At 43.1% G+C, this 144,179-nt stretch overlaps 6 protein-coding genes across 11 annotated transcripts in view; 3 read left to right on the forward strand and 3 right to left on the reverse strand.

Annotated features, from left to right (window-relative positions):
* Positions 1–5,112, reverse strand: part of phyhiplb (phytanoyl-CoA 2-hydroxylase interacting protein-like b) — a 25,367-nt gene extending 20,255 nt beyond the window's left edge. Inside the window, exon 1 of the mRNA XM_077000613.1 lies at positions 4,863–5,112. Coding sequence (XP_076856728.1) covers positions 4,863–4,968 — 106 coding nt within the window. The 5' untranslated portion in view covers positions 4,969–5,112. The remainder of the gene's footprint in view (positions 1–4,862) is intronic.
* Positions 5,113–15,843: 10,731 nt separating this feature from the next.
* Positions 15,844–68,998, reverse strand: bicc1 (BicC family RNA binding protein 1). 2 transcript variants are annotated; one of them, XM_077000617.1, is made up of 22 exons: positions 68,576–68,713; positions 53,727–53,859; positions 53,421–53,467; positions 45,276–45,345; positions 36,139–36,218; positions 34,536–34,694; positions 33,191–33,244; positions 30,774–30,962; positions 29,645–29,896; positions 27,406–27,537; positions 25,758–25,989; positions 25,503–25,664; positions 24,740–24,921; positions 24,422–24,557; positions 23,403–23,556; positions 22,592–22,748; positions 22,079–22,118; positions 21,376–21,530; positions 20,992–21,145; positions 20,728–20,888; positions 19,953–20,052; positions 15,844–18,969 (listed from the first exon to the last, which is right to left on the reverse strand). In XM_077000617.1, exons 2-22 carry the CDS (start codon positions 53,764–53,766, stop codon positions 18,839–18,841), a joined length of 2,787 nt encoding a protein of 928 aa, XP_076856732.1. In that variant the 5' UTR covers positions 53,767–53,859; positions 68,576–68,713; the 3' UTR covers positions 15,844–18,838. The 2 variants fall into 2 exon arrangements, with proteins under 2 accessions (XP_076856732.1, XP_076856731.1); XM_077000616.1 differs by lacking the exon at positions 53,727–53,859 and having other exon boundaries at positions 68,576–68,998.
* Positions 68,999–70,554: 1,556 nt separating this feature from the next.
* LOC143510832 (DNA-directed RNA polymerase III subunit RPC4) lies at positions 70,555–73,944 on the forward strand. 3 transcript variants are annotated; one of them, XM_077000620.1, is made up of 9 exons: positions 70,556–70,877; positions 71,003–71,171; positions 71,792–71,838; positions 71,924–72,072; positions 72,189–72,310; positions 72,470–72,572; positions 73,043–73,296; positions 73,387–73,539; positions 73,792–73,944. In XM_077000620.1, exons 2-9 carry the CDS (start codon positions 71,016–71,018, stop codon positions 73,942–73,944), a joined length of 1,137 nt encoding a protein of 378 aa, XP_076856735.1. In that variant the 5' UTR covers positions 70,556–70,877; positions 71,003–71,015. The 3 variants fall into 3 exon arrangements, with proteins under 3 accessions (XP_076856736.1, XP_076856735.1, XP_076856733.1); XM_077000621.1 differs by having other exon boundaries at positions 70,555–71,171; positions 73,795–73,944; XM_077000618.1 differs by having other exon boundaries at positions 70,557–71,171.
* A 492-nt stretch (positions 73,945–74,436) lies between these two features.
* Positions 74,437–76,767, reverse strand: tfam (transcription factor A, mitochondrial). Its single transcript, XM_077000622.1, has 7 exons — positions 76,492–76,767; positions 75,917–76,044; positions 75,694–75,764; positions 75,303–75,452; positions 74,991–75,086; positions 74,771–74,827; positions 74,437–74,688 (listed from the first exon to the last, which is right to left on the reverse strand). Exons 1-7 carry the CDS (start codon positions 76,572–76,574, stop codon positions 74,437–74,439), a joined length of 837 nt encoding a protein of 278 aa, XP_076856737.1. The 5' UTR covers positions 76,575–76,767.
* A 1,093-nt stretch (positions 76,768–77,860) lies between these two features.
* Positions 77,861–81,753, forward strand: ube2d1b (ubiquitin-conjugating enzyme E2D 1b). Of its 2 annotated transcripts, none has more exons than XM_077000625.1 (7): positions 77,861–78,049; positions 79,382–79,445; positions 79,536–79,567; positions 79,783–79,860; positions 79,943–80,048; positions 80,144–80,237; positions 80,388–81,743. In XM_077000625.1, the coding sequence occupies exons 1-7, from the start codon at positions 78,026–78,028 to the stop codon at positions 80,431–80,433; spliced, it is 444 nt and encodes a 147-aa protein (XP_076856740.1). In that variant the 5' UTR covers positions 77,861–78,025; the 3' UTR covers positions 80,434–81,743. The 2 variants fall into 2 exon arrangements, with proteins under 2 accessions (XP_076856740.1, XP_076856741.1); XM_077000626.1 differs by lacking the exon at positions 77,861–78,049 and adding an exon at positions 78,141–79,292 and having other exon boundaries at positions 80,388–81,753.
* Positions 81,754–81,970: 217 nt separating this feature from the next.
* ipmkb (inositol polyphosphate multikinase b) lies at positions 81,971–90,701 on the forward strand. Of its 2 annotated transcripts, none has more exons than XM_077000623.1 (6): positions 81,971–82,695; positions 83,912–83,997; positions 84,778–84,874; positions 85,168–85,340; positions 87,684–87,765; positions 88,004–90,701. In XM_077000623.1, exons 1-6 carry the CDS (start codon positions 82,527–82,529, stop codon positions 88,615–88,617), a joined length of 1,221 nt encoding a protein of 406 aa, XP_076856738.1. In that variant the 5' UTR covers positions 81,971–82,526; the 3' UTR covers positions 88,618–90,701. The 2 variants fall into 2 exon arrangements, with proteins under 2 accessions (XP_076856738.1, XP_076856739.1); XM_077000624.1 differs by having other exon boundaries at positions 82,553–82,691.
* Positions 90,702–144,179: the final 53,478 nt, after the last annotated feature.

Consider the following 144,179-nt stretch of genomic DNA (forward strand, 5'->3'; position numbering starts at 1 on the left):
ACCAGCACTCTGACTGCACTTGAAATTCGAGAGCAAAGTCACCATTTTTCCAAGCCTCTCTGAATGAAGAGATTTTGCGCAGCTGTAATTAACACGCAACCCTCTTAATGACTGCTTCAAATGCACTCGAATATCATTACAGCTATCCATAGCTTTAGCGTTCCCCAGAGAGGCAGCTCATCTCCCAGAGCAGCTGAGATCTCTGCTTTACTTCTCTGTCCTTTTGCAGCCCTGGAACAATTAGACAGAGCCAAACAGATCACGAAAAATGAACAGACTAATCCTTCCCAAGCACACTTATAACATTTGATGTTAGCACATGTGAACCTGAGTGAAAGCAGCAATGTCAGAAGCTGAGGGAGGGAATCATGGATGAAGGTGTTTCTTTTCCTTTGAAGGAGTCATGGAGGAAGGTGTTTCTTTTCCTTCTTTTTCTTTGCGTTTGCTTTGTGATGACAGGGCTTTGAAAGCAATTATATTTGGAAGCATCAGAGGACACAGCGAGAAACTGATCTGAGGACGATGCATAATAAAACACAGAGACGCCGAGACTGGATGGCGAGGTGGAGACCGCGTGCATCCAGCTGCCCTGCTCCCAGCCTTCCTCCCCTCCGGACCTTCCGCACTCTTCAGAACCTTACGGAGTGGACACGCCATGATTTGGGCAGCGATGGTGAGGCAGGAAAGGGTGTGAGTAAAGGCTGGCAGATAAACACGGACCAGAATGTCCGGCTGCGCCGTACTGCCAGGACGTGTTGAGGAGGGTCCAGGGACAGTGTAGGGGAGGCTTAGGACACCACCAGGATCTCAGAAGCATATGGCTGGCTCAGCAGGGCTGTCTCCACAATCTGACAGAGCCTGACAAGAACCTCCAAACCTTACCTTCCAAGACAAAAGACCTCGAAATGCTAGAGAACTCGACAATATAAACTCTGCTACCAAGAGGGACATTTTATAGATTGGGAATTGGACCATTTATTCAGACTGTGAGAGGATTAAAGTAAAAGCTGTGCTTTTAGGCTGTGCATCTTCTGTGGGGTCACACTCTGCAGAGAGGGACTGGACCTACTATTTATGGTTTTGCTCTGACATGAAGGCATATGTTGGCCTGTACCCTGGCCGTAGAGCACTGTCTCTCTGTCCTTGAGTTTGGCTGCTTCCATAGAGAAAAACCTGACTGACGTTCTTACTCGTGCTAATTATTTTAGCAATGCCAGTAGCAGCTTCCAGCATGATATTACCAAAACGTTTATAAAAAGCAAAGGTCATTCTCAGGGTTACATTCCTATGAAGCTCCTCAAATGGAAGGTTGGTGGTTAGCAGCAAGGAATATGAAACACTTTTCAGGGATTCTTCATAGTTAACCATAATAAAAAAATTTATCTATTTACACAGGGTATATTTGTCAGCATTTTCATGCTTTCATTTGATCTTCTTTGCTATTTTAAATGTGGTAGTAGTGCTGTGGTTTCCTCTGATAGTTTTTTGTTACTTCTTTGTGTGTGAGTTACTGAAACATTATATTCTGTTCTTGCATTATGCTGTCGTCATTTGCCTTTGACCATGGCACACCCTACCATTCTGTTTGCAAGGCATATACCAAGGTTACTGCTTAAATCCTAAATATTGACAATGCTGTGGACACGCTGAGCAATGCTTACAATGTTCAGGCAAACACGCTCTATGCTTCATATACACTGAAATGTAGTAAGCTAAAGAAGGAACACTATGGTACACATAGGCATAAAGTCATTTCGATCATCTGACTTTTGGTTTGATTTCTCAGTTTGACCTTTTTCCAATTATGGACATCTAAATACTCAGTATTAATCGTAATAACAAAGCAAAGCTATAAAACATGTCTGAAAGACAATTTCAGGGGATTTACATGTTTTTTGTCATTTTAACAGTTTTGATCCCCAACATGGCTACTCTAATTAATAATTCAACAAACGGCATTATTAAGAAAAATAAATTGAAACATATTTGTTTAGCAGGCTGTTCTGCTGGCAAAGTCTGCCGTGTTGTGTTGGACAGCAGCAGATGGTGCATATTTGGGTGGAATGTATGCTAGGCAGAGCAGCGAGGTGAGATGTAACTGTGTAATGTTGTGCTATGTGCCGAACCTCGGCGTGAACACCTCATGCTGTGTGTGCGACAGAGTCGCTGATACCAACCCCACTCGCTGAGGGGAAAGTCTCACATGGTGTTTAGAAATGGAAGCAGATTTGGTCTGCGTGAGACCGGCATTATGACATGCCCAGTCCAACTCGCCAGTGTTGAATTAACACCTGCAGGCTTTGTTTAAGTCAAATTTAACACTATACAAGTTAAGTCATCACTGGGGACTTGGCTGTTCATTAGAACCATACTGATAGTTTTATATATAAACTATGTAATATATATAAAACAGAGGTCTCATCACTTGAGTGAATAAGCCCACTTTTTCCATGGGTCTGAATGGCCCAGTCGTCTTTTCAGACACTACCAGTTTTTGCCTGCGTCCTACAAACACAACAACATCATTAGTTTGGAATGTGGGCAGTCCTTCCTCCCCCACTAAGCTTGAATGGGCTAATAATGAAGAATCAGCTTTGCTCTTTCTCTCTGATTGGTGTCCAGTTTGCAGTGTTTGTCTTTTCTCGAAGCCACAAGCTTGGTAAAAAACAATTAGTAAATTGATGGCCTGTGCTAAGTCAGCCCATTCATTTGGCTGAGAGGCGGACCCACTCGGCAGATGGCGTACCCTCCCTTGGACCCAGATGTCACCCACGCAGCTGGGCCACGGCGCGTGTCCGGAGACAGGGGCTGAGAATCTGCCCTGTCAGCCTCCATTTGCTCCCACGCATGGAGGGCTGCTCCTGGCTGGGCCTTCTGGGCCTTCTGGGCCTTCTCCCAAGGGTGACCTACTACCTCTGCATTACAAACCACTTCATCTGCATGTTTGAAGGCTGAGGGGAGCAGCAAGGGATCCAAACGCGACATCCTGCTGGTGCTGACGTGTCACAGCTGGAGCAGAGTGCAGCCTATGAGGGCTGAGGTGTGGGTTCTGTAGCAGGGGCTGTAATACCACAAGCCAATGGCAGGATGGGTAGAGAGAACAGTTGGGAATGGACAGAATGTTCCAGCATGACTCAGCCCTGGTGAGCATATCCACATCACAGTCCCTGTCATGCCCCATCAGGCCTTGCTGTCATGCATGCAAATGACAGAGGAGGAGCTAGTAGACCATCAGGCCCTGGTTGTTGTTCAGAGGCCTTTTGGGCTCATATGGGCACACGTGCTGCTTTATCACTGTGCTCCTCCTACAGCAACAAAGAATGGCAGTCCATCTGGTATTGGAAACAACACACTTTATGAATCAACTGAAGGAGTAATAGGCCCCCCAGGAGACGAACACAGAAGTGATTTCAAACTCATATTGTTAGATATTACTGACAAGTGCGAAAGTGAAAGGCAAAGAAGAAGGACCATGTATACAAGCAGCCATTATATGAATCGCACAAACTCACAGAGCCTGTTTGTGTTTCTGCACAGGCAGTATGTCAGTAAGAACACATACTCCTTTCTCACTCCTCTCTTTCGCTCCAGGTTTCTCTAACGGTCTACTGCTACTGCCGTGGAATATAAAGTAGCCTAAGCCTCTTAAGTCATTCACTTCAGCATACCCAGTAGCCAAGATTACGGATCCAAATGATTATAGCCATAAGCAGCAGGGGCAAAGTATTGGAATTCATTCTGAATAGTCAATGGTCTATGCAAACTGCACTGTATGGTCAGTGCCATACAGAGTATGATATTGATATACATTATATTATACACAGGTTCTGCATTAATTATCTTTGACCCTGGAATCTCTGTCTGGCCAAAGTTTGGCACATTTTGACAAAGATATAATTTTAAGATGTTAAGATATTTTACATTTTTGCATGCATGCTTTTAACACTAACATTTGATATTTCAGTGTGTTGAGATGTAAAAAAATGTAAGTAAAAATGTCTTCAGTGTCAATAAAAAAAATTACTAGCAAAGTACAAATTATATACATTTGTCAGTACACAATAGGTATTTATCAGAGGGTGTCTCCATATCACCCCACCGTCATACTCTATATTACAACACGCTTAGGGCAGGACAGAAGCACACCAAATGATCCACAAGATCAGGCAAAAACAAGGATTTAAAACTATTAGAATTTGTAACTATTACAGCGAATAGTTGTGGTATAACAACGGGACGCCCTGTTAAGTGCCCTTGTTTTGACCAGAGATAAACTACAGATTGCAGACTACTTTTGATGAGATGAATCAGCAAAATCTTACAGCGAAGTCTGGATTGATAAATAAACGAGTTTTCTGTTTTGCTCCTAACAAAGATCATGTAAATTATGCACCTATCCGCGTGAAACAGAACAGAATACAGCTTTTCCAGCTACATTAGAATTGCGCCAAGCTGTGTTGGCTGCGCTGTGTGCGCGCGCGCTAAGGTCTGTGTCCATGGTGCTGAACGCTGAACGAGTAACAAATCGAAACAATGCTGCCTTCTCCTAAGGCTGCGCGTGTGACATGTGTGCCCTTTTCTGGTCAAAAAGAACAACCTAAATGCGAACTAATCACTCTCATTCCTAAAAGACATAGACTGGGTTGGTGCTTAAAATCTTTAGTTTGTTTATCTGACGAAAAACTAAAATCAGTATTTACACCTAAAAGCTGGATTTGTCTGTGGCTTTGTTAATTAGGAATAAGGTAGCCTTGTCTGCAACATGAATAAAAAGGAATTTTCTCTACAGCGACTGTAGTAAGTGAGAAAAAATGAATTAGCTGAACAATACACGGTTTCGCCTTCGCCAGGAGACCCCTTACCTTCTCTGTCACAAAGCTGGATCGCGTCCAAACTGAGATTTTTAATCATGTCTTCGCAGGGACTCGTGGGGCTACTGATACTGTGTCCCACGCGTGGAACTTCCATTTTCTTGCCCTCCGTGTGCAAAATATCCCAGCAGCTGATGTAAATGAGTTTGCCGTGCCGCAAGACAGATCTTTTAGAAAGTGGCCGCTGTAGCCTCTCTCTCCCTCACCCGGGTTTCTTTAGCGACGGTGAAGAGGGTATCGCGTCAGCAGATCGTCATGGCTAGTCCACGCCGATTCGTCTCTGCGACAGGGGGTTTTGGGTTAAGGATAGTGACCATGCCTCTCAGATTAGCATGTGACAATAGAAATACGATTGCTCATTAAAATTTTCAAAAATAAAGAAAAGTCACTTTAAGCTACAAGTGTTCGTTTCACTTTTTGACGGATTAGTTGCGAAAGAATAGAGAATTAATTTATTCTTTGTGCAAAGAGATTACCATGTGTATTTCTGCTTTCTAAATCTGACGCGTTTCAGTAATTGAAAAACAATTGAACATTCAGTAATTCATTGTAAGGGCTTAGAGTGTATTTCAAATCCACCCTTTTAATGCATGACACAAGTGACAGTACAGTTATGCCCAAACCCATATTTATGGGTGTTTGTGCTGCTCGTTCAGTAGTACTTGTTCAATGCTCAATACTCCTGTGTCTACAGTTACATGTAATGTTTCTGTGATTAGCATTTTTGATCAGCCTTTTCTGTAACCAAAAGGAAATATTTTGAATGTTTTCAAGTAAAGGCTACAGTTACATACAGTCTCAGTATAATGTCTACACAGTTTAAAACTGCATACTGAATATCCCTGAATGCATCTTTAAAAATATATTTAAAAACTAAGATCACGTTAGGTCTGACTTAAAAATAGTTTAAATCATAATATCCATTCCATGGGCATATATAGAATATAGAAGAATATACTGTATATATGATGAACATTTTTGTACTGCATCACCAAAAGTGTCCGGTTTTATGTGTACAACACATTATGACAAATTATACTAAGCCATTCTTGGGGGCTGAAGCCTCTTGGCAGTGTAGCTGCCCCTACTGCTGCAGATGTGGAACTGCCAAATGTTAATAAGACACAAGACAAATCAAAGTATGACTTCTGGTAGAGCTTGTGAATTTATGCTACTTGAGCCAAAATGTGAAGCTGTTTTAAAGGTTCAATTTAGCCTTTGGAAGGCTGTTTTGCTACATATCCACCTGTGACTCTCTCCCTATTTTAATGTGATCATGTTAGGTTAATGCTTTATCTATGCACCTGCAGGTCTTGCAACCTGGCATTAATATGATTGGTGGATGACCATGAGAACATTAGCTTGAGGTTCCACAAATACGTTTTATTGTGTATTATTGTGTTTCTTGTGTAGTCTGCACTGCTGCAAACGATCACTCTTCCACCACCTTCAGGGCTGTGTCCCATTTTGACCTTGGAACTTCCACATCCCTAGAGCACGCAAGCTTAGCTGGGTGGCTAGCCACATGTTAGCTGGGTGGCTAGCCACATGTTAGCTGGGTGGCTAGCCACATGTTATGAGATGGATGGGAGCAAGGCATGCATGCTAGGAGATGTTCAATGGTGCTCTTCATCCTGCCTGCAGAGCTCATGCAGTGGGGTGGGGAGGGGGAGGGGTGGCGTGAGGAGGGGAGGGTTCCCTTTAAGGTGGTCAGAGGCAGCAGTGTTCCTGCATGCTCTGCCTGCAGATTAATAACCAAGGGATAGACCACTCCCAGAACAGCACTGGGGAAGTCTCTCCCAACCGACTATCTCTCTCTCTCTCTCTCTCTCTCTCTCTCTCTCTCTCTCTCTCTCTCTCTCTCTCTCTCTCTCTCTCTCTCTCTCTCTCTCTCTCTCTCTCTCTCTCTCTCTCTCTCTCTCTCTCTCTCTCTCCCCTCTGGCATTTATGTTAGGTATAATGAATAGCACTATTTTCCAACAATGTATCCTTTAAAGAAATGGCTTCACTGAGGGAGAGAGAGCGAGAGAATGCATTAACCAAAATAAAAGGAATTCCAAACACTGTGGTGGTGTGTAGAGACAAATTAATTTAAGAATGGGGAGGTGATAATAAAGGAGTAGTTGAATTGTTAATCTGCTGCTGCAGAGAGGGGGATGGGGAGGTGATAGAGGAGTAGTTGAATTGTTAATCTGCTGCTGCAGAGAGGGGGATGGGGAGGTGATAGAGGAGTAGTTGAATTGTTAATCTGCTGCTGCAGAGAGGGGGATGGGGAGGTGATAGAGGAGTAGTTGAATTGTTAATCTGCTGCTGCAGAGAGGGGGATGGGGAGGTGATAGAGGAGTAGTTGAATTGTTAATCCGCTGCTGCAGAGAGGGGATTGGGGAGGTGATAGAGGAGTAGTTGAATTGTTAATCCGCTGCTGCAGAGAGGGGGATGGGGAGGTGATAGAGGAGTAGTTGAATTGTTAATCTGCTGCTGCAGAGAGGGGGATGGTATGGTGTGATTTTTGTTTCAATAGTTCCACAAAAGCAAAAGTAAATCCAAGAGCAGAAAGTATATGTTATGAATGCAAAACAGAAAAAAATATATCAAAAGTATATATTTTTTATATAATTGGTTATTTGAAACTTATTTTCGTTTGCATTTTGACAAGTTTTTGGTTCCATTGTTTTTGTTTTTTTGGATTTTCCCAGTAAGGTCTTTTGCTTCTGGAATCTCTCTTTGCTTCTGCTTCGTTTTTTGCTTCTGACTTTTGGAACATATTTCACGTGTGGGAGGGTCTTAGATGAAGGCGTTCCTCTGCAATCTCCATTGGTCACTGATTCCGGACTGACACAGAGCTCTGAGACCGCCTCTGGGACCAAGCCACGCCCACCCCACCAGCTTCCCAGCGTTTTCAAACATGGCGGAACGCGGTGGTTCTGTTTCACAGTAGCATGTAAACTAAGTTTTACCATAAAAGTTTATAATTAATTGGTAAATGGTCTGTAGATATTGCAAATGTATGCTGTATAATAACTACATTAAGCATGGCAGTTAATATTTAGCACACTTTACCAGCGCGAGCTTTTTAAAATTTTAGTGAACTGGATGCAGGCATGAAAATCTGTCACCTTGCGGCGAAATTCGCCGTTTTGAAGTTTTCATATTTTGCGGTAAAACAAACTCTTATGAAAAATAGGTAGATAGTAAAATAAGAAACAAGATTTTTTGTAGTTCTAAATGATGAACCCTGCTATTTTTTACACTCATTTTTGCCGCTGATGTTATTTATTGGTTCATTAAGATGTAATGGCTTTGACTGAGCCATCTGGAATGGCGAAAGCGGCTCGCGTTTACGGATCTGGCTCCATATATTGACAAGACAGGTCAATATTTTTCAGCGCGACATTACCGTGAGAGAAGTCAACAGGGAAGAGTGTGTTTAAAGCTAGCCTTTAAATTATTTTTAATTTAATCGCTGCTGTAGCTTCTGTCACCGTTTTGCTACATTCACAATAGTAGCGACTAGTTACTCGCTCCTCCTGGATCATTCGCTAGCGTCCCCGCGGGTCTAAAGTGAGAAGGAAACTAATCCGCACTCTGCTTTTCAATGGACTACTCTTCTTACTCTCACCCCTCCAAGTTAAAATCTTTTTGTTTTTATCTCTGAGTCGGACAGTGTCTGAATGTCATGTCTGACATGTATTATGTTTAGTATCTCTATGTTCAATGGTTCAATGAATATTGTTCACTTCTTAATAAAATATGGACAGCACAAGATGCATGTGATGTGTGTTTGTGTGTGGTACCTGCAGAACACTGAAAAACTGTGAGTGAACAAAGCTGGTTGTATATAGGGTGGCCACTTTTCAGTATTGCTTTAATTTTGGTATTTGGCTTTAATTTTGGTATTTTTTACTATTATGGATTTTACTATATTTGGCACCACCTCTCGTACACCAGCTGCCCCCCACCCCCCGTCCGTCGCCATACCAGATATTGCAAATACTCATATTTCTTCCACACATCAATGTTCTCTCCATCCAGTTCACTAAAATTTTAAAAAGCTCGTGCTGGTGAGCATGCTTAATGTAGTTATTATACAGTGTACATTTGCAATATCTACAGACCATTTAGCAATTAATTATAAACTTCGTATAAACTTTAATGGTAAAACTTTAATGGTAAAAAGTTTACATGCTGCTGTGAAACAGAACCACCGCGTTCCGCCATGTTTGAAAACGCTGGGAAGCTGGTGGGGTGGGCGTGGCTTGGTCCCAGAGGCGGTCTCAGAGCTCTGTGTCAGTCCGGAATCAGTGACCAATGGAGATTGCAGAGGAACGCCTTCATCTAAGACCCTCCCACACGTGAAATGTGTTCCAAAAGTCAGAAGCAAAAAACGAAGCAGAAGCAAAGAGAGATTCCAGAAGCAAAAGACCTTACTGGGAAAATCCAAAAAAACAAAAACAATGGAACCAAAAACTTGTCAAAATGCAAACGAAAATAAGTTTCAAATAACCAATTATATAAAAAATATATACTTTTGATATATTTTTTTCTGTTTTGCATTCATAACATATACTTTCTGCTCTTGGATTTACTTTTGCTTTTGTGGAACTATTGAAACAAAAATCACTCCATAGGATGGGGAGGTGATAGAGGAGTAGTTGAATTGTTAATCTGCTGCTGCAGAGAGGGGGATGGGGAGGTGATAGAGGAGTAGTTGAATTGTTAATCTGCTGCTGAGACACATACACACATACACATACACAGAGACACACACACATGCACATATTCATGCACACAGACACGTGCACACACACACATAAACACACACGCGCACAGACACACACATTTATGTATCTCTGACTTCTCTTCTTTGGCATTTAAATGAGTCCATAGTACCTTTAGAGTATGGTCTTATTCATAGTACCTTTAGAGTATGGTCTTACTCATAGTACCTTTAGAGTGTGGTCTTATTCATAGTACCTTTAGAGTATGGTCTTACTCATAAGTTCAGTCAACTTAATTTCAAACCTCTGAGCAAAACAACAATAACATGACTCTTCCCTAAAGACTAAAGCAACCTTCATTAGCTTAGTAAATTATACTTTGTCTAAGGATCCAATGCTACAATAACTAGAGCAGGGGTGCTCATTACGTCGATCGCGATCGACCGGTCGATCGCGAAGGAAGTGTCGGTCGATCGCGAAGGAATGTGCGTAGATCGCGTCACATAAAATAGTAGTAGATGAATCGCACATCTGCACTGACGGTTGTATTTTGATTGACATTCACGGTAGCCAATCTGCAATCCACCCACTTACGTTCGCCACCCCCCCCCCCCCCCCCCCGCTCAACAAATTACGTTCGCCACCCCCCCCCCCCCCCCCCCGCTCAACAAATTACGTTCGCCGCCACCCCGGTAGATCTTTCTGACTTGGTCATCTTATAAGTAGCTCGCAAGCTGAAAACTGTGGGCACCCCTGAACTAGAGTTTGACTTTAATAACACCACACCCATATATTCGATAGGTATGTTGGTGTAACACATTGCAAGTAGTAGGAAAGAGATGAGAGCATAAAAAAAATCACAGTTTTATTGCAGTGCACGCAGGAGATCTCATAAGGGCTAGTCCCCAAAAAAGAGCTGGTGATGTCCCATGAGGGTGTGAGACTCAATATACAGCACAGAGTAAACTGCATGTGTAATGAGGATTAATATTCAGGTGAAGGTGATCGTGATTGGAGGGATTTGGAGGTGTGTGATGATCGGGTTCTGTGATAGGATTGTGTATTTGCACGGTCTCTGCCCTGAGATTGGCTGGATGTTGACTGAGACGTGTTCCTTCTATGATTCTTTCTTAACGTACACTAAAGACACTCTAGTTCATGTCAGAACTAGAGTCAGTGAAGTGTAGACTGACTCCCAGGGAGCACAGGCATACATATAGACCTCCTCACTAGTGTAAATCAATCTGGAATGGATATATATATGTATATTGGAAACTTTGATATCAGTGCTTTTACAGTCATTGTAGTCATTTAGCTGAAATACCACCAAGCACTTATCAAAATCCATATCCAAAACATTTTAGCAAAACTTTATCAGGAAAAAACTGTTCATTCTAAAACACTAATAGATGTCAGATTGCACTGCATGACTTCTCATAAAAAACATACAATTAAAATAAAACACAACAATAACAAAAAAATGCTTTGATAAGCATCCATTCATGTAAACTGTTAGGTATGATCACTCTCCCCTGCCCTCAGCAGCGTGACGTCTTAAATCCGCGTGTGGCCGCAAACAGTGAACAGCTGACGACGGGACGGTCGGGAGCCGTTAGGTAACAGGGAACAATCTCCCACTGTCAGAGACTCCTGAAGTGCGGCTTTAATCAGACGCTCTCCTCGGCGGATCAGATTAGCTCTTCACAAGGCTCGACTTACGTAAGCCCGTTTAAGAGGCCGTGGCAGATGGAATGAAAACAACCAAAAGGCGGCGGGGGCACTCGCCCGTTCGGCGGAGCGAAGGCTCAAACGGCGGGACAGGTGATGTAAAAGACGCGTGAAGTAGATGTGGACCAGAATCTCATAGTTGTTATATTTAATAGCACTATTTGGCTTGTCATATAAATACATACAACTAAAACATATAACCATAATAATAATAATAATAATAATAATAATAATAATAATAATAATAATAATAATAATAATACTATCTCTCTCTCTCTCTCTCTCTCTCTCTCTCTCTATATATATATATATATATATATATATATATATATATATATAGAGAGAGAGAGAGAGAGAGAGAGATAGTATTATTATTATTATTATTATTATTATTATTATTATTATTATTATTATCTCTCTCTCTCTCTCTATATATATATATATATATATATATATATATATAGAGAGAGAGAGAGAGATAGAGAGAAAGATGATGAGATAATATCCGCTAAGCATCCATTTAAGAAAATTGTTGGGTCTGTAGTATTCAAGACACAACATATCATTACAAACGATATGCGTGAGTAGGTGTATGATCTACAAACATTGTGTGTCTATAATTAATATAGGCCTACGGCAGCTGCATATATCGTACAACACCAGCAAGAATTTACACTAATGAAATGGTCTAGCTGAAGCCCCAAGATGCTCCACGTGTATCTCGCTCTCACAAAAGTCCATATATGCTGTTATTAAAATTAGTGCAAAGATTGAATTAAAAATGATGCCGATTGATGGTCATAGAGACTGAATGTTGGACTAAATACTTTACATATTTAGTAAGTAGCTACCTTATTATGTACCACTAATTTAGTAAAAAAGCTTTTCAAGGACACTGTCTGTAAGAACACTAAATAATTGGCCTTCCAAAAAAGTGACATTTCAATAATGAAACACTACATCTTCAAGCGGTTATTTCTGTACAACAATAGAGTGTTCTATTAATAAACTACAGTTACTGATGAATAATTTAAACACCAAAAGGATGGTGTTTAACACTATCAGCATTGCACATTTATGCTTTAGTGCCCCCTAGTGATAAATCGGAGAAATTACTATATTGATGGAGCACTTAGGGTTTTCATCTTGTAATTATTATTGATGGAAAAGATCTGGATTATCTGTTTGTTATAATCTGAATAATAAGATTTTGTTTTGGTTTGTCATGCACATCACCTTCTTTCTTTAGCGCTACCAGGTGTTCCTGGTTAGTCTCCCAGTGAAAATACATCCCTGGTCTTTGGCTTGTTTTTTAGTTGGTAGTGTTGGTCTGCATGTGCTTATCTGTTGTTGTATAGTTGTCCTGGCCAGGGGCGGACTGGGGAGAAAAAGTGGCCCGGGAGTTCCTGACAGACTATATATATATGTGTGTGTGTGTGTGTGTGTGTATACTGTATATGAATCTATACATGGTATGTAGTGTATATGACGGAGCTTATTGTCATATGGACAATATTAATTCCAGCAATAATATGATTACAAGTCCACCATAAGACCACCAAACAAGTTGTTTTACACAAAGTGCATCCTAAAGAACAACCTACAACTCTAATGTGGGTATTTCTTCCTCTTACCTATTTGTGGTGGTTAGTTTTAATCTAAGAATTTCAATAGCTTTAAAAAAACAGTGCACAGTGCCCTGGAACCTTGAAGACCGCCACTTGCGTCCACTTAACCGTGTTAAGGTAATTGCAGTTGCAGAGGAGACAGCAGTACATTTAAAATAACATGTTATCTACAATTTAAACTGCTGTATGTTTTCGTAGTCCGGCCCGTATTTTCTGGGACAAGTTGGTTTTTTCTGATCTCCGCTGCATACTGTCAGCCCGCACCAGCTAGCCCAGTCCGGTCCAACTCGTTCATGTGTTTACAGGCTCAGACCGCGGCCGCGCTGAGCAGGTTAGTCTGACTGGAGCGGGGGGAGGTAATAGACACTGTTAAACAGCAGCGTGACTACGGGCCGGGGCCGCAGTGCGCTGCAGTGGCTCCTCCACGGCCTGAGTTAAACCACCGGCGGTCAGCGGCCCGTCGGCCCACCAGCCCACTAACCCATCGGCCCACCGGGGAAATCCCCGGTAGCAATGTATGCCAGTCCGCCCCTGGTCCTGGCCCACTCTTTCAACGTTTCCTTGTCTTGTTAGTGTCACAGTACGGCGGGCTCCCCCTGCCGGTCCCCCCCGTCCACAGCGGCAGTTGTTGTGTTATTGTTACGTCGTGTGCGTCCCTCAGGTGGGCGGGGCCTATGATCCTCTTCACCTGACGGGCGTCTGTCTGTCTATACATGTCTTGTCTTTGTACCAGTTTACTACTGGTTATTATATCCTTAATTGTGTCACATGTTTATGGTTTGCCACATTATTCATTAAATCCTCCTTTTCCCCTGAGACTTGGTGTGAGACTTCCTTTTTATTTCACACTACCTGCCCGTCACAGTTAGCCCTATGTTTTAAACCGTTTGTAAATGTAAATGTGCCATATTTTGTCAATTGTGATTTTTACACAGCAATTGATATTTGTCCTCCGCTTTTAACCCATCTGTGCAGTTAGAACACACACACATACACACACTAGTGATTAGGGGGCTGTGGATCACACGTGCCCAGAGCGGTGGGCAGCCCAAGCCCGGCACCCGGGGAGCAGTTGGGGTTAGGTGCCTTGCTCAAGGGCACCTCAGTCATGGCCTCAGGTCTGGGAATCGAACCCACGACCCTCCGGTCACAAGAGCAGTTCCCTACCATCAGGCCATGACTGTTCGTATTTCTACGTCCCGGATTTCATGTCGCCTTTGTTTTGTTCTTACTGCTGTTTCACTAAGGAGTACAATCAATACCAGTCACACCAGCACCCTGCTTCAGCAGCTCCCATTAACTCATTACAAAATCAGGCGGAACATGATGAGGTCTCTGGAGGTCCCCATTGCTTTCCCTGCCTCAGGAGACGAATCCATCAAGACTATGCTCATGTCAGCAAGTTTTTGGAGCCATGCATATAGATCGAAGCAGACAGGCTGCAGACAGACCCCTACACCCTATCGTTTATATCTGTCCCATCTAACTCCATACGATTCACACTTGATGAGCCTCTCGAAGCCTCACTGAACTTTGACCCTTAACAAGACCATGTGTCTCCATAAAAGTGAGAGGAGGCTCAATGATAGATGAGATTTCCGCAAGAGGAAAGATCTCATGCCTTCAATGTCTGCAGAGAAAAACACCATGTGGTCAGAGAACATACTGAGATATTTAGGAAACCACTGTTAACCTTAATGCTTCAATGCGAAACAGATTTTTAATGAGATGGCAGATTTTTTTCTTCTCCTTTTATCCCTCAAAATGACGGGAAGAAAGCACATTTCTGATATTTTGTCGACATGTATCATTAAAGAATCCCTCATAATTGGCACTGGCACTCAAACCATGGTCGGTGTGTCTCACTGGCTGTGTCCGTCGAGTTCATTCTTGAGCATTTCTTTTGAGTGTTGTGGTGGAGCAACTTCAGCCCCTCCTCTCCTCTGTCCATGGTCCAAACATTGTGGTAGGATTCGAAACGCAAGGACACAACCTTGCCAGAGGAAAATCACACTAAAGCAAAAAAAAGGGGGGGAGGGGAGAGATGTTGCATTTTTTTTGCTGCATCTACCACAGGCCACAAGTGGCCCATCCTGATTTTGGAACCGCTTTTGCATGGGAGGCCCAATTTACTGTACTTCAAGAGGTAATCCAGGAAAAACACATTTCCAGATGAATTATTGCAGCAGTTCTATCACATGTCTATACTGTATTCCATCCCTTCAACTCCATGCATACCACATTTGTCTTCACTGCATATTTCAGTGAAAGAGATGAAGGGAGATCTAGAAAGGGCCATCTGGATGGGAGTGTGTATCTAAGCAGGGTTCCATTTGTCTGTGAGCTCACCGATGTGTTCCTGTCATATTTTGAGGGCTACGGCCCAGTCAGCTTGGGTGGGGTCGCCTTCATGGCTCGTTAAAGCTCGTTTTGTTCGCTCGTCATCGGCCCAGCGTCCGTCACCCATTCCATATGCCCAGCTCTTTGCCAAACGGAGGTGACTACTACACAAGTTGGGGTGAATGGGTTCACTGAACACTCAAGAGTGATGAATCACAGTGTAACTGACAAAGTTGCTCGTGTCTTCTTGGTACAATGGACAAATTCACTAAAGATGTAATACAGACATTACTTGTAGGTGTGGGAGAATATAAGATTCTTAAATGTGTAGCAATTCTACTTTGGACAATTCGGGTTTCAGTTCAGAAAATTCTAGATCTGGGTTTTAAAATGGCATCTGGCTAACCTTTTGTATATGTGAAAACACCTCTTGAATCTAGATGTGAAGTAAAGAATAAATAGAACAAATAATGGTATCGAGAACTGTTTTCACATTGAGCAACACTGAACTCAAATGTAATCAAACTGTATTCAAATGTAATCAAATCCAGGCGGTGAAAGGCTTACATACATTTTATTCTTTTGTAACAAGGCCTCAAACATGTAAAGAACATTCAATGGTACCACATGTTCAAGGTAATAATAAACATTTATAACATCAAAAGAACATTACCAAGGAGTATTTGATCTTTGTCAAAGAGTCATTCCCAAGGCACTGGCCAGCTAATTCATATGTAACTGATGTCACAAATATGTACGATGGGGTAAACAGAACATTTGGCACAATACAGAATAGTGCTTTTGCATATTGCCGTGTCAGCAACACTGGAGGGTCCAACGTGGTTGTCCTGTACACAACTGTACATGATTATTGTGGAACACTCGGTTTGACTTTGGCCCAAGAGACTCAGTAAAAAAAAGTCTGACAAAAAAGTGCTGACCCTGGTCACAAGGCCATGTCAAAACATTAACACTTCAGTTTCTCCCTCCCTTATTTTCTCCTCTTAGGGAGAGAAAGAATCAATTCTACAAATGAATTACGGTTTGGTTTCTCACAAATCCTAGAGATTAAAAACATTTGATGCATACTAGGCACTAATAAAAGGTATATTAAGGCAACAATATACTGGAATCAGGCAGCCTATGAACTTGATTGGAACAAAACTGGGTGCTAATGTGCTTTAAGTAGAAATCATAAACTATATGGCAAAGTGATCTCTTTGCATAGTCCATTGATTAGATTTATCAGTTAATACTGACTGGAACCCTGTACAGTATAGGGGGATTTTCCCTTTATTTGTACATCAGTCCAAATTTGGTAACACACACACACAAAAATAATCCCTTGAAAGTCACATACTATGAACTCAGCTACTAAGTAATCGTTTGTTGATGTCTGGATAGTACCATGACAAACTAGTAGACAAAAATATAAAAAGACTATAAAACTGCAATATGCAAAATACGTATTTCAACAGTACCTCTATCAAATTTGAGGTCATGTACAACATATGGAACAATTAAATGTAAATACAAGTATACTATACATGTAAAGATTAAGCAATGTACTGTGAGATTATTCCATGAGTGGTTTAGCTACATCCATCTAAAAGTGCTGTACCTTTGTGAGAGAAGATGAAATTCTTCATGTTTTTAGAAAGCTCAGAATAGTGCATGGAAGAGACACTTGGTGTTTGGTGGTTTTAATTTCAAATGGGCAACTGGCAACATTTCACAGCTTTAGATGGGTATCCCCTCACAAGTCCCTGGAACAAAGACCCCACTTCCTCTCAAAATCTCTAATGAAGAGGCCAAACTGCTTTGTTACAGTGAAGCATTTTGGTTTGGCAAAGATGACCATGTTGTCTACAAGATCGAAGAAACTGTACTCTCATCTGTACTTTCAGCCCACAGGTTATCTAAAGCTTGCATAGCACAAAGAAAGTGAAGAAAGGCAAAGAGGTACAGTAGTTCAGAGAAGAACAGAAGTGAACTGCTGACTTAAGGCAATGCATTGGTACTGCTCAGGGTTTGGCCAGGATGTGTGGCGCTTACTGGTGCACACGTGTGTGTGTGTGTGTGTGTGTGTGTGTGTGTGTGTGTGTGTGTGTGTGTGTGTGTGTGTGTGTGTGTGTGTGTGTGTGTGTTTGTGTGTGTGTCTGTGTGTGTGTGTTTAAGGCCATAATTTTGTTAGCTGGGAGTAGAGAAAATGTAATCCCCTCCCTAATAGGCCTTTTCCACCAACGAGAATGGGTTTGTACTACTGAGAGCTATTCAGAGAGCCGGCCTGCATTTGCATCAAGTTTAGTTGGAACTAAGTATGCGTCATCAACTGAAGGTGTGGCACAGCACACCACAGAAGTAAACAGCCGTAATAAGACAGTGGAGCACATAGATGACCTGCAAGCATTTGTGCGACTATTATAAATGTTTTTATCCAAAAAGCAAGCATGGAGCCAATAACGGTGATAAGAAGTTTTTCAAAAAACAATGGAATAAAACAGAAAATGAACATGGTTAATATAACAGATGTAACTATTAAATAGTCCGGGGACCCACACTACATGTAGGGTTTAACTTAAATTAAACGTAGCCTAACGTCATTGATGGCTGATGTGGATGTGGATGTAGATCCAGCACTGCTGTAGTTGAACTCAGAGATCCAGTCATCTGGTTTGCTGGTCTGTTACTCAGCACGCTATAGAGCATTAGCTAATGTGCTGGCAAATCACTCCATCCAGCTCTGCTGCACAATCATTTCTTTCCTCTACAACTTGGTCACGCCTGTCATGGTTCACACTCAAGAACTCACTATTCTTTGGTGCTAGCTGGGAACGAACTGTTTCAGGGTTCGGGAACGTATTTATTTTGGTGGAAATGTGCCAAATTGTTCAAAATTAGGTGTGCAACCCAGAATAGTTCTGATTTCTCGTTGATGGAAAAGGTATGTAAGTGCTGTACCAGGACACCACTTAAAACTGGTCTAAAGCAAGTGAAATGGCTGAAACCCAACTATGAAGAAAAGAAAAGTGTGTGTGATGGTGGTGACGTGCAGGGTCTTTTCCAAGACAACATCTTAACGATGGTTCTGCATGTTGATTAAGTGCTGCACTGTATATGCTTCACGCGCATCTCTTAGGGCAGATCAGAGAGAACCTGTCCCACAGGCGAAGAATGTAGTATTCTTAAAGTGCAAAAGAATTAGTATGACAAAAGCCTAAGACGAAGGATATAAATAAAAATCAAAACTGAACCACGTGCTCCATGGCTCCTTATACAAGTGCAGCAGCTCTCTGGATCCATCATGGTTACCTTCATTTCCACAAGAGTACCATACTGCATAGAGTACCGTATTGTACATAATAATCCACATTTACAACAGTCCTCTGGACTTTATCTTCATTACATAAACATTCTTTGCTTTTTTGGCACTGATTTAGAGGAAAAGGGGGTGTAGTCCAGGACTGCGCTTACAGGTATGGGGGTCAGGAATGGCTTTGTGCAGTTAGGCTGTCCATGTGTGGGCTCCACAGGGGCGAAAGGTCCTGGAGGCTCACCAGCGGCCGCTCACGCTGGCCACGTCTGCGTGGAACTGCCGCGGCAGGCGCCCGCTGGCACCGCCCTCCAGGAACGAGGAGCGAATGTTGGGTGGCTCGAAGAGCTTCCTCCGGTTCTTGTTCAGGTCTGTCAAACATGGCAAGGGTTTTAATAAAAGCTTTGGAAATGTCCATTGTAATGTCACAAGAATCCCTACGGCAAGTCTGGCGCAAGCAATGTTTTAATTTAGCTCCTTAAAATATTCAGCACCAGAAGAATAAAAGGCTGCTGTCTGAAAAGCCTGATTTGTCTTTTATTTTTTTCTTGGTGAGAACATTTACGGGTAAAAGGGCTCGACAGCGCCAGAGCTCAGGAATGTTTTTTCTTTTTGAGAAGACAAAAAGTGAGGGAGGACACCCCTCCTTCAGTTCTAGATTCCATCAGACCAGATTATACTAGATTTGTGTTTGGCCCGATGTGTTCAGCAAGTGAAATAAACACTGGCCCATAGCCGTTTCCTGTCCTCAAGACAAACCGGCCTTGTCTTCCCTCTACCTCTGCATCCTGGAATTCACAAGCATGCCAGGGTTTCACAAATATATCCAGCAAATAAATATCCATCATATAAAAAGGCAGCGGGGTAAAAGTTGCCCCAGGCCCCAGGCTCTGTGTCCTAATCCGAGAATGGGCCACCGTCGTAGGAGAAAATGCCCTCGCCAGACTGGAGGCATCCATTATTGTTATTTGATGGTGGGTGGCCAATATTTCACGTTGACTCCTCCCGAGTCCTGCTGCAATGCTCAGCGCAAATGCTGAAGCACACAAAAGACAGCACTCTGAGCCAAACACAACCAGGGCAGTGGACCCAGAGACATCGCATCCACTCACTGCCCTGCAGTGATATGAACCGTCAGTCATGCAGAGCCTGTGGCGAGTGTAGGCAGCTGTCTCCGATTGAACCCTGACAGCTCAATCTATCTTCATCGCTAATCCCCAACAACCTGGAACGATCCTAATGATTTGGGGAATTATTAAAAAGTAAAATACATGGCAGGCTACTCCAAGACCATCTGGTTGTCTTTTTTTGCCATTATTAAGCTTTTAGTGTGAAGACAGGGAGAAGACCGCACCTGAGATGGCAAGAAGCATTTTCCGGCGTGCACCAAACGTGGTGATGCCCAACTCCTTCAGGTCCTGGTCAGTGAGCGTGAGGAATGTCTGCAGGTCAATCTGTGAGACAAACAAAACAGCTACTAATGACTCCATGACCAGTGAAAGCTGGCTACCCTATAATGGGCATAGAAGTGAGCAGGTCCAACTGTTAGCATGGAATTTTAAAAGGGGCTTTTTGCTGATGTGAACTGTAATAAAAAGGAACAGTTTGACCAATCATGACAACATGGCTAAGAAGAATAGAAGCTAGCATGAAAATGATGTCATTTGTGTAATGCTAATTGTTGGCAAAGGTGAAATTTACTTTCACTCAGCATTAACAACATTTGCATTTTTTTACTATTTTGACCTAATTTTGCTATTTAAATTGTTCACAATATCTTGGGCCCAGTATGTCCACAAAAACAAGGACTTGATGGTTTTTAATCTTAGACCAATCTAAGAACGTCTGAACATTTCACAGCTCCGTTTATTTATTTGCTTAAGTCATCTACATGAGTGTAAGTGGAGCCTTATGACAGGACTGCAAATGACAGAACTTAAGCCTCTTTTGACCACATCCTAAAAGAAATATTCAGTTCTAGACTTCAAAGACCTCACAGGCCTGGTCCAGCATTTCTACACTTCCTTTACCTAGAAGTGTGGTATGATGAAAGCATGTACACTCGGTACAGGAACTGTTCAAGTAACTTGATATGGTATTTGAGGACCAGTTAAACTCCCCTGTCCTACCTCCTGCTGCTGGAAGACGTCCGTGTACTTCCCTAGGCCCAACTTGCTGAAAAGCTCCGGCAGGTCTGAACCCTTCAGGGAGATGCTGAGGTTACAGCCATTGCTCCCCATCACTGAGGAGATGCAGTCCATGTAGTTGCTGCTGCTCAAGTAATGTTCCACTGCAGGAAAGAAGCACCATCTATTTAGGAAACAGCCCTGCTTCACCCAAACCTAAAGCCAACTTAACATGAGCCTCTTAGCATAATGCTTATGCCATCTTGCCCGTTTTGTTCTGTTTCCTCTTGGGGCTGATGGGTGCTGGGAAGTCGCTGTGTGCTGGGAGCCCGCTCCCGTTCCTCTCTCTCCAGTTGTCTGAGTCGCTGCCGTTGCCCATTCCCTCCCTGCTGCCGGAGCGTGACAGCGACAACGGAGATCCCTGCCATGACATTCAGCCCACCGTCACTCAGGTGCCGCCATAACCTCTGTGACCTCACTGAAGAAACTATGACATCATTCCTTCATTCATCTTCTAAACCTGCTTAATCCCGGCAGGACAGGTTCACACTATGCCTTCAGTACAGGCTCTATGACCCAGTCAAGACCAGGGAGAGGCAACCACAACCATTACAAGCACACGTGAAGTGACATGAAGCAGCTGGACAGCACCTCGTACATGGTGGACATGGCTGGTTTGTAGGACACGTGGTGGGCCCGGCGCAGCTCCTTGATGGTCTCCGCAGGCATGGACTTGGAGAAGCCCAGTCCACTCCACGTGTTGGTCGGGGTGCGCACCTCCGTCACCACTGGCTTCTTCAGCATGGCTAAAACACATTACAAGCTCACCACTGCTGCCTCAGAGAAGTCTCGTCTCTGCTCGGAATCCAAAAACCACTACCATCAATCAACACAAGCCAGCCGAGGCCCCTAACTTTATATTAAACGCTTTGCATGAAGTGCATTTACAGTTTCATTAAAATTATTGTATTACCATAGCAATGGCACACATTCAAGGTCCACACTCAGTACATTCTTCTATTCAAAACCCCACAGTTTACTGTTTGGTGGGGCAGATGTGTGGCCCACATCACATGGCATGGAGAGCTTCTATTAGGTTTTAGGGCATTTACTGTAAATGGGATCCATGGTTGTAATGGCACACTGCGCCCAACCAGATCTTATGCCCTTGGAAATCCAATAGGGCTATTCCATCCTGAACTGGCACAGTAGACTAAACATATAAGGTTGCATTGCTGTTACTCTTCAAGCTGTTTGTTATGCTGGGGAAGGATAGAAGACTTGATTGTGGATGATATACTATACAGTCAGGATGAAGAACCTTTCGTGGGGATTTGATTGGTGTACCACATACCTTTGGTCGCCAGCAACTTCTTCTGCTCGTAGTCGAAGGCCTGGAGGGGAGGCAGAGAGCGGGAGAGTGTTTAGGCTGGCTGGGGGTGGGGAGGGGGGATGGAAGAACACTGACCTACATATCGGTCGTCTGCTTGCCTCGCAGACTGGCGAAGGCATGAGCTAAACATTGCCTCATTCTGTCACAAGCATTTACCGTAGACTCGTGCACAGGGTAATACGACAAGGTAATGTCTCCAGAGACCGGAGTTCATGGAGAAGTCATATTATTAACACATGCGACAGCTGGCCTGGCTGTGGAGGTGAAGGGCAGATGGCCAGCAACAACAGAGAAGGGCCGACAGTGGACAGGTCCACGACATGCAGGTCCACCATCACCATGATGGTTCGTGTGAGCTGAGCCACCTGCTTCGGAGGAGGTGACTATGTTGTTATGGGCGGGGTTATTCGGAGGGGAGGTACAGGGTAGGTGGGAAGGTGGGCGTGGTCGTAAGAGGAGGAGGAGCTGTAGTACCTGCATGTTGGTGAAGGAGGCTTGCGGCGGGAGGCGTATGCGCTCCGAGTTGTGCTGGGCAGCTCGCTCTGCTGCCCTCTCACTGCCTGGAGCTCTCTTGTCTGCCACAGGGCTCTCAGATGCACTGGAGTCGGAGTCAGACAGCAAACAGTCCGAGCTAGAGAGGGAGAGAGGGAGGGAGAGAGGGAGGGAGAGAGGGAGGGAGAAAGGGACATGGGAAGGTGAGAAGGAGAAGGAAGTGAAAATGGTGTGTTGTGAAAAAGCCTAACCAAGCCTAACCTCATACACCTTGTTATCTTTAGCAATTACCAAAAATATGGTCTAATGTAGAGTAGGTAGTGTAGATGCTTTGTAAATGACAGTATGAGATCCTTCACAGGTAATGAACTCTAACAGCTGTGCACTAAATACCATTCCTGCAAACTCTACTCTGCCTCTGTTACAGTCTGAAGGAGAATGTGTTTCCTAATCCAGACATGCGGTTAAGAAAGAAAGGATTCTGCTTCAGATGTTGACCATACAAACTGCTTTAAAGAAGGATAAAGAGAAACACAAGTAAGACAAAAAAAAGAGAGGCGAGACAGAACAGCACATGACCTGCGGGGGCTGCATGACGGTGCGGTCACTGCTGTCTCTACCTGGCTATTTGTGGAGCCAAGAGTCTGTCAACACTTTCCCACACATCACTGACAACCTTCACCACAACACCCCTCAGTCGCAAAAAGACATACTCAGTAGGGTTTGTAGTGTTTATTGTGTTCACAGGACTGTGTTTTTGTACACGGTGAGTTGTTGGTGTGTGTGTATTTACTGTAAATGGGAGTTCTTGGTGCCCTGCAGTAACTCCACGGTCTGTCTCTTGCCTGTGCCCACTTTGCAGGAGGCTAGCATCTGCTTCAGCTCACTGCTGCTGCCTGAGTGAGAGGGGCTGCGTGGCATACCCACCTCAACAAATGTATCAGAGCCTGCAACACACACACACACACACACACACACACACACACACACACACACACACACACACACACACACACACACACACACACACACACACACACACACACACACACACACACACACACGCACAAACCATTCTTTTGGATATCCTTAAAGACTAGCTTGACCAGTTTTGGTATGATGGAATGTGGGGCCCACTGCCCTGTTCATGGCTTCGGCAGTCATGGGGAAAAAAATAAAAACAAACCTCTAATTGAATTGACTTCTACACTAAGTGGGGAAGGAAAAGCCCAAACCCATCTCCTGATGTATGGAAGTGCAGCCAATCCAAACAAGCCCTAATGCTAACAGCAAAGAGGTACGGAAACACTTTTCACTCTATTTCACAGTAATAGAGGAAAGAAAGATCCAAACCTTTGGAAGCAAGCATGCATTAATACATAAACGAACTAGCCAAAGTCAATAAAGGCTAGTTATAATCTGGAGAAGGTCAGCGGGTTATTGCCAATCACACAGTTCACAGAACCTGGGCCTGGACTCAACGAAGGGCTTTGCAGAATCTCAGAGAAGCATTTTGACCAGCCAAGAATACAGGATGTCCAGATTAGCTGCATTGTTTTTCATGGTTAAAACATTGATTAGGCACTGTTGTTTAAAAGTCATTTTTGTTTCAATACAAATAGCGAACCTGCTGGTTAAATTATCTTCCTTTTGGCAATTAATAAACTAAATTGCAAACCTTCAAGCAGATAATCTTGCAAAAACACTTTTTTGCAGTTATTTCTTACTGACCTTTATCTGTGTCATCTGTAAACACTGATTTTAGGTGTATCTAATAAGCACATGTGTATCTAACACAGTAATACAATGTACCTTGGTCTTGGCTGGACTTGCTAGACAAAGGCTCAGATGAACAGTGGGCATTCGTCTCCTGGACTGGCTCTCCATGAGCTGCATTCAGAACCTTGTCAGCCAAGGACACAGCGGATATTCTACTGTACATAGGGTGCTGCAGTGCACACACACACACACACACACACACACACACACACACACACACACACACACACACACACACACACACACACAAATCAAGACTGCATTCCAAGTGCAAAGATGTACAATAATGGGACATGTCACATATTGATACTTTTGATTGCACCACTCATGGCCGAGGGGAGGTGGAGTCACCTTGCCGTTGAGGGAGGGCACAGCCTTGCTGCACTCCGGGACCCCATTGACCTGTTGGTCTATTGGGACAAGCCCGGGAGGAGGAGAGGGCGTGTTCTGTGTGTAACTCTGGACCCCAGACAGCAGGATGCTGGTCAGTGTGGCCTGCGTAGCAGGATGGATCATCAATGGTGATGAAAAACCTGAAGGATTCAGTACAAGAGCAATCATGAACAACTTCTGGCTTATAATGTAATGATATTCACAGTATATATGCTTACCACCAACTTTATTTCAAACATTTTTTGGTTAGAAACACATTGTAGTACAGATACAGATTACAATTTGAGTGTTGTTATACACTGTATGCACTAGTATTTCCTCAACTCAACATCAGTGCGCAGTTTCTCACTACAGGACTGGAGTTGCCTGGATATATATGTGTAGCAAATTAATCTCAACCCAGAGCTGACACTGATGTTCAACCTCCAACAAATCTGACACGCCTATATGTCCATGTCAGGGCAACAACCACAGCCACCCGCAACTAACGTAGCATCACTGGTTTACAGGTGGTGCATCTACTACAGCCATCAGTGAATGCAAAGGAGGTGTTTATCATAACACTGCAGTGAGTGTGCGCATATAATGTACAAAGATATAGATCAAAACAGAGCTGTGTATGATGGGGTAGATTCTAGCTGAAATGAGAGATTGAGATGAAAATGAAAACATTTCAAAATGAAAAAAAGCAACATGCAACAATGGTGTGTAAACACTTCACCCTGTGTGCTGCTTGCACTGGCCAGGGAGCTGGACCAGAGCGTGGGGCTGGGGGCGGCGGAGGAGGGCGCGTGCAGCGGGCTGACGGAGCTGTTCAGGGCATTGAGGAGAGAGTTGGGGGTGGTGGGAGCAGTCAGGGAGGTGGCGGTCGGCCCCAGTAGACCTGGAGGAGAGGAAGGGGTCAGGACCGGCATCCACGTGGTATCTTCTCGTAACAAAGAGCAGAATGCACCTGCTTACACCAAGCGTGGCTTACCCAGGCTGGTGAGGCCCAAGCTAGCTGAGGTGAGGATGTCCAGGCCCATGGGGCAGCTGAGAGGTGGGGCTGGGGCGGCCGGAGGACTGCTGCTGCCCGTGGGGGTGACGGAGCTGCTGGTGCAGGTTGAGGAGGTGCAGGCTGCCACCCCACTACTCTCCAGCCCAAGGAGATATCTCCTGGCTTCATACATGTTCAGAGCATTCCTCTCCACACTCTTCACTATCACTGACTAGATTGGGGGTGGAGGTGTGGGGGGAGGGGCAGAAGAGAAGAGTGAGGGTGAGATAGAGTGGAAGGGGGATGAGAGAGAGAGCGAGAAAAAAAAAGCAGTTGGTCAGTTGTAAAAATAAATAAACAACCCCTAAGTGATAATTGGTTTCACCTGTAGGGGTGGGGGGTTTAAATATGGTCTAAAGAGGAGCTACAAACGTATCAAATACTCCACTCTATAGGGAAGGAAAATGGTCAGACTGCCCCCTACTGTTTGCACTCAAATGGGGGCTAACATTTAGCCACAATCTTGACTTGGTTTAAATAACTTATTAGTATTTGTCACGATGACAGCTCCGGACCCCTCCTTGTGGGCGTGTCGTTACCTTGTCTGTGTCTAGTTATGTCCACGTTTGTAGTTCTGTGGGTGTGGGTCGTTAGTGAGCGTGTTCGTTGGTCCCACCTGTGCCTTGTCTCGTTTTCATGGGGGAATGTGTTATTCACCTATTTAATGTGCGTTCGCGTAATGTCTCATGATCGTCTTTGTCTTGAGTTTGTGCCTGCGTAAGTGTCCATGTGTGTGTGCTCACGTTATCGTGCTGAACTGCACTCGTGTCTACATTAAAAGTTTCTATGTTTCACCGCAATTGTTTCGTCATGCCTGCCTCCTTCGCATCATCACAGTATTAGATTAATTAATGATAAAATTAATATTTCTATAATGAATAATTGATCCAAAAAGGTCCTGGGGTGGATCTTGATCTTGTCAGTAAAACTATATTATGAAGTAATATATTGTATATTATGAAATCCTAATATAAAGTGTATTTACGATTAATAATGCTGTTAATAACACTGTCAGTTAACATATTTAAGGCTTCAGGTAGTTCAGGTGTAAGCATACAACTCTGACATGTTCTTATAGGATCTCATAAGAGTGCCTTTGATTACTGTGCGTGTCTATCAAATAAAGCACATGTACAATGCCTAAGCGGACGTTTTTACAAAAGATGCTTTTACAATTTAACGCCCCATGAAAACGATAGGGCAATTCTTACGGGGCAAGTACAAGGCCAGATGGAGAATTGGCAAACAGGAGATCATTGCTCTGAAAGGAGAGGAGATTTATGTTCTGTTTGACAGGTTAGAGTGGTGCCCTCTAGTTAAAAACATGAGATCCTGTTTCCCCCATGACTGAGCAAAGACATGAAAATGAATACTGCAAAAGGTTGTGCAGTTCCCACATCACTATAAACCACATATACAAATCCAACATGCGCCTTGCCGTGTGGTTTGTTAAAACAGTCTGACTACACCTTGAGAAGTGGGCAGTTTTTCAGGCACCTTCACAGACTACATTTTTGAGTTATAGCCAGTGGTTTAACTTTGTTAGGCTTTCAGCAGTGACAGAAGGGGATGGGTGTGGCATTTGTACCTTGCTGGGTTGTTTGGGTTTGGGCTTGATGCTGATGAACACGTCCAGCTGCTCCATGAGAGAGGCGATGCATTGTGGGTCTACTGTGATGTCCTCTTTGATATCAAACATCAGAACTAGCGGTAAGCAGCCCTACATGAACATATACACACGCGTACAAACATAGCAGAGACATTGAGAGAAAGAGAAACACAGAGAGAGGTCTGTTAGGGAAAGGGGGGGGGGGGGAGAAAAGCAGGTTTGAGCACAGGTTTAAATCATTCAGTTCTTCCAACTTTAAGAGCCTCAAGTGCTACTGGCTGGAGTCCTAAAGCAGCAAAGTCACAGTTATTGTACTGCTATTCTGTCTATTGCTCACACACATGCTGAAAGGTGAAGCACCAGCAGGTACATGTGGAAGGAAGCCCTTCCCGCCAATGGGCCTTCACCCGCTCGTCTGCTCAGGACAGGCCTGGAACTGCTTAGATCATTCTAGAACCTAGTGGTGCAGTGCTTTCAATGAAAAGCTTCCTAAACCAGGAGCAACCATTACCAATCCTGGGAAGTCCGACATCGTTTGGTCGTCTTCGTGTTCGACTGACTACACCCTGAGAAGTGGACAGACCTTCAGTTCTTTACTGGTGTGGGTAGGTAGGTGAGTCAGAGCAAAGAATTCCCCAAAACTGTTTGGGCTGGAGGTCAGAACCACTGTTCTAAATAGAGATGCGACGCTGAATTATTCAGTGTGGGTCGAATGTGTTTAATTTTGCTCATGTGTGTTTGAATGCGTTCTTGTGGTCAGTGTGCTTGGCTTTGAGCTGGCTATATCTTGGTCAGGACAAGTCCTTTGCTTCTTATAGCCAGACCTACATAGCTGTGAAGGGGCAAAATATCTCTGTAGGGCAATTTGTTTTGCCACAGAGCATGGGAGTGGGTGGGTGGGGGTGAATGTTCCACTCATGTGACTTCGAATTAGGATCCTGTGCTCATACGTCCCGTCTTGATTGTCTTGAACTTTGCCAACCATGCTTCCAATCTACATGGACCACCATTCACTCGCTTTATTGGCGATTTTAGATCTGGAGCTGGCCAGAGGGACCACAGATTTAAAAAAGATCTCCATGCCAAGAATGGGTCAGTGCTGAGTTGCTGTTCTCTATTATGGCTTGAGGGAAGCATGTGGACACACACACACACACACACACACACACACACACACACACACACACACACACACACACACACACACACACACACACACACACACACACACACAGAGGAAAAAACAGAACAAGGAATGAGGAACAAGGTGGAGAAAGCAAGGAGAAGGAAAACAAACACTGGACCAAAAAAATGAACAGGAGGGACCGGGACAGGACGTGACAGTAGTTAACGGGACAGGACGTGACAGTAGTTAACGGGACAGGACGTGACAGTAGTTAACGGGACAGGACGTGACAGAAGTTAACGGGACAGGACGTGACAGTAGTTAACGGGACAGGACGTGACAGAAGTTAACGGGACAGGACGTGACAGTAGTTAACGGGACAGGACGTGACAGAAGTTAACGGGACAGGACGTGACAGTAGTTAACGGGACAGGACGTGACAGTAGTTAACGGGACAGGACGTGACAGTAGTTAACGGGACAGGACGTGACAGAAGTTAACGGGACAGGACGTGACAGTAGTTAACGGGACAGGACGTGACAGAAGCTAACGGGACAGGACGTGACAGTAGTTAACGGGACAGGACGTGACAGAAGTTAACGGGACAGGACGTGACAGTAGTTAACGGGACAGGACGTGACAGTAGTTAACGGGACAGGACGTGACAGTAGTTAACGGGACAGGACGTGACAGTAGTTAACGGGACAGGACGTGACAGAAGTTAACGGGACAGGACGTGACAGTAGTTAACGGGACAGGACGTGACAGAAGTTAACGGGACAGGACGTGACAGTAGTTAACGGGACAGGACGTGACAGTAGTTAACGGGACAGGACGTGACAGTAGTTAACGGGACAGGACGTGACAGAAGTTAACGGGACAGGACGTGACAGTAGTTAACGGGACAGGACGTGACAGAAGTTAACGGGACAGGACGTGACAGAAGTTAACGGGACAGGACGTGACAGAAGTTAACGGAACAGGACGTGACAGAAGTTAACGGAACAGGACGTGACAGAAGTTAACGGAAAAGGACGTGACAGAAGTTAACGGAACAGGACGTGACAGAAGTTAACGGCAAAACTCCTTTACCATGAGGTACTGGCGCGCCAGGCAGACGGAGTCGATGGTGCCCTGGATGTAGACCGTGGACTTCTTCTGTGGGCAGTTGGGGTCGGGGAAGTGGACCTGGGCACCGGTGCGCTGCATCACGTGCTTGACGTTGCTGCCGTTGCGGCCCATCATGGACAGGTGGTGCTGGGGGGCGATGTCCAGCTGCGTGCTCACCGTGATGGCGCTGGCCAGGCTGCCGGCCAGGTGCTCCAGCAGCACGGCCGTGCCCCTCTGCAACGCAACCGTGAAAAACGGACGAGACGCAGTCAGCGCAGACACAGGGCCGGGCCGGGCCGGGCCGGGCCGGGCCGGGCCGGGCCGGGCCGGGCCGGGGGTCCGGCCAACACGATGTGGGGTTTCTTTTGTGTGTGCAAGTGGAAAGCTAGTCTGCATTTTTTTTTCATGTTGCTCCGGCTGAACGCTGCAGAACACCGATTACCTGCAGTTTCAGCAAATGGAGCGCAAAAAAAATGTGGCCTGGATGGGGGTCTCCAAGGACTGAACTGAAAGAACACTGTAGGAACTTGTAAGAACACCAAAGTCCCGACTGAAAGCCCCTGAACTAAAAGCCCTGGGTATCTGATTTTTTGGGGGTCTGTTTCAGGGAGAATTGAGAGGTTGAGCACTTTGGGGACCCGCAGTGGTGTGCGGTCCCTTCATAGCACTCCCCACATACCAGGCATAGCCGGCGGCCTGTGGGAGCCGGCAGAGTGGGGCCACACCCCCTCACAGGCAGGGCCTGGAGCCCATGGAGGGGGAGTCTAGGATACTGGGACGCGAAGCAGGCGCCAGACTTACTCCAGCCACAGCAGGAGAGGCCAGAGGCGTTCGAATGGATTCCAGTCAGTGTGTGCTGCACCCATTTTCTGGGGTTCGTGAGGACTACACATCACGTACGTGCTCCAAGGAGCCTGGACCCTAACCTAATTGCTTTTCCATCAGACGCTCATGAATATATCTGCAGTTTTTAGCTTAAAAAGAGCAACGCAGGAATGTCTGGGGAAGTATACCATGTGACCATGCATGTGAATGTGTGTGTGTCTGTGTGTGTGAGTGGGTAGACTTGTGTGTGTGTGTGTGTGAGCGTGCATGTGCGTGCTGTACTCACCTTTACAGCTGCAACATTGTTCTGTGAGCCCCTCACGACGCCTGTAGCCCCATAGAGCCTAGAGCGCTGTTTGAAGGCTACGGAGATGTTGTAGGTCTGTGAGATGTGCTGGATGGCTGGGGAGCTGGGGTCAGGGTTCAGCTGAACTATGACAGGAAGCTCAAACATCAACACCAGGGGGAGTAGCTCCTGAAAGACAGCAAGACTCTCCCAGTTGGCTGGTGACCATTTCCCTGAACCTTCAACTTTAATACTAAGTTGAAAATTTTGCCAGATGAAACAATGTTGGCATAATGGGGACCCAACCTTGCACCATTATTTGAGAAGTGAGACAGTCTATCGGCTGGAATTGCCCGAACCACACCCAAAACCACCACGTTTGGCCCAAGGCCACAGAAGGGGAACGCTTGACAGAACAAAAAACACAGAACACTGAATCCCTGTGGTCAGGGATGCACATGATGGAGGACTCCAGAGAGACTCGTTCCTGAACAAACGCATCACAAACACAAACATAACTTCAGATTAGCGTCTCTTCTCTATGATTTCCGGGAAAGACTTCCTTACCGAAGTGAAACGCTAAACAAGAGAGGCCAGAGCTGAAAAAATATAAACATGAATAAATGCAGTTTATCCCTGATCAGTTCCATATGCTGCCGGTCCCCTGTTTCCCCTCTGGATTCTGTACCAAGGTCCAAAATGAAAGGCATTCTGAGCCCTTTCAGATGTGGTAAAGGAAGCAACTGCACTTAAAACAAGAAGAGCCTGCCATCAGGGCGTCTGTGCAGCTGGGCAGACGGTCCATGGCACAGAGCTGAAGCTGCAGGACTGTCTAACCATAAGTTTGTGCATCTCCTCGAGTGACTCACCCCCTTTGTCCATGCTCAGAGCAACTATATGGCAGAAGATGATTCAGACTAAGCCGCTGTAATTGATGTGTTTGCTGATTTATTATCACGTTAATAAATGTTCTGAAGGGCAACATCACAATTTGGGTGGGTGGGGTTTGGGGGTTACAATGCTCCGTGATTCACAGTTCTGAAAACACTTGTTTTTCACCTTTGCTCATTAGATACTGAAAGGCGACTCAGAAAAAAACACTTCTCACTATAGTTATTTCCCTAATGAATATTAATGCTGGCCTGCAGAAGTCTGGTGTCACATGGGCGGAAAAAGAGAAAGAAAAACGTTCAGCGCCTTGCCTTGTGGGTCGGTGAAACACACTCCATCTCTCTGTGCCGCCTTTCAGGCATCAGAAGAGAAGTTGGAAAAACAGAGCGAGGCACTCGCTCAAAGAAAGAGAGGAAACGGGAAAAGGAGGAATAATTGGAGCGGTCAGGCACGGAATTTTCAGCAACAGCGATCACGCGAGAAAGATGGAGAGAGAGATGGTGGATTAGAAAGAGAGAGAGAGAAAGTGAGAGACAGAAGTAGAGAGTGAGAGAGCATGCATGTTTCTCTCCCAAGTATAAGTTTCACCCACACCACTTTGCTTATACTTTATGAACTAGAAGCTGCACTCAGGCTGACTGGCCACCTTGAACGTGTTCATTTTTTACAAATTGCATTATAAAACATTGGTAAAGGCTTGTGTTCATTTCTGGAGTGCACTCCTGTACTTAATTGGGGCTGTTTCAGCACAGATCCTGAAGAAAGCTGAACCACTCTTGCTTGTGCTTGTTTTTCTTGGGCGCCCATGCTGAGGAAGCACGTGCGAAGGTCTCCGGCAGGCATGTAACCCAAGGAGAGAGTGCGGACAAACAGCCCGGACATGGCCCGGACACGGCCAACCCGAATCAGTGACACCCGCCTCCACCCAGAATCCACCCAGCCTCCATCCGGCCTCCAGCATGCACTGTTTCAAGTCAATGGCATATGTTTCACATCAACCCATGGCATTCCCAGTAAGTGGTACATACAAGCCTGTAGTGCCAAACGTCAAGTGTTTAAAATTTAAGTGTTAAATTTCTTTTTTTTTTACTTCCATCATACACGTCACCCTTTCTACTGAAAAAAATGGGTTAGAGAGATAATCAATCTGCTACAGTGATTTGCACCACCTATCAGCCTCAGACTTGCATTATTCAAGGACTGCCAGCAGAGGGCACCATTTCAAAGTCTCCTATATGGAATCTTTAAGTACAAATTCATAAGATAGCGGTAGCACCATATTGCAATGGTTGGCAGGACACCAGTTTTGAATATCCATTATTCAAAAAATAAATAAAAAGATAACACATCCATTCCGGTTGACCTGCTCAGGATTCATCACCTCCACTTCCCACCATTCATCTCCTGACCAGAGCAGCTGGCTGGACACCCAGTCCAAAACATACAATGAGAGCTGAAGCAACAGGGTACAGGTCATAATAAGCAGCAGTAAAGCATTTACGAGCCTCTCTCTACGTTTTATTTACCCTGATTCTGGCCCGCGCTGCCTCCACTCCCCCCGGCTGGCCGGCAATGGACACCTACGGAGACAGAGACAGAAAAGTCACATTACCAGACACGTGCCTGGTCCCTCTGGCGCTGATGTAAGCAAACAAACAGAACTCTGGGGACATCAATACATCAGTTTCGATTCAAAACAAGCCATTATCTAATAGCTAAAGATGGGTGTAACGCTGCAAAAATAATAGAGTTTCAGGCATTGGACGAAACTGGAGACACTGATCAAGATGCCTGACATACTTCAGCTCAAGTTATGTTTGTGTGGTGATAACGAAATACTGTATTCCTTGAAATTACATAACTGACAGCACCACCGCCAAACATTATCATGGATGAACCACCTAGAAACACCCAGAGCCTAGAAACTCCGGTGGTAATCAGCGGTACGTGATGGGTCTCCACTGGCACCACACACTCTCCACCTTGCTCTGACTGCCATGTGGATGAGCGCCCCCACCCCCCTCCACCTGAGGAGTGAGCCAACGTCTGGCCTCAGTTGTGCCACACTGCTCAGTGTACATGTGCTACATTATTGAGTCATTATTATACGCAATCACCATTCATCTCATCCAATTATGGGAGTCTCACTCTCTCTCCCACTCTTTCTTTATCGCTCTTTCAACCTCTTGGTATCTCTAGAAAGATATGCAGCCAGGCAACCTCCAGGAATATTCCTGAGCGTACCACGCTCATTTACTAGCAGTAGTAAGCTTGCACACATGTTCCCTGGTCACTTTATTAGGTAGGTGGATTTATTAGATTTATTAGGACTACTTTATTAGCCAGTCCGTCATACTTAGTCGATCATCACTAGTCAGTTTCTAATGACTGACAACTGTTGGCGAGCATTAGCACAACATTAACACAGCATTAACACTCGATAGTGTCATGGCTGTGTGTTGATCTGTAATGGGTTTTATCTGGATCAGCAATATTGCTGGGTCTACATGTGTCAGTGTAACTGTTGGAGCTGCCTTCCTTACAAAAAATTCCAGTCAGCTTTGGTTTTGCGCTCAGAGACGATAATTGCGGCCTTGTGGTCAGAAACGGATTAATGAGAGACTACAGAGTGACTCTTTGTGTATTGAAACAGGAGCTATAGTCTATGCACAATACAATTTGTCATTACTGAAATTACATGTCTACTTAAGAAATTGCTCAGTGTAGATGTTTCATAGCACTCAGAATACCCAGGCTGCTCTAAACAGAACAAGGGGGTGAATGAAACACTAAGGTACTGATCCTTCCATCTTCTAGCCACACAATCCAAACACTCCTGTGGGTTTCCACGGTGAGGGGCCGAACTCGTACCTGATTGCTCTTCTCTGCCTGGTTGTTGCGGTTGGAGTCCGGAAAGTGGATGTGGCAGCCGGTGTCCTCCATCACCTTCTTGATGTTGTTGCCCCCTTTCCCGATGACGTGTGAGTGTTCGGTGTGCGACACGTCCATCTTCAGGGTCACGCGATTACTCTGTGGTGGCCGGCACACAATGTACATTCAGTGAGGAGACTGCTATGGAAACCCTGATGCACCTGTGAGCAGCATCACTAAACCTGTCACTGCGGTGGTGACATAGATCTATTAGCTTCACGAGTGAGCTATGGCTATTATGGTCAATGACCAGCTTTTGCTCTCCTCTCTATGCACTGCATGCCCTTTAACTGAACAGTCCAAATATTATCCTGTCATTCATGTCAGCCACTCAGACCTGTTTGGGATAGTTGAGCTTTGTAGGCATTTGTAGGTTCTATTTGAAACATCCAGCTAGTGCATACTGGTACATCCTATTTCATCTTCTATATTTACTGTTGCGCTGAGATACATATTTATATGAAGTTTGATCGAAACTGTGCTTGTATGATGATCTAGGTACAGTTTCCAATTAGTAAACAAGAGTGAGGTCAAGATTTTGATAATGGTAGTTGCTCCTAGACCAGCCTGAGTGCCAGAAGTGACTACAGTTGCCCATCTATTGCATATGAATGAGTATGACTCTGGCTCACAGAGCTTTGTCCAGAGTTAATGACTGAAAAAGATCTTGCAACTCTCAGCTGGCATGTCACCAGGACTGAAGTGTCCAAGGACTGTACCCTTCTGCAGGTACTGTACAGTACCTGAGTCCAGATACAAGAATCGACTGGCCCAAAACACCAGATCAAGACACAATTAAACAGAAGAGTTTAGTATTGAAGAGCATGCAAACATTGATGTTTAAATGCACATTATGGTTAGAAAAGCAAAGGCAGAAACGAGCGGAAATGTTCTTCAACCAGACACTCATAATGTATCAATTACTTTGTAGAACCTCAAGGGATATGAAGTCTATGGTATATAAGCATCAATATGTTGCCACTGAAAGTCATTATATGTATTAGGTGATTTTTTTGCCTTTTTAGAAGTTCAGGTGCTTTAGTATGGCTCATCGGTCTAGCTGACTTTGACTTAAAAAAGCACTTAGAACTCACTTAGCACAGAGGCACACTTTATTGGCACTTAATAGGTCAATGAGGGATAAAGAGGATTACTTACTACAAAAGTAATGGTAGCATTTCAAAATAAAGCAAGACATTTTATGTCATGCAGAGATCTTGCGTGGGTGAAATCAGCAGACCCCATAAAAGGCAGCCCATGTTTAGAAGGCAGCACCTTAAGGTGCCATATTTGTCCAAAATTCATCCTCCACATTTACCCATACGTGCGGTGAGAACACACACACACACACACACAAACAATTGATCACTAGGGGGCTGTGGTGCACACATACCCAGAGCAGTGGGCCCAGGGAGCAGTTAGGGTTCAGTGCCTTGCTTAAGGGCACTTCAGTCATGGCCTCAGGCCTGGGAATCAACTCTCCAGTCACAAGACCAGATCCCTAACCACCAAACCATGACTGTCTGGATCACAAAGTTCTCACCTTAGTATCAAGGACAGACATGATCTTCTCCTTGGCTTCCTTCACATTGTCCTGTTTCCCACTCACTTTTATATGCGGATCTGCACAGAAGGATCAGGACAGGCAGGGTCAGTGAATAATGACATTTGGTTATTTGCTGTTCCAGCAACTGTCTATCACATCACATACTACGTATGATGTGACTACGTAACTGATCACACACACAAAGAGAACTGATCCAGCGCGTAGTAACTGATCCGTGAGTACTGGAGATGGAGGAGAACGCTTTTGAAAGTCACTTGGCGCCAAGTATTGTGAAAAATGCAGAGTTGCACTTTTATATCAAACCAGGCTGCATTCATGTCATTCCAAACAGCTCCTCCCCATAATCATCTTGGCCCCCCACACAGCATCATTGCGCTGCTAGAATTCCACAGAAATAATTAATTACCCAAACATTTTAATGCCTGCCCATAAACATACAATCCGGGCCTATTGCTGGCAGTGTTTAGCTGCTGCTTGTGGGCTTGTGAGCGGCCATCAGCACTCGCAGTAACCCTTTCTGATAGATGCTGCTGTCCTCTTCCTCACCCTGCAACAGACAGACAGACGCACGGCCCTGCTACAGCCTCCACGGACACGCACAGCGCCACAAACTCAAGCCTCAACAAAGGTCTTAATGACAGCATTTCAGTGCCAGAGGTGGCGAGAAGAAAGCCAGTCTGAACTACCACCGAAACAGAGGCGGACCCCCCCCCCCCACATCACATACACAGAACATCCCCCAGAACATTGATACGGTGTGAAAATGCAGACAGTGTGCAGCGAGTGAGGAGTGGTCAGCGTCCTACACTCTGGCCAAAAAGACAGACCATTCACAGCTAGATGTTGCTGGCCTCTTAATGTACCACCACCATTTCTGTGGCCAGACTCGAGGTTCACTCGAGGTTTCTCTGTTTGTCCTGCGGTGTTGGGAAGAACTTGTTGGGGAGGGAAAGATGCAGCCTGGTCGCACGAAAGGACGGTTTCACATTAACAGGCTAATCCGATGTGGTGTAAAAGAAGCGAGATTATGCTAATAATTAGGCTCTCTCAACTTCCATTTTCATATGTGTTTCCTGCAGCGCTTCTGACATGAGTGGCACAGCCTTGGACCAGCCAATGGAAAGCGGTTAGATGGTTTCGGCAATTACCGAAGTAAAACATTCCTTGACAGTATCCCAGGGAACTAGCCAGCCGGGCCACTAACGCATGTGTCAGTCTTAGTATGAGCTTGTCTATTTGTGCTGATAGCTATAATAGCCCTGTACTATTCTCGAGGTCCTGTAATCTTAGAAAACCCCATTACTTAGTGGTGAGAAAATGTTAGTGAGCCATTGAGAGTTGTATGGAATTTCTGGATGAGTATCTCCTAATATGTGATCTTTTTACTCTAAACAGAAAATCTTGAAGTATATGTCAAGGTCATATGTGAAAAAGTATGTGAACCCTATTATTTTGTAATTGGTGGAGCCTTAACCAAATGCTTCCTGTAGCTACTGAGACTTGTAGTGTGGTTGGAAGGTATTCTTGACTTCCTCTACACAAAACTCTTTCAGGTCATGTGCAATTTTGTGATATCTTGCTAAAACAGCCTGACTAAGATCATGCTTACAGTATTTTAGAGGGAATGAAATCAGGACTGACCTGGCCTTTCCAAAACATGGAATTTCCTCTGTGCCAGACACTTTGTTGTTCGGGATCACGTAGCATGATACAACCTCTTTTGAGTGATTTAGCTCACAGACAGATGCTTTCATGTTCTGTTGAGGAGTTTCAGATACAACTCAGAATTCATTGTCTAGGCCCTGACATGACACCCAAAACATTCCAATGTTCAAAAGGTTTTGACATTGGTATGTAATGTTTTCAAACTGATTTAATGGCTCCAAACATAACACAGCATATGTTCGCAGAAAACCTTTGTCTGAAGCGTGTCATGTCACAATGTGGTTCCAGTAATGTTATGAAAACTTGAGATCGGCACCAGGGTGGTTTTATTTTAAGTTTTTTATTCATTTATTTCTTTTTTTTTTTTTAGCTCATCTGAGAGTTCTTAATGATTTGTTTACATATGATGTATGTTTGCACACATGTATGTTTGCACGTTTGCACTCTTTGTAAAATGGGCGGAGTAGCTACAGTGCTGACCGTTGTGACTGACAGAGCTCTTTGACTGGAAACACTACTGCACATATAACACTGGTATTTGATACATATACCAAAGGCATCCACTGCTGGAGATCATGTCATGTCTACTCACAGTGCTTAGCTACATTTCCATCCAAATGTTTGGCAAATTATACAGAAATTGCTAGAAAGTCAGCAAAGGAAATGTGAATAACAGAACGCCGTCAGCTGCTGTTAGGTAAAGTTCTGAAGAGAGTGCATATACTTTAAATTAAAGATCAGCCAAATGAAAACAGTTGTAATAGGCCTAGAGCATGTGTGATGGGTGGAGTGATCATATTGCCTTCTGTCGGACGCAAGATCTTTCTTGTTTTTGTAACTCCTGGTGAAACATCACTATTGCAACTATTGTAGCGTTTTCACTGATGATCTGTTTCCAGATGCTGTATACCGTTGCCATGGATACAGTGTGCTCCTGCTGAGCTGAAAAGCAAGCTCCTGCTACAGCATCATTCATTTGGAATACGGAGACATTTTCTCAAATGTTTAGAGTTTCCATGCAGATGTACCACATGCACCCCCACCCCCCAACCATTTTGTACAAAGTGTTCAGTGTATAGCATTTTCTGAAGTCTACAACAGACTCAGGTGGGGGAGGGGAGGGGGGTTGGCTGTGTGTTTATTTGACACAGCTGGAAAGCTGCCCACAAGCCCTCCACATGGGACCAGACCCCTTTACTCCCTCCCCATCCCCACCATTCCACTACAGGCTTTAAAAATAGGCACATCTGGACCTCCTAATACAACCCCCCACCCCCCACCATAGGCACAGCTGCCTTTGATAAGTGTAAATGATGGCATGAGGCACATCTGTCCAAATACGATCCGTGGAAAGTTTATTTCGGCTAATTCCAGACACATCGTCGGAATGTGCGGAGGGAGAGGGGCGAGGCGACAGACTGACGCATGACTTACACGGAGCCATTCACGCCTACACATGAGGACCAGACCACTGCAATAGTGTCCGGCTGCTAGCAATGCAAGCGTAAGGGGAGAAGAAAGGAGAACAGAACTATTATTTAACGACCCCATAGGGGGCGCTGTGTGCTAAATGGAATGTGCCATAATCGGGTGGTAGTATTTTTACAAGGCTCTCAGCCGGGCTGCTTAGAGAATGCCATGGAGGATTATGGCATTTGCAGGGAGACCAGCTAATCCTCACAGTGCCACTGCTGGCACTGAATAGGGAAAACAACAAGGAAACAGACATACGCGCACACACACACACACACACACACACACACACACACACACACACACACACACAAACACACACACACACACACACACACACACACACACACACACACACACACACACACACAGCTGTGGAAAGAGTGAACGAGCCAGTGGCTGTTAACAATGAGCAGTGACTGAAGTTTGGAATGTGGTTTACAGTGTGTATCCACACACTGAACAACACAAAGTTGATGCATGTGTGCATGAGCGAGATCCTCCTCTAGGTCTAAAGTCTTTCTGCTTAAACAAGTGTTGTTTCACCACTAGAGGGAGCTTTTCCCCTTTAACCGTTATTGCCTTGGGTTTTGTGGGGGGTCCTCATAGGGTAGTCAGCCATGTACGTACACTTCCCAAAAATGATGCACAGAGGAATTTGCTCTGTAAATGGGCCAACAGGAAAAAACATTCCCCTAACCCTAATACTTATTACAGATTACAGAGTAAAAAAAAAAAAAAGCATTTTGCTCACTGTGTGTGACCAAACAAACGTCCATAAGCTTTGTATAACTGAACGCAGAACACAGTTAGCCCCAGTCACGCTAGCTATCAGAATCCACAACAGTGTAGAATTCATCCATTCGTCCAGGGACAAAATTAGGCCCGCGCTTGACTGAAGACAGTTGATGGATGACATGATGGCTGTGTCTTCCACCCAGTGTTTGGGTCACTCGCGGGACGTACTCGGTTACATAACGCACTACAAAGCACTGTTTTTCTGCTGGATACACGGGGATGCAGCTGCTGGTGCAGTACTAGTCTTCAGATCCACTAGTCTGAGAAGCTCGTGCGATAACATCAAGTCTGTATGAGGACACAACCAAAGAAGGCTTGAGTAATATTTCTGAAGGCCTTCGAGTGAGACAGCCGAGTCTTCCTGTGACCCTCCCCGGAGACCCTCCATGTTTATTGTACTTGTTCTCTTGTAAAATGCCACAGAGTACAGACACATGATTTCTGACTTTCTGTCCTGCACTTAAGGCTCACCATGTTTCTAGGGGACTAAACTAGTCACCATGAAATACATGACGAGCACCGTAGCCTATGGCCATAATGGAGATCTGGCACTGAAGATGGTCATTATGACTGTACTCCTTAAATTTCAAGGGTACATTTAGTTTACACAAAATGGAACAATGCAGACGTGTTTCCAGCCAAAATCATCCACATCTCGGATGATTGTTCACATCTGATGAGCCATAGGACATGAATGATCTTGGTTGGAAACAAGAACATTATTGCAGGCTCATTTGTTGGTTTTTACAGTACTTTCTTGCCTTGTGATAAATCATATCACTTCAACGTTCTTTTTCTGCTATGAGAAATGGGTACACAGAACAGCACAGGTTCCTTTACACCACCCATAAAATCCGAAGGAGGACCCCATTGTGAAATTCCTGTGTCTTTGCCATCTGTTGTCACAGTAATGCTTCATTCTCTGCCGCTTGGCACCTCTTTTGAGTCAACTCAGGGAGCAATTTATTCTCTCGGGCATAAACAAGAACAAGGCGATTGTCTCAAAAAAAAAAACAGTCTAAAGATCTCCATTAAAAGTGAAGGTCCTTAAATCTAACAGACCTATCCAGGCTGTGGCATACCAGACCGCTGTGGTCGGGCAGCCTAGCAGGTCACCATGGCAACGGCCCGTCAGCGTGCTGGCCTATGGCATGCGGGCCAACGGAGCGGAGCTGTGGGGAACGGTGTGCTATTGACTTGTTTTTCCAGCTGCTGCACCCCTGTCCTGAGACTCAGGCAGTGGGGGGGCATGCCTCCCCCCCCACCTACCCCAATCACAAACCCTGATTTATCAGCAGCATCAAATTGGATTGGCCCATGAGAAGTGGAGGGGGAAAGAGAGGGGGAGAGTAACTTCCATTCTGAGCTCATGATGAGCTTCGGGTATTGTCAAGACAGTGATTCTACGATTGTTCTACTTTGTAATGTTTTGCATGCATATGGTGTAATTTGCATTTGGAAGAGCCCAAGCATTGTTAAATGAGGTAGGGATTCTCCAGGCAGGGTTTGATGGGGAAATGTAGGCACCAGGAGCTCCTAGGGATTGACCAATGGGAGCTAAGAAATTGTAATGTAATTGTAATAATTACTTAATAATTCCTGATGATGCTAATAATCAAGGGACATTATGCATTCATTAATTCTAAACTTATTGCCACATGAAGCCAAAATGCTTTCATTATTCAATCTCGTAAACAGAACACCTAAATATGCTATGTCAGAAAGATGTTTTTGCTTGGCCAAGGCTTGGCCAATGGATCTGAGAGAAGTAACATTCCTCCTAGTCTGTGCTACTAAAGCGGGTGTGTGGATCAACACTTTGTTGACTTGTTTTCCATTGTGAAGACACTCTACTGGCCTTAAATGGCATACTGCTGCATCAGTGAGCTGATAAACAGTTCAATTAATTACTCTGGATCCTGAAAACCCTGAAAAACAGAACATGCTGATGTTCATAAAACGAATAAAATGGACCACATTTTAGACCGTGCCTGTAACACTTAGACCGATACTTTTATGCCAAACAGCATAAAAAGGATCTAAGCAAGTCCATACATATACATGAACGTTCTCACAAGAAAGGATTAAGATAGCATAAACAAAGACAATGCTAACAGTAAGTTTAAAAAGTTCAAGGAGACCTCTTATTCTCCAAATGCTTATTTTTGTCATGTCTTTTCCACATTAAGGCCTTTTGGGTATCAGATGGAGCTTTATAGGGTCAAACGAGAGAAACAGACTCTCTCAGAGCGCAAGACGAGAAGGCCCAGCATTACCCAGCATCACCTTGGAGCGTGTGCAGAAATGGAATGCATCCTCGAGGGCCACATAAAAGAGCAGTTGGCAACTGCTTTGCTTGAACTGGTATGCACATATTTTAAAATGACAGCTGATAGCCCTTGTTTGTGTGCTGGATTGGACTGGATAAGTGATGATCATATCTGATTTGACAGTTTCTTGACAAATTCAAATGGCGATTGCTAGCGCTGCAGAGATTGTCTGTCTCTTCATAGTAAAGGCCCAAGAGCCAGCACCCCAGACCAACATGTCCATTACCTGAGAACACAGAAAGTGGCATAAGTAATACTAACAATTTTTTTCCAAGGTACATCTTTGGTAGCTTACAATATCAAAACCATTCCAAGCTATATTTGCTAAATATATTAACAAAACCAGCATTCAAGGCAAACACAAACTAAGTACTATTCATTCTCATTTTCCTGCTCGAAACGTCTTTACACTTTGGCCTGCACCACACTCCAGTAATAAACACCAAGTCAAAGCTATTTGTCTGAAGAATGTTTTGCTCCAGAGGCAATATGCTAAAAGGTCAATGCTAAATGCTGTAACGGACTTCAGGCTAGCTCACAACAAACCTCACAGGAAGTAGTGGGTGCCCTAAGGGACACCCATGAGTGACAGCGTGCCTGGTGCAGTCTGCATGTCTGTGGCCCCGCATATGTTTTCCATCTTTAATTAGCCAAGATGCTTGTAGCATGCTGTCACTAGATAACAGCAAGTGATTATGTAAGGATTTTTTCGTCAGAGAGGCCAGTGCCCAGGGCGGCCAGCCAAAACAAGCAAGCAAGCAGTGGAATTTAAATGGCCTTTGACCCTGCCATGACCTCCCGCGTGCTGATCGTTTGAGCATGCAAACTTAGGCGGCCAGTTCAGATTTTAGAAAACTAATATGTGCTGTGTTTAGGAGTGATTAATCTTCCGACAGTGTTGCAAACAGGCCGCTGCCCTCTGTGGACATTAAGGCGTCATAGCAGGTGGTGTAATGCCTGAAGTGATTGGAAACTGCAGCAACTCCACCAGGTTTCTGACTTATACTTTCATGCTTTGTTATTATAGGAATTTCATAAAAGAGCAACCTACAGGGCTTTATCATAACCTACAGGGCTTTACCACAACCTACAGGGCTTTATCATAACCTACAGGGCTTTACCACAACCTACAGGGCTTTATCATAACCTACAGGGCTTTACCACTCCATATGGCGACATATTGTAGCATAGTGCCCAGTTGCCAGTACCATTTGTTCTGGAATAGTAAAGGATGTCTTAGGCTAACACTCAGTGCCAGGCAGGTTCTTCATCTGAACATAAAAACAGAAGTAGCATAGAATGTCATCTACTGTAAACTGAACATCAGAGCTGAATGTGTTTTCAATTCTGAAACCTCAAGTATACTTTCTTCATCACAGCCATACCGAAACATCTCCACCACAAAGACGCATGAAACTGATTACAAAAAAACAGCCATTAGACTGCACTGCCAGGTGATACTGGTGATGTTTATTTAAAGATACCTTTTTCCTTCTGTGCTTTACAAATACTTGATAAAACGCATTCCTATTACCAAATTAGTCCGATATTATCAGCACTTCACTGGCTGCCTGTCAAATTCCAAATAGATTGCAAAATTTAGTTTCTTCAAGGCTTTGCTCCGCAGTACCTGAGTGAACTTCTTCCCCATTATGAACTGTCATACCTATTTGCATTCTTGCAGCAGGGGGTAGAACATTTTCACTGGAATCCCCCCAGCTTTCAAATAATCTTCCAGCCTGTGTTTAGAGACTCAGACACAGTCTCAGTTTAAGTCTAGGTCAAAATTTTACTTGTTTGCTCAAGCTTTTGGAAATGAATTTTCCTCTTAGATACATGCTTCATATCTTGGGTTTTTATAGAATTAAGGTAAACTGAGATGTTGGTGTTGTCATTCTCCTGCACTCTGGCAAACACAGGTTTGTTGTTGATGTCTGTGAGACCCCTGATGTCTGTACTACCCCTTTTCACTAAGATGTTATAGCTAGCTCTTTTTTGCACTACATTAATCATATATAGCCTATCTGTCCAGTGCATTCCACAAAAAGCTAACTATGTGTTTTTCTTTTTTGCTGGTCTTCCCGGTCACACAGAGCTTGTCTAAAGCTGATGTAAGCTGAACCCTTAAGGACAGCACATGCTTAACTGGGCCCTTCAGCCCAGTATGACCACCTTGGAGCCACCAGCAAGTGCCACTGACCATCCAGCTGTGCCTGATATACCACTAACCCTCCCGATGAGATTAAAAGCTGTGGTTGGGTTTCAGGGGGAGACTTTAGTGAAACAGCCCATCACCACTTAACTCAGCTCCCCTGCAAGATGTTTCCTCTCCAAATAGAACTATATATGGAGTACTCACTGTTTTATCCAAACACTTCTGCATATTGCTTACGCTAACTTCAATTAATCCGCTGTATCTGTTTTATTGATTTTGTGCTCTTGTGTCAGTTTTCCTCTGTCGCTGTCACTTTTGGCTTGCTTTTAAATGGCCTGGACCAGGAGCCTCGGTGAGACTGTAAAAATCATTATGCATATCCATTTGAATTAGAATTGAAATAGAAAGTTGATGTGGAAATGGCTGAGCAACGCATTACCAGTGGGTAGGCCTGAAACTCAATAAAACTGTATTACTAATTGTGTGTTCATAAAACTCTTACTTCTGTGCCAAATCCTAAACCTAACCTTACCTTAGGAAACCATTACGGTACCTTACCATATGGAAATGTAAAAGAACGCAGGACACATTTTCTTATGGCGGTAAGTAAAATGTCCCAAAAGCATTTGAATTTTGATGCTTTCTAGTTATTGCGACATTTGGACATTAGAAAGAAACAGACACGTTCTTACCTTTCTTAGACTTGGCACCTATCTTGAGCTTGGAAGGCCATGCAATCTGAGTGCTGGTCTCCTCCATGACCTATTGAAAAAAAGGAAAAAAGCATAAACAAATACTGATAATTCCATCATATAACTCCATCAATAACTGACACATTCATGTATATATTTGGGTCAATTCCATAGCTTTGGCTCCGTTTAAAATAACGTAGACATAGAGACAAGCAGAATAGCATGAAATCCCTCATTCACTTGAGCAACACACACGTGTCATGTTTGAGTAGGATAGGTACTGACATTTGAAACATGTAAGCAAAATAATGTGATGGAATACTAACAGCTGATAATGTAAGTGACTGGATCTGTGGGTTATTTTTAAACTAAAATTCAGATTAGGATCATATTGCCTTGTAGTGCTGGGTGATATGAACTCAAATCAATATCAAGATTGATTTGTAACAAGATTGATAACTGAACATTTGTCCTTGACTACGGTTAATGAATGATTTTGTTTATTTGCTGTGTTTTTTGCCCTTATAGTTATTACATTTTATTTATATTTATTTTTATATTTGTAATGAAAGAGGTCAAATTGTAATTATAAAATGAACAAAAAAGTCACTTCCCTGTCGCAATTTGGACTGGGCAGAGTCACATGCAGTAGAATATTTTTAAGTACATGAACAGTGGTATTAACATATTTATCTATATACTATATCATATAATTAAAAGCCAAAAAGCAAAATAACCGACATGGGCAAAATTATGTTGGTTAGAGGTTCTGGATGTTAATTTCAATATATTTTTGATTAATTGCCCAGCCCTATTGCCTTGTAAGTTTACAGTGGTAGACTTCGATGCAATGTTTAGAATGCTAGTCGACATTTGAACCACTTGACCTCTGCTGTTTGAATGAGAGAATGAAAGACCACTCATTAGGCAATTAATAACAAACCAATAATTACCCATCATTCCACCAAAGAGCCACGCAAAAGAAAATTAGCTTTCTGCATTTTTCTGACCCACATTTTAAAGGATATTGAAAAAGACAAGATCTGATACCAAAACTGCTCATGTTTTTTTCCCTTAGCTGAAGCAGGAAAAATTCTCTTCTCAGTTCTTATTGCAAACAGACCCAAATGTAAAGTAGAACCAGTTTTAAAAGTTTCATTCTTTCCAAGTAACTTTGCAAAGAAATTGAAAAACATTAAAGATATAATATTAAAGATATAAAAATGTTCATATTTGTGCTCTCCAAACATTTCTAGCCATGCCGGCTCTGACTGTGGCACAGAGAAACATGTTATTGCCTGTTGCCTTGATTCTTGACTACAGTTACACCACCCTGCTCCATTCAGGTAGCTATTAAGTTATTTACTTAGCTGACATGTTAATAAATTCTCCCCTAGCCACTTGTTAAAAAAATGAAATTATATATTAATACACACACACACACACACACACACACAGACGCAGACGCATAATATATTTAGTTTTTTGTTAAGGCACTCCTGTGGTTGAAACTGACAGGGCCCGTGGTGGACGCAGTGGATCAGTATCACCCAACAGCATATGTCCAGCTGAATGAGGAAAATATCCCCCAATTAAAGCAATCTGAACTGAAACATTTACAGTTTAAAAAACTGCCCAGTTCCTTTCTGGAAACTAGGGATTTATTAGAGGGTGGGGGAGAAAAAAATCCCCCCAAATATTTTCAGCATTACAAATGGAGAATAAAAAAGCCCACAGCAATCGGGACAGGACTGTTTCATATGTAGGCAACAGAAGTCATACCAGGATTTTTGCACGGTACAATGGCTTCATGTCCACCCGAAAGGACTGTTGTGTTCTGCCACTGAACGCCCTTTAACCAGGCCAGTGTGGACATGGATGTATTGACCGATTTCGAATGGCAGGTCTCCTCCAGGCTCATGCACTGAACAGTCACGGAGGCACCCGAACTGCAGGAGTGCATGGACACAAATGGTGGAAGGCGTTGATCTGATGCAACACTGCCAGGAAGCTCGACAGACAGCCAGAGTGTTTTCAAAGCGGCTAGGCCTGAGTATGGTGATGTAACCTCAGTGTGGGTGCTAAGTTCTTCATAAGACTCACAGCAGAAGACATCACTTCTGTGCACTTCTGACAGATGTGAGCTATTCCTCTGTTTCCGTTAACCTGATCTTTTACGGGTCATTATCATGGACCCTCAGTGGCAAAAGACAGATGATTCTGGCTAGTTTTCTGCTGTCTGACTTCAGCCCTGTGTGAAAGCTTTTTTGTTCTGATGTTGCTGACTTTGGCAAGACCGAATCCACGTGAGCGCCACTTATATGGACCACACACGCCTCAGGAGTGGCCAACGTATCCGCTGTGCTTTACAACCTGTTACTGGACACCTCAAACCTTTTTACTTATTAAATCAGCCATTAATTTAACAAACTCCCTTCCAATCGCCTGTCTCATCTGCTGGATGATTCTGAACTTCTCCAAAGCGGAAAGGTCAGATCTAATCTAGCTGATTTAGATGGAGGGAACTAAAACTAATTTAAGTGCAAGATAATTTTCTTTATCTACATTAAAAATGCCTCAGAGTTTGCAGTGTTACATACACTAAAACAAACAAACAAAATCTGATCTATCAGATATCCACAATTCATATTGTGGATAACAGAGTCCACAATATGAATAACATAGGCAGGGTAACATAGCCAGAGTCTGTGTCATATCAAAAGAAACAATAGACACTTTCTTAAGCAACCGAGAGCTGAACAGAGCGCTACATCTGGGCTCGGGCCCAATGCGATGAACAGATGATGTGGATGGTGCCGCGATTGTTCCCACATTATGATATCTGATGCGCGTGCTGAGATATGTGTGAGAACGGCCTGCCATGCATGCTGTTCTTGGGCACCTGTTTCCTGACGAAGCCCCTGCTGCGCAACACCACAGCTGTTCCTGCACAACCCCCGACTCCAGGGGCCACCTCAGCCAGGGCCCCGCACACACAAACAAACCCCCGCCATCGTTACGAAACCCGCGCCATGCAGAATTAAGAGGGCCGCGTTCCCAGCTATTGATTCAGCTGAGGCTCCAGGAGGTGCTGGGTCTACTGGGGTGGGTTAACACCTCTCGAGGGTTCTGGTCCAAATCCGAACACGCGGGGTGCACAAACTGAAGTGAGAGATGCACGTACATGAGAACGGCTCATGGGCTGTTCACGTGTCGCGGAGGATGACGTGTCGGCACGCCAGGACTGCCCTTGAGTGCACGACGGAAACGGAGCAGGCGTTTCGATTCTGGTGGGCTGGGAGGAAATGCCTTGGGCCAATTCCACAGAGGAACTCTATAATCTCGCTGTTTTTCTTCATGTCTGTACACATGAAAAAAAAGAACACTTCCATAAATATCATGATATCACGGAGTCAGATTATGAGCTGCCTTCTTCCTGAATAGCACAATAAAAGCAAGAGAATGAATTTATGCAATGTGAACCAACCAAACTAATTTAAAATTGCCCAAATCCTTGCTAATGAAAGCTGGTGTGATTTGACTCACACCTATAAATGACTAACAAATCAGAAACCCTAATTAGTTACATAAGTAATTTAGAGTCCTGAGTTCAAGTTTTTACAACCCGAACTTTGTGTGGATGGAACAAATTTATGCCTTTCAGTCTGAGCTACCATACCGGAACAGTAAAGCCACTCAGCACTTTGTCACCAAAACATTATTCAACAGATTAAAATGTGGATCAAACATGAATCAAAAGGCCAGGATCAAACATGGTCTTGTTAATATGGAAAACTCTTGTTTAATGCTAATCCCATCACCACAGCATCATCAAATGAATCATTACCCACAGTCCCACTGGAGAAGCACTGCAAAGCCCACAGAAACACACACACAGAACTACACACAAAGAACCACTTGCGCAGAAACACAGGCGCAGAACCATATGCGCAGAACCACACGCACAGAACCCTTCAGACTTCGTAGTGCCTTCTGAGCCTATTTTTAGCTCCGTCCACTTTTTTAAGGTCTGCGGAGGTTGGTAAATTGACTCATGTTAACCCACAGCCCACTTTGCATTTCCTGTTTTAAAAGGACCAGGCGGGGACTCTTGCTCTCGGAGTAAAGCTGAGCCGTTGGCCCTGGGCACTGGCCTCATATTTCACACTGGCATTGTTTAGAATGGAGCTCCACTGAGTGGGATGGAGTCTTCAGAAGCTTGACGAGAACCATTAGCTCATCGTAGATGAACTCAGCGATGGTGAAGAGAGGCTGCTTGCAGCTGGGCCAAACAGGAGAAACATACGTCTGCATGTGAAACGGGCCTCCCTCAATCAGGTTGCAAGGGCTTATAAATAACGGTCCGACCACACACGTGCATGTTCGGACTCTGGCATGCTTGTACACACCCTGCTCTGGTGCATGGGAAAAACCCTGGTCTCTTTGTTTTGGGAGAAGCGCTCGGTAGAAAAAGGCCAAAAAGCTAAATCCCTGCTGAGCGGAAATAAGGCAGACAGGCATAGAGTGAGGCAGAGCAGAGTCATCCGCACCGAGGCGCAGAGAGCAGCCTGGCCAACGCCACAGGCATCCGCCATGACTCGCTCCACGGTGATCCCGTGTCGGGACGAAGGGCGTTCCTGGTTGGGTGGGAGCCCCGGCCATGTGCCGAGGGCCGGGGTCCCAGTCGTCGTGCTGGGCCGCGGTGAGCAGAGAGGAGCTGACCTCACCACTCGCCTCCCTGCCCTGCGAGTGCTGCAGCGGTTGGGGGAGGAAAGGGCCAGGCGCTGTGAACATCACCGTTTCCATGAGCACTCTGCTCGGCTCAAGGTGCAGTGCGGGACGCTGTGAGTGCATGCGCCCTGGGGCCTGGGCGATTCTGAAACTGGGCACTTGATGTTTTGATATAGGGCCAAGGAATGCAGGTATTTCTTTGGTTTTCTTTAAAGATGGTATGTTCCTCAAATTAAGAACTGGTAGAATTAAAAACAACAAAAGTATGAAAGCACTGTGAGAAAACATGAACGAAAATCATTCAGGAACTAATATGAAAGGACCATCAGGAATTTTAATGTTTCCTAATGTTTCCTAAACATGTGAAATCCAGATTCATTTGAAATAGCTTAAATTATGACAGACACACAGTACAATGTAGACCTTTGTGCAAGGATGAGAGTGTTCACTTGGACACAGTACTGAAAGACATGCCTGGGTTTCTTTTAAAATATTACAGACTGAAAAACCACCCATTAGGTCTTGGGAGCTGTCCATCATAAGACATCATCTACAATATATATGCCATAATTTAAGTCTATGAGTGCACAGCTGGTTGTTGTTGTAACAGATAGCAGCAATCAGGAATGCTGTCCTCCAACCACAGCAGAACTGGAGCCCAGCCTTTAACATATCATAATGTTCACTACCTGACTATGAGCACTACAAAGATTTAGCCTGGGGTGATGCAATTATTCCATCTCAATCATACATTTACACTCAGTCCAATGAAAAGTGCTAATGAAGTCATTCTCTTCCAATACACACATAGACACACCTGTTTTACATTTGCTTCAGGTCCTCATCCAGGCCTGCGACAAATTGACTAATGGCTCTTGGATTTTATTCCATTCCTACTCAATAAACACTTTTTATTTTATTTTATTTATTTATTTATTGGGGGGGGGGGGGGGGTAATAGGTGCTGTGATGTAGAACATTCTGTTTAGGAATGAAGCCTGAATGGTGATTGATCACTACTGTTCGCAAAAGTCACACAATTATGGCTTGACAGGTGCTGTCTGGTTCACTAACAGTGCATTTGAGAGGTGCTGTCTGGTTCACTATAACTACATTTGTTCCTGCTGGTGAAGATGCGGAAGTGCTTGCATCTGGCTCAGGAATGCGCTGGAATGTAGCGGAAACAGGAATAAATGCCTCCACCATAACCGTGCGCGTTAACTACTGAGCTACAAAATCATGTGCACAACTGTTATACTGTTGTAAACATTCATTGAAGTATACATATCTATTTATAGATTGAATCTTCAAATAATGAAACACTTTCCACATTTGTTATTGTTTTATATGATTTTTCATTCAGTTGATTCTAACATACCTATTAGAGTGAATTGAAACCTAAAATACATTTGGCATCCCTAACGATTCATTCTGTGAATGATGCCGTCTACCTTGAGCCCACTACTCCATATGGTGGACTCCGGGGGAGAAGCCCCTTAAAACAACACCAAACTATACGGTAGCATGCTAACGTCAACTAGCCCGCTTCCCAAGGAAAAAACCCCTTCATATTCCACCGCGCTTGCTGTAAAGAGCGGTGAGATTTCCTGAGACTCCGTGTCCTCCAGAGACCTGATCTCTGCTCGCAGCGTGTGAGAAAAAATATCCAGAAAGAGCTGAATCCCGTTATTGTACCTTCTCACAGTGTGTGCTGGCTTAACCTTGGTGCCGCGACCGCATGATGGACAGTACCTCGCTGCAGGGATTAAAAACACGCCTAGTTTCGAAAGGCTGGTATCGTTCCTCTATAGTCCGCGTCAGCAGGACGAGCACCATGCACATTTCAGTCTCAGCGGGAGCGGTTAGCCTAGCAAGGTGAGGGTCAAAACACAGATAATACCCGGGACAGTTTTTTTTTACATTTCCAAATAGTATTCTGTTTAAACTGGGTGATTCAGTGTTGATTTTGGGGGTTTTGAGGTAAATTTTAGTGTAATTTTCTGTCTGTTTGGCCTCGCATTTTTTTTTACAATGTATGTTTAGATAAAAGGTCTGGTTTCAGGCCTTGCATGTCATTGTGAAAAGAAGTCAGTCCTGTTTTATCATCATACTTTGACCACATTATCAAATATTCATATTTTTAATCCTAATTTTATATTACATGTTATTGTAATGATGTGCTCCACATGAAAATATGAAAAGCCAGTGGAAATGGTGGAAGATCTCAGATTCTGAAGTTTGGCGTTATTGTCATGAAGTTAAGAGTAAGCACGCAAAAGTAACTTAAAATAACAAATATGTTGCAGCCATTCCTATAACCCAAAACTACTCACAATTTTCTCTACCTCATTTAGGCTTGAAATCCACAGAGTACGATAGGACCAGAACAATTAAATTCTTTATGAGGTACATAACAGTCACGCAACAAGTCATAGAAAATGGTGAATAAGTTACGTTGTGGTGGTAAATCACTATACAGGGATGTTCAGGACAAATGTCCTTTCAGAAAAAATGCACTCTTGCCTGTCCACTGAATTCTTTACATCCAACATTCGCTAACTCAGCTGACAAACTGCAAAAGCACTGGCTGCAAGTTTATTTGAAGACCTGGCAGTGGCATTCCTGAAGCTCGGTACGGGCTCTACCTGCTGCTGTGGGAGTCAGTGTGAGCCGAGGCCAGCAGCAGGCTGGAAGCCCCAGACCAGGTCCAGAGAGGCCTTTCTACATAGCTTGTTTATTTTCCCACACCTTTCAGGTTTACACAAAATGGAATGGCTCTGACATGGGCGGGATCTCTCGCTGAAAGGACCCTTCGACTAGCCGGAGAGGGTGTTTATTTTGAAACCCTTTCTCCTTTCTGCCCATAAAGCAGGCAGGTCTTCCACTATGTGGCCCACCTGCCTTGGCCTCTAACAGGTCCTGGCTTATACTATGACCACCACTACCAGTTCCACTCCCGTCCACCTAAAGGCTGTCTAGCCAGTCACATAGCCATTCTGTGTTTATCTACTCTTGGCCAATTAGGCCTTCAGCCTAAAAGCGTACAACCATTTCCCCTATAAAGGCATCGAAACAGGTGAAGTTTGTTTGTTCTGGCTCACAGACCAAAAAAAAAAATTACAGGAGAGCTTGATTCGGGTCTACCTCAGCAGAAGCTGTTAAGTCACACTTCACTGGTGAGATGCACCCCACTACGGCCATTAATCAGCTCTGCACCACCATCGGGCCGACCTTAAGAGGCAGTTGACAATCGCAAACTTGATTATTCTGCTACTTTCAGGCTTCAGGTTTCGACAGGGGAAAGTTAAGCATGCCCACATGTCACTCAGTAGTCACATAATTGTGTATGCAATGTGATTTTGACCTATTTTAAACCGCTGCCCGGCACTGCCAGAGCGGTGTGGTTTTCTCTTACCTTCTGAAAGAAATCCTCGCCTCCGTTCACCCTCCCATCTGCGGCGGCTGTGGAGAAGAATGGGACATTTTAGAGAGGGCGCAACATCAGGGATCACTTATGGACGTGACTGAACAAAAAATTCGTATCAGCGTGTTTTTTTTCCACGTGGCCCCACGATGGAAACAAAGTCAAAGGCGTTAATTCAAGATGGAGAAGTGGGCGGGCCAATCTCCTGTCCACGGATGACCGGTTGTCTCTGTCGGGGAACGTGCGGACTTAAATTTCGTTAAAGCTCGAGCAGGAACGTCAGGGCGGTTTACGAACCTTCGTCCTGAGCCGTTCCAGACCTGTGACCCACAGGCATTGAGGGAAGCCGTGTCCACGGACAACGCCAGCCATGCTAATTTTGACGGTGTTTGTTCGACTTTGGGAGAGCCTCCTCCAGCTCTGGATCACACTGCAGCAAGCACATGAGGTTTAAATTAAACCCAGAACCGACATGGAACTCATACTGGAATGGGCTGTGAGGGGCTTGTGGACAGTGCAAGACCAGCAGTCAACACCTGGTGTTGGTGCAGAAAGCTAACCAGCAAATTTGAATCTTGCCAGATTCCACGTAGCCATAAAATACATGCCCGAGCTTGATTAGGTCAAATAATGCTCAGCTTGGATGCACCACAGTGCTGCCCTGAAACTGACAAATAGGCCTGACCTACATTGAGCGATATGGACTGAAGCCTGCTGCCACAAGTCTGCCTTTACGGTTGCCGTCTGGACTAAGCCAGACCCATGCGAGGCTTGTATTTATATCCAGAGAATTACAGGGATGTTTTTGGACACAGAATGACTGAAATTTGCACATAACCAGCCCGGCCTCAGCCGTAGTCAAAAATATAATTGTGATTATATTGCTACATTGTGATTGTAACATGCTTTGCAGTGTTTTTAAAATGCATTGGTGAAACCATGGATGCAACATGGTTAAAAACCAGTTGCCCAAAAGGATTTCAAATTGTGGGACAATATGAATGCAGTGATTCATCGGATTGCCCACTGAACTATCAGAATGGCTGTGATTGGACAGGATGTTCACATGGCACAATAAAAATAGATAGAGTTGTTTTGAGACTTTATGGATTGTTATTAGTGTTCATTTGCATAATGCTGCCAGTATAGAAGACAGACGGTATTACAATGAACAAATGATTTATTGTACAGTGCCTTACGAACTGTGTTACCATGATTTCTGGTGAGCATGTTCTACTCAGGCCCCCCTCCCCCCCGTGCACACACACACACACACACACACACACACACACACACACACACACACACACACACACACACACACACACACATCATTCTGAGACCTGTGAAATGAATCACTTGAGAAATAAAGTCACGATGATTAAGTATGAATAGTTTTATAGTGCTGACCACATTCATAGAGAATAAAAGGGTTCCTCATGGTTTATTGATTGGCCAAAGGACAAACCAGATCTACATTCAAATGGTGTAACAGAATTTTTTCCTCCTTTTTCCTAATTTCTTTGAAGCTGTGCTCTGTGTAACTTGGCATTTGTTTGACCTTTCTGTTTCGGATGTGTAACATTATTTGTTAAATTAGGTACAAGACACAGCGTTGTACAAACAAACTGAACTATCAGACCACAGAACAGCAAAAATGGTTATCTGTTGCTGGGAAAACAACCAAATAACAAATATTACCTGATAATGAAAACACAATCTGTTTTGCTATTTTCATTGTTTCATTTTCATGGCACATGAATAACTGCCCTATTTTATAAGTATGGTTAATTTTATGACCATATCAACACGTATATATAATTACCCTTAATTAACATGGGTAATACCTGAAATACAAATGAACAGATCCACAGTTTAATGCCTATACAATAGTGTTTCTGTTACGGTGACAGCTCCGGACCCTTCCCTGTGGGCGTGCCGTTACGTTGTCTGCGTGTCGTTGTGTCCATATAGGTACTTCCGTGGGTGTGGGTTGTCTGTGAGCGTGTTCGTAGTCTCACCTGTGCCTTGTCTCGAGATCACGAGGGTCTGTGTTAATCACCTATTTAATGTGCGTTCGCGCAGTGTTTTGTGCTCGTCTTTGTCTAAAGTTCGTGCTTGAGTGAGCTACATGTGTTTGTGTGCTTGCGCTATTGCGCCGGACTTCACGTTGTCAACACAGAATAAATCACCGTGTCAGCACTAAAACCGTCGTCGTGCCTGTCTCCATCCATCATCACAGAAAGACTAGCCGACAGAATGCCAGGATACAAAAAAGGGAAGAAGAAGGCCAAGCGCCGACACACGTCTTCCCCTGCTTCTGCCCTGGTGCGTGCCCGGGTGAAGAATGCGGATGTGTTCGACGAGGCTGCGTGAAGAGAGGGCTACCGCACCTTGTTGAGGGAGTCGATCCCCCTGGCATACCCTGAGGTGGAGTCAGATGAGCCCATCATTGTGTGTGCAGGCGCATTCACTCTTACTCCTCCCGAGTTTGAATTCGGGAGCGAGGAGTCCGGAGAGGAAGGGAGCCCTCCTTCCTCCGTGAGCTCAGAGGAAGACAGCGAGGGTGTGGCCAGCAGCTGTTCCCCTGTGTCGGGGGCTCCCGAGGAGACCGACGCAGAGGAGATCAGTCCCCCTCCATCCGTTTATACGGCACCTACCGTATATTACGGCGAGGGGGAGGGGGAGATCAGCCCCCCTCCATCCGTTGGTTCTCTTTCCTCCGCGCTCAACAGCGGAGGTGAGGAGGACGATAGCCCCTCTGTCTGCTCAGAGGAGACCGTCAGGTCGGAGAAGGGGCGCCCTGATGGAGAGGAAGTTCTGCGTACTCCTTTGGTCGGGAGCGAGATGAGTTGTTCGCCCTCTCCACCCTCGGAAGAGCCAATGTCTCTCGGTCGGGAGGCTTCCGAGGGGGAGGAGATGGAGACATCAGAGGGCGAGACAAAGCCACCCCGAGGAGTGCAAGAAGGCACCGGCTCGGCCAGCGGCCCGAGGTGGAGATTCGGTGTGCCGGTGGAAGCGCCACCTCGTACGGCACCCGGCAAACGGCCAAGGGCAAGCCCTCCGGTGAAGTCCAGAGGAGTGGCAGGAGCACCGCCTCGGACGGATCCCAGCACGCGGCGAAAGGCAAGTTCTCCGGTGGCGCCCAAAGGAGCTGCAGGAGCGCCGCAAGCTAAGCAGGACGGCGCTGGTGCGCCCGGAGCAACACCCAGCGCTGCGCGCGCTGGGGGACCGATCCCGAGGGCCGGAGGGATTCCGCCTCCGGTCTTTCCTGCGACCCTGGGAGGGTTTGCGCCGCTGGCTGCGTGCTTCCAAGCGGGGAGTGCACTCTCGTGGCTGCCTGTACCCGTGTGTGTGTGTGTTCCTATGTTTTTTCCTAACCCCTTTTGCCCTATTGTGCCATTTGTGTTTAATGTGCCAGTGTGTGTGGTTGTCAGCGTGCCCGTGTTGAATGTATATTCCCCTGTCTTCCCAGGGAGGGTGTACTAGAGCTGTTCGTGGCGGTTCCCACCATCGGGGGAGACGGCTCTTGGAGGCTTGTGATCCCGGCGGCTCCTGACCTGCCCGTCGGTGTAGGTTCGGGGCTTTCCAGCTATGCGGGATGCTCCAGGAGTAGCGAGCCCCTGGTGGAGGGTTCTGTTACGGTGACAGCTCCGGACCCTTCCCTGTGGGCGTGCCGCTACGTTGTCTGCGTGTCGTTGTGTCCATATAGGTACTTCCGTGGGTGTGGGTTGTCTGTGAGCGTGTTCGTAGTCTCACCTGTGCCTTGTCTCGAGATCACGAGGGTCTGTGTTAATCACCTATTTAATGTGCGTTCGCGCAGTGTCTTGTGCTCATCTTTGTCTAAAGTTCGTGCTTGAGTGAGCTACATGTGTTTGTGTGCTTGCGCTATTGCGCCGGACTTCACGTTGTCAACACAGAATAAATCACCGTGTCAGCACTAAAACCGTCGTCGTGCCTGTCTCCATCCATCATCACAGTTTAATTAATTTGGGATACAGTAATACTCCAAAAATTCATGCTTCTAAATCTACGGCTTCACGTATTTGCGTATTTTTACAGCGTACAATAACTTATTATGAGCAAAGAAAATGGTAGTCAAGTGTCTCATAGAAAGCATGCTCCCAAGAGTTGAGTTTAATACAATTTTATCATAAGCAAATAAAATTATAGCATAGCATTCAAGATCTCACAGAAAATGTGCTCACGAGTTCAGCATCTTAGTGAAGACACGGGCGGTCACAAGACAGCGTATTGTAGAAGTACATGTACTTTATTGTACAGTACTGAATATGTTTACATTTACCTGTACAATTTGAAAAAGTAATGTACATTATGGCATCAAATTTAAGTGAACTTGAACTTTTAGGCACATATTTAGGGTTTAACATATGAAAAAAGGTCTTTATAGGCCTTTGTTGGTTGTCAAAATGTGTGGGGTGTTAAGGAACCCCTGTAACCCCTGTGAATTTCAGAGTATTACTGTATAAGATTAAACAAGAAGTTATTAAGACAACACCATTAGTCTTCCCTGCCACTGTGTCGAGTCTGTATAGAGACACCAAAGCTATGAAGCGCTCCCCGGTTCACTGATTTGAGCCCCTGTGAAGCCTACAGCAGTGAAACCGAGGCAGAAGAATATGTCAGCTCCACCTGTGAGCTTCAGGTCAGGAAACATCAGGTCTGCAGGGAAACATCAGGGCTTTGACAGTCAGTCACCACCTTCTTTCAGTGAATAAAAACTAAGCACTACTGAAGGAAATATCACATATATCCAGAATGACTAGTGGAGTGTTTTCTTTTGTAGCATGGTGCTGGTAACGCTAAGGTTTGTGCATATTGACATGATCGCATCACGCAGTTGCTTCAGATTTGTCGGCTGCACATCCATGACACGAATCTCCTGTTCCACCACATCCCAAAGGTGCTCTATTGGATTGAGATCTGGTGACTGTGGAGCCCATTTGAGAATAGGGAACTCATGTTCAAGAAACCAGTTTGAGATGATTCGTACTTTATGACATTATTCTTCTCGAAGACTGTGGTCATAAAGGGATGGAAATGGTCAGCAACAATACTCAAGGCTGTGGCATTGACATGATGCTCGATTGGTACTAATGGGCCCAAAGTGTACCAGGAAAATATCCCCAACACCATTGCACCACCACCACCAACCTGAATCATTGATACAAGGCAGGATGGATCCATGCTTTCATGTTGTTGACGTCAAATTCTGACACTACCATCCGAATGTCGCAGCAGAAACTGAGACTCATCAGACCAGGCAACATTTTTCCCATCTTCTATTGTCCAATTCTGGTCAGAATTGTAGACTAACTTGAGAATTTTGTGAAAACTGTAGACTCAGTTATCTATTCTTAGCTGATAGGAATGGCACCTAGTGAGGTCTTCTACTGCTGTAGCCCATCCGCCTCAAGGTTTGATGTGTTGTGCATTTAGACATTCTCTGTAAACCCTAGAGATGGTTGTACGTGAAAATCCCAGTAGATCAGCAGGTTCTGAAAATCTCAGACCAGCCTGTCTGGCACCAACAACCATGCCACGTTCAAAGTCACTTAAATCACCTTTCTTCCCCATTCTGATGCTCGGTTTGAACTGCAGCAGATCGTCTTGGTCATGTCTACATGCCTAAACGCATTGAGTTGTGGCCATGTGATAGATTTGACATTTGTGTTAACGAGCAGTTGGGCAGGTTTACCTAATAAAGTGGCGGGTGAGTGTATATCCCACATGTGGTCAAACAATGTATCTGACACATATGTTGTGTTAGTGATGGATCAGTTTGTACATTATAAAACACTGATATTATAACAGTCACACTGCATTGGCTAACTGGTGTCCAAGGGATTGACTGCTGGTTGCTGCCCAGCAATGACCAGCAACGTTTGACTTGATCCTCGAGTTCATTCAGACTGGACTTGGTGGCTTCAGAGAGCTGCCCACTGCACTGCCCTGTCCTGCAAACGTGCGCAATGTGCGCTAAGCAATTTCATGCACGGACAGTCGGTTTCAGAATTCATTAACAGTCGCCAGTTAAATACGTCACAGATTACAAACATTTTTAGCCAAGCTCTCCAGTTGGCATTAGGATAGCGAGATAGAAGTGCAGCTGGTTCTGTTTTATGGCATTTCATATAAAATGGCTAAGTGATTTGTACAATACAAACAGTTTCCTATTTTTCAGTGTGCATACTGAAAAAATGAGTAGTGTCTCTGGCAAAAGATTTCCGTGAATATGTTCCCTGTGCAAAGTTTATGGTTGTCATTCACATGTATTACCGTGCAAAATACACATTTCAAAATAGGTTGCACAGCCAAATTCAATAATTCACTCTTAACTGTGCTGATAAATCCGTTGACGCAGAATGACAAGAGGCCAAATTACTTTGCCTGTAGTAGATTCGAACAGATAAACACCAATTAACAAGACATCAGATGGATTTCTGCATTTCCTCACATATACAAGCCAAAAACATGCTAGAGTTGATGATCAAATTATTATTGTCTCGTGGGCTGCATATGCACCTCTCAGAGGTCCCAGCTAAGGCAATGGACTGATTCTACAGAGAACACAGAATGTTCACATCAATAATCGGCAATAAGAACTGAAAGCCTACAACCTAAACAGGAAGTACACAGTGTGTCTGATGAGCACAGCTCTCCATTTGAAGTACACGTCAGGCTGTAGGAATGCGTGCTTGTCTCTGGGTTATCTGTGCACAGACATGGACCTGGGATGTCCACACCATTCAGTGAAGTTTGGATGCAGCCATTTATTGAGAAGTCATTATCTGCACCTGCCTTTCTTGGCTTCGCACAATGGGAATTCTATGGGAGGGTTCCATGTTGGGGCCCTTCTCATTTAGAATTACTCATGATATGCTGCTTCTCGGGAGAATGAGGATTGCATATCTGGATGGCTAAAACACAGCCTGCATTTCTGAGGAACCACAACCGCCAAGCATGCAGGAAGTAAATCTTGAACTTCAATGCCTTAAAATAGCTAGCCCTCCCATACAGTGAGCATTTACAGTTGAAAGAATGGGTCAAAGTAAGCCAATCAGAGTAGCAACAGACCACACTTTAGCAACAAAATAACTCACTGTACTTCTACAATTTTTTTTTATGCTTTAAGAAAAACAACAAAGGAGGAAACATGAAATGACAGATTACAAATGGACTCTATAGGGAAATGCAGATAATTCTATTTATAAGAAATGTATAATTCTATTATTGTACAGTACTACTACTAGTAATAATAATAATTATTATTATTATTATTGTTGTCATTATTCTTGAACAGTTATTAATAATGTGGGTGATCTGCAAAACACATGGATCTTTAAAAACAGTTATCTGTAAATCTGTTTCGGGGTGCATAACATCCTAATCTGTCCAATTTTAGAGTTTTGATGGTGAACACAACAACCATTTTGTTTTCATCCTTGAGCACTTGAGCTAGCTCTAGTGTAATGGCCCTTTCTTTTCCTTGTCATAACAAAGTCTCTGGTCCGAGCCAGCATTTTTTAAAGACCAGAGCTCCACCAACAGCTGCAGTGAATTATGTGCTGTGAACACTGGGAACCTTCCGCCCACCTCTTCTCGAGGGTCCTTCTGACCAGACCAGCACAAGCTGCAGCTTCACGCACGATCCCAACATACCTGACTCGACCGCCACATAAAGGCTCGATTCACATCGTTTGCAACATTTATTAGCCTGACAGGGCAAAGCATTAAGTTTATGATGTGAGAATTAAGATGATCAGACTGTTTCAGGAGGATCTGCTGGGAAGGCCAAAAGCGACTTGCCCAGGAACGCCCATCTTTGCCATGGACAGAGGCTCTGGGTAGCACTGAGTGGCAGCAGCAGTAGTTCTTGGGGAGAGTGTCATGCTTAACCTCTGGAAACCACGGAGAAGTGTTTCCCTAGGAGTCAGGCCAGAGGACAGCCAGACCCGAACACATTCCACACAGCACTCTCTTCCTGCTCCACACTTTCATCCAGAACAACAAAAGAGATGAACTCTTTTTAAAAGGTCCTGACTACACACACACACACACACACACACACACACACACACACACACACACACACACACACACACACACTGTGAGCAGTAAGTCAAAGCACACTTCATACACAGGCAAATTTAATGTGGCCTGTGTATTGTTGCTAAAATTGCTACATAAATAAATTACTTTGATTTTGTTAATACATCCATCCTACAACATTGCTGAAACGATGTCACTAAAAAAAGGCTGGGGAACTGATCTTTGTTCTTTGTCTAGCAGCATCAAATGTCCATCCCATGAGCTAACTGATTCAGTTTGGTACATGTTTTCCACACTTCAGAAACATGTCCAAGGAACATGGAATCACGCTCTCCACACAGCATTTATCAATGTTGTAGCAACAACTTCTTCTTTAGGACTCTCTAGAAGCCAAAAGACTCTCGTGTCAATTCAGGGTTATGCTTGTTAAATGCAGCAGTTGAGTTCTCCCAGTCTGGACATCTGCGGATGTTACAACACCGCTTGGCCAGAATCACTGTAGAACAAGTTTTGATTATCCTTCGGTCCATAGGCATGACTGGGTCCTGGCATACCTATATGCAGGAGTCATACCTATATACAGGAGTCATACCTATATGCAGGAGTCATACCTGTATACAGGAGTCATACATATATGCAGGAGTCTCAAAATGACTTAAGTCACCATTTCTGGTGAATACAATTGCTTTTTGAAAATCTACATAAATAAAGTCTGTTACAAATGAATAAAGTCTGAAACAATGTTAGCTCATGTCCTCATATTCTATACTATTATTTGGATATATTATTTGGAAGGTTGTTGGTTCAAGTCCAACTGCTGCCAAACCAAGTTACCATTGTTGGGCTCATAAATGTTACTCAGTCACAATTGCAAATCACTCTGGAAGAACGTTTCTGCTAAATGCTGTAAATGTACTATTATAGCTCTGCCAGTGAAAACATTTTGGGCAGATGAACAGGGCCTAGCTTCCCTAAAGCACCACCATCCAGAAAGTACCTGAGAGAGTTTCACATCACCCACTCTCTTGGACAAGATGATCTCAAACTTACAAGCACTCTCTGTTAAGGCACTTTAGCAATGCTTTTTTTTGCTTGTATGACAGGAAAAAACAACTGCAGGAACAAGAATGTGATCACTATATCACTATACCGTTTAACCAGATGGACCAGATATATTGCTACTTTGATAGAAAGCAGTAAAACATACTTTGTGCCGTCTTTATTTGGCATCCCCACATGACCATCACTATTGGGCCACAGCATCATATTGTCAGGCCCTTCCTGGATATAGCTCTCACTCAATCAATCTTTCACACACACACACACACACACACACACACACACACACACACACACACACACACACACACACACACACACACACACACACACACACACACACACACACAGTCAGTAAGAGTAGGTGGGAGATGTTTCCTGGGCATGTGTTAAGACAATCACATCATTTCTGCAGGGTATTCTGTGACCCTGAGGGGACTGGAAGCTCTTCCCACTCTTTTGTTCCCCATGGCTCTGATTTGATGTCCACCATCTTTTAATGTGACTGAAGGACAAATGCACCGCTCAGATTCTCTGTGGTTTCTCTATCCTTACAAAACTCCTAGCAGAGAGACCCTTGTTTTACAGGAAAAGTAATCAGGCTGAAAATCAAATCAGTTCTGCATTTGTGTGGATGACATAGCACTGGGACAAAAAGCTTTAATTTAACCTTCCTGACAACTGGACACACAAACATGCACACATAAAAGAAACGAATGCACTTCCATGGGATCGATGTATGTTATATATATATGACAGAATCGCTGGATATTTAAAATTAAAGTGCAGTACCTATTAAAATGCTATTCTTTCATCAATCAAAATGAGTTTCTGTGACATCATACAAAATAAATCATACTGGAAAGGACCAGCAAATGACTTTGTCATAGAGCTGGAGTGTGACCCTTGGGCAGGGCCGTTCTGCATGGGATTTAGAGGCAGTGACAGTGACAGTGACAGACTCCTCAATCCAGGCCCAGGGGCAATCTTTAAACTAGGCAAAGCAGGAGTCACTTAGGGCCCCTTTGCCAAGGGATAAATATGAAGGATATTAATGTGTTGATGTTAAATAACGAATTCTTAAATATATATGATTATTCTTCGTATCTCCAGTTATGTTCAGCAATCTTATGTTCGGCCTCCACCCATGATCATGTTTGTTTTTATTTTTTCGATGTTTTTACGTAACGATGCCACTTTGTGAATGTATATTGAAGCAAACAAGTAGGCACTGCTGTGGGGGTAGGATATGATCTTCTGAGTGTTGAGAGATGAAAAACAGTTTATCTGAGTGGAGCACAAAAATGCAAACAGAGACGCAGAACATCTGTCAATCACAAAATTAATAGTAGTCCTTTTTATTCGGAATACATTGCTGCCACTCAGGCTGGCACTACTGTTATGGGCATTCCAACTGATCTTACATGTTCGTATCAGCCAGCTCATTGCACCAATCAGAGACTGCTTGTTTGGTTTCCAAATGGCTCTTTGTTTATTGCAGTGAGCATTCTTATCCAATTAGCCAATATTAATTTACAGCACAACTCATTCAAAAGTGAGAGTTAAAGAAATTATTACTGCACAATTCAATTCTACATCTAAAGTCTGATACGGATTAGAAGTTTCACTTGAGGCTCTGGCTGGATTTCAAGTGAGGGAGTTACAACAAATACAACAAAAAACACTCCCATCAGTCAAGAGCCAGCTCAAAAAATGACACCGGAAAGCCTCGACAGTGAGACACATCCTACTGTACTACAGCAGGCTGGACAAGTGAGATAGAAACCAAGGTACATTATGGTTTGGGAGGAGGGGAGAGGGAGGGGTGTGGTGGGTGGAGGAGAGTAGGTAAGGAGTGTGGGGGTGGCACTCCTGTCCCCAAATCAATAAATGTGCCCCAGTCAGGACCCAGCTGATGACTTTGATCAAATGCTCTAAAAGATTTGCGGCACCACTTATTGGATGCTGTCCAGCAAAACATAGGTGACATTCTAACTGAATGCAAACATAGAAACTTTGCATGACATTCTGCTGCATTATACACCTTACTTTTAAATTTCACAGTGCTACACTTGCCTGAAGTTCAAATAAACACATCTTAATATGAAATATATGATGCAGCCCAAACTGTAAAATAACACTTGAAAAGAAAGAAGCCCTGAACATTGATTAGCTCTTCATTCGTCTCTGCAGCACTAGATTGTGTTGGCACCTGTACTGCCTAAACTTTCGTACCGAAAGACTTGAAGAAATAAACCAGCTTTGTGCACAGGGCTATTAGGCTGATGACCGTACAGCATGGCAACACGAACCAGCCACATGCAACTCTTTTAATGTTTGAGAATGGAAAAATCTTTCCCTCGCACGCATGCATATGCCGAGACTCACAGAAGGCAAAGAGAAGGCTCGGGACCTGAGCACAAAAACAACTAATTAGTGACAGCGCACACTGCGTGATGCCAGCATCTTTGGCGCATCGAGGCAAAGCTCAGACATTACAAAGCGAGGTGGCTCGCTGGTTCTTATTTGCACACACCTCCAACTGATCAGGAAATACATCCATCACTCTGCAGGCCTTGGCGGGCCAGACGTTTGGGTCATGCAGTTCTGTCAGTGAGCATGTGCGGCAGCTTAAGTTCGGATTTCCAGTTCATGATTGGCTCTAAATCTCAGATGGAGCAACCGTGGGATCTATCATACTCGCTCAGGCACAGAGAGCTCGTAATTCACTGCTAGCTCCTGTCTTCCTCCTTCAGCTGCCCTCGCACGGCCTTCCAGAAACAAGCACTGGAGTGCAGGAAGACAAACAGAGATAAAAACTCTTGCTGTGATGTGCTGAATGACCTTTAGGGGAAGAATCATTGAGATGATGATATTGCTTCCATACTACTCATCCACCTAAGGAAATGAGGACAGAGAATGTCCAGTCTTGGCAGGCCCATCCCACTGTAACTCAGCCCATCAAAGCTAACGCAGTTGTTCTATATCTACATGTTCTACATTTCTGTTTGTTCTACAGAAGTGTGTGTTAACTAAGTTGGTGTTTTATTATCTAATTGCAGTGCAAACTGTCTCATTAACCAAAGGCTGTAGAAGAAGAGAAAGAAGTACGGTATGATTGGATTCGCTGAGAATGTGTCTGATGAAGGCCATATAGCCCAAAAAGATAAAACTCCAGACATTTTAACAGTGTGCAGATCTTTGCTTATCTTTGATAATATGCCTAACCTTTGTGAGGACTTTTTCCTGTCCAGTACTTCTGAACCATGCCTGTTGAATAGCATTACAAGCAAATATCACATTAATTTTCTAACAGACTTAAAGAGAGAATAAATGCTACTATGAGTCAGGATTGGTTTAAAATGAATGACGGCCCATGTCTATAATGATGTTTTAGTTAACAAATTTATTCATCTATATGGCAGACGTGATTAAAGTACACTTTACAGTAATTAAATGTATGTATACATTTTGGTTTCACCCTGTTGAAAGTACAACACTTTTCAGGCAGTCACCCATACTTCAGGGCACCAAAATGTTTCTGACAAAGCAATGATAGGTACATTAAAGCAGCCCAGTCATATTTAGTATTTTGCTGAATATTCCTTGCATGCAGTAACAACTTGATGTCAGTGATTGATAGACATCACCAGGTGTTTAGTATCTTCTCAGACGATGCATACTGCAGGAGCCTCTAATGCAGCTAGTGCTTGTTTGGGGGACCTTAAGTTCTCTACAGCCTATGAAACACATATTCAACTGGATGTAAATTGCATGATTGGCTTAGCCATTCAAGCCATTTCTTTTTTTACTTTGAAAAACACCTGTGTTGCCCCAGCAGTATACCAGGGATCATTATCTTACTGAAGGATGAAGTTCCGCCCATTGAGTTTGGAGACATTTACTGGAACTTGAGCAGATGAGATTCCTGTACATCCCAGGAATCATAGTGGTGCTGTCTTCACCAGCTACATCATCAGTAACGATAAGTGTGCCACTGTGGCAACCATACATGCCCACACTATGACAACCCCACCAACATGTTTCATAGATGAGGTGCTATGGTCTGGATTATGGGCAGATTCTTTTTGTCTCCACATTTTGCTCTTGCTTTCACTCTGTCAAAGGCTAATACTAGGTCTCATCTGCCCACAATTCCCTTTTCCCAGGATTCTGCAGGCTCTTTTAAGGACTTTACCATAATCTGGGCATTCTGTTTGTGTGTGTGTGTTTGTGGTTTACATCTTGCAGTGCATCCTCTGCTCTTTTCAGGATGTCCTGTGGATAGCCGTCTCTGACAAATAAACACTTGCCTCCTGAGGGCCAATTCTGATCTGTCGGACAGACAGTTGAGGATTTATTTTTTATCATAATAAGGATCCTTCTGGTAGCAGCAGTGGAGGTCTTCATTAGCTTTCCAGTCCCTTTTGCGATGAATGTGCTCACGATTGCATTCTGTCTTCTTCATATTCCAGACAGTTGATTTTCGTAATCCCACATTTTGACCGATGTCTCTAATGATTTTATTATTGTTTTTCGGACTCATATTAGCGTCTTTCAGTGGCACAGCTCTTGTTCTCATGTTGAACAATAGTAACTGCAGACTCCCAAGCTGTTTGAAAGATTACACCAAGCCTTGGTATCTTATGTCTGCACTAACGAATCAACAAAGCACACCTGAGTAATTATGAACACTTTTGAAGCCAAATATTCCAAACATTATGGTGCCCTGAAATGAGAGGCAATCTGTGTAAAAAGTGTCTAAATTTCAACATAGTGAGACCAATATGTGTGCAAGAACTCGTAAATTACAGTTTAAAATGTTTACATCAACCATGTTTGATTGGTTTGATTCGAATTTTTTTTACTGTGGAGCAGAGATGCTTATCAAGAAAAATGCGTATTTGCTCCAGACGTAACTCACTGTATGGTCACATGGGGAAAGGGCAGAAAATATGTAGTAGATTTTCAATATATATACAAATAATGCAAAACGTAAACGAATCTTAATTTAATATAGCATGAGATTCAGTGTCAGTATTTTATTGTTTGTGACTTTATCGTTCCAAAGTCTCTTTGGAAAGTTTCTTTACGCAATCATTAACTGAACCTAACATTTGGCAAGCAGCTAAATAAATGTGTAAAAAACATTGCTATTAGTTCATCAGCTTCGTGTTTCAACACTGACTCCTGCTGGTGTAGGTCCCTCTGTTATATGCATTTAGATCAGTGTAGTGTCAAATCTGAGCAAAAATGCCCAGGATAAGATAAAAATGTATAGAAAATTTGACCAATTGACACCTGCCTTAAAAAGTTTTCACATCCAGCGACGTTTCGCGTATTTCCAAAAAACTACCTGACTGAAACGGTTAAAGCAGAACTGTTCACTTATTATCTTTAGTCTCTTTTCTACTGCATTATTCATGAAAGCAATGGCGTTCCTAGGGAAAGACGCTGAGTGCGCCTGGCATCATTCTGAGAGAGCAAACGTGTGGAAAGTTTAAAGAAGTGGCTCCAAAACTAACCGGATGTGGCCAGGAAAAATGCTCACAGTGTGTACTGAGTGTTCTAAAGAAGAAAAAACAAGATGAAATACCAATGAACGTGGTTTCTTGCACGCACCATGTAGATAACTTGGAACTGCGAATAACTACTTTGATGAAAATAGATAGCTTAAAAATACGACTCCATGAACTTGACGAACCACCTATGCAACAGAGTAGCCTACATGTCTGAAACGTGGAGAGAAGAACGTGAAGAGAACTTAACGCATGTAGCCCATGACCGAAGATCATTTGCTTCTGACAATAGAGAAATGTAACTTTAGGCCTACTGTTTTTGTGAGACTGGTGGATACCAGCATTCAGTTATTTTAATTGTGCACAGACCACAGTAAAGCAATGTGGGTTATATTTTACCCATACAAGGCGAGAGCCGTTTTTATCTGGAACCACATAATAAAACTTTTTCAAAGAGCGCGAGTTATTTTGAGAAGCTAATAGCATTTTGTTTACCTAATAGCATGATCTCCAGTTTTTTGCGGTCGACCCGAAATCTCTCCTCAGTCCACTCGGGGTCAGGCGGAGCCGGGGGTCCACCGGAGTCATCCTCCGATACTGGCAGCGGGGAGTCAGTGCTGCGTTCGCTGTTGGAGCCCGGGTCTGAGTGTTGTAGGTATCCGCTTACGGAGTCGCACTGAGCAGCCATGGCTTTGACGGGGTACCGCTGACTCCACACAGCGCCACACACTGTGTTCGGGCACTTTTCAGGCGTAACTTCTAATCGGACACATTCCCGTTAAGTTTGCGTGGTAAAAAAAAGTGCGAGGCATTGCGCGGCCGGTCTTCATCTCACTGTGTGTGGAGCCAGCACTCTCAGCGCAGCTCTTTAGAAGAGCGCCGCCCTTAGAGCATCTCCAGCCAGGCCACGGATCATCTGTGTAGACCGTGTTCGCAAACCTGCGGCGATGCCAACTTTAGTCCGTTCCCCTCTCGCCTTTGCCTCGTCAGCATTTTTACCACCGATTTTAAAAGGTTTTGAAATCCACCATAATTGTATTTTTCTAAAAAAATTCAACGGATAAAGGAATGCATCCCCACTCTTGAACAACAGCCCACAATAGTTTAAATAACTTACATTACAAATGGTTTCAATCACAGTGGAAAGCACAGTCTTAGTCATAACTAATTCACGAACAGTTGTTATGTAGTAGGAAGAGTAGAGAAATAACAACACCGTATTGCATTTGTTATTGTGTGTAGGCTGAGTTATTATTGGTTTGAGAATGGTCAGGAACCTAGGATAAGTCAGAAAAACAAATAATTTGTTTATTACTTTAGGTCTAACATTCAAGCGCAAATGTACACAGCCTTGCATTTTAAGTGAGTAAACTTTTGGAGACGGCTACTTTGTTGAGTCTAAATACCGAGAATATAAACACATGCATGTAATTAAAATAATATTGGACGAAACGTATTATAACTGATTATATAATGTGAAATAATAAATACGATTCCTCCTAACTTTCGGTAGGAATATTAGACTATATAATTATATTATTCATTCATTTATTATTATTCAGTCAGTTACTCTCAATGGATGTTTCTGTTTCGGTGATACAATTTTAAATAACTGACATGATCAGCCCGAGTAAAAGTCCCTGACACATCTTTACACTGGTAACATCACGTGAAACGTGATCTTCACATTTACTTGGAACTTGGTAAATGTGGGGGCCAGTGATCTCGGTCTCCTTTGACCCTCTTAACTACTATAACGAATGTTGAGGTGTGGTTGTTTTTATGATTATGAGTCCACACACATGGTCTTGTTGGAGCTATATTAAAACTACAAATGTTCTGAGTCAATGATGTAGAAGTTTCCTTGTGTCCCTGTATAGCTCACCTGCTAATGCAGGTAAAGCAATTCGCAGAGAGCTATGATGCAGACAAATATAGAAGTCAGTCTGGATATGTGTCTGCTAAATGCTGTAAATGTATTAAAGGTTATTGTTATTGCTCGGATTGTGCAGTCATTCTACCTCTGCTACTGATTTTAACAAGATGTGACACTAGGATGGCGCATGCATTAGTCACCATGGAGAGGGACATCAGATGTCTAAAAACAAAAAAATATTGTCATAAGTTTATATTTAACAGGTAATAAAAATGTTACTATTATTATTATAGGTTTTGTTTTATTATTCCACGTCATCTGCTGAATTGTAAGCTTATATAATTGTAACTGGCAAACTATAACAAAGCTAAGCTATTAGTAAGCCAATTAATACTCAGAATGTTTAGACTTTCAGTGGGATACTTTTGAACTGAATTGGACATGCTACAATATAAAATTCTCATTTTCTACATTGGGTGACTACTTGTTTTAATGTTGGCCTATTCCGTTTTTGTATTACATTTATTACGGTGAGTTTCATTTTTTAAATTCTAGTCTTAAACCCGCCTCGTTGTAAGTCATGTTACGCGTAAACCTTGATCACGTGACTTACATTGAGGAGAGATGTAGCTGCCTAGCCATCAGGAAGTTGAAAGAAATGTCTTAGGTTATAAAGAGGCGACAGATACAGAAGTACGTACAGTAATGATCCATTTTAATCGATGATGGTGATCGATAAATTAGTACTGTTTACCGCATTATTTACTTGTATGTGAAGGAGCGCAGAGGTTCAGTACCGGTGGTTTTTGTTTATAAGCCTACAGTCCTTCGCTAACAAAATGGTGGCAAGAGCTTCGAGAAATAACCTGCCTATTCTCAGCAACTGCACCATTATCCTCGGGTTTAAAGGGAAAAGCTAAGGTTAGGGTTCAGTTTACTTCATTCAGTGCAACAATGTGTTAAACGCACACACTGTTGTCTAGCGCATAGCTGCGACCATCACGTAGACAGTATTACACTTGACTTTGTTTTGGCGGGACGCGCAGTCGAGGCAGCAGGATGTGTGAACCCGGAGAGGGAGCCAGCACGCCCGGAACCCCGCGACCTGCCTTCGCTTTGGGAAGAGCGCTGCCGGGACGGCTACTCAACCCTCCACCTCCCGGCAGACTTACGTCTTTGCGATCCAGAGACCTGACACTGGGTGGATATAAAAAGGTTAGGTTAAGTCTCCTGTTTATATACCACGACATAATTTTTTTAGACTCAGTACAGTACAATTAATATGTAGGCTAGCCGTATTAGTATTGGTTATTTAAAAGGCAGTGCCAAAAAAATGTAAATGGGTCCTCCTTGGACTTTGTTATGAAGTCAATGGAAATTCAAATAATCTAGCACTTTGTTTAGTTTGTCCAGCAGGCCTGAATAATATATAATTTGTTAATTACTATTGCCATATTGTTTTTTGTAATACTGATAATGATGAAGGCTGCAATGTGTAAATCCAACACATCACATAACAAACACTGTTTGTGTTGAACATTTTGACCAGTGAAAGGCATTCCAGATGAGTTTTCTGTGGGTTTATTAATGAATTGTGGCATGATCAAACAAATGCAACTTGGTTCACCAAAATTATATTTTGATAAAAATAATACAGGCTAGTCTTAACCACATCACATTAAGAGTTAATTTCAGGTGCTTTAATATACCACAAGGCCGGTCACAGTAGCATTGCGAAGTAGTATAAATATGATAGTTTTGTCCATTTCATGCTGGCCTAGTATTCAGGAAACCACCCACAGACCTTGAACTTGAAATGTGTTCTTTTCCTACAGAAAACCTTTATACCAAATGTCCACTCTATTCGTAAAAGCAAAGATGAGTAAGTATATTTTTTAAATCTAATGAAAATGTCACCCAAGCTGTCCTTCCACGTTGTCTCCATTGAACACTTCTGCCGTGTTGAGGTTAAAGGAGGAGACGCGTACTGCACCAAAGAAGGAGAGAAGAGAACGAGAAGACAGGCAGCGGGAGCGGAGACGTAGGGAAAGACCCCAGACCATTCAGTCCCACTCCATTTTTGAACAGGGCCCTGCAGACAGCTTCAGGAAAATCGGTAGAGTCCTTATTTTGCACAGGAACTTACTGTTAATAATAATGAGAAAAAAGGCTTGGTATTAAGGCGTTAGTTACAAGGGTAACTAGAGATAAAGCTAGCCTCTTCCTTTACAGGTTGGGGAAGCACAAATCTGAGCGACTGTGATTCTGCACTTGTTACTAAGAGTATTAAAAAGGAGAAGAATGTTCCTGAGGATGACGACAGTGAAATTTTACAAAAGCTTCAAAGAGATGATGTAAGTCATATAATTAAATTTTACCCTAATTATACACATATATATATATATATATATATATATATATATATATATATATATATATATATATATATATATATATATATTTATATAAACATACTGTAAAACATAGTTACTGTTACTTTAATTGCTTTGTAGTTCTTAGACGATCCTGGACTTAAAAACGACCCTAAACAGAGACCTATAAGGCTTCCACTGTATCAGTCATGCAACCTTTTAACAACAGAGACAACTTCCTCTGGTAAGTTAGTTATCATCAAAATCTATGTACTATTACTGTGTCAGATAGCAGGCTCTTTGGTCTGGTGGTCAGAGTATATTATCCTTACCCGGATGACCAGGGTTTGAGACTGCGTGGGGTTGCTGTTTTTAGCTTTTGCTACAAATGGTGTCAGAAGTGGGATGGTTCCTACCTGAAGGAGAGAGGGGGTGTGTGTGATGTAGAGAAAGATAAAATATGTCCTCAGGATGTGGCCCAGTGGATAGAGCACATTTGTTGCCTGACAAAACTGGGTTCAAGACCAGGTGTGGTTGTTGAGCCATTTTTGTTACAGGAATTGTTAATAGGTAATAGGTTAACTTTTTCACTTAGGACTGGTAATGACAGAGCATGTTTAAAAAAATGCATTAAAAAAATAAAACATTTAAATATTACACCTATTAACATGAAAATGCTATAAAAATAATTTAGTCATAAATGGCTTTTTTCAGTTAAAGATGAGACACCTGCTTGTTTTGCATCACCAACTACACACCGTGGGATCCCACTACAAGCTAGCAGGACCTGCCAGGGCCATCAGCCTCCTACTGTTGGAGATCTTTTCCAGCAGTTAAGTGTATCAGACAAAGAAGAACTGTTTTTCATACAGCTCCCAGACACTGTACCTGTCCCCTTAAAAACAGCAAGCTGCGAGAAACCAGCAAAAAAAGATGGCAAAGCTGAAGACAGGCGAGTCAAACCACAAGTGAGTCACACCTCCAGCCTGACAGCCACGTGCGTAGTTCTCCCACGGCTTGCCTGGACACGTTTTAACGATGCCGCTACTATTCTGCAGGATTCGTCAGAGAACGAGGCAGCACCTGTGCTCTCCGACATCTCCGAGGGGCCTATAGGGAAACTACAAATCAGGAAATCGGGCAGGGCTCAGCTGCTCATGGGGGACATCGCGCTGGACGTCTCTGAAGGAGCAGCGTTTTCTTTCCTGCAGGTGAGTCCGCGAACTGCCACTTTGATGCGGATGATACGTCCAGCAGTGCAAAGCAGGAGCTCACCTACGCATCACAACTCCTGGTGTGAAACCGTCACATCAGTCATGCTAAAGGAGTCTGTTTATACAGATATGCATTTAAAGATTGTGCATGTGGATGGCATGACAGCAGGAGTGGAGCTGATTAAAACAGTTTTGGAGGATGTGCAAGAGAGTATGCATTTAACTGTACTGTTGTGTGCTCTTCCACAGCAGCTAGTGTGTGTGCGGCTAACGGAGGGTCTCAGCGGGGACATGACTGTGCTTGGAAATGTCAAACATAAGCTAGTGTGCTCCCCAGACTTCGAAGCTCTACTCCAAGGGGTCAAAGGTCCCTCAAACACCCATGCAGTTAACCAGTCCTAGCTTCTTCAGATCCTTGTTTTCAATTTGTAGTTAATAATCCAGTCTTTGTAGTTACTGTTTTTTTTTTTTACTTGAATTTTAGAAGTTATGTACTGTAGACATTATGCTGCCTGACGCTTTTATATAAAATGTATTTATTGTGTAAGTAAAGATATACAAAACAAAGCGTTGTACTTAAGCATAATCAAGTGCCTATGTTTCAAAACACTAAAAGTAATAATGAGCATGTCAGTATTGCAGTTCTTGCTAACATAGGCTTCATGATGAACAAAAGAAATCCAGTAATCAGAACAAACTAAACTAACCTGCATGTCCATATAAAGTGGTTCTTGAACAACTGGCCAATGGTACGTCACAGTTGGAAATGCTTCATGCTCACTACATACAAGCTGCACTAATAATAGAAGCGCATCTCGTTCGAAAACACATTTTATTCAAAATGTAGCCTAGCTTTTCATAACGACCCCCCTCTCCACCACAGAAACCCACCCCTCACTTCTTGGTGGTTTGCGATAGGCGTTTTGCGGTCGGCTGAGCAGCCGTCTTTTTCGTCACAGGTCCTTTGGCCTTTAATACTTTGACTCGGGATTTCTTTTTGCCACCTTTGGTTGCTTTTGCCTTCTTGGACCTCCTCTCTTTCCGTCGAACGAGGTCCTCCCTCCCCAGTTCAACCATATGCTCCTCCCATGCCTTCATCTCATTTTTGTAGCGGACTTTGTCGTCCTCGGCTAACTGCACGTAAACCTGAAAAATGAAACGGTACGATTAGATATGTCAAATACACGTGCCTCTCAAAACACAAGAACAGCAACAAAGTATAACTTGCTTGTTTCTGTGAAATGTAAAGACTCTTCCAATCATCCAACAGGGACTTCATTTTGGCCTAGAAGGAGAAACAGAAGATTTGACTGCATTACAATTCTGGATATATTCCTAAAAAATCATTACATGAAACTTCACAATCAGAAAGATCTTTATACTTGAGTGTGAGAAACATGTTCCTTGCATGGTCCGTGAATGAAGAGCTATGTCTGATACTCGTTTACCTGCACGGTACTTCCTTTAGCTTCTTCAAAGTGTTCGGACATGAAGATGTTGAAGGGTGTCCTGAGTCGCTTTGGCTTGCCGAGATTATTCAGCTCCTATATTTACATTGACATTTTTCAGCATACGGCAGATTCTTGTGCAGTCCTGCTTATATTTATTCATCAGTAGGACATGTGCATGTGCTCACGTTGTTGCCACTATTGGAACTTTGTACTACCTACTCTGGAACACTGGAATGATGAAAGGGTGGCTTACACCACCACAACAACAATACAATAATAACAGCTTTATAAAGGGTAACTTCTACTCACCCTCTTCTTCCTGATTGCTTTTCTTTTTGCCCTTTTTTGTCTCTTCTCCTCTGCAATAGACGCCGTCTGCTCAGGAGTGAGTTGAGCTTGGTATTTCTGCATGGCAACTTTGTACTGCTCCCTGTCAATGAGGGTTGCCTCTTCAAAGGGCTGCAACATGTTGGACAGAAAGATAACTACAGTGCTTTTGTAATATGATAATTTCTGATGTTTTTTTTTTACTAAATGAAAAGAAAAAAAATATATATATATATATATATATATATATATATATATATTTGAAGAAACAATCCAGGCGAGTACACAAGACACTAGATGATGGAGACAGACAGTACCATGTTACCTGTGTGCCTCAAATCCTAATCCTAAATTCTCTATAATACAGACTTACACGTTTCTGCTCCGGTGTAAGAGTCTTCCACTGCTGTGCTATCTTTCGGATTATATCCACAATTTTGATATCTGAAGAGGAGATACCAAGGTGATGCATTGTTTTAATTAGGCTATATTACGCATCACCAAATCAAATAATAATTGAATTAGTCTATACTGTCTATACAATGTGTGGAATACTATTACACATTGGTGCACTTGGAATTTAGTTTCAAGATTACCTGGATTTTGTTGAACAACAACGGACTGCTGCTCCTTTACGTATCGCAGGTAAGCTGTGAGAGGCCTCTTCGGGGGACCCCCTACTGTGGTGCTGAAGTGCTTTAATGTAGGAGCAATGCAGGACCATCTGCAAGCATCAAATAGTTTTTTATGCATATATATATATATATATATATATATATATATATATATATATATATAATGGGGTAGCTGTGGTCAAAAGGTTGGAAACATGGGCTTGGGTCTATAAAATTGGCTGAAGTGCCATCGAGCAAGGCACCTAAGCCCCTAACTGCTCCGTGCACCGTGTGTACACTTTAGGCACTTTATGTATATATTGTAATTAGCTTTAGTCTGGATAAATAGTTACATTGATTAAAAAACTGGTTTAGCTAAAAATATTTTCATCCACAACGTGGTGCTGTTCATGCACAATGCTTTGTTTAAAGGATATTTGGCTAGTTAGCTAGGAGCTCCAGCAACTAAAAACGTCCCGCTAACTAGCTATGATAACATAGGCTAGTTAGCAGATCTAGCCAGCTAGCTAACTTACTAGCAACATCTGTGGGCTTACCTTACAGTAGCTGTACTGGAAAACAGACTGAAGGACCGGGCCAAAACATTAGCACCAACAGACAACAAACTGAATGGAGCCATAATGAAAATGTTAATATTATATCTAATGTGCCAACTGTAAATCACAGACAGTTAGCTAGCTGGAAACAATTCCCGAAGTGCATGAAACTAATGAAGTTGCTCAAAATATCACTAACTATCGGTACACATTAGACCCCCCCAACCCTCTACGGTAGCTTGAAAGGCGCCTTCTTCAACATCTCTAAATGCATTATGGGAACACGCTCGCTCTGAAATTCACGAAGGTACATTCGTGTCTACTCAAATCAACTGACGCATCAAATCCTAAATAAATCTCTAAAAAAAGTCAGCATTGTCGATTACTATAGTGGAATAGTGGAAAACACACAACAGATCTGTACATGTTATTTAAAAGTATATCTGTCATCATATCCATATGTAGTGCAGTACAAAGTGCGATGAAATAACATCTCCCCTGGACCCAGATACAAGATTTTATTTATTTATTTATTTCCCACCAGCTCCCACTTTAGAGAACCAATAAATATACTAGCATACACTAATTGAGATAAAGAAGGAATGAAAATACAAATAAAATACTTAACAGAAATAATAATAATAATGACACAAGTGAAAAAACAAGTAAAGACAGCTTTGGGGTGGTGCAGGTGTTGGATCCGCTGACCCAAATATGACTGGGCTGTCTCAGTGAGGTAGTCCAGGATGCATTTGCAGAGTAAACCACTAAAGCCTAGAAGGTCTGGGTTATCAGTTGGCTGTTGGGGGGTAATTGAATTTAATGGTGAGCTGAAGTGTATTAACAGCATTCTGACATATGTGTTCTGTCTGGAGATGCGTTAATATCAGGTAAAGTGAATGCGAGATTGCATCCTGTTTGGATCAATTGGGGTAGTATATGAATTGCTAAGCATCTTCTTTAAGTGGTCTGATGACGAGAAGAGTATCTGGTTGTTCATGTGAGGGGCAGATCTCCATGCTGGATCAGTGTTTAGTGCTTCAAATTATGGATAGAAAGAGTTCAGCATTGTGTGGGAAAGAGTTCAGCATCAGAAATATGTAGTGGGATCTGTAGTTGGTCCTTGTTGGTCCTTCCCTCCTGTGTGCTGCTGCCTCTGCTCTAAATGTGGCATTTGGGGATTTCAGTAATTGGCTGTATTACAGTCTTGTTTGCATGTGTGTTGAATTTGTGACTTTGAATTCAACTTTACTTGATGTTGATAGTATCATGTTTTAATATCACATATACAACATATGTACCTTCAACGAATCTGCTAAAAATAAACATAGACTTTTATTTTGATCTATGGAAACCCCTAGATACAGGAAGTTAAAGTTGCTTCAGGATTCTCGTTCATGTTAGCTACACTAGCACTTCTCAGGGAAACAGAAAGTATTGTTAGCTCTTACATAGCAATAATTTTGGACAGAAATCAGTAGTCCGCATAGCTAGACATCACATATACCAGGAGCGATACACACAAATAAGTATTATGGCATTAAAAAGAATACAGAAGGTAAGAATTGTTTGGGAACATCCAATAAGTGTCCACAGCTAACTAACTACTTTAATTAGGGTCGTTAGCTGGCTAGCTAAGGCTAGGTCACTGGCCAGTGTGTAGCCGTTTCCTAGTGTATACTTGTCTTAGCTGCATCTCGAGTAAGATATGTTGGATAATGTCCTGAAATACTGTACAATGAAGTGTGGTGTTTATGTCTATGAACTGTTCACCGACGTGGCATTATTTTGGAGCACATAAACAGGAATGACGCGTTAGCTAACTTGGGTAACTAGCTATCTTGCTAGCTTCTTTGATTTAACAGTTATTGGACCTGCTCTACAATCTTCCTCGATTTCTGCGCCGTGGCAGTGACAGTTACTATTACTCTGGGTCTCTTCGTTTAAACGGCTCGTTGTTTTAATGGCAGGCTGAGTTGTTGGTTAAAGGTGGCTATTGTGCTTTGTCATGATGTGGGAACCACTCAGGTTATGTTGTCAGAGCTATTAGCTCAGGTCTGCTAACGTTACTTCATGAGCCATCAGAATCACTTCTGTTAGCTTTAGCCTAGTTTACATTGCTAGCTAATATTAGCTTCTTTTGGATTTGTTTCCAGTTTGTTTGTATTTGCTACACTTGTTCGCTAGCAAAGTCCAGTATTTTGGCGAGTACGACAACGGAATTAATAGTAGCTAAAGATTTAAGTTGTATAGCTATAATTTTAAGTACAGAAATTTCGGAAGGCCGGCTCAACTGAACCGCAGCTACAGCTCAGATTTTCTCTTTCTCACAACCCTGGTCTATTTCGAGGAAGCCCACGCTAAACAAAGACTTGAATAAGCTAACTAGCTAGCTTGGGTTAAATACAGCACGACTCTATTACACATTTAGCTGGAAATAAACGTGCGGTTTAGACTCGTAACCGCTGTTTTGTTTGAGCCGGCGGTTACTTGGGAGCATTGTTTGACTTTCTCCAAGTTTCTGCTTTTTTACCCCAACATCAAACACTCATTCAGTGTACCGGCAACAGTCCTATTGTGTCAGTTTGCTGTGACAAAACAAGTTTGGAAAATTTGACGTTGCGCAATGTTTTGTAAGCTTCCCGTGACGTTTACCATAATACGAGCTCAAACGTTGGGACTACTCCAAGGACTGAAACTGCAGAAATGTACATTACACCTGCAGTACTGTAGGTGTACTATACTGTGCAGTTTCATGTCTTCCAACAAGAGCATGATATTTGACTGATGGGTGGAGTCAGGTAAAAATATTGATGAGAATTAATACTCCTGTCTCCTATAGTGCAATAATCAAATCAATTTGGTTTGTTTGTTTTTTTTTGTTCTTCAGGAGCTTCAAGACTTGCAAAGGGACCCTCCTGCACAGTGCTCTGCTGGACCTGTGGGGGATGACTGTAGGTCTACTGAACTTTTTAAAGAAATATCAGTGTCAGCCTGTAACACATGCATATAACTTGACAATCCTCTCTCCTTTTGATTTACAGTGTTTCACTGGCAGGCAACGATAATGGGACCTGTAAGTAATGTTTTCCTTTAGAGATTATGTATATTTTTAATTTTATTTTGATCTAAATTAAATATGAATTTCCTTTTCTTATGTGAGGATTTATGTCCCCCATAGTGGTCCCTAAATATGACTAATTATTTATTATTTGCAGATATTTTGTATTACAGTAACACATTATATCAATGTCAGACTAATACAGCTGTAATGTCCTCCTTCCTCCTTAGAGTGATAGTCCATATCAAGGTGGGGTCTTCTTTCTCACGATCCACTTTCCCACAGACTATCCATTCAAGCCACCAAAGGTAACTGGGTTCATCTTTTACATTTTCTTTTACCTGGGGCATGTATAATGCCATTGTTCTGACATAACTCTGGTTTTAACAGGTAGCGTTTACAACAAAAATTTATCATCCAAACATAAACAGTAATGGAAGTATTTGCTTGGACATCTTGCGGTCACAGTGGTCCCCAGCATTAACAGTTTCAAAAGGTACAGGCATTAAGAGGATCTGATTACTGTTTTTACTGACATGGCAAAAATTTGATATTTATCTAATCTGGTATTTTCATATTGTCTTTTCATAGTTCTATTGTCCATATGCTCATTGCTTTGTGACCCAAACCCCGATGACCCCCTAGTTCCAGACATAGCACATATCTACAAGTCAGACAAAGAAAAGTAAGTATGTTACTCAGAATATGGTCTGTGTGTTTCTTATTGTTATTCATAATTAGTCATTTATTTAGTACTTCTAAATTAAAATAGTTATTATTGTATATCAATTAATATAAATGTTTTTGATTAAGAGGACTTCTGATTTGTTTTTAGATACAACAGACTAGCAAGAGAATGGACCCAAAAGTATGCAATGTGAAGACTTAATGGATATTTTTTAAGTCACAAATCACTGTAAATTCTAGTATCTAAAACGTACTTAGGTTATATTATTAAACACCTTGTACTGTTAACATTTACCATCTGCAATGACCAATTCTAATAGCTGACCTAGTATTTTGGAGGGGGCTGTGCTCTGCACAACATGTCATGAAGCGGTTACTAATTTAGTGCATTTGGTCCTCCCTCTAAGACGGTGTTGGGCACTTTGTGTTTTCTTGTTATATAAATCCTATTTAAGATTGGCATGAAGTTATACAACTGTAGTTACCTCGAGAGAGGGGAATCAAGGAATTGAAAACAGTTTTATTGTGTCTCTCATTCAACTGATTATGTTTTCTTTAGATATTTTATTGTATAGTTAAACACAACTATACTGAATCTATTTTTTCTTTTTATTTTTCATTAAAATTTGTTGAAAAAAAAGTGATTGTTTTTTTTTCTTAAAATTATTGTTTCTCACTAGACACAGTTAGATATTATTTTAATCAAGTAAAACAATTTTTATTAAATTTTGATAATACATACTTTGAACTCCAGCAAACTTTCAAACTACTTTAAACTATGTGTCCAGATTGTTTATCATCAGAATAACTGCTCACAGTGCTCACTTAAGACATGTGATGTTCGTCTGTATATTTTCACATTTTTTTACTTCCTGATTGCACAACCAAAAGTAAATCAATTCTTCAATCCATCTTTTATCTCCTTGTTAACTTTTGTGTTTTGGTCCCAAGGATTGCAACATATGCCTTCCAATGGTTTGTTTAGGCTAGTCCTGGGTTACGTAGCGCCGTTTCTCTCCGTTGTTTTCATTCCTAACCAAATTAACGTCTTGATATACGTAATACTGCTATTCCAAACCATTTAAACTACTCATCCTGTCTTATTCTTGGCTTCAAATATGTTAGTGTCCGTGTATCTAGTCCTAGAGGAAGTCACATAACGTTTTGTTGTTTTTTTTTCTTTGGACTGTTTGTAAGAGATTATAACCAACAATTATCATTAAATGATAAGAGTTTTTTTTTCCATTGAATTTTCCCATTGGCGATGTTTTCCAGTCCTGCTCGATTCTTTAAATTAGGAGGAAGCATCTGCAGTGTTAAAAGACTTTGAAGCAAATATTTGTTATCTGAAAATGTTTTTGGTATGCTTTTGTATTTCATACGAGGTGAAGTAATGGTCTGGTGACTGTAAACGAGGAAATACGAAATGCACTTTACACGAGCTGCTATATAACTCACCAGGAAATTAAACTACGTTATCGCGAGTCGCATCGCAATGTTTTGCAGTGCTGTGTCCTCTAACATTTCTCAGTAGGCTAGTAAGGGTTTGTTTGACAGACACACGTCGTCACTAAAACTGTCTGATTTTAAAAAATCTTGAGTTAATAAAAACGAAACGCAAAACCCGGAAGCAATTTCAATTTTATTACCTGTGTGAATTGCTCTAAGTTTTCCCGTATAAATAAACGCATCCAGGAGATGAGTGGACGCTCCCTCCCGCACAGCTGCACCCCAGAGCCTGCGAAGGCGCGCGCCCCCCGTGATGTCACGCCCCCCGCGCGCCGCCACCGTGACGTCACGTCCCCGCGCGCCTCCTGTGTCAGCGAAATACAGGCGGAATGGCAGCCGCGTCCGCGACACGGTCCTCCCGAGTGTAGTCTCGACAAACCTGGACGTGGCGACTGCTTCTGGGGTCGCGCCTCGCACTCCTCGTGCCCCCGATAGGTCGCGCTAAACGGAAAGAGCGGAGTGTGAGCGTGTGGAAGTGAGGAAGTGGGATGTGGCCAGCTCGGCTATATCTCGGGCTGCCGACCGCGATGTGAGAGCCCGTATCGGCGACTCGCTGGCCTACGCTGTCCGCTCCGTCGTTGCAGACTTCAGTCCCCGCGACCGATGGGCTGTCCGGGTGGACGCCGACGGCCGTGTCGTCACGTCGGTTCTCGAGGTGGAGCTGGTGAGCCTTTGAAGGTGTGAGCCCAGTATGTGAATCGTAACGCAGACGCTGTAGCCTGAATTACAGACGAGCCGTCACGGTCAAGGCGTCGGTGCGGCGACGCAGCATCGGATCATGGACTCCTTGATAAGGCTGGAGAGGCTGGAGATGGGCTGCTCCGTGGGCTCCCGGGGTCCGTGTCCGCCTGGGTCAGCTCCGCAGACGGGCCCCCACGTCCACCTGAAGGGGTGTGTGCCGCTGGCGCACCAGGTGGCCGGACACAAGTATGGCGTTGACAAAGTAGGTCAGTGGACGGTTCACCCGATTTGATTTCAGACGTTTGTCCGTCACGTTAAAACTCTTGTACTACGTCATTCACAAGGTTGTCGTGTTTATTGGTTTGTTTGGGATCTTTAGCTCTTGCTTCGAGAATCTTTTGCTTTCTCTTAGATATCATTAAATGGTAGACAGTGAGGGCAACAGCAAAATTGCGAGTTTGTGTTTTGTATTGTATTACGTAACCAAAAAACTGTTTAAATGATTCTCAGGGATAAAAAACAATAGAATTGCAGTGGATGTTGACATATAACCTGTTAAACTATGCACAAATTTTATTTATTTTATCAGGGTAGCTAATCCAATACCAACATGGAATCTCTAAAATGAGATGAGTCTCGGTGGAGCAGGGAGATGAATCGTGTTGTGTACAGTGAATACAGATAGCCTACGGCTTGCCAATCCTAGACCCGCTTGGAAGTTGACACCTATACTGAACTGGATACCTGCACTATGATGTATTAAAGCACAGACTACTCACAAGCTGGGCCATCCAAGGAGGATGGGTGCTTTGTCGAGTCTTGGTCTTTCCAAGATTTATGGCCACTCTTGCCACTACCTTGTTCATTATGGCTTGAGATCCAAACATTTGTAAAAGTGATTTGTAATAACACATAAATAAATAGCTATATTGACTTGAATCTTAGATTAAAGAACACATAAATATGACGATTTTATGATTAAAGTAATAATTGTCTTTAAATAATTATTAAATGATAGTCTACTGGTACCAGTGAAGTGTGTGCTGAACCCTAGACCAACACTGTGGAGTTCTTCTGGTAATTACTGATTCTTGGGACTTTCATTCGTGTTCTGTGTGGCTGAGCATCCCACTAAATCCTGGTCTTCAGAGTGCTACAATGTCATGTTTTGATGTGACATGCACCTGTTTATAGTGCCTGAGGCCACTAATGGCTATTGTACAGGAAGTTCTTAAACAAAGTGATTCTAATGATCTTGCTTGATGCCATAGCGTCTGGTAGATATTGTAATGTGCTAAAGATATGACCCTTGGTTTGTCAAAAAAAAAAAAAAACAAACAAAAAAAAAACACAAATTACGATTGGATGAACAATATGTAAATTATTTTCAGTTGTTTATGGTTTTGTCATCAGGTAGTTTAAACTGTAGTAAACCTTTGCAGCATTGTGGCACTCTAGTCCTATCATCCTGTTCAATCTAAGGCATACTTCAACATCCTGATGGCACAGTCCTGAAACAGCTCCAGCCCCCTCCCAGAGGACCCAGAGAAATGCAGTTCTACAGCATGGTAAGTCTGCACCCCTACTGTTCAGTGCTGTGTGTGACCCATGTTTAATTAAAATGAATAACTCAAGTGCTACTTAATGGTTAATTACCAGCTACAAGTCATTAGTAGGTCAGACTTTCGCTTTCCCCAGTCTCTGACGTGTGGGGATGTTTTTGGCAGGCTTGCACGAGAAAGTAATGCTTCTAAGAGCTGGAGACGAGCTTCCTGGAGCCACAGCCAGGCCTTGTTATAATTGACAGAGCCGAGCAATTGCTCAGGAGCCTAGCCGTTCCTCACCGACTGGAACGGGTTCTTGAGGAATGCCCGAAAGTCTTTGCATCCTCAGCCGCCCCAGCGAGTCCACTTCAGCGGGCGAGTGCAGGGCGGCGTCCAGCTGGAACCTGGGGACGGCATTTGTTATTCGTGGGAGATGTGTGGTTCTGTGGGGGGATGGCGTTAAACTGGGAGTGGATCTTGGCTGGCTCTTCCTCCGCCTGCTGCAGATTGCTGGTGCCTCCTCCCCCTGGAGGAAGCCATTAGCTGGTTTAATCAGGCAACATTCAGCATGCTCTGAAACAGTGGGACTATTGAATTAAGAGTCCATTATTCTGAGCACTCCACCTAATGTTGAGTTCTGTAAGTAATAGCTCTTGCTGTGGAACCGCCCAAGTCGGTGGGAAACACGAGTGGTGAAACTACTGCACGTTTCATTGACCACACGAGTCCGTTTCAGTTCTTCTGCCCACTTTGTCTGGAGCGGTGCAGCCTGCTCCGGTGCCTTGACCTGTGTGTTTGGTGCAGGTGTATGCTGAGGACTGCTGTGACCCCTGCCTTCTCCAGCTGCAGCAGCATCTGCCAAAGTACATGGGCACCTGGTGTTCTCCTGACAGCCCCACAGGTGCAGAGCCCTGGTTCTTATGCTACACCCCCCAGCAGCATCCTACACTGTTATCTCTCAGGCTTTGAGTAGTGCCACGAAACTCCAGAGAGCGCTATAAAGCTATCTGGAGAGTAATATGCAGACACCTGTTTTGAGTGGTAGTTCTTCTTGTGTCCAATCAGCAGTGCTTCATTGAGAGCTAGAATCCTATTAACAAATAGACATGAACATGCAGAGTGGCAGCGGTGGGCAAATCTTCCCCCCCAAAAGGCGAAACCGAAAATGACTGCAGGGTCTCTCCATGTGAACAGAGCTGTACCTAAAGCTGGAGGACGTGACGCGTCGGTTCCGGAAGCCCTGCATCATGGACGTGAAGATAGGCCAGCGCAGCTACGACCCCTTCGCCTCGCAGGAGAAACGGGACCAGCAGATCCGGAAGTACCCGCTGATGGAGGAGATCGGCTTCCTGGTCCTTGGGATGAGGGTGAGTACTACATCACCAGGCCTATGGCTCGGCGTCCGTGTAGATCGGCTGGAAATGAGGTTTTGTTTGTTTGTTTGTTTGTTTTTGTTAGCTTAAATTAGACTTTCTCAACAGCATTTAATCAGGAATTTGTGTTGCATTAAGTTTTATATTCATGAATGAATGACACGATCACCAGAGAGCTGAGAAGTTTTTGCCCATGGGGCAGCCTACCTGTGTGGCATCCATGCCACATTTCATTATGATGGAGTGCTTTGAGGTTCTTCCCACCAGTCCAGCTCAGATGCAGCTGACTTCATTCGATAAGGGTCTGATGAGTACCAGCTCTTCCAACTTGTTAGATTGAGAGCATGTTAAGCTAAGAGGAGACACCTGGGAGAGAAAGAGAGGCCCAGAGAATGGCCTCTGCCACAGTGGGTGTGAAGATGGGTCTTCTCCCTCAGCTCCGTCGCAGTTAGCCATATATTCAGAGTGCCGTCTAAATCCTGGTCTCCACGACAAGGAAGAGGGTGGTGAATGAGGCCCGGGTGTGCGTGCGGCCACCTTGTGTAGCCAAACTGTTGTGCCCCGCGGGCAGCAGTCAGAGTTGTGCCTCACAGCAGACAAAAGGCCTAGCAGACCTGTGAATGTGCCTCGCAAGTCAGATCAGTTCCAGGGAAATGGGGTGGAGATGTAGATCACATGCAAAACACCTCCCACTGCCACGACAGGCCCACACCAGGTGCCAGAATTTTACTTTGTTTTGGTTTGCCTTTCACCTTACAAATAGCTGACTAGCTGGATTTTCTAAATGATCCAGAAAGTAAATAGAGACCCAAAAGGGTGTTTTATCAGTTATTATACTGAATTACAAGCACACTATTGGGGCAAAAAAAGTTTATAAATGCATGTTTAGGACAAAATACAGTATTTGCAAGATATTAGCTTTTTAAGAAAAGCTGCTGAAAGTTCATCAGGAGAGGAACCCTGTGTACATTTGCTCAGAGGGTGGGTGTGTAATATACTGAAAGTGAATCCTATATTTTACACATTTTAAAACTGACCTTTCACTCTTCACTATGAATTATGAGTCTAAAGTTCCTGCCAGGTGTGGTAGTTTTAAGGTTTCAACACGTTTGTTTTATAGTACTTTCAATAAAAAAGTAACTGAAATAAAACATTTTTGTTTTTGTTGAAAACGTACAAGACAAAAAATGAATGAATAAATGTTTTTGGGAATACAACTTTTCCAATGTGGTTATGTGTTTCTAGTGCCATAGGCAATCAGGTCAGTGTTGGTCAGTTGTGTGTGTGTATATGCATGCATGCAGATGTCTGTGTTATCAGTTGGACATGATCATCTTCTCATCAGTATGGCCTTCCAGACCTCTCCCATTACGTCCCCAGAGTCTGGTTCTGCCTGGAGACTCCCAAACCTTTATCTATTTTGGCCATCATGACATCCCCACAACACTCCTCACAGTCATGTGGGACAAGGACTTTTAATGTCTCCAGAGGGACCTTTTACTCCGAGCTACAGATCTTGTCCGACAGGCCCCAGCCATTGTTTGTGTGTGTGTTGTTTATGTACACGTACTAGGGATATGGCCCGAGTTAGGTTAGAACAGTGTTGACTACTGTTGCTCTCTCTCGTAAAGGCTCTTTCCTTCAAATATGAACGTGGTAACATGCTTTGTCAAACTCTGACTTTGAAATAACCCTGATATTGTAATTAGCACTGCACAAGGTCTGAAGCAGAAAGGCCCTCTTCTTCCTATAGAAAGAGTGTGTGATTTCCTGGAGCCCTGGTGGCCAGAGAGAGGTGCAAATGTAGAAAGACCTGTGATTGAGGAGACAAGTGCAAGCAGGCAGGTGTAATAGAAATGCAGTTAGGAGTGTGTGTGTGTGTGTGTGTGTGTGTGTGTGTGTGTGTGTGTGTGTGTGTGTGTGTGTGCGCGCGCACATGTGCGTGCATGCTTTTGAAACATTACTTTGTCCGGGGGGTTCAGTCTCTGGCAGCCTGCATGGAAAAGGGGATGTTTACTGATCTCAGTTGACTAGAGGTAACTAAACTCAAACAAGCAATTACAGCTAATTACACTGATAGAGGTGATGGAGATTAAGAGACTGTAATGTGTTTTGCCTCTGAAAATAGATGTAGATTTTACACAGCGTCAACATGTAAATGGGCTCATCCGCTCTTTACCAGATGTCTAGAGTGAATTACATTTTCTCTGCTTGCTGATACATTTACTCAGTTGTAATTAGTGTAATGGCCTTTTGTCTCCACCAGAGGGAGACCTTGACTGCTAAACAATTAGAGACATCAACGCCCATGGTCATTTGCTTCCTGTTATCTCCTAGGTGTACAATGTAGGCTTGGACAACTTCGATACATATGATCAGCATTATGGAAGAAGCCTTGTGAAAGACACCATCAAAGACGGTACGATTTGAGGCAATTACTGAAGCATGGCTTATAAATTTGTCATTCTCTTTCTGGTTTGAGATCTGATGCATTATGTCAGGAAATTGGAATGAACGTTTTAGTTTAGCAGTCACTAAGCATGTAGAAATGTTTTAGCCATGAACCCTAGCAGAAATGATCTGTGACACAAACTCCAAAGTATAGGTTTCTTCTCCATAAGCTGTCCGCTGTGACCAGCTGGCTCTCTTCACTATAGGATTGTCCAAATTCTTCTACAACGGAGATGTCCTCCGCAAAGACGCCATCACTGCCAGCATTGCCAAGGTGCAGAAGATCCTCCAGTGGTTTGAGGGCCAGAGGCAGCTGAACTTTTTCGCAAGCTCGCTGCTCTTCGTGTACGACGGTGATCCCTCCGCAGTCTCCCCAGCGCCAGCCGTGCAGGAGACCTGTGAACAGACCCTCCAGCCACCAGAGGGCGTGCTGGAGTACAACAACAACATCGACCAGAGCCTGTCCAACATGTACTCCCTGCACACGAAAGGCTGTGGGCGGAGCCACCACCAGGCCGAGCGAGGCAATGGGGGCTGGGTGCCTCCCGCCGGCCAGCCCAACGGCAACCACGCTGGCAACCCTGAGACGGAAAGCACGGGGCAGGAGGAGGCGGGGGAGGGTGTGGAGGAGGTGAAGGTGGCCGCGGCAATGCGAGCCCAGGTGGAGGTTAAGATGATTGACTTTGCCCACGTGTTCCCCAGCGAGGTCGCCGATGTTGGCTATATCTACGGCCTGAGGAACCTGCTGAAGGTCCTGCAGCAGGTTCTTGAGGACTCCAGGGTTCTCCTCGGGGCTCCATCTGTAGCACCGTTCAACTAAATCTATTGGCGAGGAATTTCCTGAAGTTCATAATGGGGGCGCTCCGCCCAAGTCTCTCCTTGTCCAGGTCCTGTGTTCTGCATCGTTCCAGTAACACATTTCAAAAGACATCCCATGTGATTGGTCCATTTTAACAGCTACATACAGTTCTGTGTCTTACTCAGGTAAACTGATTCCATCATCATGTCATCCTGGAAAAAGAAGGAACTAATGTATCTGGCATTTTATACACTGTCTTAACTCACTGTTTTGCAACTACACATTAACAATAAGGTAATTGTTATTTTCATTTAATTTTTCAGGAGACATAATGTTAAGTGGTTTTATGTAGACATTTACAAGTACATATTTGTCAATCTTTGCTGCCAAAACAACCCTGTCTGTGGCTTGAAACCTGTTGGTATGTTTTGTGACTTTGAAACGTGACTGAATGATCTAAGCCTACATCAGTTTTCCTGTATGAATATATTGCTTGTGCTTTGTGATGACTGATGCAATATGCCGATGTGGTAAAAACGACAGATGAGAGTGGAAGAGACCTGTATTGAATTTTGGAAATTGTTCGATCGATCTATGGTCACTCACTCTTGTCATGATTGAACATCTGCAAATCCTGATGCTATCCCAGATAATGCAACAGATAGTGTTAAGGTCTATTACTAACATCAGTTAGTTGTTGTCATTTTGTGCAGCCTGGCAGGATGTTTTTAATAATGCTGTATCAGCTGTTTCGTGAGCATTCTGGACAGAATTAAGCTATATATTGAGTACATCGATAGTGTTGATTTCTGTAGGGAAGGAAATCTTAATGTAGTCATAAAGCCATAATCAAAGAACAGGAGAGATGTAACTCTTAGAGTAATGACGAAACAAAGACATCATTCTAATCTCCACACCAAGCTGAGGATTTTCTCATAAATTTCTTTTGTCATTTTGATGGAATTTTAAATTGTAGTTTTTTTCAAAAAAATCATTTCCATCTTTTGTATTTTATTTATTAGCACAGCTAAATTTGCATTGGAATTACTAAACTTTTACATTATTGTTTTACTTAAAAAAAAAAATCTTATGGGGCATTACAAAATTTAAACATCTCATTATTTCATATCATAAATAGGTGCATACTGACTGTACATTCAAATGTGCTTAAAATGGAATTTATTACTCATCTCAGCACTAAATAGTTCCTGCTTTATCCTGAAGTCATTGGAGAATTTCAGGTCTTTTCACGCATTGCTTCATGTGTTTTACTGCAGCGTGTACGTGTTCTGGCCTTCCATGTGTTTTACTGTACATAGTATGTCTTATGACCTTGGCTTCAGCTCAGAGCTTGCCACAGGGCTCAGCACATGAAATTTAGTTTTAACGTTCCTGTTCATTTCAGCCTTTTGCAGAAGCTTCGCTTGTTTGTCCACAGCGAAGAAAAACAACAACAAAAACACTGCAGTCTCATGTCTTCGGGCAAAGTCAAAACTACCTGTGTGTGTAATGTGCTGGCCTGTGTCTATCTCTCAGGAACATGGTACCATTAAGGGGACAACAAAGCGCTTGATAAAACATCAGTGTGAGCAAGAACTGGAAACAAACAGGCTTTTAAAACTGCATTTCTCTTGCAGCTCCCAGCCATTTAAAGCCAGTAACAGCCAGTTACAGCCAGCATTTGTTCTGTAGCATTTGTTCTGTAACTTTTGCGTTCAGTTAATGCAAAAACCTTGTGACATTCCGTATATATGAGCTGGTTAGGGATGTAGTGACATCGATAGAACCATTAGTCATGATATTTCCTATTATGGCACCGAAGAAAGTTTAAATACTGTATGATGTACACTTCAGCCATTCTGCTGTGAACTAATCCAGTCTTCTTTAATTTGCTTTGGATATTTTTTTGTTTGATCTTTTCTCACTCATGTGTTTTTTTATTTTTATTTTTATTTTAATTGCACCTGAGAGTTGTGTTTCTCTCAAGGCACTTTAATGATCTGCTTGTCTGGATTTTACCTAAGGAACACATGAATTTGAAGTAACTGTAAAGGAATCTTCTACTTTTAAATGTCTCTTAAAGATTCTAGAAAGTTCTCATTTAAGCACTTGGTCAAGTGGTTTTGATCTCATTTTCCCCTGTGGTAATTAAGGATTTTTGTTGTTTGTATTCTAACTAAGAGTCAGGGTAAATTTGAATATGATGGGATATGTTAAGTATCCTTGAACCTTTCTCTCCAAGAATAAGCAGGCTATTTTCAGTACGAGCTGATCAGATATGTCAAATGCTCAGAGGTATCCAAGTAAACATACCCACGAAGCCATGAAGCAACAGGGTTCTGCTGAGAAAATGTAGGATCCAATAGCCATTCTTATTGTACCCGCATGGTTCTGAGCTGCTGTTCTGCATGCCAGAATCCTGCAACAAACCCAAGACTGGACTGTAACAATCAGAGGGTGTGGCTAAACCAGTAGGGGTTTAGGGTTAGTACTGGACTAGTCAGTAAGCAGTGGAAGCCTACTCCTTTAACCTTGCCCTGAACTAATTGCAGCTTTTGTAAAATTATATATATTACATATAATAATAAATAATAGACTCATGATATTGGGTGTATATTTGGCAAACTTATTATTATTAATAAAATCTGCTCTTTAACTTGCATAATGGTCAATTCTAATTCTGTCCTTTCAAGACAATGCATAGCATCTTTTTGTTGTTTAATGAGCATGATCACTTAACCATACATATTGGGCCTTATTGTTGCATATTAACGAAGCAGTTCCTCCACTCATACACTAAAGAAAAACTATGTTGAATACATAAACCTATTATAATTATTAATTGGGGATGAGATATTCAAATCCACACCAATATCCACTATCTCTTGTGTTTTCCTAGCATTCAGTTTTCTATTGCAAACCAATGCCAAACTCTTGGTTTTAGCCCAGTGGACAGTAGTTAAAGACAGCTGCTTGGGTCAGAACCAGAATCAGAACCCCGCTAACAGCAATTAACAGGACACGCAAAGATAACTTGAGCTTTCAAAGTTCAGACATAACGCCATCCATCAAACGTTGGCAGGACACGTGATCCAGCTCCACAAAGTGGTGGAACAGGACACACATCTGGTCCATCCACGAAAGAACCCGAGTGCTGTTTCGGAGATTCGTGTGGGTTGCAGCTTGCCACTCTGCTGGTCAGTTGTGGTTTATCACAACTTCAGCAGGTAGGCTAGGACGAGGCATGAAGGGACTGACAGGAAGTTGAATATTGAATTAGTCTTCTACACATGGATCTAATGAAATCTGCGTATGTCTCTGACCTTGGTCTTTCGGGACATAAGACGTACACAGCTTGTCTTTTTCATACAGTGGATGCAAATGAAAGCAAACGAGTGAAAAAAAGATTGTATTCAGATATTTTTCTATACAAAAAGAATTCCTCAAAGGAAAGAAACTTGTTTTTAAGTTCATCAATGGTTTATTCACTCCCTATAAAAAAGTTTATAAAAGTTTTGAAATTGAGTGAATAAACGAATGCGATTTAATTTCCGATGGAACTTCTATAATTGCATTGGGGAAACACAAGACCGCCGTGTCCCTGTATGTACAACCAGGCGCAGTTCTGGCGGCTCCGGTTTATTGACGTTCCTCGCCATGACCGCGATACACGGTCTTCCTCACCGTGTCATTACATTTGAAAGAGCGTTGTTTGCCTTTCGACTATCACAATCATGACAAAACACGTTATACGGACAAAAGCAGATAAAAGCGTGTATGTCGCCAATGAAAGGCTATGAAAGGCTATTTTCTCCTTGAGTTCCGGAAAGCTTCATTATTAGGTTACAGTGCACCTTTGAAAAATTGCCAGTGTAAAGTTTTTCACAAACTTGTGCTATTTTTATATTTACATTGAATTGACCTTTTTCATTTCAAGATGAACAAATGCGGTAGGCCTATTTATTTAAATTATATTAACTTAATTCTAACGCGAACTGTTGGCCTACTAAACTCTATAAACAATGTTTTGTTTCATTGAAAGTACACTAACGCCTACTAAAAGGTTGTATTGCGGTAATATTACAAGCATCCTCTTGGTGGCGCCAACACGCCTTGAAGTAGGGTTGGATACTCTTCACAGGACGTGGGCCACCGATTTATAAACTTTAACTTGGAAACAACGTCTAAGCTTTTCTTGTGTTTTGTTATACAGTCAAAATTAACATTACATAACGAACGTTTTTGATTTTCCAAGTGCTGACCTATAATGGGCAATTACACCGAAGGGCCTAATGCATAGAAAGTAGGTTATGTGCAAAAATCGTTATAACCGATACTTACTTTACCCAGCACGTCCTCCAAATCCAGCAAACAATGCAGATTAAAAAGGATATTTGAACAAACTTCTTATACGTCTCTATAACTAAATTTTAGGATCCAAATATTATGGAAAGACACAAACCTGTCGTGTCTCACAACGCGCATCGTTCGTTTCTGCACCAGTTGATGCACCACGTGAGCTCGAAATGTGTAGGCCTAATGTCGTTTGGCACACTAAGACCTTGAATTTTCACAGAGAGCACAAGTAGTAATTTCCCGGAACACATTAGCTTCCTTCAAATGAGGGTTGTCATTTCGGAGTCATAAATTGAAGGGGGAGGGGTCTACGAAGAAAAGCATTCAAAGCATTAATTTCAATTGTTTAACTTACCATCTGCTGTACGCCAGCCACGCAGTTTGTATGTAAATATACAAGGGAAGGCAAGAGAACGAAGTCGAAAAATCAATGCAGTAGGAGACTACTACGAGCCCTCCCCCACACACTCTTTTTATGAGTTTTGTTCTAAACAATCCAGAGGTGACAAGTTTCACTGTGTAGCCTTAAAGTCTGTCAGATTTAGACAACCAGCCTCACAGGCCTCTTGTTTCTTGAGATGTTTAGTGAGAAAAACAATCAGTTTGAGGAGCGCTTTCTGCTGCCAAAAATGTCTGGTTCTGGTTCGATTGGCTGACAAGAACACATCTCAGTGACACCACGTGTAAATGCTGCTCAGTATTTGACCTAACGCGTCTGTCCAACGTCACGTCTAAATCACTTGTTGAGTTCAGTGTTGTGAGTGTGCTAACAGACTTTCCCTGAAGGTCTGAATTAATTATCAGCTAGTTGACTGTGTGCGTGTGTTGAGTTTGAATGAAGGAATCAGACATTGAAAACCACAGACAAAAACATAATTCCCCATTCTAGACATTACTGAGGCTACATTGATGCTACAGTGTAGACGTAGGCCAAAATCACTTTATGGCCTACGTATGACACAAATCTGATTTTTCCCCTAAGCAGTGGGAACACAAGACTAATATTTTCAGATTGGATTTGGGCTACTTTGGCTTTGTTCCTTTGGGCAGATCCAGTGCATCAGAATATTTGATTTAGAAAGACACCATCAAAGACCAGAGCCTGGCCAGTCAAATATTTCTGCAGTCAAATGAACAAAATCCACATGAAATTCTCTTGCCAGGAGGATTCACAGCACATCTCAATGTAGTATCAACAATCCAAATGCAACTTCCTAACAGGCGGCTCTGTCTAACATGTTAGATCAGATTGTTAGAACTTGCAGCATGTGCTAGAGCCCCAGACCACCAAGAACCCACAATTTTGTATTAGTAGTTATTTGATTGCTGTTTCTGACTCAGACTCAATGCTGCCTGCATCCCATTAATGACCTTGCTGTATTTATTTCAAATCAAATCTACTCCATATAACTCTGTCACCTACACAGGCCTACTTGTGTCTGATGTGTTGCTATACTTTTGAGTGTCATTTGCAGGCAATAACTGTCATTGTAAACATTGTGAAGTGCTTATCACTTCTTTCACCCATTTGAGTGGATACACCATGTTCCATAGAAAATGAGTGGCATGTCATGTGTGAGTGGTTCATAAATGTAGGCTATATGCATGTGGGCTGTCAGGTTTTTGTATGTGTGTGTGTCTGAGGGATAGATATAGAGGGAGAGAGAGAGAGAGAGAGAGAGAGAGAGAGAGAGAGAGAGAGAGAGAGAGTTTGTGCTTCAGGGCCCATTGGTCCTTTTATCTGGCACTGGCTAAACTGATAAGCATACCATCATCCTTTCTCGACAGTTTGAGTTACGGAGTTCGACCAGGTGTCTTGTAGCATCAGAGGTGATCAATTTTAATTGAAATTGATGTTTTTAATGCACCAATCAGTCATATTAAGCTATTATTGTACAGAACGAGCCAGTCATCCCCCTTTGTCAGAAGGGACAGGCTCAGCAAACCCTAAGGTCTAAACAGCAAAGGTCAATGCTGGTAATGAGGTCCGAGCAAGAAAAGGATCTATATGCATTCATTTGATTCATTTAAAGACGATAATGCGTGATTAATCATACCGTCAGCTTAGCCTGATCCTACAGCTCCAGCAGTTATGCGAATCCTGTGCACATAGGAAGCTCTGAGCATGGCCTGAGCTGGGTTGGTGATTACATTTAGCTTGCAGTGCACATAGCCGACATTCTTCTCCAATGGCATGCTCTTGGGAACTGCCATATTCCCTGAAGTCCCAGAGAACCGTGGCCCTGTGGTCCTGGCCGCCACCCCACTCATCAAGCATGGATGAAAGAAGGGGAACCAGTTCTGATTCAGCATGGCACCACTTCAGGGCATTGCTGAACATGATTTTGAAAGACAGTGCTTGTCTTTACATATTGAAGAGGACAGCAATGGAACACCAAGCCTTGAGAAGTCTTGAAAGCGTTCCCTTACTTATCAACACTATGGTGGCTGCGAAGCTGTTGGTGGTAGGGATATCTATAATTTAACATTCATATTTCAATATATTTGTATATTTTGTGTTATTTAAATAGTTAAAATTGTCATAGGATTTTCCAGATACATGTTCTGCAAATTTATTGTTCCTAAAGTCTGAGTTCACTTTGTTCACTTTGCAGCTGTTTGTAACAAGGTCAATGCCCAATTCTTCAGTTAGTGGTAGTGGTCTTTTACTGTCATGGGATGTCCAGTTGAGACAATGTTTATTTAGGTCACCTTTAAAAACTTCTTAATTCAAAGCTTAAGCCATTCCAAGGAAAAGATAAAATGACAAGAAAAAGTTAATTAGTTTCCTGTGCATAATATAATGCCTGACGTGTCATGAGGAGAGAGGGTCATAGCTATGCTGCAGGCTCTTGTGTTAGGCAGTCTTGGAACACACTACCCACTCCACTGTGTTTCACCTGCAGATAAGGTTTCAACAGGCTGTCAGGGCAGATGGTTGCCCAAGATCTGGTCACTGTCCAGTGAGCATTCAGGAGCCAGACACCCATACCAGATTGGTTCATCTGACGAATCATCTTAGATCTTAAGCTAGTGTCTTTTTTCAGCTGTTCACCAGACTGACTTGCTGTAGGTCCACTGTGATCAGGCCCGGCTAAAGCATATGTGTGTAGAGATCTTTCAGCGTATACTAGCATGTTAGACATGAAGACATCACCCTATTGCAGCAGGATGCAGGTAGCCACTGCATGTTGTCCCCGATAAATGCTGGTGTGAAGCTTGCGTCTATGAACCTATACTGTATGCTGGTGGTGTGGAGTACGGGTGATGAAAAATTATGAATAAAAAATAAATAAATGCAAAAAACAAATAAATGAAATAATAAATGTGAACATACAAAAAATTGTTTTTTCATTTAGGCCTATTTATGCTTATCTATGACATATTTATTTATTCACATATTTATTTTTTTATGTTGCACATGTATTTATTAGATAATTTATTTGGCACTTTATTTATTATTATTTTGTCACCTTTCGTATTGCGTAAATGAGCAGCAGTGTTTGCAAGAGGCAGTCATACCTGCACTAATGGGCAATTGTTGTTGCTTTCACAATTGCTATTCTTTTTCTGTTATTGTCATATTGGTTGGTTTCCATCAATAAAGTGTATTTCTGTACATTATGCAGCGAAGGCAGAAATTTCAGTCCATTGCAGTGTTGCATTTTACCCCCTTCTACTGTACACAGGTAGTGTAGTGTGGACCCAGCACAGGAAGGCTCATGGATTCATGCTGATTGCACATATAATCTGAGTATACTCGGTATATTAAACTGAGTTGCCAGTTTAATTTGATTCTCTAATCTTGTAGAGTGTTGTGCCTTCTTTATAATAATAATGTGCACTTGGCTTTCATAATGGCGTGAATTGATTTGGACACAGATTCTACGGTATACTGTATGTGCTATCCAGAAATATTTGACCATGCAGTAAAGTTAAATGCATGCAAATATATGCATTATTTTGCTGGAAGGTTCCGTTTGAGAAAGGACCCTATCACAGTGCCGATGCTTAGCGTGGCGACATTTAGTTGATGCCCAGTGTCAGTGCATCCAACATTACCAAAGCACCAGCCTATAGCCGTGACCCAGAGCAGGACAGATCCACAGTTTCATGCTGTTTCCCACAAATCTGCCATCTGTCTATTTTCATAAAAATTGCAACTGGTCAGACCAGGCAGTGATTTTCTGATCTTCCAGAGTAGCCTTATCGTAGTTGACGGATCTTCTATTACTGCAGCCTGCTCATCTCAAGGTTTGGTGCATTGTGGTCCAGAGATGCTCTTCTGGGGGCTGCTATATGAGCACTGGTGGCCATTGGGTTACACGGAAGGGCTCCTCCTATTTCTTTCTGACCTTTCTCGTTAACTCGATGTCCCAGAAGTGCCGCCTGCTGAATGTTTTTATTGTACCATTCACTGTGAACTCTAGAGATGGTAGTAGACTGTGGTGGATAACAAACTAGAAACTGTGGCATGTCTCGCCTCTAAAACCAGCAATCATAACATAACATAATACAGTCAAAGCCCATTCTATAAAATACAAATAAAACAGTGGCTAATATTATACTTCAACACTTCAGAATCCTCCAGGATGATGAACAGAATACATCCCCCCTTTTAAGGATCCTCCACTAATTTCTTATAAACGAGACAAGAACATTAAATACATGATAGTCAAGAATGATTTAATTAACCATTCAGATTCCAACTGTGGTACTGTAGCCTGCAACCAGTCTAGATGTGGTATGTGTAAATTTATTAACACAACCACTAAAATAACTGTCACTGTCAATTGTTATATTTCATTCATCCTAATGCACCAAAATAGGAGTCTATTGCATTACTTGCAAAAGATGTAATCAGCATCACATTGGAGAAACCAAGAGAAGACTTGCTGATCAGTTTGTTGAAAAACTTCAGACCATCAGGATTATGGATATGTCATTTCCATTGCCATTTTAATACTAATGGAAATTGTATTGTGTATTGTATATTATACTAAATCAGAAACACTTTGTTTGCACAGCATATGAAGGACCTCTGTCCGAAACATACTGTTTCTCTTGAACTCTTGAAACTTTATGTACTTCACTACAATTATTTCTCTCTCTCTCTCTCTCTCTCTCTCTCTCTCTCTCTCTCTCTCTCTCTCTATATATATATATATATATATATATATATATATATATATATATACGAGCATATGGTCACACCATGCTGTGTGAACCAAATGAAAATCAATGGTGTGGGTGGCAGCAGGTGGGAATTGTGTGTGTGTGTGTGTCTGTCTAGCATGCATATATAGTATACTTCAAAGTGAATGTAAAAAGATGGATGTCCTTTATTTTTGAAAAATGTCCTTCATCAACTTTCTAAGAAAAACGGTTCTTAAATGTCGGAGGAATGCAATTAGTGATCATGCATATATACTATGTAGGGCATATATACTGCTTTAGAGGTTAAATCTACCTTTATTTTTAATTTAATTAAAAACAATATATATGATCAAACAGATTTAAGAAATACATGTTTCCAGAAGAAGCCGCAATCTTTATGCCAGTCTGTTTGACTGTTAATCCATCAGAATTACAGTCTGCTGACATACGAGGGCTTCACTTTGGTTCTTGTTTCTGTCACTGTCACCTGTATCTGTTCTTTAGCTCCCTTAGAGTCACATGCTGGGAAGAAAGTGAGGGACAAAAACTACACACCCAAGCTGCTATGACAACACTGTGGATTAATACAGCAAAAATCTTTACCTTGATAAAGATCTATACACAATTATCATTAGTGGTGAGGAACTGCCATATTAAGAAAATTTAATCTCATACACTTGTGGCTATAGCCCAAAGCATCATGTGTTGGAGTGTAATGTCTCCTAAATATGTCCACCTACTTTCTTTGACTGTAGCAGGAGAGTGAGCACTGTGTACAGAGGGTGGTCGGCAGGTCTTTACCCCACAGATCTCTGATTTGTCAAGAGGATTTAAAGAGGACAGAGTTCTAATTCTGTCTTAGGGCTGTGAATGGCAGAACTTCAAATACAGTGCGCTGAAGACTACTAGTCCCTTAGTGACAACCACGAGAGCTTCTCCTTTGACGGCGCAGATTGACTTATATTTCTCTCTGTTTTCCTATAATCACTACGATCACTATGATCATTGTGAGCAAAAGACATTCCACAGTGATTGGGAATCAACCTTTGAATTATAGATAAAGCGATATTTATAAAAAATAAATAATAGATACGTATATGGGTTGTATACATTGTGCTGGTCTATCTACCCACTGGTGGTTTATCTACCCAGTGGTGATGTTCTGTTTTATACCAGGTGCCTTTTTGTCATTACACTTTCTTCCTTAAAGACTTTATCATCATTCAGAATGAAGGTCTTGAGCAGTGAGCTATTCTTGCTTTTCAAATGTGTAGAAATATTTCCTTTCTCTTGGGGAGGGGAAAAATGGATCATGACATTTTCAAACAAATTGTATTTGAAATTTCCTCAGATAGGCTCAGAGCCTAATATCACCATGACGATGATCAAAAATCAATAATCTGTTTTTGTGCATGGCCATTTTGGCTGTAGCTTAAAGATTGTTCTGGAAGAACAAGCTATTTCTTTACTGAGCAAAACCTGAAAAGCGTCATGTGAAATTTGGTCTACAGTCACTTTCTTTCCTTCTTTTTCTGTTTTGATTGTTTAATGGATTTTGTAGATATTCTGACCAAAGAGAAACCTACAGCGTGCAGTGTGAACCTGATGTTGTCATGGAGACTTCACCCTAGGATTGGTTCCAGCTCCACCCAGACTGTTCATATTGGCTTGCACCTGTGCCTGTGTTGTTGATGGTATAATCACTGCGTATACAGCAGTGAGCCGTACATGTGTCCATGTATCCTTTTGCTCCTAGTTTTAGTCCAGATTTGTCTTCGCATGCCATGACTCTCTGCCTTTGATTTTGACTGTTCTGCACTGGTTTTGGTGAAAGGTCCTAATAGAGCTGCTCTGTGATCTACAGTGTACTCTCCTACGTTAAAGATACTGAAAAACAGATATCTGCAACTTTTACTATACATAAATGGAGTTTTTGCTCAAACAAATATATTAGTAATGGCAATAACGTACAAGCCGAACTGTCATTCATTTATCTGCAGGCTTCCAGACTTTATAGCTTTCCCATTTCTTCAGTGTGAAGACTGATGATTACTGCATCTGTCTGCTCACAGTTGTAGAGCCTTACATGTCAAGAAAACAGTGAAATGGTAGAACTTTAGAGCTCAAAGCCAACCCTGCACCCCACAGCCATTCTCTATGTTATAGCACCTTGGGCATTTGGCCGTGTCTGACACAGACACCCGATTGGACACTTGAACACCAGCAGAAGATGGTCCACTTCCTGTCACCAAATCTTGGATGACCTTGTCGTTAGAGTTCCTGCAAGGAGCAGAATCCAACAGCCATAGTGTGTCCTGTTTTGGAGCAGAGAATGCTAGCTGATAGGGAGCAGAATGAACTAAGGGAGAATAGCTTCAGATCTGCACTCTGACCGTTGGGTAACCCCCCCCCCCCCCCCCCCCCTCGTATAGTGACATCCTGAGAGGTGCAGCATGATGGGCAGAAGGGCGTGATGGATAAAGGACCTCCAAAATCTCTGTTAAGTGCATGTTGTGTGGTCGAATCTGAATGGGTTTCCTTTCGTTTGAGACTCTGGCCGGTCTTAATGTGCACATGATAACTTGTCCTCAAGTTGACTTCTCCATTCTAAGCAAAACCATGTTTTTCCATTATTGCTATTGATTCTGGGGATAATGTTCATCTTGGATAACAGTTCAACTGTAACAGAGTGAGATTACAGCTGTGTTGTGGGCTGAAGAATGGCCCTATATACTGATCTATTGTTCCCTGTTTCTATATGTGGCCAAGGGTGAAAAGACATGTCATTTGTACACATTAAAAGAGCATACTGTGTGGGGATGTGCATTAAGAGATGATATGTAAGTGAAGTGTGTTATATGAGTACTGGTGCACACGAAAGAACGTGTGTAATTTGTTACAGGCTTGATGTAAACTGGTCTCAGATCAGGCATCTTTTTCATGCTATTGAGGTTTTAATTAAGATTCAGAGGTTCTTAATGTCGCATTAATCTGAAGGTCCTTGCTCTTGAGGATCTAATGGCCCATAACAAATGAACTAAACTTAATAACTTAAAACGTGCCTGAATTATTGGAACGATACAGTTTCAGCAAAACTGTGTAAAAAATAGAGTATTTCTAGCAGGCATATTAAAGAGCCCCTCAGTGAAAGAAAGAGAAAAAATAAGGAAAAAGAACGCAAGCTCATCTACTTCATGTGCATGATGGCACCAGCTCTGCAGCTGTCATACCTACAATGGCTAAGCTAAATAAACGCTGCCGTATTCTAGCCACACAGCCAGATCTCCGGCTGGGTCCTATTCTCCCTGCACAACAGGCGACTTCGTCGCCCACACCTGTTCCTTCACACCGCCCAGCAGTTTGCATGAGCCGCATACCCCCTTCCCCTCCCCCAAGCCCAAATTCTTTTCCTTTTTTACCTGAGTGCCGGCAAAGTAAACGTTATTTGACATCCCCAAATGCAACTCTGTTTCCCAAGAACCAGTTGATTATAGTGGGTTTCGGGGACAAGGCTTGTTGTGAATGGCCGTATTATACTCTGTAAAAATGAGCCGGGGATTCTACTCGAGATGCTGTCATGAATGTTTTATAACCAGAAAAACAGACGACTAACCAAATAAATCACCCTTCCTGTTATTGCATTACTGACCTTGAATTGGATAGCTACGCTGTATTGGTGATATAAATTTATTTTTGCCTGTACAAATATATTTTGCATGTTTTACAGCTGATACGTATAATAATTTGTTTCTTTATATGAATTGTTCGAGCAGATACAATACCCTGGCCAGGTCTTGGCCTCTTGGAAGTCTTAAGCTTATTCTGCAGCACCTGTGAGGAGCTTCATCTAATCCTGAAGGAAGGATGGGTAAAATATGTTTTTTTATATTCATTCCACCAATCTTGCCGTCGATCTGTTTGGTAAATAGTGACAAACAAGGTGGTAATTGTTTTTCATCCGTCCAATCCTAGTACCAAGGTGCTATCCGTCTGACATGTCACGCTTTGGTTCAATTCATCTTCCTCTTCTAGCTCCCCGGGCTATTTTTAATACATTTCAAATGAGATCCGGGAGTGTGTGCACTCAAAGTATTTGGCCTTTTCTCTTGTGTGATCACCTTTTAAAAATGGGACTAAGTTAAAAGAATACTGGTGTGCCTATTTCTTATTCTGTTCAGTTCGTATTGAAGATACACATAGATCAGTTTGAAAATTCCTTAAAAAATAAATCTCCATTGCTTGAGGATATGCCCGATAAAGACTGAGAAGCGAACATGCTCATGAAAGGCGTTTGATAGCGCAGTTTAAACGGACTGTGACAAATTTGTTTCAAAGTTTGAACACTTCCTGCTTGCAATACCTCTACAGTAGCTAACTATAAGATCAAGGTCACTGGCAAATTTCAGTATTGAAAGTGTAGAGAAGAAGAGGAATAGTTTATTGTAAGACGTTCCTCTTTATGATAAAGTAAAGTAAAATTTTATTTATATAGCACATTTAAAAACAAAGTGCTGCACAGTAAAAGAAGACATTTCCACCCCCTAATCACCCGCCGCAAACACAGAACAAACATTAACATTTACACAATCCTTAATCCACAGTTTGTCAGCTGCCAAATGCTAAAGAATAAAAGCAGTCATGGGGCAGTCATGGCCTGGTGGTAGGGAACTGGTCTTGTGACCGGAGGGTCATGGGTTCGATTCCCAGACCTGAGGCCATGACTGAGGTGCTCTTGAGCAAGGTACCTAACCCCAACTGCTCCCCGGGCGCCGGGCTAGGGCTGCCCACCGCTCTGGGCATGTGTGATCTACAGCCCCCTAGTAATCACTAGTGTGTGTATGTGTGTGTGTTCTAACTGCACAGATGGGTTAAGACGAGATCTTGGAACTGTCAGAAATGATTGGGTCGAAGACCTTAAATCCCTTGAGGGCACATACATACAGAGCATTGATAAACTTTATGATAAAGTTTATGACTCTTTATAATTTAAAACATTGACTCATTCCAAAATGTTAATGCTCATCAAAAGTCATTTTTCAAAACCTACTATTTGCACTGGCTTGCAAGGTAAACTCTTACCAGCGGTCATCACGACCTACTCATGCATGTGTTTCTTAAGAGACAGTTAACGGACCCTAGGTGCTCAGGCTCTCCTCGAGGAGACATGTAACGAATAAACACACCGATGATCCAACTCAGACAATGATTTCTCAACATCTCAATAACGGCCTCCGTTGCCGAGCTCTTGCATCACTCCGCGTTCGCACTCAAAGCCGCGCATCCAAGCCCGCGCTGTGGAAGAGACCGAGCTGATGATTATGATGAAAACAAGAGAAGCTGTCAGCCAGCCCATTTCCTTTACCCCAGAGACTGCTTTCTTTACAACCTCAGCATTCGCCTCAGAGTCGAGCCCGCTGTGATGAATTTTTCCGGCAGTCGTCGCGCTCAGCACATGGTGCGCCGGTTGGGAAGGACACGTTGTAGGTGCGATGTGATTTCAACTCAGGCCAAGCACTTGTCACTTGCAATCGGTCTGCTGCTGTGTTCACAATAGAAACTTTAATATCGCTCAAAGAGCTTTGAGAAAACAATCGGCTTTGATTAGAGTGGAAAGTTCATGTTATAGACAACAATAAAGCATGCAGTGCCCTCACGTAGGCATTATAGAACTGATTGTGGTGAAAGGAATTCATTTTTAGTGTTTTATTAGAACATTTTGGAGATTTGAACAGCTTTTGCGACCCTACTGAAGAATACTCAAGTCCACAGAAACTAAAGATGACACTAGAATTTATAGGGCTGCTTCAGTGCAACATAGTCCCTCAAAAATGTCAAAGCAGTGAAATCTTAGATGATGACAAATCAAAATAGTTAGTGGTTGTTTTCAAATAGTAATCAAACTAGTACAGGGTTAAACCTCTAGTACATGGTTTGGCCTCTAGGACATGGTTTACCTCTAGGACATGGTTTGCTGGACATGGTTTGGCCTCTAGGACATGGTTTGCTGGACATGGTTTGGCCTCTAGGACATGGTTTGCCTCTAGGACATGGTTTACCTCTAGGACATGGTTTGCTGGACATGGTTTGGCCTCTAGGACATGGTTTGCTGGACATGGTTTGGCCTCTAGGACATGGTTTGCCTCTAGGACATGGTTTGGCCTCTAGGACATGGTTTGCCTCTAGGACATGATTTGGCTTCTAGGACATGGTTTGCCATGTTTGCTAGGACAAACTGGGTTTGGTTGCAGCCCAGCACTGGCACTCGTAATGACCCAGTCCCTAAATGCAATGACAACTACAGATTGAGTCCATTTATACTTGTTATTTCTATCATGTTGCTTAGCAACAGCACTTTATCTAAAATCTTTTCCATTTTGAAGTCACTTTAAGTAAACATATTTAATGCATTTTTAATCCTCAAAGCAAGAATGTGTTAGTTTCTCAAACTACATTAGGTAGAAGTGGTTTTACAGGATGAAAAATTGGCAGTTATGCAGTTTGATCAGCTTCATATGGCCATTTCATGAGAAGGATATAAAAAAAGCATGGAGGGATATTCTATAAACACATATTTATTCATATTTATTTAAAACCCTTCATCTAATTTATTACCGACAAACATTAAAAGCAAGGTTAATCAGTTTCTCCAATTGGCACTTATTTTCATTCTAGTCTAAGTGACTGGTGGTGGGGGAGACCATTACTAGAGTTTAACCTCTAGAGTTAGAACACTTATGGTTTATCTTTCATTTAATGGCAGCGAACTAGGCTCAGATATATGCAGCGTTTTGGCCTGGCCCATTCCCATTATTTTAACAGTTTATGAGGCAGGACGTAGGGCTCCAGGTAAATTCCTATACTCACCTCAGTTGTGGTTGTAGGTGGTGGGGGTGGGGGTGGGCACCCTCCTAAATGAGGAGTGGCGTGAGGCACATCATTTTTGTGAATGGTGATAAAGCAGCACTAGTATTGCCAGCTTATATTTAACGAGTATTCGGACCCCTCTAGCAACTCTTTTTAGGGGGTTACATCATTTAGAGACTTTAAGCTACTTTTAAGACAGACAGCCAATAGCTACTTTCTTTAGTGAGGAGTTGGCAACATGTAGTCATCTAGGCTACTGATTTTAAGAATGTGTTGCGTATGAAGTACTTTATAGCTACCTGCATGTAACTAGCTAGCTATATACTCGGCCATCCTGCGAGTACACCACCAGCCACCACTAGAGGGAGCTGATCTGCTAAACCAGCATAATTATGGCGCATTTCTACTAGGGCCTGCTTGGCGCGGTACGGTTCGATACGGGTCGATTCGCAACGGAACGGTACGGTCGCGTTGTGTTTCCATTACAATGGTGAACCACCCCAATGTGGGTGGAGTCGCTGTTGGCGTGCGGGTTGTAGTGTCGTGACATCATTTGTATGCGACCACAACACCGGTCGATGCCCCTTAACACATAGCATTATTGTATCTTATTTATCTTTATCTTCATTATTGTATGTGGTTGCTCTAATTATTGATAATAATTTGGTATTACTCAAACAGGCTGAACACACCCTGCATAAAAAGCATCAGTCATGCAATCAAATGAAATCAAACTTTATTATGAAATATAGATATTTAAAGTACAACATATGTAAATAATATAGTTATAGTTAAAAAAGTGCAAAAAGCAAATATATACGTATAGCTTTATATGAAATAAATATTTATAGTACTACAAGCAACATTTTGTGTGCTTTTACTGGCGTCTGTCTCGCATGGTGTTCACAAGTTTGGCAAGCACCCCGAGGAAAGCCCGGTTGAAGGAAACATTTTCCGCCAACTCCGCTCGCCTCGTCAGTGAAAGGGCAATCTTGAACGTAAAAAATAACAAATATTAAACACAAGCATTCCCGTGAAAGCAACAACAATATAGCGTAACTGCACAAAATGTGTAGCACGTCATCGCTGCTCGTGCTTTGTTTATGGCTACAGCTAACTAGCAACTAGCAAGGCTAAGAGCTAGCTATTGTACAGTAGTGACTGTGGTGGTAACATTAACTACAAACACAGCTCTAAATTCCTGCGTTTACAATAGATGCGTTCATATTACGTTCATATTACATCTTTTACGAGCCTAGTAGTAAAACTGTGAAATCACAATACACTCACCATTCTCCGTGGCCTCCAGCACCGACATTGTCGTGTCCAGCACGTTTTCTCTTCCGTTACTGGCTGGCCGGTGACCGTATATGACATCCATTTGCTGGAACCATTTCCAGTCTTTGCGGTTTGCTCCGCTGCGTCCGTTATGGTCCTTCATCGCCCGGTGATCGGGTTAAGCTTTTTTAGCTTGGACCGACCGGCACTGCTGAATGGACCGCTGGTAGCCATGAGTGGCCATTAGCGCGGAAACCTCGCTAAAAACCTTTACATTTCTAGTGGCCCCGTCCAGTTCGCCCTGGATTTTTTGATCGCTGATTATTAACAGAAAGGTTTGTACCTCGGCGTTTGACCAGGGAACAGACTTCGCTCCTTGGGTTTTAAAAATGGCTGAGGAGTCCATAGCATAGCGGAGGAGTCGCTCTCCTGACGCAACCTGTGACGACACTCCCTGGCCAATCAGTGTCATGCTGTTCCTCCACGTCACAGAACTGTACCGCTTCGGAATGGTTAGAACCTTGAGCGAGCAGGTACGAAAATAGTACCCGAAAGTATCGGCTAACCGGGTCCTGGTACTAATGGAAACACTCACAAACCGTCGCGAATCGAACCGTACCGCGCCAAGCAGGCCCTAGTGGAAATGCGCCATTAGACTGGATGAGCTACACGTGCTTTGAGGGCTTTATATAGGTTGATTTCTCAGCTGCCCATTCCTGAGTCTTTTCACGAGTGTTCTTGTGTCACAGGTCAGCTGGTACGGTATCTTGATTAGTGGGAATATTCCTCCTTTCCCTCCTGGGATTCTTTTCCATTTATTATCTGTTTTTTCTGTGCTGTTCTCATTTTTTCTTAATTGATTTTTAGTTTTTGGTTTTAGGGAAGTTATTTTTGTTTGTAAGTGTCACGCCTGGCTCCGCCCCTTCCCTGTCTGTCTGCCCGGCTCCTCCTCCCCTGGTTTTCTGTTTAGTTCCGCCTCTCGTTTTGTCTCATTGATTTCAGCTGTCGCTTGTTTTGTGTTTATGTGGGTGTGTATATATTCTTTGTTTTCCTGGTATGAGGTGTGGGTCAATGTTATGTTGAAGTCGGAGTTTTGTAGTACCATGGTTTATGTTTCTATCTATATCTTGCTTGTACTTCTATTTACGTGTCATGTTTCATGGTAAAGGTTGCTGTGTGTTACGTCGTTCAAGTTTCAGTGTGTGAGGTTTGTTCTGTTTTGTCACGTTTCTCTTCGTTGTGGTTGCGTTGTATATTGCCTGGTGTTGTCTACAGTTTCGTCAGGTTCGTGATACGTCTTTGTGTTGTAATCTCATGGTGTATTGTCCTGCGAGTTCACGTGTAGTTTGAGTAGCATACACATTACATGCTTCCTGTGTATGATAATATTATGTGTATTCTATGGTCCATGTTCCTGTTTGTTCTAGTTACGTTTCGTGTTTGATTCCAGTGTCTGTATTGCCTCGTGTCTTATGTTCTGGTTACTTATGTATGTTCTTGTGTGCTTTGTATAAATCTAGTTTGAGTTTACTTGGGTTTGTGTTTCGTCCTTGTTTGGTTAGTCGGTAGTCGTTGTGTGTTCTATAGTTCAGTATGCCACGCAAAAGTAGAGCGCTACATACAAACGCTTCTCAGTTAACCGGTATGGCTACTTTGAATAGTATTAAGTCCAGCTCTCCAGCGCAAGTGCGTCCGCCCCCTGACCACGTAACCACCCCAACGTTACAGATTGACCCACCTGATCAGGACGCAGCGAGAGAGCGTGGGGTAGAGATCTACCCTTTACCTGAGGACCTGCTTGTGCGGATTAAACGGGGAGAGCCGTTTGAACTGCCTTCAGAAATAGGTCCCCCGAATGTGTTTGATGGGGAAGGTCCCCTAGAAGGTTTTGTTCTCCAGAGTACTTTGTTTTTTGACTGTTTGCTCGGCCCACAACCTCCCGAGTTTCTTAAGGTTAGATACCTACTACAGTACCTGGAGGGGAAGGCCCTGCAATGGGCCGATCTTCTAATGTTACGGAGAGCCCATGAGATGGAGACTTTGGATGGGTTTTTCGGAATGCTTAGGGCTCGCTTTGGCAAGTACAATGCAGAGCATTGGACACATGACTGGTCCGACCCTGAGGAGGTAGCAGCCCGTAGGGCTGAACGGATCCTCAAGGCGACGCCAGCCGCCCAGCCTACGCCTACGCCAGCCGCCCAGCCTACGCCTACGCCAGCCGCCCAGCCTACGCCTACGCCAGCCGCCCAGCCTACGCCAGCCGCCCAGCCTACGCCTACACCAGCCGTCCAGGAGCGACCTGTGAGCGTACCCGAGGCCCAGGAGCGACCTGTGAGCGTACCCGAGGCCCAGGAGCGTCCTGTGAGCGTACCCGAGGCCCAGGAGCGTCCTGTGAGCGTACCCGAGGCCCAGGAGCGACCTGTGAGCGTACCCGAGGCCCAGGAGCGACCTGTGAGCGTACCCGAGGCCCAGGAGCGACCTGTGAGCGTACCCGAGGCCCAGGAGCGTCCTGTGAGCGTACCCGAGGCCCAGGAGCGACCTGTGAGCGTACCCGAGGCCCAGGAGCGTCCTGTGAGCGTACCCGAGGCCCAGGAGCGACCGGTGAGTGTTCCCGCGACCCTGGAGAGGTCGTCTGCGCCGGTTCCTGTCCCCGCGACCCAGGAGAGGTCGTCTGCGCCGGTTCCTGTCCCCGCGACCCAGGAGAGGTCGTCTGCGCCGGTTCCTGTCCCCGCGACCCAGGAGAGGTCGTCTGCGCCGGTTCCTGTCCCCGCGACCCAGGAGAGGTCGTCTGCGCCGGTTCCTGTCCCCGCGACCCAGGAGAGGTCGTCTGCGCCGGTTCCTGTCCCCGCGACCCAGGAGAGGTCGGCCGCGCCGGCGCCTGTTCCCGCTGCTCGGAGGTCGTCGCCGCCGGCGCCTGTTCCCGCTGCCCGGAGGTCGTCGCCGCCGGCGCCTGTTCCCGCTGCCCGGAGGTCGTCGCCGCCGGCGCCTGTTCCCGCTGCCCGGAGGTCGGCCGCGCCGGCGCCTGTTCCCGCTGCCCGGAGGTCGTCGCCGCCGGCGCCTGTTCCCGCTGCCCGGAGGTCGGCCGCGCCGGCGCCTGTTCCCGCTGCCCGGAGGTCGTCGCCGCCGGCGCCTGTTCCCGCTGCCCGGAGGTCGTCGCCGCCGGCGCCTGTTCCCGCTGCCCGGAGGTCGGCCGCGCCGGCGCCTGTTCCCGCTGCCCGGAGGTCGCCGCCGCCGGCGCCTGTTCCCGCTGGCCGGAGGGGGTCGCCGCCGTCACCGCCTGTTCCCGCTGGCCGGAGGGGGTCGCCACCGTTGCCGCCGCCTGTTCCTGCTGTCTGGAAGGGGTCGCAGCCGTCGCCGCACGTCCCCGTGTTCCAGAGGTGGTCTGGGCCTGACCCTCGGACTGCTCAGTTTGCGCCAGGACCTGCGCAGCCCATTCCCCCTACCCAGACACAGGGACTGCTGGGAACAGCCACCCAAGGGGACTATGTCTATGACACAGGGGTTAAGATAACCCCCACGATGTGGGAACTCCTGGGACACATGACCCAAATGAAACTGTTGTTCTGGACTCCTGTTCCTGAGTACGTGTTTGTGCCTGTTCCTGTGACCTCCTATTGTTCCTCTGTAGTCTCTGTCCCCGTGTCTGTTTCAGGTTCGTGTGTTTTTGTGCCCCATACGGTTCCGGTTCCTTGTCTGTGTGTTCGGCTTGTTCCTGTTCATGTATCTGTGGTTTTTCGCATACTCACCTCTGTGTTCTCCTGTTCCTCCGATCCAGTGTCTCCCCCCGGGTCTACTACTGTACTTACCTCTTCTCCCTCTGATAGTTCGGCTGGTTCCTCATCCACTCCCATTCACACACCCGGCACTGCTTCCGTTTACACAGCCTCGTCATCAGGAGTGCCTCTAGTGGGTTCTGGTTTGTTCCCTGCCTCTAGGTCACTTGGACGTGTGCCATCCGGTGACGTGCCTACAGTAACCCGTGTTCCGCTTCCTTTCACTGCCCCTGTGTCCCCTGCCTCTTCTGTGTCTTCTATGTTTTGTTCTGGTTTTAGGTGTTCGCCACCTTCTGCGTCTGGTCCTGCCTCCATGTCCCCTGTCTTGTTTCCTGGTTTCCGTGTTGTTCGTCCTGGTTTTGCTCCTGTGCCTGCGTGACTGGTTTTGTTTTCTGGCTTTGTTTTAAGCGCCCCGGAGTGGCGCTTTAGAGGGGGGGTTCTGTCACGCCTGGCTCCGCCCCTTCCCTGTCTGTCTGCCCGGCTCCTCCTCCCCTGGTTTTCTGTTTAGTTCCGCCTCTCGTTTTGTCTCATTGATTTCAGCTGTCGCTTGTTTTGTGTTCATGTGGGTGTGTATATATTCTTTGTTTTCCTGGTATGAGGTGTGGGTCAATGTTATGTTGAAGTCGGAGTTTTGTAGTACCATGGTTTATGTTTCTATCTATATCTTGCTTGTACTTCTATTTACGTGTCATGTTTCATGGTAAAGGTTGCTGTGTGTTACGTCGTTCAAGTTTCAGTGTGTGAGGTTTGTTCTGTTTTGTCACGTTTCTCTTCGTTGTGGTTGCGTTGTATATTGCCTGGTGTTGTCTACAGTTTCGTCAGGTTCGTGATACGTCTTTGTGTTGTAATCTCATGGTGTATTGTCCTGCGAGTTCACGTGTAGTTTGAGTAGCATACACATTACATGCTTCCTGTGTATGATAATATTATGTGTATTCTATGGTCCATGTTCCTGTTTGTTCTAGTTACGTTTCGTGTTTGATTCCAGTGTCTGTATTGCCTCGTGTCTTATGTTCTGGTTACTTATGTATGTTCTTGTGTGCTTTGTATAAATCTAGTTTGAGTTTACTTGGGTTTGTGTTTCGTCCTTGTTTGGTTAGTCGGTAGTCGTTGTGTGTTCTATAGTTCAGTATGCCACGCAAAAGTAGAGCGCTACATACAAACGCTTCTCAGTTAACCGGTATGGCTACTTTGAATAGTATTAAGTCCAGCTCTCCAGCGCAAGTGCGTCCGCCCCCTGACCACGTAACCACCCCAACGTTACAGTAAGTTTCTTTCACTCCTTGAGATAGCCAGCTCTTCCCCTGGTGTCCAGCTCTTCCCCGGGTGTCCTTTGTTTGTTTTTTTCTTCTGGTTTTAATGTTGCCAGAACATTTTTACCCGCATCATATCAGTGGAGGTTTTTGTTTGTTTGCATCTCGGACACCTAGCATGTGGGTTCTTACCTCCTTAAAAAACCTCGTGGTGGTCAAACGGCCAACTTTTTAACATCTAAGGGGATTTCCCCACTGTTGGCAACCCCCCACATTTCAGAAGGTGAAGTGGCGGTGGAGGGCCTGTACCCCCAGGATCACTCAGGGCCCCCTCACATATGGGCTTCAGCAGGGAGAAGTTCTTTCTCACATAGAATGGGTGAGAACAACTGATGAAATTGCTCTCTAAATAGAGCATCTCAGTATTCTGACTTATGAGGATAGATGTCTGTTAGAATGCTGCCTGCATAAACAGTGGCTACTTAGACAGCTCACTATGTTTTAGGACAGACCCCAAGTGTCTATGTGCAAGGATTCTAAGTTTAATGTATATCTTTCTTATCCTTCCATTATACAGGCTACAATCTCTGACGTAGAACAGCAGCAACATGCCGGTGCTCTCCAGCTCAGATGCTGTCCTCATTCTCCACCCTCAGTGTGGCTCCCACTGGCAACTGTTATGGTATCCAAGTAAGTTATGGGGAAAGAGAAAATGGACCAAGCGGCTCACTCACTTGTGTGCAGCCCAGAACCTAGACAAGGTTGTCTGCACACCAGTGGGTGAGCAGGGAACTACACATAACAGAAGGAGAGGGAGAGAATCTCAATAGCAATCACAATAGCAATGGAACTTTTAATACTCTAATGCGTAATTGATGTCCCATTCCAAAATCATCAGATTTTGTTTAGACCTGGCTCCTTTCTGGCTATAACAGCCTTCACTCTTTTGGGTTTTCTGCAAAATTATGGAGTGTGTCTGTAGGGAATTTGTGTCCATTCAGTCCAAAGAGCATTTGTGAGCTCAGGCATTGAAGTTAGAGGAAAAGGCCTGGCTTTCAATTTATGATCTATTTATTAACTCTGCTGAGTGGAATTAGCTGTGTGCAGGCCACTGGACATCCTCACTTACAGGTGAGCAGTCATGCAGGATTAGCAGTGGACCTGCCCTGAACTTTTGACACAAGCCCGAAAGCAAATAATGATTTGAAATGTCTTTGTATGCTGTAGCATTGGCATTACTCCTCAATCAAGCCCAGACCCAGGCCCAATCTTGAAAAACACCTGCATACCATTATCCTTCCTCCACCAGACTTAAGTTGGCAAAATACACCCCAGTAGGGAGCGTTTACCTGGCATTCGCCAAATTCAGTTTCATGCACCAGAGCGTTTTGTGTGCTTCACATCACTCCAGCCAATACTCGGCATTATGCTTCATGATCTTTGGTTTGTGTGCAGCTGCTTGGACATGGAAATCCACTGCAGGATGCATGGTCCGTTTGCTGATGTCACTTTTAATGCCATTTTGGAACTCTGCAGTGACTGATCCAACAGGGGACAGGCCTGCTCTGTGCCCGGCAGTCGACTGTGCTGCTTTGTGAGTTTGCATGGTCTACTGTTTCATAGCTGCTGCTGCTCCTCAACACTTCCATTTCACAATAATAAGACTTACAGTTGACCAGGACCAAAGTTACGGAGACCCGACCAGTGGCAAAGGTGGCATCATGTTTTTTCTTTTATTTTTTATTCTACTGCCTGTGTTTGTCTAAGTGATTGCCTGGCTATATGCTCTTTCAATCTGTTTTGTATCCAAGTTTAATTTTTAGAGGGTGTCCACATACTTTTGGCTATCCAGTGTATTTCTTGTTCAAGGTCCCTTGGAATTCTGGACAGTATTTTAAATTTAGCAGAAAATCATCACACTGAAAGTCCTTATTGTTCCACAATATTTCTGCTTTGAGGGCATACTGTGTGTGTGTGTGTGTGTGTGTGTGTGTGTGTGTGTGTGTGTGTGTGTGTGTGTGTGTGTGTGTGTGTGTGTGTGTGTGTGTGTGTGTGTGTGTGTGTGTGTGTGTGTGTGTGTGTAATATAATATTAGGGCAGCCAAGGGCTTCATCAGAGAATGACATCCATTTCATAGATCTACCTTCAGGGAGGATGGACACAGCTACTTTCTGCAGTGAGATCCGCTCTAAAACCTTCCAAAGGTATCATAATGACAAATCTAAACATTGAAGTTAGTGGTGTTTTCCTTTAAAATGTTTTCAAGTAGAGGCTTTTAGAAAAGCTGTTATCCTGGGTTGGATGAATACATTGAGATGCATTACTTCACCTCACATTCATGCAAGTCTTCAATCTGCCTGACCTGGGGCATTTAAACAAATAATAGTCATTTTAGTTGTATTTCCTCTGAATGCTGTAAGAATTTCGTAACTCCTAACCCTACCACTCATCCTAGCCTTAACTGTTCATACAACTTGGTATGATCAAATTCCAGTGACTCGGTCATTGTTAAGTCATGTTTTTTCAGTGTTCTGAAGGCTACAATCTGTGATGTACCACATGTTGTAAATACATGCCAGAGTTGCCATTTGTCTGGTCAAACAAGACGATGATGGAAGATATGATGTTACTTTTAGTAATGATCTTTTCAGTGTACAACATTAGGCTGGGTGCCTTTTTTCATTTGGTGCAGACAGCACATACACTGAGCTTTCTTTTTGATGGAGGTGATGTTTGTGCCTCAGGTCAGAGTATGAGAGGTGGTGGTTCCTACGAATCTGAAGAGCACAGCCACACAGACACCAATGATTTGTGTTTGAGGTACATGTGTGTGTCTGTCTGTGTGTGTGTGTCTGTCTCTGTGTGTGTGTCTGTGTCTGTGTGTGTGTCTGTCTCTGTGTGTGTGTCTGTCTCTGTGTGTGTGTCTGTCTCTGTCTCTGTGTGTGTTTCTGTGTCTGTCTCTGTGTGAGTCTGTGTCTGTCTCTGTGTGTGTGTCTCTGTGTGTGTGTCTGTCTGTCTGTGTCTGTCTGTCTGTCTGTGTCTGTCTGTGTCTGTGTGTGTCTGTGTGTGTCTCTGTGTGTGTCTGACTGTGTGTGTGTGTGTGTCTGACTGTGTGTGTGTGTGTGTCTGACTGTGTGTGTGTGTGTGTGTGTGTCTGACTGTGTGTGTGTGTGTGTGTGTGACTGTGTCTGTCTGTGTGTGTGTGTGCCTGTGTGTGTGTGTGTCTGTCTGTTTGTGTGTCTGTCTGTTTGTGTGTCTGTCTGTTTGTGTGTCTGTCTGTTTGTGTGTGTGTCTGTTTGTGTGTGTGTCTGTGTGTGTGTGTCTGTGTGTGTGTGTGTCTCTGTGTGTGTGTCTGTGTCTGTCTGTGTGTGTGTGTGTCTGTGTGTGTGTGTGTCTGTCTGTGTGTCTGTGTGTGTGTCTGTCTGTTTGTGTGTGTGTGTGTGTGTCTGTCTGTTTGTGTGTGTGTCTCTGTCTCTGTGTGTGTCTCTGTCTCTGTGTGTGTGTCTGTCTCTGTGTGTGTGTCTGTCTCTGTGTGTGTGTCTGTCTGTCTGTTTGTGTGACTGTGTGTGTGTGACTGTCTGTCTGTTTGTGTGACTGTGTGTGTGACTGTCTGTCTGTTTGTGTGACTGTGTGTGTGTCTGTCTCTGTGTGTGTCTGTCTGTCTGTGTGACTGTGTGTGTGTGACTGTCTGTCTGTTTGTGTGACTGTGTGTGTGTGACTGTCTGTCTGTTTGTGTGACTGTGTGTGTGACTGTCTGTCTGTGTGTGTGTCTGTTTGTGTGTCTGTCTGTCTGTTTGTGTCTCTGTGTGTCTGTCTGTTTGTGTGTCTGTGTGTGTGTGTCTGTGTGTGTGTCTGTCTGTCTGACTGTCTGTCTGTCTGTCTGACTGTGTGTGTGTCTGTCTGTGTGTGTGTCTGTCTGTCTGTCTGTGTTTGTGTATCTGTGTGTGTGTGTGTGTGTGTGTGTCTGTCTGTCTGTGTGTGTTTCTGTCTGTGTTTGTGTGTGTGTGTGTGTCTCTGTGTGTATCTGTCTGTCTGTGTTTGTGTGTGTCTGTCTGTCTGTGTTTGTGTGTGTCTGTCTGTCTGTGTTTGTGTGTGTCTGTCTGTCTGTGTTTGTGTCTGTGTGTCTCTGTGTGTGTCTCTGTGTGTGTCTGTCTTTGTGTGTGTGTGTCTGTCTTTGTGTGTGTGTGTCTGTCTTTGTGTGTCTTGTGTGTCTGTCTTTGTGTGTCTTGTGTGTCTCTGTCTGTCTGTCTGTCTGTGTGTTTGCTTGCACAATTACACAAGTCAGTCATAATTTCCTGCCAGTTACTTCCATTGGCGTCCTTGGTTTCGTTTTCGCATTGCATTTATCCACGCTGTTTTTTAGTTACTGTTATTTATTTCTTTCTCCCATCTCTCTACGGTTGATTATTTTTCACGCGTTGTATTTTCTGCTGTAACGTATGGCCGCGCCCCCCTCCCTTAGCTGTCACTCCGGGTTCCCTCGTGTCTGTGTTCCTTGCCCGTTCATCCCGCCCTGCCCGTTTGTCCCTATGATTTCCTATTATCTACCACGCCCCTGTGTCATTGTCATCACCTGTTCCTTGTTTCAGTTCTGTGTATATTAGTCCCTGTGATTCCCGAGTCTGGTTATCTGTGGTTTTGTGCTTTGTTCATTCCTGTTCGCTGTATTGGTCCCGCTTGTGAGTTTACGCTTTGTGTTTTTAGTTCTCCGTGTTTATCTGTCTGTTCCGTGTTTTCCCCATCGTGTTTAAGTTCCCTGTCTTATAATGCCCGTGTACCTTACTTGTTTTGGCTGCCCTCCTGGTTTGACCCACGCATGTCCATTTGACCACGGTTTTGGTATTCTCTTGAATAAATCTCGCTCTCCTCAGCGTTTGTGTCCGCCTCCTTGCTCCACAGCGCGAGCTGCGTTACATCCGCATTGTTTTTTGTTTCTATTTACTCTGTGCCCTCACGGTTTTGGTTTCTATTCTGTTGCGTGTTGAGTCTTCCGCGTTGTTTTGTTTGTTCGTTCTGGGTCACTGTGCTTGTTTCCCTCTCGCTAATACTTTTGACAAGTGTCAAACTTCTTCACTTGGTCCACCCTTCTCTATATTATTTCACACAGTGTGTACGTTCCCGTGCTCACCGCGTGACACAAGCCTTGCACACGTGCTACATTGTGTCAAGTTTGGTCACCCCTGGCATTCGGTAAAAACCAAAATGAACCCATATTTTTGCCTTAAACGAAGACGGGACAGGTTGAATATCTCTTTCCTCCAATTGTTTTTAAACTTTTCTGCGCATGCGTGTGTCCCAGAACCTGCTGCATAAAGTCTCGCGTAATTTTGTAATTACGTAATGTGAGACTTCACCACGATTTGGAAAATCAATTCTGAATCGTAGTAAATGAGAATCGATTTTTGATATGTGAATCGATTTTTTGGCACACCTCTAGTTTACAGCCCAGCAAAATCTAAGACCTGCTGCATCTCTGCTGGAGTACACATTGTCTTATTACAACCCTGTGAAAAATGACTGTAGGCCTGTCGTAGTCACAGCTTTGAACTGAATGTAGTATGTAGAATTTACAGTAACAACTCGGCAGATTTAAACTCCAGTGTAGACATTTGACATTTCATGTTCCAACTGGAGCAAATGTGTTATAGAACAAATGTAAACCAGAAGAAGGTCATGTCAAATTTACTCAGAACTGGGTATCCATAAACCAGGACCTGACTGGATTCATAAAAATGAGGTTGCTGATGTAAGAAAAGAGGACCAGACAATTACTATGATTATTGATTCACAAACTTGGTTAAGCAATCAAATCTGGATATTTCTTTGTGTGTTGCAGTATTTTATAAAAATGTTAAACTTGCAGATTGTAACAGATATTGAATAGCCAAAATAGCTGTATTAATTGTTTGATTTATTATAACAGGAGTACAGCCAATATCTTAAGAATTTGTTCAAACATGCTTGTCATTGTCACGTTTACAGCTCGGGGCATGTGTCTGTGTAGCCTGCATTTGTTCATTGCCATGTATGCCTTTCCTGTGGGTATGGTTCTTTGTGTACGTGTTCACTCGTCTAGTCACCCTAATGTGTCACACATGGGGCTTGTTATGTTTTCAGTATATAACGTGCGTGTTAGTCGTGTTCCGTGCTTGTCTTTGTGAGTCTATTTTGTGTCCGTGTCTTTAAGCGCTATTCACACAGCTATTGAGAGTTATAATAAAGTGCATGTTTGAGAATACTCGTCTCGCATCCTGCCATTCCTTGTACATTAGTCAAGTCATTCTTATTCGTAGCAGCACAAATCTAATTTGGAAGAAAGCCTATGCATGAAACCATGACACATCTATGTATAAACATCCATATTACTCCCTGTTTATACACAGACTTAACTATTTTCTCAGTGACTAATCTCACTTCCCACCCCCATTCCCGTGATCTTTGTCTTTCTCCAGATTGTGTTTTTTTTTTTCTTTTTAATTAAACACAGAAAATCACAGTGTTGACTCACCTGACACGATGCGAGCTTGGTGGAATGCAATCTTGCCTCTGCTTCCACGATTTGAAACGTCTTCAGTCGGTTGACCTTTGAGATGAGGCTCATGCTCCGGGCCTTAACCATCCCCTAACGAGTGGCCTCTGCTGTCTCGCCGATTGATCCACGACATGCTTTTAATCATTCATGCGATGCTCAGCTGGATAATGCAACCTAAACACATTCGTGTGATTAATAATTAAGATTTGGAATTGATGAAGCATCGAAACGCTACTCTCCGAAGGCATTCGTCAGCTGCGACACCCTGGTGGGTTACACCGCGGTGTAGTGCTGATCACGGTGAATATACCTCACCTTCATTAGGCCCCCACAAGTGGACTGAAACAAATAACTGCATTAACTCTGCATTAAGACCACTTAATGTAACTTCCTAGAGCATATTGCCTGGTATAGCTTGGGAACTTCACTTCCAGGAAGAGTACAGTGTTTTGGCTCAGTAACACCGAGTCAATGTACCACTCATTGCTATGGCACTGTTCTTACAGCACAGTAAGCAGTTCAACAAAAGAGAATATGTACGATGTTTCAGGCTTACCTTTTATATGCGTGCTTCACATGTTTGCACTTTTGGGCACTTTTACTTTGTGAGGATTAGTCTACCTTTGTCTATACTGCACTAATCTGAATGAGGCTAAAGACATTAGTTCACCCAAAGGGTTGGTTTCAACGCTTCAGCAAACTTTTACTCTTTTTGCAGTTATTACTATTCAGTTTATTGCATTGCTATTCAATTTACATAACCTTTTGAACTGGGGATTATATCTGAAATCATATGTGAAATAATTCATTCAGTTCCACAACATGCTGGCTGTGAAGCAGGGCTGGTCTGGGACTTCTCGGAGTCACCCTTAACCTCTCTCAACATCATTAGCACTGGGATGTTACATATTCCGCTGTTTGCAGGCTAGATTTTAAAGCAAATGTCACATGTCACTGTCAGGGTCTCTTAGGGCTACTGGCTGTGAGCCCCTGTAGTAATTACGCTTTTGCACATTTGTTTCCCTAGTCATGCGATACACGAGGACGCATCCTCTATTACTGGGTATTTATAGTTCTGTGGGCTCTGCGAGGTCGCCTCGCTTTTCCACTAATGACCATGTTCATTTCATTTTCACCGCGCATTTTTCTCGGTCCACTTTGCCTGACTTGTAGCAATTTGTGCATTTCCGTGATATAACTGCTGCCGTCTAAACTGACAGATACGAAGCAGCTACCGAAGACGTTTATATCTTCCGCATTTTAGCGAAACTGACATTTGATCCCTTTTTCCTTCTTTGGCAGGTAGGAGCCAGTCCAGGACGACCGCTTGCAGATAACTATTGGCTATGCACAGCATCAGTCTGCGTAATGAAGCGAACCAAGTGGCTGTAGTGGTCCCGTTTTCTGGACCATTTTCTTGATATCGATTACGTATTTGTTTTTAGAGAACGGGGCGCGTGTTTTAGGATGTCCGTGAATGATCTAGGTGTCCAGTGCTACACCCTCCGCTGCTGCACCTGTGTCTGCACAGCTCCGCCTCGCTGGAGCACTGAGTGGGTTTTTGTTCGTCGCTGTTCCTGCCAAACCAAACTGTCAACAGCCCGGAACGTTTACACTTCCATTAGCTCCTGTTTCTTAGTACACGCTGTATTTGTATTCCTGTCAGTCGTGTTTCCACTTTCATTTTACGCTCTTATCCAAAGCAACTTACAAAAGTCTTGAAGCCGTTTTGAGTTTTATGTAATTACATTTTACCTCCAGCTCCTTAAATTTACCACGCGCTGTAACAGTAATTAGCTAAAAACAATTTTTTTGGAGGGGGGAGTCTCCAAAAAAACCAATACAAAGAACTAACAGTCCAGTAGACGCACATGCAGGAATATGCTTTGCGTAATTGCAGCCCCAGATGGACTGATGACAAAGCATTTGCATGAGGACACAGAGTAATTGCGAGGTAAAGGCCCTTATTACACCCCCACACTCACCACTCCAGGTGTGCTCATGGTGAGAGGGCTCTAGAGACACCAGAACTTCGGCAAGATTTTTTTCAGAGGCCTTGCCTTGGGATTTATTGTACATCGATATTGCTAACAGTAGCACTAATTATGATAAGCTGTTTACAGTCAAAATGAATGTTATCAGAACCCTCCAGAATATGAAAAAATTAATTCATTAATTGAGTTTAAAATTTTTGAAATTACATTAAAACGTAAACACATTTTTTGTGCCCTTACTGCAATTGGCAGTCTCCGTCTACCAAGTTATTAGACCTCCTGTAATGCTGGGGCAGTCAGGAAACCATGATGAGCATTTGTACCTTGTGTCTCCGTCAGCATCTTCAGCCATCATTTATGGGATACCTAGCTAATGCTCCTGCAGCAATATTTTTTGTCTGTTAACTTTTAATAAACATTTTCTGTTTTTCACTTTCCAAATCTAAAAAAACACCCCTCTTTTTAAAATATGGACTTTTATCTTACAGCCTCTGTCTTACATTAATAATTTCCATTTCCTGAGTGATATGCGATGCTCAATGCATTAGATGGCAATGAGTGAAACAAATAGTTTAGCTGTGAAATTAAGTTAGAATGGTGAATGCTTTGTGGTTCAATATAGCAGAAGTTAACATAAAGCACTTCAGTTAAAGTTTACAAGTCTTATCAGTTTCCCAGCTAGTGTTATATTATCTCGATTAGTGTGAGCTATTTGGATCAGACATTGTCATTTTGTGTGTGTAGGCTGTGTGTGTGTGTGTGTGTGTGTGTAGGCTGTGTGTGTGTTTCCTGTTCTTGTTCATGCCCACTGAACTCTATAGAAACAAAATTAGGTTGGAAGTCCTATTCATAATTGGTAGTCAGAATGCAGCTGACAAAACATAGCAAAATACCAGACATTGTTTCCAGACTCAAAAATATAGCCTGCTTGAAAAAAAGTTAAAAAAAACTTTGAAAACTGTGTCAGGGTAGTGCTTAAGGGTTAAGTTAATTTCTAATGCTGATCACAGTGGGCGTCACAGCTTTCAGACCATTTTTCCTCAGCTGGTGAATGAGGCTGTTCCACAGTGTTTAACCCTGGAGCATGGAGCTGAATCAGCAGGACTTCAGCTGAGATTGGGAAACAGTTAGTGTTACTGCAGGATGCATAGCCTTGTCTGTAGGACTGAAACTTCAACATGTTTTATAGACTGTAATAGGAGTGTGTCATATAGCATAACACGTTCAGTATCAGTAGCAGAGATAGTACATTGGTAGCAAATGTTCTCTAACCATCTGTAGAAAAGAGTGATCCTAAAACTATATGATATGATGGAAATATGGATGATATCTGTACAAATGAACTTCCTAGTGAAACAATGAGTGCACATTTGGTTAACATATAAGTGGGTAAGCTGATTGTCCGTACATGTCCTCAGCAGGTTAGCACTGAATTCACTGAGAAAGAGAAGCTATCACAGTCATTAGCTAAGTGAGCATAAGAGAAACAATAATGAAAGGCAAGTAAATGAATTCTCCATTAATGCGTAGTAACATAAGATTAATTATACTAATGCAAACCTCTCTCACACACAGATAAAGATTATGGATTTGCCCACAATAATACTAAATGCTTTTGCATCCTGATTTTCTTTGCTACACATTACACAGGTCTTGAAGATGACATGTGGGAAGTATGAGGGAGACGTTCACAATATCAGGCTATCAATATTTTTGATCAATGTATCCATAATGCATAGCAGTCTCCATTTGGACCCTGTTTTCTTTTGAAAACTTCAGAAAATCAAAATCTCAAAATCACATTCATACGTCAGACAATGCAAAGCTGCTACAGACTGCTGCAAGGGGTGCTCTGTCAATAAGATCTCAAGAGCTCTTAAAAATCTTAAGATGGTTGAGCCATTCTCACTGATTTCAGTGATTTCAATAAGGTTTTATGATTAGTGACAGCCAACATATCCAATAAAAAAACTGATGCTTTAAAGGTTATGCACCACTGAGACTACAAACAGTTGTGAAGGCCCAAGAAACATCCCTATAGGTGCACCAAATATGTCCTCAACAGATGGGCCGACGAACAGACTTTCACACAACGCTGGGCCTAAACAGCTCGTAGAGAGATGCCCACTCAGCTGTGTGCCCATAATGAACAACTGTATTTGTGGCTCTGCTGTTAAAACCGATCAGAATATTGAACGTTTGCTGATGTGGAAGAAGCATCCCTGCCCCCAATGCAAGCTGGACCAAGAAGGTTTTACACAGTGTGTCTTCATTTGAGCCCTCCGCAGGAGCATACGAATGTGTTTTATATCCATAGCTGCTGGGGGATATGGAGCTCAATGTTTATGGCTTAATCGGTACTTTCAAGGGTGGAGGGGAGTGAGCTCACTGACGTGTGCTGGTGAGTGATGCTCCACACAGCAGGACGAAGGACTCCAGAATCCCAACAATCAGCACTCCTTCTGCAGACCCGACCATGCCATAATGACAGCGGTACAGGATGAAGCTCAGCTGGTTGTTCCCATTGGCATTCCCAATTTATGAAACAAATAGCAATTTAATTGCTCACTAAAATCTATCTAAAACATGCATACCTATATTTCTAAGACCCACATTTGTCCACAAAAATTTACCAAATTAATATAAAGTAAATGTCTATTTTTACTACCAATAATTTTAAGTTTAATTTTAAGTACTTAAAAGGAAAATAGTGTAATATAAAAGTAAGAAAAAAACATCACAAAGCCTGTTTCTCTCTTCAATGTACAGTAATATAATTATTTTACTCATTTTTATTTTACTTGTTTGAGGTTCAGTATTTACATTGCAGTATGGGGTTTAAACTGGTGCAAGCTCAAAGCTTCAAGATGAACCTGCTTTGAACGAGGCTCAAAGCATCTAACCATGTAGCGTTTGGAAGCTGAATTAACAACTGAGTGATGTGCTATCAGTTAGGCCAGGCCAAAAGAAAAAAGCAGACAGAAGTTCCTCTGCTGCTGGTGGTGGGAATGAATTGATGTCCTCAAGGAATTAAAACTACACAGCAGGAGCACCCCAGATCTGTTATTGGGCCTAGCCTCCAGTTTGCATTTTATAAAGTTCTGCCCTTTTCATAATCAATCAATCAATCAATCAAATTTTATTTATATAGCGCTTTTTACAACAGTTGTTGTCACAAAGCAGCTTTACAAGTGCCGAGTCCTAGCCCCCAGTGAGCAAGCCAAGGGCGACAGTGGCAAGGAAAAACTCCCTAGTTTTGCATGAGGAAGAAACCTTGAGAGGAACCAAGACTCAGGGGGGGAACCCATCCTCCTCTGGCCGACACCGGTCACCATGACAACAACAACAACAATTTAGACAGAAAGAAGAGAAAGAAAAGGAAAAATATGTAATAATGTCCATCATGATGTATGCATCCGGTTAGGCAGGAGGTGGCTGGCTCAGGATGGATCGCTGGTCTCCTCATCTCATTATTCCTCAAGCAGGCGGGCAGCCATGTGGAGAAATGAAACAGGGAAAATTAGCTCTGTATGAGGACATGTACAGGACAGGTAAAATTATAAACATTTCCGGAGTGTGGCAGCAACTCCGGCATTTAGTTAAATTATTACAGCCTAGCTAAAAAGGCAGAACCAGAAGGTAACATAGGCTTGGGGGCATTCTGAGACAATGGCATCCGTCCACTGCACTGTCAACAAACTTGAGTGACCACGAGCAGTGACAGGACGACATCATAAGACACCCATATTCACCTTAAAGAACAATAGAACTTTCTAGAAAAATGTTCACATTTCAAATGCTCAATCAAAGGTCTTTCAATCTGTTATCAATCAAAATGTAACTGCGAGTCTGAGGACAAGAGGCGGTAAGGCGTATTTCAGATAGGCCAAAAGAAAAGTTGCTATGTGAAAGATTAAGCAACTATAAATTAGCTGATTAAATAAATACAGAGCTGCTCTGAATCTCCAGTAACAGCAGGTCTGATGAAGGCTTTGGTGGTGTGCCAGCAGACGCGAGGGGTGCCTCCGCCCCACACGTGTCTAGGACTGCGCCATTAACTAAGTTCTGAAAGTCAAAGTCACTGCATATTATATCAACCCTTAGAACCGCCTCAGCACTGTACCACAGCTGAAAATCTGACGTGAACTGACTTATAGGAGAGTACATACAGGAGCAATAGAAAGAAGAAGAATTCCCATTTCAGCTTTCCTTTCTGAGCTGTGACTGATGGAGAATCATTAAACTCCACCCTTGGAGGATGGAGGTGTGATGAGTCTATTACCCTCATCACATCCGACTCAGGTCAGCTTTGTGGTCTGAGTTTGTGGCCAAAGCTATGTTTCGCATCTAGTTAACAAGGAGATTGTGCATCACAAAGAACACTGTTCTTTTCAGCCCTTGAGAAAATAGGCCTATTTTAAGAGGCTGCTGAGGTCTTTTTGCTGAGTGCAGGGTGGTCCTGTTTGTCATGCTCCAACACTCGCGTTTCAGCTGAATGCGTATTTCTCAGGATGAATCATGTTGGTGAACAGTGAGGCAGGGCAAACACAAGAGCAGGCCCCAAACCCAGTCATCCAGCCATGGTACACCACCTGATTAGAGGACTTTTGACATTTCTCTCAGAATTCTCAGAGTCTTTGGGAAATCCTTTCTCCATTATTTATTTTTTTCTGCATTTTTGCCCGTTTATCTCCCCACGGTTACTTGACACCCGTTCCCACCTGCTGTCTCACCAGGGAGTGTGAAAGTGAGCAGGAGCTTCTTGCCGAGATATGCAAACCCAGACATTACTCTGCCGGTGTAGTACAGCAAACAGGTCCTGGAGGAGAGCCCCAGCTGCCTGGTGCTGTGGATACGAGCTGGCAGGCATCCAGGCCCGGTCCAGCCCACTGTAGATCAGCAGGCCTGGGAAACTAAGCCTCACACACAGAGAGCAGGGCCAATTGTGATGTTGGACTCCCAGCTGTGGATGAATAATGTGTCATCTGTAGCATTATTATACATTATCCGGTAGGCATGCTTGCTCAGTGGGAAACATCTTACCTCAATGGAGACTGCAAAAAAAGTGTGTCTGTATACAGTACGTGCTCATATAAAAAAACATAATTAGCTTCAGTCACAAGAGTGATAGCCTGAATATGTTCTGCAATTATAGGCCAGCTCGTGTTCCTTTTTAAAAACAAGACATTGTGTCCATGCAGTAATATTTCTTACAAACATGTATCTGCAATCTCAATGTCAAAGTGCAAGCAAATGTCAAAGCAAAAAAAAAACAAAAAAAAAACAAAAAAAGGAAGTAAAAAAACTGAAAATAGAGCAATAGAACAATAGAGCAGTGTCTTCACTACCAGAGGTTTTTAATTGCATTTTGTCTGAAAATATCAATGTTCAATTTTCTAGGCTGTCAGCTAGAGAGTTATACATTAAAAAAGTCCTCTGTTCTTTTTGTCATTAAAACACTGTCAGTCTAAGCGGCCATGCTCCGTCTCCAGAGCTGCAGTTGATACAGGCAGAAAAGTGGAGGACAGGACTGGACAGCAACTAATCATTTATGCACACACAGCCCTGGTGCTAAGCACTGCGGTAGAACTCATACACCCACAATCCATAATATCCTATTATGATTCATTTAGATGGTCCAAATTGGATGAATGTGAAATGTCTTGGTGCCTTGAAGGTCAGAATGTAGGTTTTCTTGACAAGTTGAGCACTGCACAGAAATACAAATAACCCTGGTTACAGAGGCAGTGTTCAGTTATTACATTATCATTAACTTAGACACAGTCATTGTCTGCATTAAAATTAACCTCTGCTGAAATTCCAGTAATGTAGCATTTAGCAAACCACTCCAGAATTATTTTGTTTTGACTTTCAGATATCTAAGTGTATTTCTGCATATGTTAATATATTGATTGATATAGGTTAATATATTGGTTGATCAAGAAGCAACCAGTGAAATACGTAAATAAAAAGCAAAGAATGCCTTTCATAGTTTTCTATAAGTCCTGGTTGTGGTTCGCAGGGTGTAGGTATGTGCAAATCCCATCTGGCACACAAACATCTGACCAGGGCAGTGGAGGTGAGGTGAAGGAGGGGGTCACAGCGGGGGGCATCGGGGGTGATGGGAGGTGCCATAGGAGCTGAGACAGGTTGAGACTCAGAACAGAGGACATCAGGAGTAAATTTACCTCAGCAGAAAGAGAGAAATATGATTAGACATGTCTAAATATAGAGAAGTGTAAATTAAAGAACTGTAGTGTGCAAAGCTGGACTCAAATCTAGCAATGGTAGATCTAGCAGAGGCAGCACAGCTAAAGGGCAGAGCCAGAAGGCAGCACAGCTAAAGGCCATTATAATATACCAGTTAACCATAACTCTCAATGCCCATTAATCCACTTTGGGGGAAGATGAGAAGTAATAAATAAAATGCTAGACTATACAAATATTAGCCTTAAATATTGAGACTGTGTGTGATTCTCGAACATTGACAGGGAGGTTATTCCATAGCATGGGAACTTAATAGGAGAAAGTTCTGCCCCCTGCAGAACTATGCTTTATTCTAGGTACTAATAAAGAGCCTGTACCCTTTGATCTGAGCAGACTACGGATGTAGACCGAATCAACTGATCAAAGTGTGCTCTTCAAAGCAATGTTTGGACATTACTGAGGAGGGTCCAAACCACCTTCCTCACAGAGGTACTTTTGGATGAAGCCACGTTGTGATTTTCATGCTCGATACACCCTCCTGTTTGAACATCATCACTAAATTCACGTTTTCACTTTGAGCTGTCCAGGTCTGCTATGCCATTATACCAACCAGATAGTTCTGCTAAGTTACGGTCTACACTTGCCGTTTTCCGTTGGGAGGCATAACTGTGGCTAAATCCATCACGGCTCCACACTGCCTATATAAATGCCAATTGTCTGATTTTTAAGGCAAAAGTACAAGAAAATAGTACTATTGAACTACCTAAAGTTGCCTGCTGTTTGCAATTTAGCAGATGTAAAATCACAGTGGCAAAGCAGTTTTGTTTTGAATATAATGTATAATATGAGCGTTTTGCTAAATGTAAACTAGACTTTACATTTTTCTTAGTGCTCCAAATTATCTCATTTATTTTTTCTTATGTATTTTGCATCTGGATGATGAACCATCAAGGAAGTAGAACAATACCTCTTTACTGTCATTGTAAAAACAAACCAGAGTTAGAGTTAGTGTTTACTTTCCTTACCATACTGTAGAACAAGTAACAGTTGAGTTTAGTTAGCACTAGCTTAAATTTATACATTTAAATGATTCATGATTTTGTAGTCTTAGTCCAAATAAAGCAGATTAAGCCTTGGTCAGATTTACCGATGCATCCAGAAAAGAGTTTGAGAGTCCTATGAAAGTCAACAAGAGTCTGTGGCTTTATTAATAATGTTATTTTCCAAACCATGTAACCTAAAATTGGTGCAAATATAAAATATATATTTGTGTCCTAATGGTGCAACATTGTAATGTCCTTGACTGTGAACCCAAAACACTCTCCAATTCAAACTTGGTACATTGAAGTAAGTCATAACAGCTCTCTTTGGAATAGTTTGTATATCAACACCACTGCTCACATGCCCCCAAGTAAACACGCACTAAAAATACAAGTTCTGGAACTGGTGTGCACAGAAAGGTGGGGGGTCATTTTCCTCCTCCAAATACACAACATAACCATTATGTTAGTGGACAAACATTGGAATAGCAATACCATCAAATTTACAACTGGTTAAGTTTAAAGCATACTTTTTAAGAAAGATCGTTAATACATGGTAAATCAAGATACAGTATCAATCAATGACTCTTTCTTACATGCAACACCTTTAACGTACTGTCTTTCCTGAACATCAGTCTGATTTGCCGGTTCTTGGACAATTAAATGCAGCATGTTGTCCTTTCAACAGGGATCAATCGGAAATGTGTTTCAACGCTGATGATCTTTTGTGCACTGTGGGATACTCACAGGTGGCTTTGCCACCTGTTGATGAGCAGAATTATCAGGTCACAGAGCCTTTAATATCCACATCAACATTTCATCAGGTCCTGTCACAACTCTTCATCTCCACATTTAACAGTTTTGATGTTTCCATTAATTTAGTTTTGCCATGTAGGTTTCCCTGAGCTATTTCCTGCATTCATTTCATCAGTCAGGATATGAAATATGGAAATATGCTGCATTGGTGGTTTACATAGGTTTTATTTATCCAGGCCAGTGATAGTTCTAGGATAAGTAGTCTGGTCAGGGGCCTGAGTGGCTTGTGCCGTGAGATCTAGACAGGGCAGCATAGGCTATAAGAGGGAGCTTCTTCTGAGTGAAGCCCAGAGGGCTATGGGAGTTGAAAGGGGAGGAGGGACTGGCAGGATAGCTCGATTCAGAGCAGGATGAGCCAATGCACTGGGGTGATTAATAATCTAAAGGCCTGGTCAAGCCCCTGATACCTGCACTGTGCTTTGGGCTGTGAAAAATAATTAATGGGTCTCATTTTTGTATCCTATAAATGTGAGTGTTATTTGTTAGAATGAGATAAGGTGTATTTTACTGCTGTTAGAATATCTTAGTGTTTACAAATATGTACTAAGAATAGTATTTAACTTACAAATAGACACCTTGAATGCACTCACGCTAGTGTATATATCCACAGCCAAATATACTTGCCAAAATGTTGCAGGATCTATAAAGATATATGAATGTGTTATGAAGGTTTCATGAAGGTCTTCATTAAATTCAGATATTCAAAATAAGAAAAACCAAAAAGGGCTTAGTTAAAAGATGCTAGGACAGGTTTCATGTGTTCGGATTAGGGTTAGTGTTACAATTTATGGATTAAATCCATGTTAAATCCATGTTAGCTGAGAAGTGCCCTTACTCTATCTTTCTCATAAAAGAACATTCAGTACAAGCAGTACACTTAAACATTTAGATGCTTGGTTATAACTTTCCCTCTTATCTTGTCACAAGTTTTGTTCACATTGTACTATTTACATTGTATTACAACTATACATTTTAAGGCAAGTAAGTTGCTTTTTCTAATTTAAAAATTGCTTTTATTCTTTATTTCTCTCTTCTAAAAATGCAGAGGGGTAACATACAGTCAAGAACCATTACCAGTAAAAGTCTCTGGGATCCAAGGCTGTCCCAGTTTGCCCCCCCCACACACACACCCCATGGTCCGTTCCGTACCCAAACACCTCCACCACTGACCTTGGCTCTTCATGGCTGGCGGCAGGAATGTTAACTGAAAATTGCACATGGCAGGGGTTCCGAGCTTCAGAGAATTCCTTTGACTGAGTGCAGCCCATTCCAGTGCAAACAGGGGGCAGCGGAAGAAAGGCCCATGACAGGCCCACGAGGCCTGCTGAGGAAGAGATTAACTTCAGCTCTTTCTCTTGCTTTGCAATCAGCTTGTATTCGGACATGGCCTTAAATGTGTCCAGCTAGAGTTCCCAGCCTTGATGCAAGCATGATTGAACTAAGCAGGGAGCTGCTGTTTTGGATGGAGAAAAAAAAACAACCTGTCTGACTTTTTCCATTGACAGCAGGATGGACATGGAGACACTGTCCTTCAGAACCCGCTGGTGCAATGTTTGAGAAGTTCTTGGTGCATGGATACTGTGAGACACCAAGTGACATGATCCATTACTGACTCTGTTTTTTCATCCAATCATTAAACCCAATTTCATCATTTTCTTTTGGACATTTATCAGGTTGGTTTTCGCCTTCCTGTTTATGGGTTGCTGTTTTTTTATTTCCTCCACTCCACACCTCAAAATGGAATGTGAAAGTCAAACCTAAGCCTAAAACATCTATACCCCTGGCTTCACTTCACAAAACTGCTCTGAAGTTCACCCATGGATGTGACCTTGGTCTAAGCCAAATTTCTACTCACTGTTCAGGTCTCAGAGGCCTTGCTCCAATGCCATGGAGAGAATGGACCTTGTGTGAAGTCTTCTCCCACCTTACGGTCACTTGCTGAGGAGACATTCTTGTGTTCGTCAGTCCTCCTTCCTGTCAGCAAAGCCCTCACAGTACCACGCTGCTCTGACACCTGTTCAGCAGGGGAACTGGCAGCACACGACGCAACGACTGCATTTTCTCATCTGGACATCAGTAAATGTATCTTCAGTGGAATGCTCCACAGCTAACGGTTGATATTAGTGTTTCAGTGCTCAGCTTTGCTATGCATGCAAAGGGGAGCTTGATTTAGCTTTGCTGCATTTTGTGTTATTTGCCTTAACACCTCACAAAACTAATACCTAACTAGACGTGACTGAACCCAGCTGTTTCCCACTGATGGGCTTTAACCGTGTGTTGATATTCTGGTGAGAAAATCTTCACAGTGCACGGCAGCAGCGTTCTCTGTGGCCGGTGGCCATGGAGGTCGGGAGGGGCTGGGGAGGGGGGGTGGGTTAGAGGTTACATGTGCCCTGTGTGGATTAAGCAAGCATGTCTGTGGATAAAAGTTTTGAAAGGAGAAAGGAATGAATCACTGTTCAAACGATGTAACCCCCTGCTCCTCATAGAAGTGTAGACGCAGTACCACACTGGGTTTTTATCAGGAGTTCAGGGTAGATCCATACTGTGTGTGTGTGTGTGTGAGAGAGAGAGTGTGTGCGCGTGTGTTTGTGAGAGTGTGTGTGTGCATGTGTGTGTGAGTGTGTGTGTGTGTGCGCGCGCGCGAGTTACGTGTATTCATCTTTCTTGAAACACTGTGGTTCTTCTATCAAGCATGCAAGTATACCAAGGACTGCAGAACCTGATGAACCCACGTGTTGTATGTGGAGAGAGAATAATGGTGTGGATTCAATTGAAAACCCATGATGATGGCACAGTTAGGTTGATCCATGTATATCACCAGCCTTGTTTTTTCGAGTTGTGGTAGCTTGTTGTAAGTTCTTAACACTGTCACCTCTGTATCTCGCCACAGGCCTGCTTATTTTCACTGCACACCCTCAAAAACAATGGTAAATTAACTCTTACACTGTCTCTTCTGTATCTCACCACAGGCCTACGTATATTCACTGCACACCCTCAAAAACAATGGTAAATTAACTCTTACACTGTCTCTTCTGTATCTCACCACAGGCCTGCGTATATTAAACAACCCTTTGTTTGGACGATATGGTGCATCTTATAATCCACAGTTTATATAATCAAAATGTTTTGGAAACTTGGAAATCTTCTCACAACTGAATGTATAGACCACAATTAGTCATCCAGAAAGAATGGCCACTGTAGAGCATTCACTGAGATTTTGTATGTTTTGTATGCTGTTCCCAGTAAGTGTCCAAGGCTGTTCTGGTATGCTTAAAAATATGAAGCAAATTAATAGAATGGATTACCTCAGTATATTATGAACAAGCAATTACAACAAATAAATATAGTATTTAAACCATTCAGTTAACTTTCTAAAGGGGTAATAAACTTGACATTGTTTCAACACAGCACCCTCTTCACTAAGAACATCTTCATCTCACGCTCCGTCAATGGATAGAGGCTCGTCCAACGTCCATCTCAAACGACAGCAAAATCTGTGCAACGTCATAATACCAACGGCCCTGATGTGGGCGTCATAATTACCTCCATTTTTATCTCAGTTAACCTGGTGTCACGTCTGACATGCAGGACACCTGTTTGTGTCTGAAACAGGCTATCCGGTCTTATTTAGATTCCGTCATGGTGTCCTGCACAGTGGAAGCCGAGCAGCAGGCTGCATGGCGGGGTCTCCGTCCGTCTGCCACCCGGGACCTCGTCTGAGCACCTGACATGGGCCGCGTTAATGGCCAACATGCCAAACAGGTGCTTGATTGCTCTCCTCTTCTGGCTGGCTTTAAACTGCAGTGCTCTGACTTAACGACCGTCTGCCTCTTAAAAGAGCCGGTGGACCACAGGCAGTATTATAAACCGTGCATGAAGGGCTTGGTTGGGTCTCAGTTCTTGAGAAAAGGCTGTTTGGAGAGCAGATATTAATGGGGTGTGTGCAGGATGTGACATGGTGAGAGGGAGACATTTTCTTAGACAAAGAAGAAACAATAAATGTAAAAAAAAACCTGAACTATTGCTATTGCTCCTTTAACCTTTTTTCATTTTCTTTGTTTATATTTAAGTCTCTTTCTCCTTGTTATTAATGGAGCCTGTTTGCCCATGTTATCGCGATAGGTCCAGCTCTATGAGTGTGATCAATGGCCCTGCTTTCCGCTCTGCTGTTTACTGTGATGCTCGTCAATTGCAGACATCTGTTAGGTCATGTCTATTGCCTGAGGAAGCCATTGCTCTCCTCGCCGTGTGTTCAACTCTCCTATAGTGCTGTGTCGGAACTGAGATGGAAAAGCCTAGTGCTTCATTTCGTGTAGAGCTGAATTATTGTCTCAGTCCAGAATAATCTCTGGTGTTGGCAGGAAGAAGCCAAAACATTGCAATTACATTGAAAGCATTTTCATTTTATTTGCTTGTGGGTATAATGTTTTTTCTGGCAAAGCATGTTTGATGTTTTTGTGGAGAATGTGGTGGCAAGAAGGCATCTGTTGGCCTACTGACACTTTTGCCTTTTTCATTCCACCACACACTTGAAACGTTGCTCTTTGCTACAAATCGTCTGCATTACCAGCTGATTTCCCTAGATTTACCACACATGGAGCATGTAATCCTGCTCATAATAAATAATTCTGTTTGAAATTTGTTATTCATGGTGTTTAGAGTTCATGCCACAAAATCCCACAAGCAATCCATGTGTCAGCTGTGTGTTACTTCCCCCACAATAAGCATACACGTACACACACATGCGCACACATATACACACACACACACACACACACACTGACAAGGTTGCACACACACACATACACACACACACACACACACACACACACACACACACACACACAAAACACTGACAAGGGTGCACACACGCACACATGCACTGCATTCAGTATGCTGACATTTCATACCACTTTCATACCTCTCTTTCCTTTTTGTCTGTGCCACAAAGTACAGCAGGGAGTGAGTACCGGTATGTGAGGGGGGCAGCGTGGGTGGGTGTGGGTTGTTGGGTGTAGGTGGGTGAGGGGGGCAGTGTGGGTGAGTGTGGGTGGGTGTGGGTGCGTGAGGGGAGCAGTGTGTGTGGGTGGGTGTGATTGTGGGTGGGTGGGCGTGGGTAAGCATTGTCCTCCGCACCTCATTTCCCTTTCTCTGTGTCTCTGTGGAGGGATGTGCAGCCGACAGCCCGTGAGGAGCCAGCCCTGCAGGCTACCCTGCAGCCGCAGTGACGGGACCACACAGGAGAGAGAGCAACGCCAGACTGCGCCCTGTTTCACGCTCCGAGCTACAGAGTTTTCAAACGTCTCCCTGGGAGCCCCAGGGTTCTGGGCCATATAAAAATGACAGCAGCTCTGCCCAGAGAGCAGGGCATGCTGGGAGACAGGAACAAGGGGAATGAGTGTCATCTACGGGTGTGGCACGGCTTTGCAGCACTGAGCCTGATAATGTAGCATAGACCACATACATGAATAATACTGTATATTGAGTTTCATCAAGGTACTTGGGTTATTTGACTAAAGATTTGCTCATCTCTAAAACATTCTCTTTCCTACTGCAATAGCTGTGGTAATTAGGCAGAGCTGCCTGAAAGATTAACAAAAGTCTAATTCAAATCTGAAAAGTTTTTATTTTCTAATAACTTTATTGCACTGTTGCTGTTAGTAAAGAGTATTTTTGTTGATATCAGTTAGCACAACAGACGACCATTCTGCAGTGTGGTTGCTGGAAATCAATATTTAAAGACAGATGGAGCTCCCATGAGATCTGGTTCCTGTGGAAACAGCTTGGTGTTGGCACAGAAGACTGATTAGGTGTATTGTCTGGTTATATGTTCACTCTCTGTGTTTCAGTTGATGCTTTTGTCAAAATAAAAGGAAGAATAGAATAGTCAGTAAATGTCTTTGCTTTTAAAGATTCATTTTAGGTATTACAAGTCACTTAATAATATCTCCCCTCAAACTTTAGGTTTGCAACACTTGTGTTTTTAACAGACTGTGACCCGGTTTAGCGAAGCACTGACCTTTGTGACCTCTCACCTTTAAAGCTAGAGTAATCAATCTCTGTTCCTTATGACCTTCAATCCAGCTGCAAAATCCAGCTTCCTTTTACATACACAACCTGCAAGTCATCTGCATGAGGCAACAATGCTGGCACCACAGCAATCCAACAGTCTTCCAACATTTCAGACAAGGCTGAAACAACAGCAGACCATGAGAGAGTGATGGGCTGACTCTCCTGGGACAGATGAAGATCCATCCTCGTCAAAAACCCAGGTGGGATTTAGATTAAATCCCAAACCTAACCTCATTGAATTTAGGTATGCCCCCTGTAGTGTGTTATGGAATGACAGGAGGCTTCATGGGGATGGCACATCTTTCCATGAGGAAGCAGCTAGTGGACTCTGCAGTACTACAATCACAGCCCTACAGACGACTACGCTATTAGACTGAAATTACAGAGGACTTTTCATCTCTGAAGTACCATCTGTACAGTGAAAGGGCACCAATGTGTTTCATGTCTTTATTTTTTAATTAAAAATCCTTATCTTGCTTCTGCCTTTGTTTGGTATTTTTTCCATGCACAAATGAAGACATAACACACACACACACACACATAATACACAGTGTTTATCTTGCAAGTGTGTGTCTTGCAAGGAATCAGGATCAGTGGATTGTTTATTGACTAAGGAGAAAGAATTAAATGTGATCTTCCGTGATCAACTATATGGTGTGATTTCCTGTGATCATCTATAGGCTGTGATCTCCTGTGATCATCTATCCTTTTTCTGAATTGTATAGTGTTTGCACTAATGGGATGGATTAAAGTGTACTGCAAGGGTACAAGTTTGTCCATTTGTGTATGCTCAGCATAATTTATAGCTGGAAGCAGAGAAAGAAAGATTTATGTAAGATTTAAGTAACAAATGCATCCAATTTCATGGGTTTAACAATACTTCACTGTGTCTGGATATGAGGCCTAGGAAATAATATTAAAAATTTGAGCTTAACCAAATAAGTCCTCAAATCAAATGCACAATAATAAAACTTGCAGTTGGGTGATGCACAATTGCCTTGCATTGTCATGTTGTGTGAGATTCCGTGTTACTTGATTTTCCAAAGACAATTTTGAAATAATTGATTTAGAGGTTTACTGGGAAGCACAGGAAAAAGCTTCCCAAAATATATCAGAATATAAAGACACAACAACACAGAGGCTGTGTGGAGAATGAGGAAAACATGCACCTCCTGAGTGGGGCGTGGTGATGAATGAAACCAGAACATGTGACCAAAACGAAGACAAACACATGCAAAACCATCTCTGCAAATCAGAGGCTACTGGCAAGGGGACATTGTTACAGCTGTCAATCAACCTGTCTTCAAAGGGTCAGTGTAGGATTATCCCTAATGATTATACTTAATCATCACTCTACATAGCATCAATGATGTACTCCAATGTTTCCACATTATGTCATTTATTTTTATTGTATTTATTTTTACAATAGGTGCCGCCACAAGGTAGATTTTTAAAGGTATTTGAGTCCAAGCCCACAGCAATCAAGCCAAAGGTGACAGTGGCAACAAGGAAAAACTCCATAAGAACATGAAGAAGAAACCATGAGAAGAACCAAGAGTCTGGGGGAGGATTCCAGGGAGTGGGAGGAGCCACAGCAGGGAGGCCAGGGAGTGGGAGGAGCCACAGCAGGTGAGGCCATGGAGTGGGCGGAGCCACAGCCAGTGAAGCAGGGTGGGCTCAGTAACATAACACCAAGAATAGATGTGTCTTCACAAAGAGAGAGGATAAATTATTTGGCATGTGCAAATATTAAAATGTGTAAAATAGGGCTATATGATGTGCAAGGAAGGATTCTGGCAGATATACCTATGCCAGCATAGCTAAAGGGTGTGGTGCCAGTAGCATCATGGAGCGATTAGGAGACGGATGCCAGTGCAGAATCTAGACGCGAACATGAACAGCAGGACTGGCTGCAAAAGAAAGGTCAGCAAAAAACACAAGACCAAACACAGTTTAAATACACAGAAAACCAAGGAGACTAAACAAGGGACACATGAAATCAATTAGAAGCTGCGGGGTTACAAAATACCAGGTGGGGAAAACCAGAATGAAAACAGAGATTTAACAGACCAATGGGGGCAGAGCCAAACAAAAGGACAGAGCCAGCAGGTAACACAGACACACAGTCTCTCCACATCAGCACTCGGATGCTCTCAGCCAACAAATCTAAGTGGCAAAAAGAGGTGAAGTGACAGCATCATAACATCCCAGTTTACCATAACTCTCAATGCCCAAGAACCTCCAAATCAACAGCTATACCTAAGATGAGAGTATTTAATAAAAGCCTGATAATACAAATACGGTTTGAGCCTAACCTTAAATATTGAGAATGTTTTTGAGTCTTGAATATTGACAGGAAGGTTATTTCATAGAAAGGGAGCTATAATAGGGAAACGATCCACTTTCTGTGGTAAATTTCCTATTCTTGAAAGTGCTACATTCATGGCCATTTCTGCATCATGTACTGATAGTATATTTGTAATCTTTGCAATGCCTGAGGTGGAAAAGGTTGTCCTAGGAATATTATTTACATATTTTGTAAATTTACATTTACTTCAAACAACAGTCTGAGATCCATACTTACACCAAAGTCTTTAAACATGGTGTGCATGGGAGAACATCAAGGTTTATTACATAATCTGATACCTTACATTTTCATGTATGCTCAAAGTAATCTAGGTGTATACTGAAAAGTTTACATTAATGTTCACTAACTGACAGTAAGATCAATATCAGGAAAGGGTTATTCTTCTAATCCAAACATTTCAGGTTTATCTAGTAAAATGCTGCAATCATGCAGTATAGGCAAAGAGACCCAATGCTGGTCGTAAGCCAACAACAGGCCGTTAGCTACTGTTGCTTGCTGACAACCAGTGCTGTCTTTGTACTACGATGAGTCCTCAACCCTGACTGAAAAACTTCATGTATCTTGTTCTGGGGCAGGTATAGCTTCTGACATGCAACTTTGTGTGGGATCTTGGAAATAAAGGGAAGGTTTGACTGATAGAGTGTAACAACTGACAAGGGTCAAGGTTAGTTTGATCAGCGCTTTGATAACTCCTAATTTGAATGAATAAGGTACAGAGCCAATGTTCTGGGTTCATTATAGTTTATTTAATAGAGATTTGACTACTTAAAGGGGGATTTCTTTAAGAAGGTGTGAAGGCAAAGAATCTAACAAGCAAGTGGAAGATTTTGAGGAGGAGATTATGATATTAGTTCAAGCTGTTGTATAAAAGACTCTAATGCCTTAATTGACATGGTTGTTTTGGTATATGTGTATGATGCCAAATTAATACTCTGAATGTTATTAATTCCATCATTGAAAAAATGATAAAGTAATTACTATGTGATGTAATCTGAGCTTTGCTATCTAGTTAGTGCTATTGTACTGAACAAAAACCTAGGATTATTTCTGTTATCTTCTTTTACAGTGGAGAGATAAGCAGTTTGAGCAGTAAGAAGTGCCTTTTAACAGTTAAGAAGACTCTCCTTCCACGTGAGCTGGAAGACTGTCACGCCCTGGTTGGTATCCAGCCAGGATTTCGTTAATACCACCACCAATCACTCTTCCCAACCTCCCCCACCCACAGTCACTATGGCTACTGTTGCCCCCCTTGAGTGAAGACATGGCTGCCTTTTTCTGCATTCTACTCACAGGTTAGTACTTTTTCCTTTCTTGTTAAATTTTAATTTGTTTAAAAAGTTTTTTGGTTTTCTCCTCCTCTGGTCAATAGTAAAACGTTCCAAGTTTGACTCACAACCCACATTCATAAATTCATGAATACTATTTACATGTTTTTATTTACTTACAATATTTTTATTTTCAATGATGAATAAGCACACAGACACTCTCACCAGTGTGTATAAACTAGCATGTGCATATGCATGCTCCTGTTGCATGTATTCGTGAATACATACATAAAAATAGAAAAAACAAGACAGTAGATAAAAAAGAATAAAGCAAATAAATAGACAACTAACTAAAAAGGGGCTATGAAGAAATCAATCAGGTTATGATCACCTTGACAAAAGAGTGAATGACACAAAATGTCAACAAAGGACTGATGTTTGTTTAAAACAGGGTCTGTGATTTTGTCAGGTAGAGAGTCTAAGAATGGTTGCCATATCTTCTAGAAATATATCTTACTGACATTAACACAAGAGCTCAGGCATTCCATAAATAACATTTCAAATATCTCATCGGGCCATTGACTGATAGTGGCAGACCTAGTTTTTATCTACTAGAACAGAACACAACTTGTAGCCAGTAAGTTACAGATCTTTGTCCAAAGCTTGCTCAAAGGTTTGTGCTGTGCATTCATTTTAGAGATACCATGATCAGGGAGATTCTCTGAGAACAAACCTACTACTGGTTTGGTCTCTTGGTTGCACATACTACTGAGTTTTGGTTTGATCTCTCGGTTGAACATACTACTGAGTTCTCTTGCTACCCAAAATTGGATTTAACCATGAGCATTGCCAGAAGCAGTCGAGGAAAGATTCCGTGTCCATATTACACTTAATACACAGTGGAGAGTGTTTAGGATAAGTGTGGTTAAGGAACTGAGGAGTGTGCTGTAGTCTATGAAGAATCCTATACTGACTTTCTACAAACGTGTCATAAATTAAGGTCTTAGCCATGGTCTCCAAGGCATTACGCCATCCCCCATTCCCAAATTCATGGCCTGTGTCTGCCTTCCAGACCCTTTCTATCTTGTCAATGTTAGATGGGTTATGAGATGACATAATCTGGTAAAACTGGGAAATAAAACTCTTATTACATCTACTGTAAAAGGAATAAGTCCACTGGTTATGGAGGTTACGTTTAACCTGAAGAAAACCACATAAGTGAATGGATGGTATGTAATTTCTTTTCAAGCAATATGTTAATAATTCTAGCACATTACTGTATCAGAGTGCTATTTATACCTTCCAATATCCCAGGAGTCAATGCACATATATCATGCACAATGCACATTATATGATAGGGATGGGTCTCAGGGACCATAGCCCTGGCCTTGAAATGTGGTATAATCTAACCTCACTTTGATTGTATTAGAAAGGACTGAGTTACGTTTGACAACATGTGTGACCTTGGAGATGTCATTGGGAATGGGAGTCAATAAGGAAGAACAAATTGAGGAGTCAACATGGGTTACTTCACTTGACTCAATGAATTGTCTCAGCTAATCACATACTATATGAGCATAACATGCCCAGCTATGGAAAATTAAGATATTGTAACAAATTCAGAAGTGCATTACCTCACGTCTTCTAGGCAAGAAGAATGAATTGAGTTTAAGGCATGGCCACTTACCATGTCAGATGAATTTTTAAACGGATTTATTAATATCTGAAATCACTGACCTTTTTATCACCAAAGGAAACATTTACAAAGGATACAGAAACCTTGGTAGGACATTCAATTTTAATCAAACCCATCCTACTAAACCAGAAGAGAGGGTGGTTGAACCTTCTTTATATATATCATTATAACAGACATATCATTATAACAGCAGCCAGAACTGTAAAGGCCATTCAGATCAGCAAAGATCTTGAGACCAAGAAAAGTGAAACCAAACATAGCCCATTTGAACAGCAAATTCAAATCCAGAAAGACCTCCAAAAGCATTTGTGTTGGAAATCAGAGATGGAATATAAGCCCCTTCATAAAGAAAGAGAATTACATCATCCATCATTAATACCATCTTACAGACAGTTCCACCAAGACATACTCCAGATATGTTCTGCTTTACTACTTACTGTTTCTATCCAATCATAACAGCCGGAGGGACAGAGGACACTCACGATGTGTACCTCTACCCATTTGATAATCCCCTGATACACAACTATTTGCCACAACCTTGGCCACTGGGGAGCTATAAAGAAACCTAATCCTAATTATGAACTCCTAATTGAAATCTTTCTAAGACATCAAATAGAAAGTCAAATTCATCCCTGTCAAAAGTTTTTTAAGCATCAACAGCAGAGAGTATCTAAGTAGACTAGGCATACTTATTCACATTAAGGAGATGTCAAACATTTGGTATGGAAGGATCAATTCAATACGAAACCTGTTTGATTTTGATTAATCAGGTTGTGTTGAAACACCTCCTGTCTCCCAGGATTCATTCTTGTTCAGTATGAAATATGTGAAAGTAAAATATTAGCCAGATTAAGCATTTCAGGGTAACAGTGCTCTTCATATAACTCCTCATACATTCTGGTGAGAGGCGCTATTATGAATTTGGCCATTTTCTTATACAATTCCACTTAAAATCCATCAAGCCCTCTGAATCATGGTCGTATCAAGAACCTCTTGTTTGATGATTGGGCACCATAGGATTCTTCTGCATTTCACAGGCAATGTTGGGAAAATGTTTGAGCAAGATGTTTGAGAAATCTTCCCCTATAGGTCTCATGGGTTACATGAACCTCTGACCACTTATTTGCAGGGCCAGAAATCCGTTCTGTCGGGTACATTTTGCTGCACTTTTGAGAAACAAATGTCCACTTGAGGTGCTAAAGACAAACTCAGTATTGAAAAAAATAATCTGATCATTTTGCCACTGACATTTACTGTAGTTCACATTCTGATACTGATACTGAAATTCAAATTCTTATTGTTTTTCAAACAATTTGGTGGAGAAAGCAGATTGTGTCCTTTTTGGATACCAAGCAGAGGTTCCCTAATCTGGTGTTTGGAGATATTGGGAACGGCAAGTAATGACCATAATCTGTAGCCATGTCTTAACGAACTTTCCCTGGTCATCCTTCGGTGAATTGAGAATTCTTACATTGTACTGCTGGCTCTGATTCTCTGCACTGTCTACTTGACTGGACATGACATCCAGTTTGGTTTAGTTTTCAACCAGCTGCCATTCCTGCTCAGCGATGTGATCCTCCACATCCAACATTCTGGACTGACTTTCTAGTGTGTTGGCAATTTTGTTCAAAGCTTTTGAAAGCTTAGACCACGCATGTCAAAAGTCTGGCTTGCTGGCTGGTTCAAATTTCCAGCGGCCCGCAGCCCATGTCATAAAATCAATAATATGCATCCCGCCAGCACTCTTGACCACAGCATAAAATACACACTGTTCTATATTTCACAAGAAGATGGCAGTAAACAACTCCCCCCACTATACCTCCATGCCCGGTCACATGCAAACACACAAGAAATTCCCCCCACGCACACACACAAAAACACATAACACCCCTCCCCAGACAAAACCACCCCCCCCCCCCATGAGAAGTTAGTTAAATGACAACTAAAGTGGGAGCATAGCAAGGACACATCATCATGTGACCATCTAAAGGTTTATTTATATGTTTAAATGTCCATATTAATTATATTGTCCATGTACTGTATATGTACTGTGGTGGAAGGAAGCGCCATCACACATCTCTACTCATATTTCTATCTCTCATGAATCAGTCCAGTATTTCACATTTATCCTATGCCAGGCTAAAGCAAAGTTTGCATACATGCTCTATGAAGGTGTAACAATTCACAAACTTGTTTTCCTTTTTGTTTAAATAAATACTGTTTTTGTCTTCACCATTCACATCTTGCTCTTCTGTCAAGAATGTCTCAAAATGAAAAGTCCAAAGAAAGGTGAACAGTGTTCCACACTCTGGCAGTGGCACTTGCGGGAAATGAAGAGGTATTGGTATTGGTTGGCATGTTCATGGAGGGCCTGTAGGGAGACATCCAGGTAGAGCTTGCCTGAAGGGCAGAAGTGAATACTTTGGACATGGCCATTGACCACATGCCCTGTTCAAATGCCTCCTGGTGGAGAAAAATCGCTCACTCTAATGTAAGTCGCCTCCACATATGCTAGTGAACAGGTGGGCAGCATCCCATCTGCTGTGTTCTCTTTCACTTTGCAATTGATTATTATGCATGAGGGGTGTTCTTCCTCTTTTTGCAGCCTTAATGTGTCCTCCTTAATGCACTGTGGAGCAGCGGGGAACCTTGTCAACCGAGGGCTGGTTCACAAGCTCAGTCTAGAGGTACTGCCATTGCCATTTCCCCTTTCTATGCAAGCGCTGGACAGAGGCCCTGTGGGGAAGGCAGTCATAGTACATCAAATACTCCTCCTTCACCTACAGATCAGTGCCCTGCACACAGTACACATCTCATTTCTCTGATTCCCTGCACACCCCATTACATTAGGGCTTCCTTGGCTGCACACATACAACATTCTCATTTCCAGGCTTGATTATCAGCTCACCAGAGCAGTTGTATTGTCTTAGACCAGTGGTTTTACCCTCACTGTAAGGTCTATCCTCTATCCCAGGAGGAGGATGAGGTGATGGAACAGTATATATGAGCATAAGAGGTCAAGCACTCTCCTGGTTCAAATCCTACCTAACAGATTGTTACTAATTTGTACTTGTAGATAATGAATGCTCAGAATGCACAAAAGTAAAATATGGTGTACCACAAGTATCTGTACTGGGCTCAATATTATTGTCTTGTTATATATATATATATATATACAGAGTTGTATAGTAACGAAGTAGAACTACTTCACTACTGTACTTAAGTGCTAAAATGCTGTATCTGTACTTTACTGGAGTATTATTTTTTTCTCCTACTTCCACTTTTACTTCACTATATATTTTCCATCAGTTTTATACTTTTACTCAGATACATTTTTTACGTGCTGTATAGTTACTCGTTACAATTATAAACATGTTAGTTGGCACTGTCACCGGGTCAAGCGATCAGGCTGTCTTATGAGAAAACTGTGCATGCTCCGGTCGCATCTCGTTTACTCTGCTGCTGCCTTCACTGAACACTTGAGCTTTGTAATCTAGGTTCACTTGACACGTCGTGACTGCCGCAAGGGTCCGCGCGGCAAAAATGATGCAATCGCAGTGGCTCCGCCCATGCGCGTTGGTTACATGCGCAGTCGCGTTGCGAGGTCGTGCACCTCTCGATTTTTGTGCGTGCAAAGTTACAAGGTGGAATTCATAGACTTGTACGGCGCTTTGAAGGTCCGTTTTCAGTATTTTCCAGCACCATCAGCTTAATTTACATAATTTACATATTTATACAAATACACATATACTCAAAATTATTCCAAATAATTCGGTTTTTATCTCATTAAAAGAGATGGTACCGTGGTTGGTAACAGCAGAAGAGCAGCATAAGTGCTGCATAATAAGCTTGTTGGCGTTTTAATGTACATATAGTGGCACCTTCCACACCTTCAACATCGAGTGATCATGGCGGTGAGGAAGGAGACCACCCTGGCCCTACCTAGAGACAATGTTTGCATTTGCTGGAATGAAAGTAAATTCCTATAGGAACAAGAGCCATCTCTGCCTCCCTAAAGAGGGTGAAATATTGGCCTTCAAAAATTCACCTTCGAACTTGAAGAAACATCAATGTAAGTTATAAACATAACGCACAGAAGACACACCAGCTTCAGCTGTCAGTAAGCGCTAGCTAGGTTAGATATCTTAGCTAACTCACCTAATTATGTTCATGACGTGCTGCAGTATCACTTAACATTTGCTGGCAATCATAAAGGCGATGTCACGCTGAATTGTGTTTTTAGCAACAGTAAGCCGTGTCTCTTTTCATGCTGACTAATCATGTGCCCATTTTTATAGTGTAGTGTTTTTATAGGGTAAGGGCATTTATTGAGGGTAAACGCAACTTTACTTAAGTAAAGTTTTTAAAGAACACTTCAACTTCTACTCAAGTCAATTTTTTGATAGAGTACTGTAACGCGTTGTGGAGGAAGCAGGCACAACGACGTTTGCGGTGAACATAGACTTTATTGGTGAGACATACAGGTGACGTCCAGCACGGTAGCGTAAGCACATGAACAGACAACTCAGGCTGGCACAAACTCAAGACAAAGACGAGCACAAGACATTGCGCGAACGCACATTATATGGGTGATTAACACAGACCCTCGTGATCTCGAGACAAGGCACAGGTGAGACTACGAACACGGAGCCGTCACCGTAACAAGTCTCTAATACTTTATACAACATATATATATATATATATATATATATATATATATATATATATATATATATATATATACACAGTGGAGGAAATAAGTATTTGATCCCCCACTGACTTTAAAAGTTTTAATACAAAAAAATTAATGAAACATCTCATAATTTTATGCCAGCTTTATTTTAACAGTGCCACATAGATTATCAAAAGAAAAATGGAGAAAATTACATGAAATGAGAAATAAAAAATA

The sequence above is a fragment of the Brachyhypopomus gauderio genome, chromosome 3 (assembly GCF_052324685.1).
Source record: "Brachyhypopomus gauderio isolate BG-103 chromosome 3, BGAUD_0.2, whole genome shotgun sequence".
Taxonomy (NCBI): domain Eukaryota; kingdom Metazoa; phylum Chordata; class Actinopteri; order Gymnotiformes; family Hypopomidae; genus Brachyhypopomus; species Brachyhypopomus gauderio.

Coding starts and splice junctions, on each gene's coding strand:
- bicc1 (XM_077000616.1), bottom strand. CDS start 68,768: ATGGCTGCTCAGTGCGACTCCGTAAGCGGATACCTACAACACTCAGAC. Junction 24,922..25,502: donor CAGTGCAAGCAGCACACAGG/GTGAAGTGTTTA, acceptor TGAATCCTTCAG/GTTTTTCATCACCATTGATG. Junction 21,531..22,078: donor GAAGTTGCTGGCGACCAAAG/GTATGTGGTACA, acceptor AATGTGTTTTAG/CCATGCTGAAGAAGCCAGTG.
- LOC143510832 (XM_077000620.1), top strand. CDS start 71,016: ATGTGTGAACCCGGAGAGGGAGCCAGCACGCCCGGAACCCCGCGACCT. Junction 71,839..71,923: donor ATTCGTAAAAGCAAAGATGA/GTAAGTATATTT, acceptor TGCCGTGTTGAG/GTTAAAGGAGGAGACGCGTA. Junction 73,297..73,386: donor ACAGGCGAGTCAAACCACAA/GTGAGTCACACC, acceptor ACTATTCTGCAG/GATTCGTCAGAGAACGAGGC.
- tfam (XM_077000622.1), bottom strand. CDS start 76,574: ATGGCTCCATTCAGTTTGTTGTCTGTTGGTGCTAATGTTTTGGCCCGG. Junction 75,453..75,693: donor TTACACCGGAGCAGAAACGT/GTAAGTCTGTAT, acceptor AACATGTTGCAG/CCCTTTGAAGAGGCAACCCT. Junction 74,828..74,990: donor CTAAAGGAAGTACCGTGCAG/GTAAACGAGTAT, acceptor TTCTCCTTCTAG/GCCAAAATGAAGTCCCTGTT.
- ube2d1b (XM_077000625.1), top strand. CDS start 78,026: ATGGCATTAAAAAGAATACAGAAG. Junction 79,861..79,942: donor ATCCATTCAAGCCACCAAAG/GTAACTGGGTTC, acceptor TGGTTTTAACAG/GTAGCGTTTACAACAAAAAT. Junction 80,049..80,143: donor AGCATTAACAGTTTCAAAAG/GTACAGGCATTA, acceptor GTCTTTTCATAG/TTCTATTGTCCATATGCTCA.
- ipmkb (XM_077000623.1), top strand. CDS start 82,527: ATGGACTCCTTGATAAGGCTGGAGAGGCTGGAGATGGGCTGCTCCGTG. Junction 83,998..84,777: donor AAATGCAGTTCTACAGCATG/GTAAGTCTGCAC, acceptor TGTTTGGTGCAG/GTGTATGCTGAGGACTGCTG. Junction 87,766..88,003: donor GAAAGACACCATCAAAGACG/GTACGATTTGAG, acceptor TCTTCACTATAG/GATTGTCCAAATTCTTCTAC.